General features: G+C 44.9%; 1 protein-coding gene across 2 annotated transcripts; it reads right to left on the bottom strand.

The window, feature by feature from the left end:
- Positions 1 to 42,005: 42,005 nt before the first annotated feature.
- KLHL3 (kelch like family member 3) lies at positions 42,006 to 143,642 on the bottom strand. Of its 2 annotated transcripts, XM_004586434.3 has the most exons (15): positions 143,293 to 143,642; positions 129,457 to 129,573; positions 119,114 to 119,220; positions 109,958 to 110,079; positions 99,433 to 99,595; positions 83,695 to 83,804; positions 73,429 to 73,545; positions 68,846 to 68,995; positions 56,969 to 57,086; positions 56,404 to 56,601; positions 54,603 to 54,704; positions 51,526 to 51,654; positions 48,014 to 48,154; positions 45,970 to 46,113; positions 42,006 to 42,339 (listed from the first exon to the last, which is right to left on the bottom strand). In XM_004586434.3, the coding sequence occupies exons 1-15, from the start codon at positions 143,334 to 143,336 to the stop codon at positions 42,311 to 42,313; spliced, it is 1,791 nt and encodes a 596-aa protein (XP_004586491.1). In that variant the 5' UTR covers positions 143,337 to 143,642; the 3' UTR covers positions 42,006 to 42,310. The 2 variants fall into 2 exon arrangements, 1 of the variants encoding a protein (XP_004586491.1); XR_009247154.1 differs by lacking the exon at positions 143,293 to 143,642 and having other exon boundaries at positions 45,970 to 46,159.
- Between the last annotated feature and the right edge of the window lie 537 nt (positions 143,643 to 144,179).

The following is a 144,179-nucleotide window of genomic DNA, read 5'->3' as shown; positions in this document are numbered from 1 at the left end:
ACACCACAGGAAGTGCACCCCTGGGCCTACGCCTATGCTGCTCCCTCTGCCAGGCACCCTTTCTCCCACTGCCTCACCAGCCTTAACTTCTCTCGGTATCTCACTCCAACGGAAGCTATCTCTGATCTCCAATCAGACTGCCTCCGTTGTTCAGGTGGACAGATGGCAAATGATGCGTCGTTCACAGGTCTGCCTCCCCGCTAGGCTGAGTGCCTTAGAATATAGACTGAAAGTGCACCTTTCCTTCTCTCTCCCTCTCTCTTTGTAACTCTGACTTTCAAGTAAATCATTTTTAAAAAAACAAAAATGGGGCTGGTCTTGTGGCATAGTAAGTAAAGCTGCTGTTTACGACATCAGCATCCCATATGATTGTTGGTTTGGGTCCTAGCTGTTCCACTGCTGGTCCAGATTGCTGCTAATCTGCCTAGGAAGGCATCAGAAGATGGTCCTTGGCCCCAGCCACCCGTGTGGGAGACAAAGATGGAGGTCCAGACTCTTGGCTTCAGCTTAGCCACCTGGAGAGTGAACCAGCAGATGAAAGATCTCTCCCCTCTCCCCTCACCCATCTGACTCTCTCTGTCACTTTGACTTTCAAATAAGTTATTTTTAATTGCATTTTTCCTCCAGCCCTTACCCAGTACCTGAAATGCAAAGATTTGACATGGCCCATAATTAACTATAATCATTATCATTTTACAGTTGAGAAAACTGAGGATCAATGATAAGAATCACAATCCCTGTTGGCACTAGGTTTAGAAGCAGAAATCAGTTTTCCCAGTGCCTAATCCAGATTGTTTCACATTAGGATTCCCTTCCCACAGCAGGTACCACTGAAGTCCCATTCAGCTAGAGTCATAGGCTTTGCCAGTCTCAGGGCTCTGGGTATCAAAACCAAAACACAGGATCCTTCCTAGCCACTGCCTTGTAAACTGCTCTTTCTCCCTCTTCCAGGGACATTACTAGATTCCCTAGGAACAGCTTAGCTCAAGAGACTGAAACTCATCCAGGCTTCTCAGGGTCCACAGAAGACATGTCTGTCATCACTGTGTGCCAAAGAGTGGAAATGGGGCCTGGTTGGGTGGCCTAGGACAGAGGCCCTTGGTGGCGAGAACGCTGGCATCCCTTACACTGTCTTCACTTCCCAAAGTCAGGAGCAAGGCAGGCCATTGGGAGGAAGCCTTTAATTACCTGCAGGTGTCCCAATTAAGCTGCGTTACCTCCCCAATTAGCAGTCCCTTCCAATGGAAATCATTAGGCTTAATTCCATTTCCCAGGAAACATCTTAATCAAGCAGGCTCTGTCCCCAACTCCTGAGGCAGCTAGCCTCACATTGACGTCAGTTTGCCCTGTCTGGCCTGGATGATCGTGCTAAATTGGGCTCTGGGTCAATTTCCCAATTAAACACATCACTTTAATTGAAGCTTTTCCTAATGTTTAGCCACACCAAGGGTCCATTTTTCTTACATTATTTACTAAAGATAGGGCATATGCGGACTCTTCTTAAAGAAGACTAATGTGTAAGAACACATACACACACACCAATTTTTTAAAACCATACAACAAATAGATCTGAGGCAGCCAGTGCAACAGCTCTAAAGCACTGACTGTTTCAAGAAGGCTGAAGATGCAGTTTCCTTTCTCTTCCCTTTTCCTTCACAAGGCCCCCAAAAGCGTTAAAATCAAAGAAAGAGAATCCCGGAAGAGACCTTCCCAAGAGCAGCTGTCCACAGAGTCTAGTTCTCCTCTTTGAATCCAAAACCTGTTGCCTGGAAAGGGTGGAGGAGGGACCCGGAACTGCCCCTACCTGTTGGTGTCTGGCACTAAAGCCAGCGGCTTAGGCATCACATGGATGGCTGTTTGTGCCCAGTGCTCTGGTTGCAGGTTCCCAGATACCCACTCTCACGCTGCCAGAGTGGTCCTAGGCACCCAAGGGTTCAGTTTCCCTGTCTACCAGCAGCCTGCCAGGCACACTGTTGCCAGCACAGCTCTGCTTCCACCCCAGCATGGAATCCTCTTGGCGCTTGGCTGGCTCATCTCGTCTTTCCTGTGCTTCCTCCTCAGCAGATGTGCACCTCCAGGAAAGGGGGATGGGAAGGAGCAAAAGTACAAGATGGAATTGGTTCAATCACAATTCAGAGTCCCTGGAAACTTATCTACTAAAACCCTACCAATACATCTTAATTTTTCACTCTGAAACTGACTATATGAAGTACAAATCAAATTCTGTTTCCTTTGACTTTCTTTCTAACCATGTTCATCGCATTCCTAGGAAATTGAAGAGAGAGAAGTGGCCCTCTCCTTGATACTAAATTTAATATGGGGATGATTAGAAGTGCGTTTGTCAGTGTTGCTTAGAAAGCTTCATGCATTAGCCCTCCTGAAATTAGATTAACATCTACTCACTCCCCGCTGCTCCCCAAGCCTTCACTGCAGTGTAGGCCTCTGCAATAATCACCTTCTATTGATTTTCCCAAATTTATTTTATATATCATAATCAAGTTACCTTAATTCATCACTAATTTCAGAGTCAGGGTGGGCACTCTGATGAACTGGATGAAGCTGCTGCCTGAGAGGCTCACATCCCCCATCCTTCTCTTCCAATCCAGCTTTCTGCTAATGCTTCCTAGGGTGGTTCAAATGCTTGAGATCCTGCTACCAGATTGGGAAACCTGCATGGAGTTCCTGACTCTTGGCTTCAGTCTGGCCTTGCCCTGGCTTGTGGCTGACTTTTAAGGAATAAATCATCAAATGAAAGATCTCCCCATCTGTCTTTCTGTAGCTCTGCTTTCCAAATACACTCACATAAATGAATAAACATTGTAACTTAACTATTATTCTAATATTTTATTTAATTTTTTATTTAATAATTAATTTTAATATATTTATTTAAATGTTTTAATTATTTAAATGTTTAATTATTATTCTAATATTAATTATTTATCTTAGTGACAAACCTAACTCTTGGGGACTCTGATCCTTTTTAACTCATATGTTACAATATAAACACACGCACACACACACACATTTGCCTGAAGTTAGCTGTTTTCTGTTGGCTTTTACCATTTCTTTCTTCTCTTTACTGAAGGCAATTTATATCTGATCAGACTCCCCCATTAGATGAGCTATCCTCTCTCCTTTACAGAAATCCCGATTGAAAAAGCAGCTGCTGCAATCAGGGTCCTGGGTCATCTCCCAGGAGTGAGTCACAATTTGCCACTAAATTCCATTTCAAACCCTTCTGAATGGGGGAATGAGACTCCTCAAATTTCTCCTAACAAAGCCCCAAGTCACACCTCCAGAGTTCAAGTAATCTAAACCTCATGCTTGCAACTCATACTGCCCAGCCTCTGCATTGGCTCTAGGGAGCAGGCAGGCAAAAACTTCAGTGACCACAGAAATGGCTCTAAGACTAACATTACTGCTATCAACAGTTAAAAACCTGGGTCCCTACTGCTGTGCAGAAACTGTTGAAAAATGCTCTGTCTGCATTGTCTCCCTTATATAGGAGATAATGCCTACAATTTTAAAGAAAGAGATACTAAATTTTAGAAAGGTCAAGTAATTTTCTGAAGTGTACACAGCTAGTAAGTAGCTGTGCCAAGGATTCAAGTCCAGTTTGTTCAATTGCCAACTTGTTTGGAGGAAATCAGCTTTGAGCTGGGACTGGTATCTTTTATATAGAAACTCTGCTTAGCTTAGAAGCACACTAACTCATTAAATTAGATTTGACGCTGGACTTGGGTTTTGGTTTGAGGGAATTCGTTTTCCACTGATGAAGATATTAGCCTAAGTGAATCCATAGGAAACCTCTAGCCTGGAGAGGTTGGTTTTCTATGCCCGTGTGGTCTATACAGTAAAGGACAAGGCAGAGACCTAGTAAAGCTGGAAGCCCGGAAGTGATCTGATCTAAATGTGTTAAGGGCACAACACATATGATGCTTTCTCCCCTTGCTGTACTGTTGTGCCGGATTTTGAGATCCCCAGAAAATCGAGTCTGAAGTCGGTGCTAACACATAAAGGGCAGTTTATTTGGGTTAACCTAGGTCTCCCAGCTGGGCTGAGCGGGGAAAGGGCAGCTGCAGCCGAGGCTGCAGCAGGAAAAGCAGGACAGAAAAAAAGAGGACAAGGTTGAACAGCACAGGGTTCTTACACATTTCAGGCCAATGATTATACAGTGATGATTGGTCAGTTTAACTGTTAACTTTCAAAAAGAGCAAGTTGGCAAGCTTCTATTGGTGGGTTTAAAGCAAACAACTTTCAAAAAGTACAGACTGATGGGCTATAGGGCAATGAATCTTATTTCTGCCAGGTGTACTGCCAGGTGTCCTGCCAGGGGTCATGTAGGCTGCCAGGCCTGGAGTTCACATGGCCCCCAGCCAAGCAAGTAAGGCAGAAATCACAAAAGAAGAAAACACCTAGGTTCTTCAGTACCTAGGGTAGAGCTTACTAATGGATCATTATCTTCTTTCTGCTGGACCCAAGAGTAGCTTCAGAATCCCTGTAACTCTAAACTGAGGAAGCAGCTGAGTGACACAATGGTACATAGAATAAACCTGTTTGCCATCTCGATGTAAACCGTTCTACCCAGTTTACTAAGGAGGAAACTCAGGTACAGTGAGGGTAGGGATTCTATATGTACCTGCTGAAGAGCTAACAAGTGCTAGGTCTTGTGCTAAGTTCTGAAGATAAAACATACAAGCAAAATATATTCACCCTCAAACAACTGTGAATCTAGTAAGGAATGCCGAGTGCAAGCAATTACAATCGTCAGTATTGCTTGACCACATGGGAAGACAGCAACCTAGATGGTCACACAAGGACTCCTACAGGACGTGGGACTGAAACTGAGTCTTGATAAGGAGCGAAGACACAGAGGCCATTCTAAACGGACATGGAGGTCCAACAGTGCAAGAGAGCTCAGACTACCCAAGGAGGTATAAGCTGTTAAGAACGAACGGAAACCCAGAGCACAAAATGCAGTGAGTTTGGGAATGTGTACCAGGAAGACCCGTGGGGTCCAGCCCAGGGAAGGCTCCCAAACTCATCTTTCAACCTAATGACGGTTAGAAGTCATGGCTGCAAATTCTTGGACATTCCTTCCATTGAGAGGTGGGGATCCAGCTCCCCTTCCCTCGACACTTGACAGTATGTGTCTGCTTCAAGGTATAGGAGTATCCTGATGGTGCTACATGACTCCCAAGGCTAGGCCATAAAATACCAAGCACCCTCCAGCATGTTCCCTGGAGCTGTCACTCTTGGGGCTATCAGTCACCACATAAAAAGACCAATATCCCTACGAACTCTGCAATGAAGAGTGTACCAGCTTTCAGTCCCAGCTAAGCCCCATCTCTGCTCCTCCCCTCTAAATTTTCACGCAGAAGTGAAGCCCATCACCAGCTGATTTCCATCAACTGTCCTCTGTAGGTGGCTCATGAAACAGAAGTCCAGCCCAGCTGAACCCTGCCTGAATCCCTGTCCCATAAGTTACGAGGGATAATAAAAAGATTGTGTTAACTCTTGGGAGTCTTGCCTTAGACATCTGTAGATAACCATAACAACAGATGAACACTGCAGATTTTTAGAAAACAGAGTGACATGATTAGAGTCTCTGTGGAAGACACAGCACTCGAGCTGCTCTGTGGAAAATGCATTGCAGAATGGGGAGAACGACACACAGCAATGCTTTGGGTTACTGCAGTTGTATAGATACGTGATAACTAGGACAATGAGAGAAAGTGGAAGAGAAATGCTGGGCTGATTAGAGATATGTGTACCATGTAGAGGTGACAGAAAGCAGTTGGCCAACAGATGGGTGTACCAAGCAAGAGAGGTGAGTCAGGAATAATTCCCTGTTTTTCCAGTTCAGGGTGAATGGTGGTACCACGTGCTGAGAAGCGCAGCATGAGTAGGGAGGCCTCATTTTAGGCAGGTAGCTGAGCTGCTGCTGCCAGAGGGGTCAGTGGTAACCAGGGAACCCAGGAAGCCCCTCAGGCTGGAGACCAGGGTCTCAATGCTGTCCTCTAAGGGATAGTGATGGAAGGTTTGAGAGGGATCTCCCCAGAAGGAGTGAGCAGAGGGAGGCAGAGGACAGATCCACAGGCAGTGGCAGGGCAGAGATCGGGGAGGAGCAGAGTGTGGCCCGGCCGCCTGGAAGTCATGCTTTTGGGTGGCGCCTCATTCGTTGCTCAGTGCCCACTTCCTGTGCAGCAGGCACATAGAGCTTCCAACAGGCAAAGATTGGGGCCGGGGAAGCCATGGAATTGGGTTGTTCCCTAGTGCTCATCACACTCGCACTTACCACCCCAGGATAACTTCTGAAAATTTGTAAATACCCTGCCTATCGTTCTCTCTCCATTCCCTCTAGCCTGATTGTTTTCTTTTAAAACGCTCCTCATTTCTTTCCCATTTTATTTTCTTTCATCTGCAGCCTGCTATTAAGGTTGTTTTCCCCACAGCTATTTTGACACCAAAGCAGCTTAATTTGTTCCCCTAATTAGCTTGTGATGCAGACACAGAACTTAGCATCTCCCGCATGCTGGCATTCTCCCCGTCATCACAGGAGGCAGCTTCCCGCTTTCCCTCCCTCACAACTCTCCTTTTCTCCCTGCCTTGCTCCTCGCTCTCTCCAGCCAGATCTTTTCCTCCATGAGCAGGTGACCTTGTACCTGGCCCACCAGCCTGCTCAACAACTGCAGTAGCCATCATGAGTCCATACACAGATATTAAGCAACCACCAGAAACATTAATAGGAGGGACAATATACTTGCTTTTGAGAGTTAATTCAGATGGGGTAAGGAACTGCCTGTGAAGAGGGAAATCAATTAAGACATCTGCCTGGAGGACCCAAACTGAAACCCAGAGAAGCGACCAGGTGCTGAGGTACTGGGAGAGTGGCCAAAGTGGATGTCTGGAGGTGTAAGGGGATGTGGCAGCAGGCAGCTCAGAACAAGACAGAACTCCATGTTGCTGGAAGATGAAGCAGTGGGCTAGCCACACAGACCTGTGGGCCTTGACTCCTTGCTGCTCCTAAATACATGTGCACATGCTTGCACGTGTGTACACATGTATGGACCCACACACATATCTCAGAGTTTGCTCTTCCGATCAAGCTCCTAAGCCTAAGCTGGCTGAGCTCACAATAGGCAGAGGCCAGTGTGGAGTTGGGGGTGCAAGGCTGGGTGGCAGGGATTTACTCTTAACAACAGTAGTGTTAAAAGGTTATTGGGGATAGATCGTAAATTAGTGTCCAGAGGTGAAACTAGTTAAACATATAATAGTAGCAGGAGTACAATGGTGCTGAATAGTGATAAGCAGCCTTTCAACTGTTAACATAACTGCTATATTTGGCTTCTGTGATCGTTGCTTGGCTTTGCTGCATAAAGAACAGAACCAACGCCATGATAGGCCCAAGGTTGGGGAGTAGGCATAAGTCACACTTCACTTCAAAGTTGTATTTTCCTCAGAGTGATGGAGTGGGCAGAGGGAAACGACCTTGGAGATGGGCCAATCAGGGGCATCCGCACATCCACAAATGGAATGTGGTCTGCACTGGTACGGTTGCACGGGAACGTGGCCTACACCAGTATGAGTTATACGTGACCAAGATAAGGAGTGCTTGCTGGAGACGTCTTGTACGTGACTAGGAGGGAATAAAGAGAGTCTGCAAGAGACAAGCAGGGTCCTTGCCAAGACCCCACTGTGATGGATGGGACATGGACCTGAGCTCGAGCTAGCAATGAAGTTTCTTTGCTTTTGCATTGTTGCATGTGGAACTTGTCTGTCTGTGGTTTTGGACCTAACACCAGCATCAGAGAAAATTCAAAAACTGACATCAAAACCAAACTATCAGACCTTTCTTCCCACTCCCCTCCTCTGCTGATTTATTGATGCTCATCCTAACTTTTAAAATCCTGTCATTTCCTCATGACAATCTTGAGTTGCATCCTTTGCCTTAAAGAGGCTCAGAAGCAGCTCCTTGGCTGGAAGGCTCAACAGCAACTTAACCTGCCTGACATTCCTCAAGGTCCCCTTGAGCCATAATCAAGATCTGAGGAATTCCACCTAAGGGGATGCTCCCACATCATACACAGAAAGAGATCTGCACCAGGCTACCTACACCACACTCGGCCACTGTGAGGGGTTTGTCTAGCTTCAAAGCCACACTTCTTCCCACAATGCTTCACAGTGAGCTGGGATACCAAGGTCCCAGGCACTGCTTGAGATGTCATCTAATGGTGACATAACAGGGTTCCTTGACTTAATACGGGGATATCATGACTTCGCCCATAATGTAACCAGTGCTAATTCTAAAATTCTTCATCTCATAGACAACCCCTGTGGGGAACTAGCTTTCCATGAAAAAGACCACCAGCTCCCAAACGGGGAAAAATCCCTGAACTGCAAACAATGTCTGTGAGTCCTCTGAAAAACCAACAACCACTTAAAGTCTGCATTCCCGAAGATGCATCCTCTTACCTAGCCCCCTAATTTTCTACAGGAACCCACCTTCAGAGGTCAGTGTGTCCCCTGCTCCTTCCAAGGGAACTTGGGCTATTTCAAACTTTCCCTAGCATCAGTCACATGCCCTTCAATAAAACCCATCAACGGAGACCCTCCCAGGCAAGAACTAGCAGCACTTTCAGTCTGGCCTGTCCTTTGTGTTCTTAATGACTTCCCTAACTTGGTTTTGAAAACACTGGGTATAAATTAATGACTAACTCAGTTAGAGCCTGCGCAGTCCTTCTGCCCTTGTCCCACCAAAGCTGTGGGCACACACACACCTGCAGTTTCTCGAACATCCCAAACCTTGTTACCAAAGTCAGGAAGGTAGAGAAATAGCAGGTACACTTTTTTTTCCTGTTTCAGAAGTAAACTCTGTCACAGTAGCAGGGTCTGGGGATAAAGAATGAAGCTGAATACATGTGTTTTAGACTCCAGCAGAGAATTAAGATTCACCATTTTAGTTTGTTTGCCTGGCCAGTGACGAAATTTTTGAGTTGTTTCTTTGTAAAATCAAGATGAAAACAGGAACTGTTAGCCTAGTACAAACAGGCCTTTATTATGCAAAGAGAAGTCCATTCCTGGGCCTTTCCCCCCAGGCTGAGGAAAGAACAGGAGAGCAGAGGAGGGCAAGTGTGAAAGACAAGCTGGGTAGTGGAGACAAAGGTTTAATACCCCTTCTGACATGGGTGCTGGCATCGGCCCTGCTTGGGCCCTGATAGGGCAAGGAATGTTGGCCCTTGTCCATCATTGGTCCATACGTGGCCTTGGCTGCCTGCAGGGCGTGCCAGATCTCTGGCTGAGGTCACTACGGTGTCCACCCACTTCCTGTAACTGCGGTAACCATCAGGACCTATTCCTGAGAATTCAAAATGAGGCCTTTGTAAAGCTCCCAGTGCTAAGCATGGCACGGCACAGAGAAAGCTTGCACTAGACAGTACTGCTAATAATACATTGTGTGTTGGGGCCTGTTTTGTGGTGCAGTGGGTTAAACTGATGCCTGCAGTACTGGTACAGAGAAAGGGCACCAATTTTCTTTTTCTTTTTCTTTTTTTTTTTTTTTTAAGGATTTTATTATTATTGGAAAGCCGGATATACAGAGAGGAGGAGAGACAGAGAGGAAGATCTTCCATCCGATGTTTCACTCCCCAAGTGAGCCGCAACGGGCCGGTACGCACCAATCCGATGCCGGGAACCTGGAACCTCTTCCGGGTCTCCCACGCGGGTGCAGGGTCCCAAAGCCTTGGGCTGTCCTCTCCTGCTTTCCCAGGCCACAAGCAGGGAGCTGGATGGGAAGTGGAGCTGCGGGGATTAGAACCGGCGCCCATATGGGATCCCGGGGCTTTCAAGGCGAGGACTTTAGCCGCTAGGCCACACCGCCGGGCCCAAAGGGCACCAATTTTCATCTCAATCTAGCTCCCTGTTAAAGTGCCTGGGAAAGTTGGCTCAAATTCTTGGGCCCCTGCATCCAAGTAGAACTGGAAAAAGATCTTGGCTCCTGGCTTCAGCCTGGCCCACCCCTGGCCAATGTGGTCATTTGGGGAGTGAATCAGCAAATGAAGGATGTCTCTCTCTCTTGCTCTCTTTTAAATAAATAAATAAGTGAATTTAAAAAACAATAATAGGGCCCAGCACGGTGGCCTAGAGGCTAGAGTCCTCGCTTGAATGTGCCTGGATCCATGTGAGCGCTGGTTCTAATCTCAGTAGCCCTGCTTCCCATCCAGCTCTCCGCTTGTGATCTGGGAAAGCAGCCCAAGGACAGCCCAAAGCCTTGGGACCCTGCACCCACGTGGGAGACCTGGAGGAAGCTCCTGGCTCCTGACTTTGGACTGAAGCAGCTCCAGCTGTTGCAGTCACTTGGAGAGTAAACCATCGGATGGAAGATCTTCCTCTCTGTCTCTCCTCCTCTCTGTAATACCTGACTTTGCAATAGAAAATAATTAAATCTTTTTTTAAAGTAATAATAATGAATGTGCCAAGGATGCATCCTTAAGTTTGAGCCTCAGGGTTCAGTGCAACAACTATTCTACAAATGAGAACGAGGTGCCTTCTGAACTAGTGCCTGCAAGTATCCCTGAGCCAACCACACTGGCAGGAATTGTTGGCTGCCAAGCAATGGGTGCTTTCAGACAAGACTCCACCCTCAGATCACTAAAATCTGCCTATTTGTGTATCCGTCACACAGACCCTTGGTCCACCGTGGAATCCAAACCGCCACATTCTTATACACTGTTCCAGAGATGATGAGATTAAAAACAGGCATTTTCAACCCAGAATCCAAATGTCACATGTGGGGAAAATAATCAGTTGAACCAATTGACACATCACAGAGCACCTCTTCTTACTAACTTGCTACTACTCATCCTTCAGAACGGCAGGACTCAGATTTATTCTACAGATCACGAATGAGTACCCACTTGTGCCAGGAATCATACCAGACAGTGGCAATATCGAAAAAAAAAGTAGATAAAAATACCTCTGATTTCTTGAGACCTACATTCTAGTTGGGCAGCACAGACAGTAATAAATAAATAACTGAGTGGCATGGAGAAAAACTAAATAGATACTGGTGGAGGGGGAGCAGGGAAAGAATGGAGTTGTCCGGCATATAGAGATTAGAGACAACCTTGACCACAAGGCTTTACACAGAGACTTGAAGAGAGTGAGGGAGCAGGATCTGGGGCCCAATATCCCAGAAACAGGAACCCATAAATGTGAAAGTATTTTTGCAGATTAGAGATAATATTGTTTTTACTTTTTTTTCAGACCAGCAAGGTCACTGGACTGTGTGCAGGAGAATTGTCAAAAGTGAAAGGGATTAGAAGAAGCCAGAGACACAGCAGATGGCCAAACCAGCTGGAAACCTGAGAACCATGGCAGCAAGCTTGTCTGTAGCCCCAGAATGGTTGGCCGTTCAGTGTGACCTGTGAGCAGAGAGAGAAGACGCAAGCTTGTAAAGGTGAATCACTCTGGATGCTCTTCTGAGCATGAACCGCACAGGTTGCAAGGGAAACTCAGACGGCTTGCAAGCACTCTGGGGAAGGTGATTCTGGTGGTGAGATGGCGGTGGAGGGTGTGAAGGAAAAACTCAGTCTAATTGCTGCAAAGAGCATCCTGCTGCCTATCCTGAGCTTACCTTGGCTTTAAAGGCCTCTCTGTCCCCACTGATTCTGAGCTCCAGTCCTGCTTATGTTGCTGGGTGCTGCAGCCGAGCCCAGTCTGGACTTCCCCCAGTCCCAGCCCTAAAGTGAACTGGCTGGTATTGTGGCCTGACCCGGACTGTCCTGTACCCCATCCTGGTTCTCAGCTCTGCCAACATGGGTTATGAACTGGCCTAGCCTGGCCCACCCCAGACATGATCCACAGATATGCTTGTGGGTACTGGGCTGGGCTGGGCTGCTCCCAGTCTTGATTCTTGCGCTCACCTGCAGGGACTATGTCTTGACAGAGAAGTTCCCCAAGCTCCTCTATCAGGTCACCTCCCAGTGGTAGAACGAACTCACATGGGTGGGTACTCAGCCCAGCCTGACTTGGCCCACCTCCTGTCCTGGCAGGTAAAACAGTCTTGCCCCACCACCTACACCGATCCTGGCTTTTACTGTTGGATACTACAGCCTAGCCATGTCTGGTCCACCCTGAGACCCATCTCTTGCATGCTTCAGCAGGTGCTGAGACCCAGCCCAACTATCCTACATCCACCCTGGTTCTCACAAATACCAGTGGATGCTGACTGCTCCATTCTTATTCAACATTGTATAACACTCTAGACAGGGCACTCAGGAAGGAAAAATTAAGTAAAACAATCCAGGCTATAAAGGAAGAACTAAAATCACATTTGCAAATTACATGATCTAATATATAGAAAATCCTCAGGAATCCATGAATATCAGCTAATTATTAGTTACTAATGAATGAATTCAAGGCTATAAAATGTATCAATAAATACAAAAATTTTTCTATACACTAAACAATTACAAAATGAAATTAATACCAAAGTTCATTTGCAGTAGCACCAAAAACAGTAAAATATTTAGGAATGAATTCAGCCAAAGAAGTACAATACCAAGTTGGTGCTATGGCACAGCAGCTTGGGTTACTACCTGCAATACCAGATCCCATATGAGTGTCAGTTCAAGTCCTAGCTGCTGAATTTCTAGCCCAATCCCTTACTAATGCACCTTAGAAGACAGAATGTAATCCCAAATACGTGGATTCCTCAATCTACCAGACAGACATGGATGAGTTCTTAGCTTCTGGCTTCAGCTTGGTCCTGCCCCACTGTCATGGCCATTTGGCAAGTGAGCCAGTAGAAGGCAGATCTGTTTTTTTCTATATCCCTCCCTCTGTGTCATCCTCTCTAATAAATAAATCTTTTTAAAAAAGAAGTGTAAAACTTATACTCTGAAAGCTGTAAAGTTTTTGGAAGAAATAAAGATCTAAGTAAGCAGAAAGACATCCCTCGTTATCGACCAGAAGATACAACATTGTAGAGATGGGAATACTCCTCCAAACTGATTGACAGATTCAGTGCAAATTCTATCAAATCCTCAGATGGCTTCTCTGCAGAAACTGACAAGCTGAATCTAAAATTCACATGGAAATTCAATATACCCAAAATAATCAACCCTCTTTTGAGGGGCAGGCATTTGCTCTAATGGTTAGAACACCACTAATGATACCTGCAATCCACTTGTGAACATCCAGGTTCAAGTCCCAGCTCTACTCCCAATCCTGTCCCCTGGCCAATGCATTCCCTGAGAGGCAGCAGTTAAGGCTCCAGTAGTTTAATCCCTGACACAGAGAAGACCTGGATTGAGGTTTTGGTTTCCAGCTTCCAGCTTTGGTTTCCAGACATTGCAGACACCGAGAAATAAACTGATGGGTGGGATATCTTATCTCACTCATTTTCTCATTTGTTCATTCCCTCTCCCACTCCTCAAATAAATTTTTAAAAATTCTCTTGGCGAATGAGAATAAAAATGGAAAGACCCTAATTTTCTGATTTCAAAATCTATTACAAAGCTATAGTAATCAAGACTGTGTATTGCTGGCATAAGTTTCAATGATTAGATCAACAGAAAAGAATACATTTGAATCCAAACATGTCGTTCAATTAATTCTCAACAAGAAGCAAAGATAATTCCAGGGAAAAAGAATAATTATTTCAATATCCGATGCTACTAGATAGGCTGCTAGATAGCCAGGGCTGAAGAGTGAAATCGGACTCTTCACAGCTTGTACAAAAATTAACCCAAAAAAGTGCAAAAAATCTAAATGCAATATATAAAGCTGTTGGCAGAAAATACGGAGAAAAATCTTCAAGACCTTGAATTATGAAAGTTATTATCAGGCATGAAACCAAATGCAAAAGCAATAAAAGGAATTGAATGTCATCAAATTTAAACTTTTTTTGCTTCAAAAGACACTATCAAGAAAGTGATGGGATGAACAGTTGGACCAGAAGTTAAATGACTCGTTGGTACACCTGCTTCCTTCATCAGAGTGCCTGGGTTCAAGTTCTGACTCTGCTGTCTATTTTAGCTTGCTATGAATACATGCCCCAGGGGCCAGCAGCAATGACTTCAGTAGTCTCTATCCAAACTGGAAACTTCAATTGCGTTTCTGACTCCTGTCTTCAGCCTCCCAATCCAGGACCACTTAAGGAGTTTCTCTCTCTCTCTCTCTCTCTCTCTCTCTCTCTCTTCCTTCCCCCTCCTTTTCCCTGCCTCCAACCCCTCCAGTCCTCCTTCCCTCTCTCTGATAACAAAGGAAAAGACAGTGAGAGACAAACCATAGAATGGGAGGAAATACTTGTAAATCATATCTGATAAGGGACTTGTACCTAAAATGTATTTTAAAACACACTCAATATGGTTCTAGCATGGTAGCTTAATGGCTCTCACCTTGCACTCGCCTGGATCCCATATGGGCACAGGTTCATGTCCTGGCGGCCCCACTTCCCATCCAGCTCTCTGCTTGTGGCCTGGGCCGAAGACGGCCCAAAGCATTGGGACCCTGCACCTGCATGGGAGACCCAGAAGAGTTTCAGGGCTCCTGGCTTTGGATCAGCATAGTTCCACCTGTTGCAGCTGCTCAGGGAGTGAATTAGCGTATTAAAGATCTTCCTCTCTGTCTCGCCTCCTCTCTGTACATCTGACTTCCCAATAAAAATGCATAAATAAATATTTAAAAAAATTAAAAACAGATAACTAAATTATTAGTCAATATAAATTAAAATCACAGTGAGATATCACTTCACAGGGAGCTCACGCTGAATGACTATAAATAAAAAAATCAGATTAAAAATATTGCTAAGTACATGGAGAAACCAGAACTTTTGTATATTGTTAGTAAGCCACTTTGGAAAAATCTATAAATTGTTCAAAAAGTGTATCATGTGGGCAAGAATTCAGTCTAGCATTTAAAACATGAGTTGAGATGCCCACAACCTACATCAGAGTTCCTGGGTTCAATACCCAGCTCTGGCTCCTAACTTTAGCTTCTTGCTAATACAAACCCTGGGAGGCAGCTGTGATGGCAGCTGTGATGGGTTCCTGTAGGTCATGTGAGAGAATCGAGTTCTTGGCTCCCACTTTTATAAAGTCCAGTCCAACTCCAGCTGCTGTTGGCATTTATGGGATAGATCAACACCAATGATAGTTCACCCTCTTTTTCTCACAAATTAATTAAACTTCTAAAAGTTAAATTCAAAGTTACCACATAACCAAACAATTCTGCTTCTAGTATGGATTCATGAGAAACAAATATTTATCTGCATGAAAACTTATACATGAATGTTTACAGTGCATGATTCTAAAAGCCAAAGGTAAAAACAAGCAATGTTCATGAACTGATGTTTAGATAAGCATGTTATACAAGTACAGGATGAAATACTGCTCAACCACAGAAAGGAATGAAGAACTTACAATCCAAATATAAAGACCTCACGATAAGCAAAAGAAGGTATTCACTGTAAGTCACATGTTACATGACTATACTTATATGAAATGTCCAGAATAGACACTTATACAGCAACATAAAATAGACTTACAGCTGCTTGGGGTCAGTGGGATAGAAAATTGGAAAATGAAAGTTAAAAGATATGCCATTTGTTTTTCAGGTGATTGGCAGTCCTACAACTAATTATGGTGATGGTTTCACAATTTTTGAGAGACCACTGAACTGTGTACTTTTAACTGTTGCACTATCATAAAAACAAAGGGGATAGAGTAAAAAGATATAATATGCTTATTTCTTTTTTTATTATTTACTTATTTTTATTGGGAAGTCAGATATACAGGGAGGAGGAGAAGTAGAGAGGAAGATCTTCCATCCACTGATTCACTCCTCAAGTGGCCACAATGGCTGGAGCTGAGCCCATCTGAAGCCAGGAGCCAGGAGCTTCTTCCGGGTCTCCCACAGGAATGCAGGGTCCCAAGGTTTGGGGCTGTCCTGGGCTGCTTTCCCAGGCCACAAGCAGGGAGCTGGATAGGAAGTGGGGCTGCCAGGATTAGAACTGGCACCCATATGGGATTCAGGCATGTGCAAGGCAAGGACTTTAGCTGCTAGGCTACCATGCTGGACCCATAATATGTTTATTTCAAAAACCTCAAAAGGAAAAAAAAAAAGATAAATCAGGGATCAAACTTGAAGAAGCCAAGGAACATGTTGGTAACTCAGCTTTCCTCATTTGCCTAGCAGGATTGATACAAAAAGAACAATCCTAAAGGTCTTTTAAATCCCTAAAGAATGAAGCAAATTGATGGGGCTGCCTTTGAGGCAGATCAGGTTAAGCTACATTCTATGATGCCACTTCCCATGTCATAGTGCTGGTTTGACTCCCAGGTCCTTTTCTTCTACTCCAGCTTCCTGTTGCCACACACATGGGAGGCCCAGATGGAGTTTCTAGCTCCTGGCTTCAGTGACTTCGGCCAGCTGACTACTGTAGTCATTTGGGAAATGAACCAGAAGATGCAACATATCTGTGTGTGCTCAACTCCTCAGCTCTGCCTTTTGAATACATAAGCATTGTGTTAACTTTACAAAAATACATTACAGTGTTACAATAGGCTATCATCTGTATAGAATTAGAGAAATGTGGGTAATGTACAAACTTTAAAATATTTATTTGAAAGATAAACTTAGAGACAGACAGACACAGAGAGAAAAAAAAAAAAAAACCAAAAAACCTTTCCTCCATTAGTACTCAGATGGCCACGGCAGCCAGGGCTGGGTCGGGATCAAGCCAGGACCTACGAGCTTCTTCCAGGGTTCCCATATATTTGGATCATTTTTGCTGCTTTCCCGGCATGGCAGCAGGGAGCTGGATCCACAGTGAAGCAGTCGGGACACCAATCAGTACCCACATTGGATGTTAGTGTTAGGAGCAGCAGTTTAACTCGCTATGCCACAACACCTGCCCCAAGATATATTTTAATATACATGAAAATTTCTAGAAGGAGTCATAGGAAATTGATAACAGTTACCTCTGAGTGGAAGATGGCTGGGAAACTGGAGAGAGACCGATTTGAAATTTTCCATTGTAACTTTTTTTTTAAAGATTTATTTTATTTTTATTACAAAGTCAGATATACTGAGAGGAGGAGAGATAGAGAGGAAGTGGAGCTGCCGGGATTAGAACCAGCGGCCATATGGGATCAAGGCGAGGACCTTAGCCACCAGGCCACACTGCTGAGCCCGAAATTTTCCATTATAACTTTTAAAAAATAAAAGCATGAAAGTACTAGATGAAATACATGGCAATATATATGTTCATAATTTTATAATCTTTAGATTCTTGAAGTCAGAACCCTTTTAAAAGCTGGCAGAAAACCAAGATACTCTAAAAGAACAAACTGACAAATTCAACACAAAAATCAAATGATTGTGCATGAATATAAAACTATCCCATCTTTTGTATATTTTAATCTTTGTATCATGTACCACAACTTCAAAAATAAACAAAATGGTATTCAGATGTTTGGAACCTCTGACATCGCATGGTCCCGTAACATCCACGTCCCTCTCTCCAGCCTGGCATCCATTGCAGAAGCAATTCTAGACTTCTAGACTTCTCAGGCTCCACTCCCCAACCCATGGCCTTCTCTAACCCTAGCAATTTGAGGGAAGGGTCTCTACCTTGTTGGAGTACCCCCACAACTCTAGGTTATGTTTCTGACAGACTGTTACCCTCCCAGCTCTGTAACATTGTGTCAAATATGTGAGCTAACAGCAGCCAAACAGAGGCAGATTTGCATGCTATTTGCATGTCAAGTGACACTAGATTCCTGTGAGAACAAACTGTACACCTGTTTTCCACCCGTAACTCACATAAATGCCCCAGTATCTCTTGCCCAGGCAGGCTGATCAGGACCCCTTGGCAAGCCACTCACTCCTTTCCACAAAGGAATACACAGCCTAATTCACACAACACTGGTCAAAGTCAATTAACTCTGGCTTTTTCTCCCTTTTCTTTCAATCTTATCAACTGTCAGAAATCCCTCACTTTCTGCTCACAGCTAGCAACTATTAACTTTCTGACACAAATTTGGGCTGGGGCTCTCAGGCTCCTAGGAACAAAACATTTTCTTTTCTAGAACAACATGGGATACATCACTCTACTCTCACCTCTGTAGTTTCCAGATGAGCATACAAACATGTTGTACAGGTTTTGGACTTGTCCTAAGGTGTTGGCCATGCTGCTAAAAGCATTTTAATTCAACTGGAGGGTGGATGTGGAGCCCAGACATGCTGCTGTCCATGGTGCTGCTCCTGCTCACCAGCCTGTTTGCTCAAGTTTGCCTCTAATCTGGGACAGCCGCAACCACTGACTACTCCCTTCTTAGAATTCTAAAACAAGTGAGGGGAGAGATGAGACTGGAAAAAGATGCGGTGGTGAGGGAAATAGGGGACTAGGAGACAACTGCAAGATCCAGGACCCCTGAAAGATTAACTAGCTAAGTGAAAAAGAGGGGTTTTGTTTTGTTCAGAACAAAAGAAAATGTCACAAACAACTGTTGTTATAAAAGAACCATAGCCTGGCATAACCGAAATACAAATGATGAAATTGTTGAAGGAAAATGAGAAAGGGATCAAGAGGACCCAGGGATGCCATGAACTGTTGGCGCTAAGTCGGTCCTTGAGGCTTGATGAAAACAGCAGATGGGTGGCCAGACAGAGAGGATGATTGGGTTGTGTTATACCAAAGTTTTCTTGACTTTTATTTTATATTTTGATGCTGAATGAGACTCCTGTGCCACAATTTACATAGATTATTTCAGGTCTTTATAGAAGTCCTATTGCATTTCCAACAGCTAAATTATTTTTCTTTTTGAGAGACTGAAGGGCACCCCCTTTGCCTGCCCCCTCCTCCTTGGCTTCTACTTCCCGGGGCACACACCACACAGAGACCACGTGGCTGCTGCAGGATGACAAATTGCCAGTTCTTTCAGTAGATAACAATTCTTCATAGCTTATTTTCAAAAACACTTGAACTCCATAATGTATGCTCACTCTGCTATAAGGAATTACAGAAAATTGATACACTTCTCAATACCAAGAAGCAGAATTATTGTTCTTGGTCTGGTTGTTTACGTGTCATCTGTGCTCCAGGGCACACGAGGAGAAACTGCAAAATTGAGGACAATGTTCAAAGGGCTTGGAGTGTTAGATGGCTGAGAAGTGCTCAGAGCCTGGTGATGGCCTGGCTGCAAAGTAGTCACAGGCCCTGGTACAGAGGCGTCACCCCCAAGAAATGAAGGCCAGCTGGAGGGTTCTGCATGTGAGAGAATTCTGTCCAGTCTACTTTGGCAGCCCTCTTTATCCGCTGTGTAACTTCTTAGTATTCCAGTAGTCAGAGCTGGAAAGAAGCTTAAATACAGTCCAAATTTTTTTCAATGTTCTCCCTTATAAGCAAACAACAAAAGCAAAAATATAAGAGTCCAGAGAGGTTAGGCAACTACCAAGGTCACAGAATTTTGAGATAATCAAGGCTGGAATTCCAGTCTCTGGTTCAATTTGGTGCTTATTTTATTGCTCTGCTCCCTCCTTGAATGTGTCCTTGAATGAGCTAATTACTTTCTCAGTGCCTCAATTTTCTCACAGGTTAAAGAGAGACACAATTAGAACCTCTCATTTTGGCTTCATGTGAAGATCAATGAGCTAATTTATGTGGAGGGCCTAGCATGTCGTCTGGTCCACAATAAATATTCAATAAATAGGCACTCTCATAATTATAACTAATATGATTAGTATCAATGCTTCCACCTTACCTATTGGAATTTCAAGAAGACCAAGCAAGACAACAAGATTCCAAAATCATTGTTTTTGAATTTTAAACTCTAGCTTGTTTGAACAGAGATTATTACTGTCAGAAACAAGACTCTTAGGACATACATGGATTGAAGCCAGGAAGATCACATCTTCCACTCTCCTGAAGTCCCAGGGTTGCACTGAGAGCTCCAACTTGCAAAAAGGAAACTGAACACCTTACCCTCCAAACCTGGGCTGGGTGATGAAGCTATTGGCAGAATGAAAATTCTATATAGTGTGCCTCTAGCTTTAAATACTTCAAATCATGATTTTTGTTAATCTTCTAAACTGATTAATGAAGCACAATAATTGTATGAGAATTATGAATATATTAATAAGAAAGAAAAGATGAATTTGCCCAAGAATTCTTGGAAGATAGAATGAAAGTTGTTAGAGGGAAAATATTAACAGACATGATTAACTGTACATGTGAAAGATGCAATTACCATTGCTATTTTCAAAAAGAATCTCATCACTTGCATCAGATTAAACTGTCCCTTTCTCCTGCAAACAAACCAGAGACTTGTCTCCTCTGTAATAGAATTCAACTCTGATTTCTTAAGAACCAGGATCACATTGTAACTCTCTCACTCAGGGAGTCTGGAATTATTTCTAGCCAAATCAGAAGCTGTCCATGCTTGGTTATATAGATCATTACTAGAAGCAAAATATGGGAGAAAGACCCAGCTTTCACACAGATCAGGGCAAAGGAAAGGGGTGGCGGAAGGAGCACCTGCCAGGCCACAAGCCCTGCAGAGGAGATGCCAGTGTTCCTGTTGTATACACAAGGAAATGAGGTTGTGCTGAAGCCAAATTGATTGCTTGGGCTTCAGTTCCCTTATACATGAATTTGAACTCACCCATCCTCAAGGGCTAAGACTCTAGGATTGCAAGAAAAGCAAAGAATTTGCCTTCACCGCACAATGGGGAGAGCACGCACTCACTTCTACTAGCACCCCATACTGGCTCTCCCCATGATATGCAAGGGGCAATATCTGAGGTCCTCCCAGGTCAGAGAAGCAAAAAAACCCAATGAAAGTGTTTTCTGTCCCTCTTTAGATTGAATACTTCCTACTTTCCAGAATACAGCCCAAATCCACTAGCCTGTGGATTCCCATGGAAATGTGGCTTCCACCCAGGCAGCCACATATGCTGAGTGGGAGGCCCCTATGCATACAAGCAGAACAAACTTCCTGAGAGCCCGAGGGCCACCAGATTGCTGCACACCTCCCCACAGCCTGCCTGCCATATCCTGGGAACCCGCTGTACCTGAGAGTGAGCTAGGCTGCACATGGATTTTATCCAAGTGTCTGGCCCAGCCAATGCTCACTTCCCTTCCCTGACTTCAGTAACAGCAGCAGCTGCTGCCACCTGCACACCCTACTATGTGCCAAGCACTGCCCTAAGTGCTTCCACTGGGCCTGCTTCTTGCAGTCCCCTTCTCACCCTCTGCTCTGAACACCACTGGTGAGCCTCTTTACATATGACACACTGAGAAGCAGAGATTGAGTATGTGGCCTGGTAGGTCACAGACTTTACAGGCAAAGGCAAGCCCAGGTCTTCCGGACCTGACTGTATCTCCATGCAGAGCCTAGTGCCAGACCTTGTGCTTACTCAGCACGTGTCTGAACAGCCTTGTGTGTTCCATCACACACCTGTGTGATGGAAGGCCACAGAGCCCTTCAAGGGAAGAAAAGCGTATGAGTCTCTTCAAGAAGAGCACAGGCCCTGGTCAAAGATGAGAGGTGAGTGGAGACAGGGCGAGCAGCACCAATGTGAGCTTTTCCTTCCCTGAGTGACAGTTTACCATAGGATCAAAATTCATGATTCAAAAAACATAAAAACAAACAAAAACACAGAAGGTTTTATAGGAGAAAGGAAGGCACGGATGGAAATCCATTTGGCCCTTCGCAGGTGGATCCCGCACCACCAACAGCCAAGTGGCTGTCCCTCAGGGCTCCCAGGGGAAGCAGGGAGAAGCAGTACTCAGAAGCAGAAAACAGATAAAAAACAAACTCCACCCTGGCAGAGCAGAAGGGCAGTATGCCACCAAGTGGCTTCATAGAAGGCAGGTATCAAGAAGCAGGGAAACACAGAGCAAACCCAGCCTGGATTCCAAACCAATGCCTTCTCAAGAAAAGTCCTGATATGTTTCAGAAACACATACCCAGTTTCCTTAAAATGATACCCTTTGTCTCTTTGGAAGCCAGCCTTTCTAAGGAAGATCAACAGACACTCTTTCCCTTATCAAATTCTTGGATTCAAAATTGCAGAGGAAGCAACAGTTCTGTCCCCGGGAATCACCAAGTCAGGTGGTCAGCAGATGGATTACTCTCTACTTTGGGACCAGCCCTTGTGGCAGCCTTGAGTTCTCTTAAAAGTCCATACTCACTGGCATAGCACAGAGTGGCCTTCTGGTCTCACCCCCATACCCATTCTAGGGTTGCAGATTCCAGGAGAACCCTACCAGGTGATAATAAGAGCTATAGTTCATTGAGCATCTCCTAGGATTTGGGCCAATATTTCAAGTCCAGATGAGGGAATCTAAGACTTAGGCTACCACAGCTGTGGGCAACGGCATAGGCTGCATCATTCCTAGACAAGTGTTACACTGCTGGGAGAAAAGCAGCTAATAGTTGGTGGGCATCATGGGCTTGGTTAATGTTAAATCTGTGTTAACCATACTAGTGCGCTAGCATAGTCACCTACCCCCCAGGGGTAGGGGATCCAGCAGGGCCTAGGTCTTTAGGCCTGCTTGCGTGTTCGGTGCCGGGTTTGTGAGCCCCGGGGGCAGGCATCTGGTGGGGCTCAGGTTGGGTGGCCCAGGGCCCCAATGGGTGCCAGGCAAAGCCCACTGGCCACCTGGTAGCACACTTGTGGGGGCTTGGTATGTGGACTTGCAGGGATCTGGGGGATGGCACAGGTGGGGGTGTGTGTGGGGACATGAGGGTTTACATCCAAGACTAGTGGTCTGACCACAGAGTACATGTGTCAAAGCTGGATCTCCTCAGTGGAAGACAGAGCAGTAGATGGCAAGCCCAGACACACATGGAAGATATGGCAGCCCAAGGGGACCTGCAGAGGACATCTGGTACCATGACAGAGGAAGGAGGGCAGAACAAATTGGACAACTATCCCAATCAAGCAATGACAGCAAACATCTGGGTGAATGGAGACTCTAAGGTAAACTATGTCAGCCAATGTACATTGGAAGGATTTCCTCATCCTTGGATGGACAAGATTGACAACATTTCAAAACTTTCGAAACCACTTAAGCAGAAACCTTGAAACACACTCCACATCAGGGACCCTGGGTTGATGCTGGGTGGCCGTTCCCCATTCCTGGTACCAGGGTAGTTGGGAGGCTGGGTGTGGCTTCTTCTCTTGTCTCCCCTCTTCCCCCAGACATAGGAAGAAGAAAAAGAAAAATTGAAAAATATGTTCTCACCTACTTTCTCTTAACCCTCAATCCTTCCTACCCCATTAACTATGTAAACATCATCAAAAACAAATGTTTTTTTTAAAAGTATGCAATCCCCGCCCCCCAAAAAAGACACAGGCTATTGAGTGGCTTGGCCAGAACACAAACCTCAGTTCTGTGTGACTTCCAAGCAATACCCCAGCTTTCTCACTGAACCTCCTCTGGACTCCGTTGGTCATCTCCCAATGTACTTTCCCCTGCATCAACCTGAGCTGGAGCACAGAGAAAAAGCCAAGAGATTCCTCTTCTGCATTGAGAATGGCAATCCTGACTTCCAACTTTCACTGGATGACAAGTCTTTCAGTGTCTGTTGGGCTGAAAAAGAGAGCACCTCAAAGCTGAAAGGCAAAGCTAGGGTATCAGACTGTCTGAGGCCACTGGGGTGCAACTCTCAGAAGGGCAGGCTGTGGAAGCCCTGAAGGTAGACTTGAGGCCAATGGCTCTCCCTTTTTCTATCCACCTTGAGGGCTGCACCTGAGAGAACACCTGTGCCTGTGATCCTACTTCCATGGGTCTATGTGATATCATGATCCATGCTGTAGGACTGCCCTGTCTAATTCACAGTGCTTCCTCAGATCACCCAATATCTGACCAACAGACATAACACCCAATGAAGTACCCACCCTCTGGGCAGCCACAGCAACCTGGATGTACTCAGCTTCTGACACTGGCTGGAGAAGACACAGCTCAAGCAATCTTGGCCTCCAAGTCATTTGAAAGCATCTTGCATCAGCTTTGGGCCAGGGCCTAGGGCCCACAGTACCCTAGATGACATCAGTTAAAAACCCACCTCAGGGGCCCGATGGCGTGGCCTAGTGGCTAAAGTCCTCGCCTTGAATGCACTGGGATCCCATATGGGCACCGGATCTGGTCCCGGCAGCTCCACTTCCCATCCAGTTCCCTGCTTGTGGCCTGGGAAAGCAGTCGAGGACGGCCCAAAGATTTGGGACCCTGCACCCGTGTGGGAGACCCAGAAGAGGTTCCTGGTTCCCGGCTTTGGATTGGCGCGCACCGGCCCGTTGCGGCTCACTTGGGGAGTGAATCATCGGATGGAAGATCTTCCTCTCTGTCTCTCTCTCTGTATATCTGACTTTGTAATAAAAAATAAATAAATCTTAAAAAAAAAAACCCACCTCAGGTACCTTCTCCTCTGGCTCCCAGCTCTAGGGCCCTCTCTGGGCACCACCTTCTCCAGCATACTCTGCTGTTTTATTAATTCTAATAACTACTACTCCTTTTAATGACTTACTAGACTCCATATCACAAAAAGAAAACCAGAATGAATATTCTGGCTGGTATCTGCATCTCACAGGAACACACATTACCCCAAGAAGGACTGCAGAGTTTATCTCCTTCATAACCTTCCTCTACAGGAAGCTTCAGCTCCTTGAGCCTGATAATGTTTTCCTTTGGAGCGTTGGAACAGCCTGAGTGCTTCTACTTCAGGAAGCACAAATATTTCAGGATTATTTCAGGGACTAAATGACTCTGCGGTAACAAGATTCTTTCTTCCCCTCCAAACACGGGCCTGTGGCAATGACTAAATGAGAGACAGGGCAGCTGTTTTCCAGCAATCTGTAAAGACTGAAGCAATATACCCTAAAGTACCCCCAGAGATAGAAGAGTAAGATTAAATAATTTGAAGATAATTTCTTCCATAAAAAGAATAACGTTGCCATCAAAATGAAAACCCTTATAATAAGGCTAAATTATGCTGAGACCTTGGGAGCCCTCTGCCTCACTCCTACCATTCCCACACAGTGCTGCTGCAAAAAACAGTGCTGGGGTTGTCAGCTCAGCATTGACACTGGAAGCAGAGATTGTGGGCATAAGTACCCATGCCATGGGGCCACCAGTCTGCCTGCTCAGCAGGTTGCACAGGGCTCAGAACTAATATTAAGTGCCAAACAAGTAGGAACACAATAGGAGTTGACTCCAGGGCCCAGTTCTAATATCACATGCTAACAGTACATGCTAAAATCTGATATGAAAACAAAGAGCCAGGCCAACACCAAGAAAGTCAAAATTAAGCTCTGGCTGGGCCTTGTAGACAGCACACGGGCAGTGTCAGGAGAATGGTAGCTCATCTTTCATTTGTTCTCCTTGAGTCAGTTGGGTGAGTGGAAGCTTTCCCAGTCTGTTTTGGGTCTGTACAGGGAGCGGATATAGGAGTGACCCTATGTATGATCGGACCCCAAGGTACTGAGAGCAGAGAAAGGCATGGGGTGGAGTTCGCAGCAACAGGGAGAGGCAGACCACACAGCATCTCCAGCATCCAGTTCTGCTGGACCAGGGATTGAGCAAACCACCTGCCAGGCTCCTCCAGAGCTAGAGTTCAGAACAACAGTAACCAGAGTAAACCTTCATGTGAGTATACAGAGAAAATTAATGTTTATCTTAGCACAATCCTCTAGGAAGACTGGACACATTCACCTTGTATCTGAGGACGTAAGCGAGAGAGTCTCACCGAAAACAGAGTGATTTTCAAAGCCACAAGAGGTGAAGTTACTTGCACCAAAAAGCAGCTGTATCCCAAGTGCAGTCACTGGCAGCCAGGAGCCAGCCCCACAGGTGAAACATCTGCCTGCATGTTAGGACACTGGCAGTGGGCAAAACCAACAGGAATGGGCAGTGTGGGACTAGAGCCCAGACTCCCTGGCTTGCAGCACTGGATGCGTGATAGGCTGCTTCTTCTCAAGCACTGAGAAGCACTGGGAACATGTTTATTTTAAGGTGCTCAATGATTTCACTGAGCCTCAAAGGGGAAGAGACAGTAGTCCTGAAGCCCCAACATGACCAGACCCCAAAAGGAAGCTGGGAAGTCTATTCTTGTGGACCTCTCCTAACCTCCCCACCCAAGACAAAACATTCATGTGCACCCTTCTTTCTCTCAGCTCTGGATAACACTTTTTAGCGGCAGATCTGACTCAGTGCCAGCTCTGAGTTTAAGACACAATGAGTTCTCAGGGAGGGTTGGCTTACAGGATGGGCAATGAATAGATCACTAGAACTCAGGCCCAAAACCTGTGACGTAGAGGCGACATGACTGCAGCTCTTCTGTTGCCACTCCTTCCCTAGCTTTTTAGCTCACCCCCACTCTCAAATTCTGCTTTCCAGAAAGGACCTGATGTCTGCGCTTACTCAGCTGCCTGGCAGCTTTCTCTGCCCCAGGATCCCTGCATTGGAAGCCATGCCCCTGGAAAGGATGGCTTCATTCCTATCACCCCCAATCTAGGACCACCCACCCCTGGATTCCAATCTACCTCTGACATTGACCAGCTGTGCAGTTTTAGAAGGGACACTTAACCACTCTGACTGCTTTGTGGATTCAGAGTGAAGGATCATCAGGGGCACAGCCCAGCACACAGAAGACGCAACTCAGGAGGCAGTAGTTGGTAAAACAGGGGTCTCTGGTGTGTAAGTGAGGTACCTTCTTCAGCCATAAGGCAAGACTGCCTATAAGTCCTCTTCAGAGTCTCCTACACACAGAGAGTCCCAGAATTGCCCTGGAATACAGACAGCTTTGTAGGGGGAGAGGTGCTTGGGGAAGGCACAGACAGCTTAACGTTGTCTCCACATAGAACACTGCTTAGACTATTGCTTTTAATTTTTCCAACTAGAAAAAAAAACTGCAAGTGGTCCATACTATTATGGGGAGGGGGACATGCCAGGGGAAGATACAGGACTTGTTCCATTATTCTACAAAACCAACTCCACACCCTTTTGACAGCTGTAGCATATTCCTAATAGGTGGGCATTTCCAAATGTTTGTAGAAAATGGAATCAAATGGTACATCTATTTGTGTAACAAAAAAATGAAACCCTCACATGGCCTTTTTCCCATAATACACACTGCCATGAACTCTTTGAAGACCTCTCATACACAGCCCCCTGCGGCTGAACATCAGCATCACTTTACATTAACAATACTCTATTACACTTGAATCAGACAAAGAAACACATGGGCAAGGGCTTGAAATAATGGAGCAATTCATCTCTGACACCAGGACCGAAAGATAGGCAGGGGCTGCCTGATACCTCATCTCACAGGGCTCCATGGGCAGTGTCAGTAGGTGCATGGTGACAGCTGTCTTGGGCTCAGCATAGCATCCAGGAGGCTATTTTGATATATTTTTTATACAGCTTCATCTGGTTCTTTAGCTAATGGGTAAACAAGACCAACCAGAAAGACCAGGCTCTGTTACCCAGCCAGAAAAGCAGACGGGGTGGCCTGGGGAGCCATAGTGCTGGTAGGATGAGGGTTCAATTCTTCAGGCCACTCCAAAAGATGGCCCAAACTGGAGTGTGTGAGTGTGTGCATATGAGTGTGTGTGCAGGTGTGAATGTGTATGTCCATGATTTGTATGTGTGCATGTGTATGAATGTGAGTTGTGTGCCTGTGTGTGAGTCTGAGTGTGTGCAGGTGTGAATGTGAGTTGTGCGGTTTTGCATGAGTGTGAGTGTGAGTGGGTGTGTGAGTGTGAGCACAGACAACTGGGACATGCTGAGAGGCAGCTCAGCAGATGGCTACTTTACTGGGGATGAAATCTTTTTAAGTCAGCAAATATAGCAATAGGTTGTATTGAGAAGAATAAAAAGTATTAATAGACAGATTTCCCAATCTTTCCCAATCTTGGTGGGAAAAAAATGAAGAGCAGATAGGGAGGAAGAAGAACGAAGACAAGCTCCTACCAGCCACCCCAAGCCTGACTAGAATTTTGGCTGAATTTCAACATATTTGGATTTTATACCTTGGATATGCTATTGATTTCCAATCTAATCCTATTGAGATCAGAGAATGGGTTCTGTATTGCTTCAATCTTTTGAAATTTATGGAGACATAGTTTATGACCCTGCACATTGCCTGTCTTGAAGCACATACATACCATATTAGACAGCAAAAATGGCCATAAATTCTTCTCCCTTCAACAAATAGTGTAGTCCATTATGTCATCCCTTGAGCCTGGACTGGCCCTGGGCGGGGGGGGGGGGGGCATTAGCAAATGTGGCATAAATAAAGGCTCAAAAACTGTTTGTGCTAAAGGCTCAACCTCTTGGCTGTACCCAAAACCCAGAGACTACTGTGTGAACAAGCCAGAGTCAACACAACCCCTCCCAAATCCAACAATCCATCAACCATCAGGGAATCAGATAATACTTGAGTGATCCTAGCTCATCCAGCCACTAGCTGACCTGTCTGCTGAGCAAGCCTACAAGAGATCATACAAGAGCTACCTGGCCAATTGGTAGAACACCGAGAAATAACAAGAAGCTATTATTTACCAGGCATGTCATATCACGCACAGGTACACATACCATACACTCAACTATTTTCTGTTTTTTATGGACTCCAGTAGAGACTGTGTTGTTTAACTGCATGTTTAGGCTCCAGGCCATCTGACACCAAGGCAGCACTGTCACAGAGCTGGAAGAGGATTCCCACCATCCAGCGTGCAGGGATTGATGAAGTGTGGGATTTCACCCCTGGGAAACATTCAGTTCATTTTCATTTGGGAGTGGACAATCATATCTGGTCAGGGAGGCACAGGTTGTTGCCGGGGCTGCTGAGACATTTGGAAAAAGGGAGTGCTGAGTGGCCTAATGGGAGGAATGGGGCAGGCAATGAGGAATGATTGCTCCACAGGGGTTTCGAGCCCTGCTCCTGCCTTACAGAGGCTGGAAAGCTAAAACACGATGCCTCCCAGACTCACCTGGAGTTAGGAGTCATGGATGTGATTCAGGTTCTACCCATCAGATGCACGGGAGCCAAGCAGCAGGGGCACTGAGGATGCAGGGAGAAAAGTGGAGTGTCCAGGTGCCTGGTGTGGATTGCAGCAAAGGTAGTCCACACTGGACATAATGAGGCTTCTGGTTTTCAGCTGCAGTTCCTGTCCAGGGCAGAAGCAGCCTTTGTCTGCAACACGGTTTTCAGAGCCATAGCAGCATCTCTGTCACCCCAACAATGATGTAAGCCATAAAATGCCCTAGACCATGTGCCTCTCTGTAGCTGCACCCTGATTACACAAGGACCAGGTTGCTTCCACTGCCATGAAGTCCAGGCCCCTGGCAGGCTTAGATGCCATCCTGGGTGAGAAAGGAGGGGGCTGGACAAGTACAAGAGGCTGAGCATTTGACCCAAGGAGGCTGTGAACCACCTAAACGCACTGCTTCAGCTTCCCAGGAAGGTTAAATTGACCAGAGTTGATGAAAATAGAACAGTTGTCTCTCCCATGAGCCACGAGCCAGCAAATGGGAGACCTGAGGAAAATCAGAGCACTACTTGCGACAGCATGTTCTCAGCTCATACGACTATGTCTGCACTTAGGCCTGTTGCACATGTATGACATAGCCCTCCCAACAGATGGAAGCATTGAGAACTATTATTACCATCACTTCTGACTTTGAGACTGTGCCCAAGTGTATTCCTTACTCCCTCTGCTATGCTGCCCACAGCTCCCTCCCAGCCCCACTGGCTACCACTTGAGTCCCAAGCACCCTTTGCTTCCTTCCTTTGCTTGGACATTAACACAGAACTAAGTCTTGGGCCTGTCAATGTTCACAGGCCAGAGTTGCTTCCATTGCAGCAGCAGGCTGAGATTTAAGGATGAAACTTCAGACCACTTGCGGATCCTCCCTGGGGTCCTGAGAATCACCTCACGGTCGTTTAATTTGAACAATGCCTTTTCAGGTATCGATCTCCCCACTAACCCGCTGCCCGTTATGCACATCTTCCCATTTGGAGAAAAATCTACCAAAGGCGGCCCAGTAGCACCTAACAGGGTCCCCAGCCACCCAACAGCCAAGGTGTATCTGAGAGTTATCAGCATGGGGTGTTGGAAACAGCAGGCCTGGTGGGGAGTAAGTGGCATTCATGTCAGACATGATGTCCTTGGTTCTCCATCAGCCATAACCAAACAGCTTCACGGTGAGGCCTGGGGGAAACAGCAGTCAAACCCTATCTCCATCAGCCCTGACTTCAAATTATTGAAATCCATAACTCTCCCCATGTCATCAAGGGAATGCGTTTAGGTCTGGTAACATCTGACAGGAAACTGAAATATTGATGAAGATATGTCCATCATTTTTCTGATACATGAGATGCTTTCTGGAGTCTAGATTTTCAGTACAAACAAGTTATCAAAATACCAACAAAAATTTGAACTCTCCCCTAGTCCCCCAAAATAGAGCAGATTAGAAATTAGGAAATCCCATTCTTTCCACTCATTTTCTTTTCTGGGGCTGGATGCTGACAGTGGCCAAGCATCCACAAGAGCTGGAGCAGGAGCTCCTCACCTTGGTTGAACAAGCATTTTTGAGCACCTTCTTTATGCTATTTTCTGGGTGTTAAGGGATATGTATAGACATTGACTTTGCTTTTAAATTCGTTCCAAGAGCAACAAATTTGGGAATAAGTGACCATGAGAGAGCAGAGATTCACGGTAAGCAACTGGGCCTTAGCCTGGGACACACATGAGGTCATATTCACATGCACCTCCCCACTGGCAATCCAGGCTTCTGTGCACTGCCGGCCTCTCAGAGCTTCAGTATACCCGTCTGCCAAGCAGACACTGATGCCTACCTCTTGGGGTTGTCACACAGCCTACATGGCAAAGTGATTATTTGCTTATCTGAGTCATAATTTACACACCATAAAAATCCACTGTTCTAAAGTACAGTCACATTAGTTTCAACCCCTTTACAGAGCTGTACCACTATCACCATTATCCGATTGCACAACAGTTTCATCAGCCCCCAAACCTACCTGAGATGTGCCTTGTCCATCAGCTGCCACTCCCTTTTCTCCTTTCCACCACAACCTGGCAACTGCCAGTCTTTCTTCTGTTTCCACAGATTAGCCTACTCTGGATTTTTCAAATGAATGAAATCACACAGACCTTTGGTGTCCAGCATCTCTCACTTAGCATGTTTTTAGTGGTCACTTGTTGTTTTAGCCCATTTTGTGTACCTGAAACAGAATGTCACAGACTGGGTAATGGGTCAAGAAAGGGGATTCACTTCTTACGGTTCTGAAAAATGGGAAGTCCGATAGTAAGATCCCACAGCATCCTGTGGCAGAAAGCAGAATGTACAACGGGAAGAGAACGTGAGAGCAAGAGCTCATACTCACAGACTCAAGCCCTGTTACGGCTGCCATTAACCTAGCCCTGAGGGTGGGGCTCTCCTGACCTGACACCCTCACCCCTCTCAATGCTATGCCAGGGATTAAGCTTCCAATTCAGAGCATCAGGCGTGTCACTGTCTGGCTCTGCAGGAATGTGCCTTTCCACTCAGCAGCTGGTGGACAAAAACAGCTTTTCTCACCATGTAGCTTTGTGAATGATGCCTAAATGAGGTTTTTGTGGGGGTGCCTTTCTGCTGCCCTTGGGTTCATAGCTGGAAATGGAATTACTGGATCATATGGTAATTCCATGTCTAACTTATTTAGCAACTGCCAGTCAGTTATGCCCAACTCATTATACGTTCACAGTAGCTATGGGTGAGGATGCCAGTTTCTCCACATTCTTGCCAAGGCTTGTCACTCTTTGTTCTATTACAACCATCCTAGTGGGTAGAAAGTGGTACCTCATTGTGGTTTTCATTTGCATGTCTCCCTTGGCTAACGATGCTAGGCTTCTTTTCATGTACTTACTTGCCATTTTTGTCTCTTCTCTGCAAAGACGTCTATTTGAATTATTTGCCCATTTTTCAAAGGAGTTCTTTATCTGCATTTTCATCATTGTGTTCCAAGAATCCCTTATACTTTCTGGACAATCATCAGGAATATGATTTGCAAATGTTTTCTCCCATTCTGAGAGTTGTCTTCTCACTCTCTTGATGGTACCATTTGAAGCAGAAAAATTTTTAATTGTAATGAAGTCCAATTTATCTGTTTTTCCCTCTCTGGCTGCCTGTGCCTTTGGTATCAGCAGCTGACTGTACAAGGACAGACACGTTTGGCTCCCTTGTGCTACCTCTAGACAACACTGAAAGGTCACGTACCCTGCAGCCTCTGCTGCAGACACACTGTTGTTCAGCGTCTCCCTCTGCCCTCTCCTCCAAACCCTCACTCCTTCACTGTGCTTCTGCCAGAATCACTAACCAATAGGAGTCTGCATGGAAATCTCAGCATCTCGGTGTCTGTTCCTTAAAAAACTGAACCTTAGATATTATTCATGTTTCTCTGTTGACCTCAAGACAAAGTTACCTTGGGCAAGTGTTGTGGTATAGTGAGTTAAGCTTCCACTTAATAGAGTGCTGATTCAAGTCCTGGTTGCTCTGCTTCCAAACCAGCTCCCTGCTAATGCACCTGGGAAACCAGCAGAAGATGTTCCAAATACAATGGGCCCCTTCCATCCATGTGAGAGACCAGATTCCTGGCTTCAGCCTGGGCCAGATTCATCTGGTATAGCCATTTGAAGAGGAAACCAATAGATGGGTTCATTTGCTTTCTCTCTCTCTTATACTTGCAATATGTCAACTCCTTCTTTATACCTTCATTTGCATAACTCAACCTACAACCCATGAGGTCACTGGCCTTTTTGTCACCACCACATCTCTGGCAATGAGTCTGGCTCATAGAGATGTTGTGATTACTGTATGAACACATGTTGTGCACCAAGTTCAGAATCAGGCAGAGAGGGTAACAGGCTTTGGAGTGGACCCGAAGTCCCCAGGCCAGCCGTGGGAAGGTCCCATGATGCCACTTAGAGCTCTGGAGCTCTCTGTGGTGCCCACAATGAATAGCCAGCACCACAGCATACCCAGCCCTCTCATTCACCCCAGCTGTTCCTTCCTGATCCTGTCCTACCCCGAGTCTCCCTGCACCCACAGGTTCCTGATGCTTGGCAGTATTCCCGATCCTGGCAGAAAATGTCTGCCAGTGAGTACTGAAAACAACAGCAGCCTCTCTGGGACACAGAGAGAGGCCTGGCCAACAGCCTGAGATGGTTTTATGGGCGCCTTATCAGGCCTCTGCAGCAGTGGCCCACCCCAAAGCAGACTGTTCCTGAGTCAATCATTCAAATGGGAGGCCCGGGCTACATTACAATGATGAATCCCTGGCTGCATAACTCATGTTGGATGCCCTCTGGAGCCACTGACTTTCCCTTGCTTGCTCTTGCGTTAGACCCAGGCTGTTGCATAAAGCTGACCGGGGCTGTTAGCTCCCCACCGTGAGGGCTCCTCATCCCAACGGTGAAGTGTGTGCTTATCTGTCGGTCTGGGGAGGGACTCTTTTCCTGACCAGAGCCACACTGCCAATCATTGCCAGGCAGAAAATCAGTCTTACACCATTCCACTTGAGCCTGTCCCCTAGTCACTGCACTAGGTAGTCAAACAACCTCTGAGAACTGATCTTTCTGTTCTCCCTGGGCCCTCTCCATGCTGCCTCATGCCCTCCTTAAAGGTGCAGGGCAAGGCCTCCCTCTCTCTGCAAAGGCTGGTTTAGGACCCATGGTGGCAGAGACAGCTCAAGCACAGCCTCCAGGGCCAGACTGTGCACATCAGTCCCGTGACCTCCTTCAGCTGAGCTTGGCTCCAGACAGCCCTTGATGGGCTACCATCGAAGGTGAGGATGCCCTGGAGGGCAAGAGGTCAAGAAGTTGGGAAAATTGCCTCCAATAGGCCAACATCACCCACCCCACCTTCCACTTTGTGGCTCAGAAAGATTGATGGTGCTATGCCGACAGGTCACTCTCAGATAAAGGGCATGGATCTTGCAGCTGACAGCCCTCCTCAATCAGGACTGCAGGGAGATGCTCACAGCTGATAAATGAGCCATCCCTGAAGCCTCCACAGCATGTTCCTCAAAGTCTGCATTGCTGGGGCTGCTGTCATAGAGCAGGTTAAGTCAACAACAGCAATGCTGGCCCTCCATGTTGGAGTACCTGTTTGAGACCCAGCTTCTCTTCTTCCAATCCAGCTCCCTACTAACACACCCAAGAAGGTCCCTTCCTCTGGGCTGTGGGCACCTGTCCTCCATGCCCACTTCCAGCACCTGGAGCCTGCAGGCAGGCAGGCAGGCAGGAGAGACGGAACCAGCACCAGAGGCCCACCACAGGCAACTCAGTTCTTCCGCCTTTCTGGAGGCTGCCTCCTGTTTATCTTTCTCACAGCTCTCACAGTGGGTGCATGATGTGTAAATCAGTCACGTTTTACAGACGGGGGCACTGGCTCTGAGAGGCCTAGAGACCTCCTCAAAGCCATATGTCACTGTCCCCAAGCTCATGGCTCCTGATGCTAACACCTCCTATCTGAATATCATGCCAACCTGTCCTTTGAAAAATGCTCATCCTTTCTTTCTCTGTATTTAAAAAAAAATTCTTTATTTTTACTTGAAAGGCACATTTACACAGAGAAGGATAAATAGAGAGAACGTCTTCCACACACTGGTTCACTCCCTAAATGACCACAACAGCCAGAGCTGATCTGAATCTGGGAGTCAGGAGCTTCTTCCATGTCTCCCATGTGAGTAAAAGGGCCCAAGGACTTGGGCCATCCTCCTCTGCTTTCCCAGGCCATAAGCAGAGAGCTGGGTTGGAAGTGGGACAGCTGAAACACAAATTGGTACCCATACTGGATGCTGACACCATAGGGCAGAGTATTAGCCTGCTGAGCCACAGCGCTGGCCCTCTCTGCAACTCTAAATGAATGTTTGTTTTTTTTTTCTGGCTCAGTGTGAGCCTTACTCTTCGTATCTTTTGTGCTTTCTGTTTCTGCCTCCTTCTGTTCCTGTTGTGTGTGCCTCCGTCTCTCTCTGTTGCTGGCTGGCTGTGACTCCCGCACTCTTTACAGCAGAGCTGCATGTGTCTCCTCTGTGATTCGCTCTCCCCCCGCCCTTCCTTCCTTCCTCCACACCATACTTGCTTGGGTGCATGACTCCGACCCTTATGCAGCTCTCCCCTCTATGTCCACCCAGACCTGCTGCTTGCCTGGCAGTTGCACCTCAGACACCTTGCACAACACACAGCACGGCCACATAATGCATTTTTGTTGAAAGAATAACAGCTGAATTCACTGAACTGGGACAATGAGTGATCCCCAACCCTAGAAAAGAAGGTGAGATCTCCTAGAGGCAGCTGGGACCCAGAAAAAGGAAGGGAAGGAGAGAGGTCTAGAGCTGAAATGTCCAGCCCTTGTCAAGCTTAAAACCAAGGGACTCACTGGAACCTCTTTATCACACAAGCTTACAGGTAGGTTCCAGTGGCCTGAGACTAAACACAGACACAACATAGCAGTCAGAGTCTGCCCATGGAAAGTGTGGACTCAGACCTCAGACCACAGACCTCAACTCCTATGTTCCTTGACCTCTCTGAGATTTCATGCCAGGTACACAGAAGCAAAAACAGTGCATGACAAGGAGAGCTGGGGCCTCTGGTAGCCCTTGGAGCCTGCAAGAAGCCTTTGAAGCCAGTGGAATCACCTGAAGCACTCTGTCCCACCCCAGAATGGGCTTACATCATCCAGTGCAGGCAGTCAGGTTGGTGCTGGGGTCTTGGAGCACCCGCTGGGATGACAGTAAACCTGTATCTGCCTCAGAGACCTGAGAAACACTGCAGCTCCCAGGGAAGTAGAAAGGACCACCTAAAAACTACCATGAACGATGGCTAATGGCCTCTCCACAGCCCCAAGGTCTAGTCTCCCTGCAAATGTAGGGGCTGCATTAGTAATTTCTAAAACCCCAGATAGCTCCCCCATCTGGGGGACACTGATCTCAGAGTTTTACAGGGGAAGCTGCCTAGGAAGGGAGAGATGGACTAGCGGGAGCACAGACTGCTCAGTGAAAACCCACAAAGTAGACACAGACTAAAGATTTCTTGAAGCCAAGCAGCTGGTGAGAGTTAAGAGACCTATCTGTAGTCTGTGGAGGAATAAGTTGGCAGAAAAACTAGCAAATATGACTTGACTCTGGACCTTATCCCACGTTTTGGATAAACTAGGCCAGGAGAGGGGAAGGGTGAGGGGAAATGCACACATTGTAGCAAAGCCTTGTGAGCCAGCATGCTTCTCTGGGCCTCTCTCCAAGGCCAGGCACAGCCCAGAGCAGGGCCCCACCCAGGATCTGGGCACTAGCTGACCACCCTTGAGCCCCAACCTGCCCCTATTAGCTCTGGGATGCACCCCCCAGGGCGCAACCTTCCAGGATTTAAAGATGATGACTGTGCAAGTAGCTTCAAGAGGAGGAAGGGACTTGTACATTCTCTCAGCAAACTGTTCATGAATCCCCGTGATCCTGTGAATCAGGCCGAGAAGCCTGCCAGCACCTACCTTCAGCTGTGGTGGGCACCCACTGGCACCAGGAACATCCGAGCAACATGAGCTGCAATTGAAACAACCACAACCTGGACCCTGCTCACAGTCCCATTCCAAACCAGCTGTGGCTCAAGGGAGCTAATGGGTTTCTTATGGGTCTGTCCTGCTACTGCTCACGTACAACAAACTCTCAGATAAATGGACTCACCTCTCTGGCCTCCTCCATCTCCTGGGGCAACAAACTCCTGTCCACTCATCCAGGCTATGAGGGTCTCAAAAAGGTCTGATCTCATCCCTCTGAGCAGGGTACCTGCAGTGTGGATATAAAGGGTGAGAGGCATCCCCCGCCCCATTCCCCAACCACCCACAAGGGGTACAAGAACAGGCTTCAGTGGAGGCCAGCTTCTGGAGAAGAGGAGGTGAGGGAGATTGGAACCTGGGTTGCATGCCCCTCTTCCATACACACACGCTCTTTAGTGCCAACACAGAGTACAGGGCACCAAGCATGTAGTGGGCTGAGCAGGTCGGGCCCCTTGGAGCTCAAAATCCATTTTCCCGAAGATTAGAGGAATGCAGCTAAGAGACTCCCAACTTGTGCCTTGGATCTCTCTCCAGCTTCAAGATGAAGGTGGCTCCCTTGTGCTGGTCTTCTGTCAGTGCCACTGACAGCCTGAAAGGACCTAGGGCTTGCTGGTCTCAGAGCAGGAGGCTTTGAGAAGCTGCCATGGACCAATCAACCAGCCCCATTCTGTCAGAGGTACACTTCTCCACAGTGACACCCAGCACACGAGGCCACTTTCCCTCCAGATCCGACTCCCAGTGATTCTCAGTGATCACCCAGCAGTTGCCCACACCTAGACATGCCTGCTGGAGATACTGTCACCTCTGGGCCTTACTAGAGGTCTCCAGGATTCTGGCACTATGACAGAAACCAAAAAACCCAGGCTCATCCAACAAATCTTTTTTCAGGGTTTTTTGTTTTTTAAAGACTTATTTAATTTAACAACAGAGTGGAAGGGAGGAGGGTCCAGGGGGAGAGACAGAATGATCCTCCATTCAAGCTTCACTTCCCAGATGGTTGCAACAGCCAACGTTGGGCCAGGCTGAAGCCAGGAGCCAGGAGCTCCATCCTTGTCTTCCATGTGTGTGCAGAGGCCCCAAGCTCTTGGGCCACCCTCGTTGCTTTCCCAAGCACTTTAGCAGGGAACTGGATTAGAAGCAGAGCACCATTCCAGAGATGCCAGCGTTGCAAGCAGCAGCTTGACCCCCCTGTTACACAACACTGACCGGACTCACATGCAATATATCTTTAAGAGAAAACCCCCAAATTGGAACTTATGCAGGAAAAAATGTTTTTTCTCATCTGAGATACAGTAGAAAGGCTGGACTACAGAAAGGAAATGCTAATCAAGGTTCACACAACTCAGCTTTTATTAAAATGAGATACAAAGTATACGGGAGACTAGGACATGATTCCTGTAAAAACAACATATTTGAGGAAGTGGCTGTAACTGATCAAGCATGTGACAGGTGTTCTTTTATCGCGTGTGCAGTGTGCCCCAGCTTTGGAACTTACCTGTGCAATGTGCAACACAGGGCATCAGCGGTCAAGGCTGCTTGCCCTTGACAACCACAGCACCACACACACACACACACACACACACACACACACACACACACACACACAGTGTCTACAATGCTTTTTCAGAGAAAGCATTGTACAAGTCATATACAAATGGAACAAGAAGTTCAAACCAGGTCCTTTATTGCCACTGAAATGGGGGAAAGCCACTGACAATCTCATAACACAACACGAGGGCCATTTGCTTCCAGGCATTCCTGCTGTGGCTGATACCACACCCATCAGTCACTGAGTCCCATGAAGAAGGGCGTGCAGGGGTTATGAGGCTGCCCTCAGCTGCTATGGACTACACGCTTCCATTCCCAAGGGTGAGCAGTGTTGCTGGCTCTCCTGCTTTGTCAGTAGATACACAGCACAGCTGAACGTGTGGGGCTCAGGACTCTAAATAGTGCAAACATGTGAGAAAACAAAAATACATTCCAACCTCCTTGCTTTCTCCAAGCAAACAGAGGCCTTAAACTTTATTCCAGCTGATTGGAGTATGAGTTTGCAATCTTTCAACATGAAGTGCAGAGGTGATGCAAATGTCAACTGTTCCAATGGTAATAAAACAAACATAAGGGTAATGACAGAGAAACCCACCAAACAGAGGCTGGAGTAGACAGCGGCCAAGACACGAGGTGTGAGCATGAGGAAGCAGAGCGCATGTCCAGCACATCCCTGCTGGGGACTGTGAGGGGTGGCCCGTCCTTTACAGTTCAGAAACAGGACACTTCCAAAAAGGACATCACCTGGTAGCAAAGGCCACAGCTTCTGAAAGCTGAAGAATGAGGGGACAGAGGAGAAGGAACAATGGTCTGTTGAGCCTAAGAAGCACAGAGGGCAGACGCTGAAGGACCAGACTTTACTGAGGCCTCTCTCTGCCACAGTGTGCCAGGCTCAGTGCCAGACAGGGAGAGACATCACAAGACGAGCCAACCCAGCCTCACCCTTGCAGAAAGCAGATTTAAAAGAAGACAAGCAATGTAGACGGGTGAATGTTAAGTCAACCTTGACACCAGTCCCTGACCATGTTTTTGAATGCAGCAGTCTCTCCTGAATACGGTACAAAACAGGAGACCCACCAACCTGGAGCTCCAGAAAAGCATGTTTGGGGAATGTAAGAAACAAAGAAGATGGCTACAAGGCAAAGACCATGCTTGAGAGTGAACAATAGAGAACATAACATTGCATTATTGTGGACAATATAAAGCGATTCCAATATTGTGGAAAATCATCTTATAAAAAATAACAACATTAAAATTTCAGCTTGAAAGCTGTAGCTTCGATTTTATAAAAAGGCAATCTTTGAAAGGATCTGGCTCAGAAATATACAAACATTACACATCAGATATCAAAGTAAGACAGCTCAAAAAGCATCTCAGGGGATATTGCAACTGGCTTGTCACAAAACAGAATTAAATATTCTTATTGCATAGCAGAAAATGAGGTCACTTGCATTTGCATAATACTGCAACTTTTTAGATGGAGAGATGCCATTGGGTATTTACGAGAAATAACTTTGGAATTCAGAATATGAGTTCTACATGGGTTAAATCAGTACCCAAGTAGCATTTCTAACCTTGAGCCTCAATCCCATCTTGGCATTGCCACCAGATTTCAGATACACCAACAGGCAGACCTGCAGTTACAGGCAAGAGTGGCCACCTTGAGGCAGACAGGAGGATTGACCTTCTCAGTGACCAGCAGAGACCTGACAGCAAGTTGACTGCCTCTGCCATGGACAGAGAACCGTGAAAGGCAACAAAGAGGCAACAGTTTTGGGGCAGAATCTGTGGGCAACTAAAGAAGACTGGCTTTTGGGTGAGAATGCACTCGTGCCCTAGTCAACATGAGGAAGGACACCATGACATGAACATGGCCTCCGCAGCATCACCAGCAGAAGCAGGGCTTCTGAGGAAGGGAGAATGGGGCCAAGAGCAGAAACCCAGAGGCAGAAAATGTGACCGGCTGGTTTGCAGGGGAGGCCCTTCCCTGGGAAGATGACCCTTGACACACAGCCCCCTCCGCACAAGCAGGAAAGGCCTGCTTCTCTGTGGTGGGGTCACGGGTGGGGAACGCACCTCTCACCTGAAACAGAGAACTTGTGCCAACAGCACACATCATACCCCGGTCCCCAATCCCAAACATGGATATGTGCAACAGAAGGCTCATTCCATCAGCTCAGAAACCACAGTCATTTCACCACCAAGAGGCCTGGGCACCCATCCAAAATATGCGAGGATTCCTTCAGGGACATTTCTTCATGATCCACCCAAACCAGATGTTTTAGCTTCTCCCTGAGGATAATAACAACACCTGTAGATGCCCTGATGGTATCCAAATGTCCTACTGAAATGTCCACCTGTCTCACATCAGAACGAAGTTTCATCTTCAGAATCATGCATTTAGTGCACAGCATACAGTAAAAACACAAAGCGACCAACTAGCCAGGGAGATGCCTGGGTTGTTGAACTGCAAGAGCCCATTAGGGAGAGATGCCAACGCCCTTTGGTATCTGCATCAAAGAAGCCCAGTTGTGTGAAGAACCCACGTCAACTGCACCCCAGCCCCTGGGTGTGAAGTTGTTCTTCAGACACAGGACCTTTCTACTGCTGATGTGAGCCACTCCAATGTAGGAACAGCATGGCTCTAAGCTTCTCTCTCTCTTTTTCTTTTTTTGTTTCCCTCTCTCTCCATCTCTCTTTAATGCAAATGACCCCATACCCTCAAATACCCTCTCTAGTTGCTTCAAGGTCTGTCAATCATTTTTGCCTGTGAATTAGCAAAGCTGCCATCAAGCTCCTCTCTTCACATCCAAGAATCTCTGGGAGAGATTCACAAATCCACAGTGCCCACTACCATCTCCTGACCCAACAAGGGAAGCAAGGTGGGAATAGGGCATGTTCTGGGTGTTGGGCAGAAATTACAGACCCGCGAACAAGAGGAGAGCAAAGGAAAGAAAGGCAAGGAAATCAGACAGATGCAAGCATAGCCACTAAGCACTGAGAGCCAGCACCGTCCTGGTCCGTCATAACAGCATAAGCTCCTGTTAAACATCAGCACAGATTCAGCTTGGGGTCTGGAGGTACGGTGATCTTTGACTCATTTTTCAGACCAGAACACTTCTGAGAGCAAAATGGGTTCCAATGAATGGTTAAACCTGGATAAATGGGAACTGCTGGGCTCCAGGTAGACCCAGTAGTAAGATCCCTTTCTGAAACCACTATGGGCAAAAACTGAATCCTTACCACTTTGAGGGTTTTTTATCTTTCTTTTGTGTGTGCTTTTCTTCTCTATTTTTTTTCTTCCAGTGTGCAACCTGGGGCTTGGCTTCTCTAAAGAGCTACTTTTCCAACCTGAAGAAACACAAAATCCTCCCAGAACTTGGCTTCATGACACAAAGCACAGACAGTCCTCAGATTCCTCCTGGAAGACAGCCCAAGAAGGAAGGGCTAGCTGAAGCTCAGGAGAAACTTGTCAGCTCCCCAGTCTAGTGCCGAAAGCATGCTGCACAGCTCCAAGAGAGCCCCAGCTTCGGTGCAGATATCCAGTAGTCAAGTCACAGGTGTGGGCATGGCCAGAGGACTGCTCCTCCCACCCAGTACTTCAGAATCTTCTCAGCCTGTCCAGTGGACCTCCAGGAGGCAGCAGCTTTCGTGGTTCAAGATCCCCATGGGACAACTCCACAAGACAGGTTTCCATAATTTGATTTTCAGCATCAAAAAAAGATCAGTAGTAAAGAAATCCAGTAGACCATCACACATCTCACACGTTAACCACTCAACTGAGTGATTCATCATCATCATCGTCATCTCTCTGTCTCACACACACACACACACACACACACACACACACACACTCCAAGTTCTCTGTTGTCCCTGTAGAAACACAAAAAATAAAAGGCCCAGGCAGGGGTGCTTCTGGGGCATTCAGGAATCCCATTGCTCTGGAGCACAGAACAAAGCACCTCAAGGGAAGAGCACTCGGTCACCAGCTTCCACTCTGCAAGGGATGGTGTGGGTCTGCCAAGCTGGAGGAGGGTAGCTCTTGCAACCCCAGGGTTAAATCCAGCCTTCGTGGTCCCGCTGTTTGAGTCACAGGAAGCAGCCGCTCCTTCCTCCACCTCCTGGCAGTGGGAGTTTGGGTCACAAGGACTTGTGAATCACAGCAACACCTAATATGAAAGGGGGAGAGTTATTCATAGTGAGCTGCAGTTTGGATATCTGTGGACACTGAATGTCTCCAGAAGGCCTCAGGGTGGTGCTACTGGGAGGAAGTAGAACCTTCAGGAGGTGGGGCCTGGGAAAAGTCCTTGGGTCACTGAGCACACCCCCCCAGAAAGTTCTCATGAGGGGCTGGTATTAAAGCCTGAGTTTGAGCCCAGCCTGTCTCTCTGCTTTCTGGCTTGTCAGGTGATCTTCCTCTGCATATACTTGGCCATGGCCATCCAGTGCCCTCACTGAGCCTGCAACAATAGGAAGCCCCATCTTTGACTTCAAACTCCAAAATTGAGTTAAACAACCACTTTCTCTTTTTTAACTTAAGGTATTTTATTATGGTAATAAAAAACTAATACAAACTTCCAATGTGATCACAAATCAAGATCTCCTAAGTTATAGCCAAAGGAAACAAATACACCTTGTGTTCAGATACTGAAGGCAATGTAGGCACAGGCTGTTTCCCACTTAAAAATGGTTAAGTTTTGTCAAGATACTGAATCATGTGAGCACACTCCCTCACAGCTCCCAGGCTGGTAAGCTCAGCCCACATCATCACACAGACTCATCCAGGATCACAAAGACCCTCCCTCCCAACCTCTTGTGTTTCACTCAGCTTGTCTAGGTCAACACCCTCACTGGAAGCCCAGAGACATATACACAGCTTTAAATCTATAACACTGTAATGGCAACACTGAGTGATTTCTTGTCTGCTTCTAGGGATACAGGAAGGAGCTGTAAAGAGCAGAAGACTGAGTTCTGGAAAACTGAATGGCAAACCTAGCCATGGCACTACTCAAGCTGCACCGTGGCCTTAGGTCTATACATCCTTTTGGGCCCAAGGATCCCTCCAGTGTTAACTTTTCTACTTGGACACACCCTGCAGTATGCCTGGGTTACCGTTTCAGTCAGGTCAAACTCTACTCAGCATCTAAGTTTGAAAATCCATGTTTCAGGCAAAAATCTTTCTGTAATGGACCGAAGCTTTGCTGAAAACATTATAGACTGAGTCCATCAATATCTTTTCTTGCTATCTTCCACTGCAATATTTATCTACTCAAAAACCAGAGGAAAAATGACAGTAAGAGCAAGAAAAAGAGAGAGAGGCAGACAGAAAGATCTCTCATCCATTGGTTCTCTCCCAAGTGGTCACAATAATTGAGTCTGGACCAGGCTGAAAAATAAGAACCAGGAATTTTATCCTAGTCTCTTGTGAGGGGCAGTGACTCAAACATGTGGGCTTCTGCTGCCTTCCCAGGTGCATTAGCAGAAATTTTTATTAGAAGCAGAACAGCTGGGACTCAAACCTACGCTCCCATACAAGACGTAAGCATTGCATGCAGTGATTAATGTACTGTACTACTACACCGACCTCTGTCCTTTACTACAGACACCGACAAGCTTCAGGCTCAGCTTCCCACACTACCTTGCAGCTAAAAATATCACACAACCCACTCCTAGGCAATGCGATGGCAAACGCACGGCTGCTGATGCAGCAATGTTGGCTTGTCCTTGTCCTGTCTAGAATGTTTCTACAAGGGGCGATAGCAGCTACTAACAGAGCTAGCAAATCAGAAAACAGCAAATATCCTCTTCAATGATGGTCTCAACCAGCAGACCAACCCTGGATTTCTTCCCATCTGAAACAAATGCTTTCTCTTCAGATGCTGAATAACACCTAAGCAGCAGGATAGCTACAGTTAAGATACTTACTACAGTCTCAACATATTCCCACAACTACACAGTTTTATGGTTGATGAGGTTGGTAGGACCTGGCTTCATGGGAGAGATTCTACTAACACATCCATTTCCTGTTAATTCTAGGAGACACAGACACATGTAGGTACTACAGAATCTGAGTTCAGACCCAGATGCACTTTCTGATGTTAACAACTCCTGGCTTGTGTTTATGGCTTTTCTTTGACAGTGTAGCATTAAAAAAAATAATAATAAAAAGCAGGCTCTCTTGTTCTTGTTGTTGTTGTTTTGTATAAGCTTTCTCTTTTGATAATAAAGGTAATACATCTTCATTATGAAATTTGGAAAACATAGAACACAAAGAAGACACTCTCTAATCTCATTATATGAAGAGGAAACCACCAACACTTACCTAGACTACTTCCTGGCCTCTGATAATAACCAGTCATTCACTGAAAGGCATCTGTTGCTAGGCAGCCATTGTGCTACCTGTTTTGTGCATATTATCCCATCTCATTCACTTAAGAGCCCTCACAGACTCTGCCCAACTCTATTCTCTGTTACAAAAGAGACAAGTGAGGTTCCACCAGCTTGAATACCTAGCCCAGGAACCCAAGGCTTGTGGCAGAGCTGGGATTCAAATTCAGATATGACTGCAGAATCCATTTCCAGAAGCATAACTATCAACCCCACTGAACTCCACCATGCAACTGAGCTCCCAGGTTACATACAACACTGTGTCCTGCCCACTACAGATTGCTTATTTTCCTTGTGTTAGATGTTAAGTAGTATTTTGGATTTTTCCTGTTATAATCAGTGCTCCAATGAGTATCTTTGTTCATAAATCCTTCCATTTTAGAGCATTAGGTTCTAAGATAATTGACTCTTTCAGTCAACGGATTTGAACACAAGCCTGTGAGTTTGTTATCTTCCCACCTACTTCTGGGAGGGGGCAGACAATGGAGAAAGGGAAATGAAATATTCAACATGAAGATGAAAGTCTCACCATCCACACTTAGCCTCATTAGAGCACATGGGGAACCTGCAAGTGCAAGGTGGGAGTGTGAATCTGTCCCTGATCTAATCCTAGGAAATGCCCTGCTCTTCCGACTACAGCTTCAAAACGGGATTGATGGTGCTGGTTGCACAACTAGCCACAGGAATAGAACTGCTCTACAACTAAAATGATTCTCAAAGTTTTTACAGTTAGTCAAGAAAAAAAATCACAAAAATGTTATAAATGTCCTTCCGAGGGAACAAAGGAATAAATGATGGCACTACAGTGGAAGCCATGTGTTAAAACCATGTGATACAAATGCACTCAAGCTTGAGGCACAACCTTCCTTTAAATCAAAATCAAAGCAAGGAGGACTGAGTAGCAGAAAGGCACTGGGATTGTTGTGTAGATGACATGAGATAACGATTGTAAAACACAGGTGTTCTTGACAGGGGACCACACATTGTCTATTCCATTCCTACACAATCAGACACAAGGCTACATCATGGGTATATGTCTACCTGCCCCCCCCCCCCAGTGACCCCAGGCAGGCCTCAGCTTCCCAATTCCAGTTCTGGAGCCCAAGAATTATATCTGATGGCATCCAGGAACCTTGCACAAAAGAATCCAGGAATGGCAAGGAAATGCTAAAACCTCTTACAGCAACTCAACTGGAAGAGGCTCCTTGGACGGCTATGCTGAGAATTTGGAAGCCACATTTAGGTTCAAACAGGGTAAAGTGCTGATTTTCAGCATCTGTCACAGGCACGGAATGAATGGGAGCTGACCTCTGGACAATAATCTGCCCCCAGGGAAGCAAGCCCAGAGCTTCCCACCCCTCACCCTTTACTCCTCACCCCCAACTCCTGGGTTGGAAAGCAAACACACTGACCTGCATAGCTGCGCCCTGTGCTCATGTTGGTGGGCAGTAGTGTCCATTTGTCGGTGACTGGGTTGTAGTACTCCACTGAAGCCAAGTTGCAGGAGCCGTCATCCCCGCCGACCACATACAGCAGCCCGTTGACTGCACAGACTCCTGGGAATCAGCAGAGGCCACTGGGTAAGACCTTGCAACAGGAGCTCTGGATTGCAGAGGGGATGGGAGGCAGCTCAGGCCAGCCTGGGGCCCCCCTTCTTCACTGGGCTGACTGGGCTCAAGGCAGGAGCACACTGACACCGCCACCTGCTCCTGGGGACAGCCAGCCCTCTCTAACAAAGTCATTTCTCTGACCAGGGATTTCCCATCACTAATGGTCCCACAAGTATTCCCTACTCACTGTAAGTTTGCAAACAATGCTGGGCTCCTCTCTGCCAGAATGCTGCCCGTGGTGTGTGCAGACCTCCCGTGCAGTGCTTGAGCAGGGAATAGGACTACTTGGGGATTTCAAGCACACTGCTCCTTTTCTGCACTTAAGCGTTTGCCTGATGGCCCCTACTTTCCACCTGTATCGTGTTTGTGACTTCTTTATAGAATCAGATTTTAAACCCACACTCAATTCCAGAGTGATGCTTTCCCTTGCACCCTCATGATGGAGTGGGCTAGCTGTGGGAGCAGGGACTCGTGAAGCAAGCACCGAAGATCAGGAAATGTAGCCATTGTTCCCCAGGACTTTAAGTGGCTATAACCCAATATGTTATGTGCTGCTTCAAATTAGATGCAGGACTGAAGATGCTCCAAAAGAAATAATGGTGACCAGTGGTGAAGGCTCAGGCACTGCAACACTGGGAAGAGCATAAAGCAAACCACCCTCTTGCTACTCTGCAGCATACACGGCCCCTCTGGCTTGAAGTTCCACTCATGGCCTTCTTCTCTACAGAAATCACTGAGATCACATGTACTGATGGAGCTATGAGGGCTATTTATAAGAACCCAGCCTAGAAAACATGGAAGTAACATACGTGTCCAATAGGAGGTTGCTTATTTCTTAAGTTGTTTTTTATTATTTCATGATACAGTTGATTGCTTATTTAAATTATGATACAGCCATTTAAAATATCACCTAAATACATTTAGTGCTACAATCAGACATTTGTGAACGATTTTAAGATAGATTTTAAAAGGCAGAGTACACTGTGATTCCACCTGTGTTAATAAGAAAATGAAAATATATACATATAAACGTCTGTATTCACACATATTAACACCTAAACTTAAAACTCTCAGCCTCTAGATCAACTAGATGCTTCAGGTCCTATAATCCTTCACTCAAAGGACTTAAAACCAGCTGCCGAGTCTATAAGTCAGCCACGAACGAGTTTAGCAAACAGGTAATATGAGAATTGAGGACATAAATCTTCCCAAGCATCACCTTTCTTTCTAGCCAGAAAGCAAAGCTAAACCAACACTTTCTTAGAGTGAAGAGGCAGAAGCAAGGTATACTGACACAGGACATGCCCCCCACCCCAGGGCAAAGTTCTAAAAGGAACAGGCTTTACAGGCCTCATGCTCCAGAAGAGAGGAGCCTAAGTACCCACAGGAAGGAATAAGGGATGGGGGGAAAGAGGAGGCTGAAGGGCAGAGAAGGGCACAGTGGAAGAGCTCCCATTGTCCCTGCAAAGGAAATTGGTTCCATGGGAAGGGAGAGGGACCCCTAGCCAGGTAGTGGTAAAGATGACATAACCAAGGGCCCTAGGCTGGCCTGTGTCAGCACAGTGCTGGGCTCAACCTAGCAACACCGTGAATGGGGGCGCTGGTGTCAAGGAGGGCTTTTCTGGATTGTCCTCCACTAGTGGAGGAGGTAGCCCTCTACAAAGATACACGAGACCTCTGGCCAATTCTTGGGGTCCCAAGCTCTCCCTTTCTCTATTCTGTTCAGGACACAAGCTCAACCCTGAACCCTGAAGTCTCTCCCGTCACTCTCCTCTTCAGAACCAGTGTCTGTAGGAAGAAAAGACCCCTAAAACTGAAGCAGGGGAGCAGAGAATAGCTGCATTACCTGCATTGCGCCGGCACATGTTCATGTCTGCCACCTGCTTCCAGGTGTTTGTTCCAGGATCGTAAACCTCAACACTCTTCCTCACTAGGGGCCCGTCGTGCCCACCTGTAGCATAGAGTTGTCCGCTGAGCACCCCAACTCCTGAAAGGCAGAGCACAGTGTTCTAGCCTCAGGCTGCCTGGAGTCACTAGAAACCAGGAGGTCAGGTCCCAATCCCTGGGTGACATTCCTGTTAGGGGGTGAAGGGTGGGTGACTGCTGTTTTGTGTTCCTGGATCTCAGTATTTCCATCTGTGGGCAAACACCTGGACCCTTGCCCACCTTCTCTTAAGCCTGAAAACTGGGAAGACCTGCGACACTAGAGACAGTGTGACCCCATTTCTGCTCAAGTGGCACAAATACACACACACACACGGGGAGCCAAAAGCCACAAATACATATATATACATATATATATATATATACATACACATATATATACATACACATATATATACATATATATACATATAAATACATATATATATATATATATATATATATATATATATATATATATATATATATACTGAATACAAGTTCCTCTTGGGCGGTAAAACATAAGTTCCTCCTTGCGTCTATACTGCCTAATTTTCCTGCAGGGCATATTTACCAATATATTATAAGAATAAATATAAAGATAATATAAACATAAGATACCTGAGCTGAGTGCCTCACTGAAAACTTACAAACCCTTTCACATGAGGCAAGGACATACATGCCCCCAGAGGAGCCTTGGGATACCCAGAAACAGAAAACAGCCTGTCCCTAACTTGCCCTTAGTCTTTGCACCTGAAAAGGGAAGATGACTCCAAGGAGGGACCACGGGAGGTCTGTACCATGACCTGCTGAGGCTTGTTTTGAAAACCCAGATTCTTGGGCCCTGCACCATGGCCTAGCGGCTGAAGTCCTCACCTTGAAAGCCCTGGGATCCCATATGGGCGCCGGTTCTAATCCCGGCATCTCCACTTCCCATCCAGCTCCCTGCTTGTGGCCTGGGAAAGCAGTAGAGGATGGCCCAGAGCCTTGGGCCTTGCACCCGTGTGGGAGACCTGGAGGAAGTTCCTGGCTCCTGGCTTCGGATCGGTGTAGCACCAGCCGTTGCGGCTCACTTGGGGAGTGAATCATCGGACAAAAGATCTTCCTCTCTGTCTCTCCTCCTCTTTGTATATCTGACTTTGCAGTAAAAATAAATAAATCTTTAAAAAGAGAGACAGAGAAGAAAAACCAGATTCACATGTCACTGGGCAATGGAACTAAGCTCCCTCAGGTGACTGGGACCTGTAGCCAGAGTCAGACCCAACCAGGCACTGGATTTGTAGAATAAGAACTTTGTATACAAAGGACTGTGTCAGCCTTGTCCGTGTTTGCCTCCCTGTACCCAACAGTCACAGTTCTCAGCAGAAACTGTTAAAAATGACCCATCTAGGTAAAGCCCTTCCAGCAACTATGCCTGTAGTCTGTGGTTTCCAAGTTTCCTGAAACTAACAGCAGATGGCGCTGTGGTATCAACAATGGCCATCCAATCCTCCAGCATCTCCCAAAATTCAGGGAGGCTTCCAAAGTTTCCTGGCCTTCCCTTCCATGTGGTCAGCAGGAGTTAGCATCCTGGTCTAGAGATGGTCTCCTCTTCCCCCTAAGCATATTCTGGCATTACCTCCCCTGCTAAGGAAGCAGGCAAGCCTGCTGAGGACACTGCTGCCTCCTCAATTCTATGCCTACCCTCTGGTCTCAACCTCCAACATTCATGTGTACCCTGGGCTGCAGGGGTTCCTGGCACTTCAGAAGACCTTACAGAGTCAGAAGCCAGGGCCCTGGGGCTACAGCTGTTCAGCCACCCAAACACACTCACCACAAGTATGTAGGATCCAAACTGAGAGGTCAGACTTCCTGAATGCTAGCAGAACACTAGAAGGAAAGGCTGGCTGAGTGCCTGAACCCAGGCTCTGGCAGTGATGTAATGAAAGGTATCAGCCACTGTCTGTGTGTCTCCCAGGACACGGCTGGCAGAGGTGCCCCATTCAGGGCCTCCAGCCAGGGTGAGAGGCAGTGAAGTTCACCCAGTAACAACTACACAGGCAGCTTAGCAGCCCCAGAAGCTGTAGTTTCTGAAGGCAGCACCACTGGCAGGGAGCAGCTGGAACTTCCTAAAGCTCCCCACTGTCTGCCTCGCTGGCTCTCTGTCCTCTTCTCGGTGTCCTGGAGACCTAAGTGCTCACCCTTGTGTCTCAAGCCACAACAGAGGATTTATAGAAAGCACAAGACTCAAGAAACCAAAATTACTAAAAGAGTTTTACGAAGGGAAAAGAATCATGTGATTTTTGTGTTTGTTTGAATGAGTGTGTCCTTAGGAAGCCTCTACTGCCACCCAATCACTCCACATCTGAGGAGTCAGAGGCAGAGAGGGGCAAAGGGCGAGCCTCGCTAAGACCTGCACAGGCATGCCCCCCCCAGAGCAGCATTTCAGACAGAAACACTTGCTCCTTGCAAATGTCTGTTTCTGTTACTTATGAGCACACCAAGGTTTAGACATCATCCCAAGTAGCCTAATTTCTAAGGAATGCTGAGGAAGTAGTAATGGATTTGGTAAAAAGAGATCACAATCTCCAAACTACAACAAAAAAGGTATGATACTGTGGGGAAATCTCACTGTGACTTCCCTTTCCAGAAGTAAAATGAGCTTTCCAGCAGGCCCAGCCTAGGAACCAGTGGCCACCAATCACAAGAACTGGCAGTGCAGGGCCAGGGTCCAAGGCCTCTGCCTGCCTCCCAGACGCTTTCCTTTGTGCCTGTGAGATGATGGGGGAGACACGGCGGCGGGGAGCGCTGCTGTTCCAATTCTCAAAAAAAAACACCCTAGAGTGGAGGGTCTTCCCACAGGGCAGCCACTTGGGAAGCCACTCTCCGTCATGCTGGGGATGGGATGGGAGTGAGGGATGGTGGTTCATCGCTTTCAGCTTGCCTCTTGGCCCCAAGATCAAGACAGGCAAGCCCAGCTCTGGCCCCTGAGTAGCACGGACTCCAGGGCTCATCCTACTGCTTCAGAGCAATGGGACTCTAACAATTTGGGAACAGGAAAAGCTGACTTTGCAGAAAGAGTTCTAACTTTGCTGCTTACTGACCTTGAGTGAATTACTGGGCCCTGCACCCCTGGTGAATGGAGTCACTATTGGGTCTGCCTTTGGGGGGGCTGAAGTGAGGATTCGGTTGACAGAGTTAGAGTGGGTGCTTATTACGACAGCGACAGCACCTGCAATACAGTGTTCATTTTGCAGAGCTGTGACCTCCTCCACAGAGACAGAAGGAATTTCCTAGCAAAGGAGTACCCTGGGAATGGTCTCTAGCTGCAACAATGCCAGTGGGATGACACACAGGAAAGGCAAAGAAGGAGATAAACAAGGCAGATGTCGGCCTGCATTCAATACCCACCTGTGAGCAAAAGAGACCCTGTGTGCAGCAGAGGCTCCCTCATACCTGCACCACTGCGGCGAGTGCTCATGTCCGCTACATAGATCCACTCGTTGGTCGCTGGGTTGTACTGCTCCACGGTACTCAGGCACTGGCGGGATGCCCCATCATAACCCCCGACAGCATACAGCTTCCCTGCAACAGACCAAGTGGCTGAGGGTGGGGCTATGGACACTGGCACACAACTGGAGCTCAGCTGATGCTCCATCTTAAACCCACTGGGGCTCAACCAGTGTTGTGGGACCCTTCTTCCAGGGGGATCAGAAATTTATTTCTCAGCCAGGGAAGTATCCCACATGGTCCCCAGTCATAGGCAAACAGGTCGGCTTTCTGGCCAAAAGCTCACAACAACAAATAGGATTAAACCTGGAATAATATTCACCAGTGAGAACCTACAGCCTCTCTTAGCCCTGATAACTATCCACCCCCTGGGTGACTGGTGGGCAGAGCCTGTGAAAGGCATGTTCACTGCGCAGCCTGAATTGGGGAGGCTGGAATGTTTTTACAGAGCACACTGTGACCTGAGCCACACACAAGAACCCTGAGGTATCAACAGCTTCTATTTTTTAAGTAAAAATACCTTCAAGCTGCTATCTAAGAGCATCATTTCTGCCTGAGGCTGGAGACAGGGAGTGAGGCTGAACAACGGAGAAGAAAATTGGCATCTGGGCTGTCCCAGAGCAGATTCAAATATTCAACTAAGTCCTACAGTGCAGTGTGACAGTCTCGGGCCTTGGGGGGCTGGGGAAAAGAAGCCTGCCTACCTCACTTGGGGACCCTCAGACCAGTGGGGGGCCTGGAATGATAACAAGGATCCGGAACACAGGCTGTACACTGAATCACCATGGCCACATGCAAATCCACTTCACAGGATGACTTCACCCGTAGGTTTGTGATATCCCCATGGAGACAGCAGGGTACATCCGGCAGGTGAAAATTACACAATTGTTCTGTGTCAGGAAGATTCTTGGATTCAACACTGAGCCTGGTTGTGCTTTCTGCCTCAGAGTCCTCTCAACTGAACTTCCTGAAAGAAAGTGATGACCCGTCCCCGGTCTCGGTCTGGCTTAAGTCAAGGACAAAGGACAGGCATAGCTCCTCGCAGAACAGCCACACACATGATGTGTGCTGGCTCACAGGAGATGCTCTCTAAAAAACACACTGGGCTGTCGGGGAGCTGCTTCCACTCTGACCCTCGCTGCCTCTGCTCCTGAAGAGGAACTCTTTGAGGGACCTGATAGCAAGTGACCCTGACTTCCTCCGCTTTCTTAGCTGCATCCAACAGCACAGTCACAATCACAAACTGAAGCGAGTGGGGAGGCAGGCCAGACAGCGTGGAGAACTCCACCGATGAGGCCATGGGGAAGCACAGGCCGCCCAAGCTCCTTCCTCAACACTCTCACCAAAACCACAAATGGGAGCTCTGCGGCCACAGGGTGCCCACAGAGGGCGAGATCAGCACATTCCCAGTGTGCCTCGCCTACACACACAGGGTGTGCCAAGGATGATGCCTTCCCACTCGCGGCAAAACACGACCAGCATTCAGGCACCTCTGCTAACCCACAGCATGTGTCAGGCCTGTGGCACTGGGTTTCTCCTTGAGACTACTCAGAGGGATCTGCTATTTTTAACCCTTAGTCTACTGTTTAGTATTTCTGGCTAAGAAACCAGGGAGAAAAGGGAAGGTGGCTAGACAGAAGCCTTAAATTTTGCAGACTAACCAGTTTCTGTTCCACCAAGAATATCAACTGGCAAGAGCAATTTTAACTTGACACGAAGATAGCACCCTTGCATTCAGACAACTTAATATGCCAAGGCAGTATCACTACAGACTGAGAAGAGCAGCAAGAGAAAAGAATCTTCCTACTCACAAATGAAGTGTGCAAACAAGTAGGTGTATGTGAGAATGAGTGTGTGTGACTGTGAATGTGTATGTGTGTGAGTATGAGGGTGTATGAGTATGAATGTGTAAGTGTGAGTATGAGCATGAGTGTGTGAGTATGAGCATGACTGAGTGCGAGTATGAGTGAGAGTGTGAGGATGAGCATGACTGAGTGTGAGTATGAGTGAGAGTGTGAGTATGAATGAGTATGAGTGTGAGTGTAAGTGTATGAGTGTGAGTATGAGTATGTGTGTGACTGTGTATGAGTGCAAGTGTGTATGAGTGTGAGTATGAATGTGAGTGTGAATGTGTGAGTGTGTGAGTATATAAGTTTGAATGTGAACATGTGTTTAAGTGTGTGAGTGTGTGTATGTTTAAATCAACAACTCTTCCAGCTGAAGCGTTATAACAGGACAGGTGAAGAAATTAGGGTTGACCTGCAAACTATACAATTTTAGTTCAAGTAATTTTCTATGCGTTAATGCGGGTATTCATGCCTGCTTGCTAACGCCTGCTGTTTGGCATGTGCAGCATAGTCATAGAGCTGGACTCCAGGGCTGACACTGCTGTCCACTGTCCTGAGGGGCGCATCATTTTCTCTCTCCAGGACTCAGTCTCTCCATCTGAAGAGTGGCGATAATCTGGGTCCTGTTTGTCTCCTTCAGAAGGATTTCAGGAACAGAACGAGACTGGATGCAAATGTTCTTTACAAACTGACTGTGCCCAAGATCTTATCCCACATGACACTCCCAACTGGAAGAGGCCTCAACCACCAACCAACACTGCAGAGACAGTCATCAGACTTGGGAAGAGGAACTAACATGAACATGAAAACAAAACTCACTAACACAGTGACAGCAGCCTTGGCAGCACAACAGCCCTGGTTTACATGCGGATTCCAGATCTGCTAGCTTTCTTTCCCTCGACAACCTTTAGCAGAGCTGCAAGTAGCCAAGGTCACAGGCCTGCATTTCCCTTCCCACTGCCCGCAACCTAGCTCAGACAGGTGTTAGCACTCAGCCAGGGGCTTCGCCTTGCTGAGTCTTGACTTTTCCTCATTACTCAACAAGGACCCTGGCGCTAAGAGTCGTGCCATGCAGTTTGGGGCAAGACAGAGGGAATCTCAAGCAAGCTACTGGATGGAGAAAAAAGGTCCAGGTGCTGGGGCAGGGAGTGGCTACCACCCGAGGCTGCCACTTACCTTCCACTACGCCCACACCCACACTGCTCCGCCGTGTATTCATTGGGGCCACAAAGAACCACTCGTTGGTCTTGTAGCTGTAGGCTTCCACTGACGCCAGGCCTGGGAGACAGGAGACTCTTTGAGTTTCCTATGGTATCAGGCCTCAGCCCACTGTGAGAATCAGTGAGGATGAGGGTAAAGTCCAATCCTGGGCTAGCAACCCAGAGGCATGGCTCAGCGCCAGCCCTGCCTTGGGAGCAGCTGGTGGTGACTGCGTGACACACACCTGTACTGCCCCATGGTGGGACCACTGAGACTTGATTCAAAGGGTGGGCTATAAGATCTTGAAACTCACAAAATGGAATGCTGCGATTCCAAGGAAAAACCTGAAGCTGCCTAAGTCAACACCTATGCCAACCCCTTGGAAAGGAAAAATCTTACCTTCCAGGACTCCCTTGCAGCCAGGGAAGACTGAGTCAACTGAGCTCTAAGTGGAGGTCTGGTGGGGGTTTCAAGAATAGCCTTTGCTTTTCTGATATAGGGGACACTCCTTCCTGCTTCTTTACTACCTGGAACTCAAACGGATTAGGTGGGGCTGTAATAGCTATCAGGTTCTTTAAACAGTGGGACCAAGTCAGAAATTACTGAGAAATGACTTCTTTTTCAGAAATAAAACAATGTCCTTCATTTTTTAAAGCTATAGTCGAGTCAGGTTTTATGCTTATAACCCCAAATAATTCCTCAAAGGAACAATGCATCACAACCTTTTTGTTCTCTTTATGTCACACTCACTAAAGGTACTATCCAGAGGGGCTGAAGACCCCAAAGTTTATTTGAGGCGGACAAAGAGAAAGCTGAGAAAGACCATCAGTTACGATGAGAACAACAACAATTCAGAAAAGAAAAAATATATATACTGTTCTTCATCTCCCTGGAAGTCGAAGTATACAGATGTCATTTAACAGAGTTACTGTCTGCGAAGATATCGACCTGGTGATATGAGTAGGCTGGAGATCTGCTCTCCAAGCCCATGTCCACTAATGGCTTCCGCTTGGCATTCTGAAGCTGGGTCAAACAGAAAACGACAACACAGCCTTGCAAAGTCTCAGGGCCAGCAGGACCATGGCAGAGGGAGCAGCCCAGTCCCTGCCACATCTGGAGCCAGGTCTCTTCCAATGACAGACTCACGTCCCTCTTCTGTCCAGTGGAGGGTAAAGTGTCCTGAAGCCCCTTGCACCTAAGCATGCTTGCTCTCTCTCTCTCTCTTTTTTCCCAACAGCACAGCCACCATCAAAGAATGATTTTATTTGAAAGGTAGAGTGATACAGAGAGAGAGATCTTCTACCTGGTTCACTTTCTAAATGGCTGCAATGGCCACGACTGTGCCAAGTCAAAGCCAGGAGCTAGAAACTCCAGCAAGTTCTCCTACGTGAGTGTCAGGGACTCAAATAGTTGGCCCACCATCTGCTGCCTTCCCAGGTACACTGCCAGGGAGCTCGATGGAATACAGGGCAGTTGGGACTGGACTCCAGCCAGTAGTTCCATATGGGAAAGCAGCATTGCAAGAGGCAACCTAAACTGACCCCTAACAAGAGAAAGGAACTCTTCTGAGTGGAGATCCTTCTTAGATCCCTAGAAACCACAGTGTGTGGGTCTGGTTCTGGCACCAAAAGTTGGGTAAGGAGGGAGGATGAGTATGCTCCTGGGGCAATAGATACAAAAGCACAAAGATATTGCCTAAGAACGGGCTGGACGCAGCAGGGTTAAGTGGCGGACATGTCCAAGGCTGGGAGAGGGGGTAGACATGACTTGGACCTACCAGTGCTGCCGTCAAAGCCCCCTACGGCGTAGAGCAGGTCGTTGAGGACTGCTGCACCCAGCGTGCTCCGGCGCTCCTGCATGCTGGCAATGGACGTCCACTGGTCCTTCACACCATCATATACATCCACAGTCCGCACTCGCAGTGAGCCATTAAACCCGCCCACTGCATACACGTGGCCAGCCATGAACACCACACCTGTGGCACAGGAAACTGAGGTATCAAAGATTGGGGCAGCTGAGAGGGGATGCAAGTACGCACAGGAAGGCTCACCACAAGAAACAATCTCAAACTTTAGGTTTCTGGGAGTGATAATGGGCTCACTGGGTTGCTTTTAATATTTGCTTCTCTAATTTTATTAATTCAAACAAGTAATTGAAGTACTTTAAATCCCAAGCACCTCAGAGCTGACTTTAGACAGGGCAGCCCAACACTGTGCAGCTGGACAAGGGAAGGGTGCCTGAAACGCACAGGCAAAGCCTGCAGGACTTCCAGCACAGGGAGGAGGCTGGCTGACTGGGGAAAGGCAGCTTGTGGAACTGAACCGGAAGGCGGTGCTGCTCACCTGCTCTGCATCTCCTGGATGGAAGCTCAGCTATCTGATCCCAGCGGTCCTCTTCGAAATCATAGCACTCCACGCTACGAATTGCCTTAGGTGCCTGGCCGCCAACCACAATCATGACCTCCAGAGAGATAAGTGGGCATTAGCTATATCTCCCACAACCAGATTAGTGTGTGACCAACTCCTGGAACTTCCCATGGTCACAGCCAGAGTCTGTGGGTGATCTGCAAGTCCATACTACAGAGCTAAAGACACGCAGATGTCACCTCCTCATCACTCACACGTGTGTGTATGTATAGCTATTCAACACACATCTCCTGGTAGAAATACAATAGGAAGGCACTGGCTTTCCAAATCACCCAGAGTGATTCTGTGGGGGAGGGTGTGAAGCTCCTTAAGGTATCTTCTGCAACCTCAGGATCCTCAAGGATTGGGGGGGGGTGGGGAGTAAATTATATCAAGATAAATGAATATATTTTAGAAAAGAATATTCAATTTGGACGCATTTTTTAAATAAAATCATTACTCAAAAATATGTCTGAATGCCTAGACTACAAAAGGCACTTGTTCACTGCAATGTGGGGAAAAACTGTGAAACACTGCTGTGAGGCAGGTACCATTTAACGGGTAATGTTCTGAAAAACAGCACCAGCGCACTATTCCCACAGAAGCATGCTGTCACTCATCCCACAACTCTTCTGAGGCAGAGATGAACATCCTCACTGGCAGGGGAGGAGAGTCAAGCTCAGAGAACATTTCAAATGGTCTAAGGTCGCACAGCTCAGAGGGACAGAATGAAGATGGAGACACGCATCTACCTCACGCAAGGAAGAGGCTGGCCCCACCCCATCCTGCTCTAGAGACATGATCTGGACTAAACAGCTTGCCGCATCTGTGTCTGTCAAACTGCAGCTCCAATTTCATTCCTGGGTCATGAATTCAACTTTAAAGGGTTGTAACCAGCACACTTTGAATAGCACAGCAAAGGAAATATCATGTAAGGATGTTATTTCATGAAATAGTTGATCTGGCTATTCACATCTGTGTGATAATCATTGAAACTATCATTTGCTTGCTTTCCTGAGTGGAAAGGGGTGGAAGTCACTACCAGGTAATATCATCCCAAGAACTTGATCATTACCTGCAGCCTTTGGCTCTCAAAAAATCAGTATGCATCAATCCTCTGGAAGCTTTCTAAGAACACAAAACGCTGGGCCCTGGCCCCAGAATGTTTGACTCAGCAGGTCTAGAGAAAGGCCAAAAACCTGCCTTTTAAACAAGTTCCCAGGTGAGGCTGTTGCTCTGTTTAGGATTCACCACTCCTAACTCATAGCCTGTAAAGATTTTCTGATGAGGTGCCATTCGCCATTTTTGCCATTATGAGGAATGGTCCCTATTACTTTCCTACAAACATTGTGGGGAGAAGAGAATGATACTTCAAACCAGAATAAACTGGCAGGAGTTTGCACCCCAGGTGAACACTACCTACCAGATGGGCAGCAAAACCAGAGCTGATGTCAGACCATTGCTCAAGCTCAAGCCCTGACGGTCCGGTTCCAAACTTCAGCTCACTCAATGCCCATGTGGGCAGACACTGGTCTTGAGTTGTCTGTGACCTCATGTGGGTGATCGCCATCCAGGACTCAGCAGTCAGACTCCACCTCCAAAGCAGGACGCGCATCACAGGCTCGAGCCGCAGCTGTTGCTGCTGCCCTGGACACAGACATTCTGCATGCGACCTTCCTGCGTGACTCAGCTCAGAGGGTTCACTGCTCTGGGTCAAGAGCAGCCCTTTTCAGGGACAGTCTGAACTCTGCACTACTCCCCATCTGTGATTCTTTACTTGCTCAGGCATTTCAAAACGTGCACAATGCTCTGAGACGAAGAACTGTGAGGCACGGACAGGACCGTCAGCTTTGGAGGGAGCTCAAGGCGGTAAGGAGCAGCAGGGCACGTGCTGCCTTGCTCAGAGGTGTAAGCAATCCTGTATTCACGGAGGGTCTTGCAAGAAACCACCACATAGGAGCGCTGCTCCTACCACTGTGTGTCGGTCACACAGAGTGCAAAGAATAAATGTCCTACCCTGAATATTAACAGATGGTTGTTTCCATAGATACCTGATCTTAACAACCAATTAGAAAACATGAGTACTCCCCAAAGTCTATGTGTATTATGCCTGAGAAATTACAAACTGTCAGCTACTTAAGAAGGCCAACAGGATATTAGAGCAAACAGAAAGTTGAACCAGTTGCTCCTGTAAGTCCTCGTTTTTTGTTTTTTGTTTTTTTTTTTTTTTAAGATTTATTTTATTTTTATTACAAAGTCAGATATACTGAGAGGAGCAGAGATAGAGAGGAAGCGGAGCTGCCGGGACCAGAACCAGCAGCCATATGGGATCCCGGCGCATTCAAGGCGAGGACCTTAGCCACTAGGCCACGCCGCCGGCCCTGTTGTTGTTTTTTAATGATTTATTTATTTTTATTGAAAGGTGGATATACAGAGAGGAGGAGAGACAGAGAGAAAGTTCTTCCATCCAATGATTCACTCCCCCAAGTAACCGCAATGACTGGAGCTGAGCCAATCCCAAGCCAGGAGCCAGGAGCTCTTCCAGGTCTCCCACGCGGGTGCAAGGTCCAAGGCCTTGGGCCGTCCTAAATTGCTTTCCCAGGCCACAAGCAGAAAGCTGGATAGGAAGCAGGGCTGCCAGGATTAGTACTGGCACCCATATGGGATCCCGGGTGTGCAAGGCGAGGACTTTAACCACTAAGGCGAGGACTTTAACCACTACGCTATCGCGCCGGGCCCACATCCTCGTTTTACATTTCCATAAAATTCAAGCCCAAGAAGTTAAGTGGGCCTATTTCTTTCTCCGATTCTCTTAATCCCTAGTTTAAGTAAAGATTTATGATGCCTTTAATAGGTGTCACTGAATCAACGTCCATACATTTAATGATTTCAATTCGTAACATTTATCCCACAAGGTAGGCCAGGGCAAGAACTATCAGTAGTATGGGAAGCACAATACACTAAAGAAGCAGTCCCAGCTGAGCAATCATGCCACACTGGACGTGGGTAAAATTACTCTAGAACTGCAACGTGCTTGCCAATTTTGCAGGGGGTCTCAGAGTCTGGATCACAGATCTCACTGGTGTCTGTGTCAAAGTCCACAGAGATGATCATGAATGGAGTGTTCTGCTTGACCGTAGGGGCGAGCAGGGCTCCACTGAGGCAGTCGGTTATTAGTCCCCGAGGAAAGGCAAAGGCTGTTTGCTTTAGGTCTATTAATGAGACAACAAAAACGCTATCTGATTTCTTAGGAAGGCAAGTTTCCTCCCCACATAACAAGCGTTTAAATAAACACATAACATTCTTTCACACACATGACACTGATTCTACACACTGGGCTTGTGGGGTTGAACACATGTTGGTCTCTCCTTGCTAAAATGACACCACACCATGTTGGAGAGTCACTAGGCTCCAGATTCCAACCAGGGAAAGGGACAGAGCTTTGCAGCCTTTGTGTAGATCCAAACACTGACCCTGGCCTTAGGACCACATATGTCACTAAAACCTCCACTGGCAGGAGAACAACCTGGCTCTGCACACATTTCCCATCAGGCAAGAACAGAGTGGGTGTCCAAACTCTCTTCCATGGCCGGCGAGCTGGGCAGGAGGTAGGCCCAGCCAGTCGGTCCCTCGGGCCAGGGCAGGAAGCCAGAGTCTCTCTTACCCTGGTGCGTGGGGCCGCAGGGCTAACACCGAAAGTCATCCGGAGGAGCATGCTGAGGTCGAGCCCGAAGACTTGTCCAAGCAGGTTCCAGAGCAACAGGTGCTCCAGACAAGTACTGACAACCCCGTGCAGAGACAAAGGAGGTCTGAGAACCAGCGAAGGGTGAGACCCATGCGGACAGCAGGAAAAACAATGGGCTTTATAGCCAGACACATCTGGGCTCAGATGTCAGCCCACTCACTAATTAGCTGTCTGACAGCAGGCAAGAAAGGCACTTCATCTTGTTAGCCTCATTCTCATCACCTCACTTATCAGCAAAATGGGATGTTTCTCTGATATGGGAGTCAGGAAGCTTAAACAAATAAAACTACTTGGCACAGTGCTCAGTAAGTAGTAAACACTAAATGTTAGCTTTTGTTATTAGCTCAACACCAGCATCATTATTTTTGTTTAAGACAATTACTATGAACAAAGCTGATGTCTAATAAGTGGTAGAAAATGGGCCTGTGAGTTTATGGATGATCCCATGAGCAATGACGGGACTTGTCAGGATCCTAAGTGTTTGCCAGGGTATAGACCATACTGGAAAAAGATGAGAGGGCAGTCTACTCATTCCACCGACACTGCTGCTTTCAGCGCCACCTATTGAAATCAGGATGGCCCAACTTCAAAGACAGGTCATCCACTCCCAGTGCAAATGGCCTGAAAGTCGCATTTTTTAAGGTGCTGAACAGAAATACCAACTAAACTGGAATCACGGTGAAAACTGCTGGGTTCATTACATTTCCAAAAAGTTTTATTTGAACCTTCCTGGAAGCACATCTGTCTACTTCTGTGCAGAACAGGGCCTATGTGGGAGGGTTCCTGGCGGCTGGGAGCAGCCTCTACTTGTCCATGGCATCCTAACTTCAGTGAAAGTGCTTAGTGGTGAACGTGTGGGAACTGCTCTGGCCTGAATGTGTCAGAGTGATGTGTGCAGCACCAGCTCCCAACAAACATCCTGACTAGCCTCTGTAGCTACGCAGGTAGTGAATCCTATTACTTTGAGGAAGGGGGCTTGGCTGGTGAACAGACTCGATGCTGAAAACACTGCAAATCTCCCTCTAGCACTCCATCCCTTTAGGTTTACCTTGTCTGAAAACCTAGCTGGATTGAATTAATCAAAGTCCAAATCAGCCTGCCCTTAGAAAATCTGTGGCTCTCCTATTACTACTTTGAATATCTCCTAATTTCTCTGCCTTTCTGGTTGACATATTCCTATCTTAGCATATATTCCTATCTTAGCAGATAGACTTGCTGAGTTAAAAGTGCCCACAGGGCAGGAATCAGGTTCTTTTCTGTGTGGCACCCAGCTAAGCTGCTTGTCAAGTTTGCAGGCAATACAATGCAACACTGAGAGCAGGGGTCTGGGGCCAGCCACCCACCAGCTGTGCTTTAAACATCAGCCACCAACTCTTTGATCCTCCTACACACACAAACATGAAACTTCAGTCTCCTCCCCTTGAGTGCAGGCTGGATTCCACTCGGATTTGCCTCTGGGAAACAAAATGGGATGGAAGTAGTATGCCATGGCTTTTGAGATGAGGCTTTCATTAGACTAAACCTCTGCCTTAGATATGTTCACTCATTTGTCCTACCTGAGAGATCTTCATTCTGCAGCAAGTCAGGTACCATGTCACGACAACATTCAAGAATTCATGCAAAAGTGGCAAGAAACTTAGGCCTGCCAGCAGACATGTGAGTGGGCTTAGAATCAATCCCTTCCAAAAAAGCCATGAGATGACAGCATCCCGGATCCCTAGCTTGATTTGACAGATCCTGAGCCAGAGCAACCTAGCTAAGCCATCCCAGGAAGGCCGCCCACAGAAACAGTGAGTTAATAAGGGTTTCTTGTGTTAAGACATTGAGATATGGGTAATTTGCAATGCAGAAAGACATAACTAGTACATAATCAAATAGGTAACATCCCCAAGATCCAATTTCCCTATCTACAAAATGGGGATGATCACAATGAAAGGAATCCTATGTGATAATAAATACAAATCACTTAGCCCAGTATTTAGCACAGAAACAGTGCTCAGTAATTGAGATCCCCTATTGCGAGGTAGGGTCACCAACTTGGAAGCCACTCCCCGGCCCCCTCACCTCTCCTGCCCACCTGTGATGCTCACCTATCATCACCTGGAACCTGACAGAGGGCAGTATTGCATGGTGTAACCACTCCCCTCACAAGTCCCATAAAGGTCCTTGATAGGGAGAGGCTCACTCTCTTGGTCACAGGCTTCCATCGTCCCGGCACTCCAACTCTTGGCCCCCCCAGAACCTGCTTGCTCTCTGACTTCCCACAGATGGACTCTGAGGACAGGTAGCCCCTGAATGTCCATCCGTATTCGTCACCTTCTGTTCACTGCTTGGCGGGACAGTAAAGATAGCAATGCTAAGATGTTTTCTATTTCTAATTTGTGTACTTTCAAGAATTCCAGGAGAGGTGAGGCCTAGTAAGTAATGAAATGTGGGCAGAGAAGCCAGAGAAAGGTGAATGCAGCTTTACAAGTGTGCCCAGGTTGCTCACTGTATGTCTCTTATAACATATTGCTAGAGAAGCTGTGACACAGGTTTAACAGACAGACTGCAGGGTAATGACCATTTGTGTCTCATGGGGTTTTGATTATATGGACTTGTGGTTTGCTATTTCTAGTGGGCCCTAATTATCCCTCACCAAGCTTGGTTAATACAGATTGCTTAATAAACCCTAAACTTGTCTAACATAACCCTGCTTGCACCCCACAACACTACCAGCATCACTGTGGAGATTGTTACTATGTAAGGATCAAAAGTCCAGGCTTTGTGTCTACCAGATGTGGATTTAAGTCCGCATGCTGCCGCGTGGGAGTTGCAAAACCCTGGACCAGTCACCCAGTCTCATAACAGGAGAGGCTTCAAACTCATTGAAGGACAAAATAAGATAACACTTTGCACTTTGCCTAAAACACAAAGAAGCTACTTGGTAGTTGGTATTTAAACAATACTAGTATTTCATCAGTGGTGCCTTTGATGACAAGGACAATGACAAGCAGCAAGATGCACGCCACAATCTCAGGTGGCCCTCAGAGGGTGTGCCCAGTGCTCCCCTGGGGCCACCTGAACCAGTCTCTAGGTGTTGATCTCACAGGTCATTTGCATTGGGCTTGTGGTCCTGTGCCCCTCGCTCCTCCAGGCTGCTGCACTGCCTGGCCCTGCTCCCTGTGGCGGCAATGAAGCATCGCTGTAATTTCCCCCTCACATCTCTCCCTCCTTCTATCCTAGGAGCCTCTTGGAGAAGGGACCAGCTCATAGGATCCTTTGTGGTTCCAGAACATACACCAAAACTGATAACTAGTGACTTCTTTATGAAAGTGTGTTGCATAACTGAATTGATAAATGAGTGAATTAATGCACCCATGATAGTTTATGAATGGGCTTGAGTTTTCTCTATCTCCCTGGAACAACATCAGGAGTCATCTATTCAGCATGACGTGTCTTATGGGTTGAACCAAATGTTCTAAGTTCAATCTATGTCACTGATTAAAGGAGGACACAGATAGCATCTCCATGCTAAACCACATGTGTGAATGCTGTCAGCCATGAAGGGGGTGGGGTGACGACCTAAATGGTCAATTCTAAATCTCCTTAAGGTTGCTTCGGTAACATATGTCTTTTACATTGATGAAATTTTTAACTATTACCCTTCTTGCGCCAGGATCTGGATTGTGTGACGAGGACACAGATGGCTAATGCCTGCCTTCCTGGAACCTACTGTTGAGTAGAGGAGCCAACACTCCATTAGTAAACACTAAATATCAGCACTGAGCCAAAGCACCGGCCTAGGCTACTCAGCAATCACCTGAAGTTACGGTCCCTGATCTATCCTTCTCCATCAAATAATCTTTCTCATCAATTGTATTTCTATAGATAAGCAGTAAACTACTGGAAATCAAAATTTTAAGAGAAAATACTTAACAACAGTTTCAAAAACTATGAAATACCTAGGGATAAATCTAAAAAAATCTAACAAAATCTAGGGGCCCAATGCAGTAGCCTAGTGGCTGAAGTCCTCTCCTTGCAGGCACCGGGATCCCATATGGGCTTCAGTTCGCTTCCTGACTGCTCTATTTCCCTTCCAGCTATCTACTTGTGGCCTGGGAAAACAGTTAAGGATAGCCCAAAGCCTCGGGACTCTGAAACTGCTCCTGGCTCCTGGTGGTGGATTGGTTCAGTTTCGGCAGTTGAGGCATCTTGGGCAGTAAACCAGTAGATGGAAGATCTTTCTCTCTGTCTCTCCTCTCTGTAAATCTGACTTTCCACTAAAAATAAAATATTTATTTAAAAAAAAAGAAATTGGCTAAGGATATAAACAGATACTTAAAAAAAAATCTAGCAAAACCCATACACGGAAAACCATATCACTGAGAAAAAATTTAAAGGACCTAAGAAAATGAAACTATATCCTGTGTTCTGAATCAAGATTAGTACTGCTATGTCAACTCTCCCTAGTAGATTTAATAAACCCCTAATCAAAACCCCTGTGGATTTTTTATAGAAACAGACAAGCTGATTCTTAAATTTTATGTACAAGTGCAAAAGACCAAGAATAACAAAACTCTGAAGAAAAAAAAAAAACTAGAGAATTCACACTGCCACAAACTACCAAAGGTAGGTGATATCAATATGAGCACACAAAAAAAACAAATGAACCATAATAAAATTCAGAAACGGACCAACCCACAAAATTATTCACAACAAAAATGGCAAGGCAATTCAATTGAGAAATGAAAATTATCTCCATAAGTGGCATGGAATAATTAGACAAAAGTATGCAAAATGAATGAAACTTGACCCTTATCTCATGCATATATATATCATACATATATATGTATATGTATTATATATATATATATATATATACACACACACACTATTGGAATGTAAAACCTAAAACTTTAAAAATTCTAGGAGAAAGTATAGCAAAAATATCTGTGACCTTAGATTAGGCAATGTTTTTAAAGACAGAACCCCAAATAAGCCATAATAGAAAAAAATTACAGTTGTGGGGCCAGGTGCTGCAGTGCGGTGGGTAACAGCCACTGTACGCAGTGCCAGCACCAAGTCCCAGCTGCACCACATCTGATCCAGCTCCCTGATAATGCGCCTGGGAAAGCAGGTGAGGATGGTCCAAGTCCTCGGTCCTCTGCACCCACATGGGAGCCCAGAAGAAGCTCCCGGCTTCCAGCCTCGGACTGGCCCAGCTCCGGTCACTGTCACTGCGGTCATCTAAGGAGTGACCAGCGGATGCAAAGATCTGTCTCTTCTCTTTCCCTCTCTCTCTATAACTATCTGGCTTTCAAATAAATAAATAAATAAATGTTTCCCAATAAGAAAAAATAAATAAATAAATAAAAATGTCTGCTCTTCTATGAGAAAAAAGCATTGAACTTCCTTGTAAAAAACAAGACTATCCTGTGAGACAGCAATCCCACTACTGGGTATAAATGACAAGAGAAATGTAAGCAGTGTGTCAAACATATAATGTACTTCGGTAGTCATTACAACTCCGTTTGTAACACCAGAAGACGGAATCAAACTAAGTCTACACCAACAGATAAAGAAAAGACAGTCTCTATGTACAATGGAAAACTAGACTGAAAAAGCGAAGGAAATTCTGCCATTTGTGACAACAGTGTAATAACAGAAATAAGCCAGGCATAGAAAGACACATAGTGTGCAAATTTTTACACTTACATGTAAAATCTTCAAATACTAAACTCATGGAGGGAGTAATGTTGGAGAAGTGCTTTTAACTGGACAGGAGTCCATTGCACAACGTAGAGACCATGTCAATCAAAATGTGTCATATGCCTGAAAAATCACTAAAAGAACACATTTTAAATACTCTAACCACATGTTATGTGAGGCAAAACATATACTAATTAGCTACAGCTAATCACTGCACAAAGTATACGTATTTAAAAGCACTATGTTGTGCATGATAAACATACATCATTTTTCCTTGTCAATGAAAATAATTTTTTTAAAAAAAACTTTTTCTCTTCCAAAGACTACATTAAGAATGTGAAAATGTAAACCACATATTTGGAGAAAATATTATAGACAAGAGATAAACTACAAACTAAGAGAAAAATATTTGACATACAGATGTATAAAACTCTAACCTCTTTAATGTACAAAGAGCCCTAAATACTGTTAATTTTTAAAATGCACAATTCAATAGAAAAATGAGCAAAGACACAGAGCAGTCCCCAGAACATACAAACGCCAATAATCACATGAAACCAACATTAACTTCACTGACAAAGAAAAGTGAACTGAAGCAATATATTATCTTTTAAGAAATATTTCACACAGAAATGTTTATAATAATATCCCCCCCTGAAGTAGAAATTACTGAAAAGACCATCAATAGAGAACTAGTAAATACGTAATGGTACACAAACACAATCAAATGCTGTGGATCCATTACAGATTTAATACTGCCACCACCCATTCCAATATCAAAAGTAGTCTGTAGCATATGAACTATTTCAATCTGTACAGCAAGATGCCACTTATTGGAAAGTACACATTTTAACCTATGTTTAAGTAAGTGCATAAACATTTGTCTAGCAGACAGTTCACCAAAATGGTGGCAGTGGCTGCCCGTGGGAGGGATTTCAGGAAACTTTTATTTAATTTCAACATTGTAAAACGCTCCTAAATTCATCTACAATGAGAAACATTCCAGTATGTTCAGAAAGCTTTTTCTGTTTTGGAAAATATAAAGAAATCACAATGCGTGTTTCAACAACACAGAAACAAAAGGAGTCTAGGCACAGTAGAGCAAATGGCCAGGCAATCACGGCCCTTGCCTGGCAGCTACTCTCTCCTCTAATGCGTGGCAGGCACCACGAGGGTGCAGCGGGGCTGGGTGGTGTACAGAACACAGGCTGCTCCTACCACACTAGCCCTGTGGATCTCCGGCAAGTCACTTAATTTTTCCTGAGCTGCAGTTTCCTCCTTCATACAAGCAGGAGAAATACTGTCTCCACCTTAAAGATCAGCTGCTTCTCTAATTTGTGACATGTGTTCGCGTTGTGCTACTGTGCTTTTCATGGTCCTGGGTCACAGACCAGGGTGGGAAGAAGGAACTGCAGACTTTGGGAATGCCAGTCTATACTCTTGGACAATATGCTTTTTTTTTTCTAGATTTTTTTTTATTGGAAAGGCAGATATACAGAGAAAAGGAGAGACAGAGAGAAAGATCTTCCATCCACTGATTCACTCCCAAGTGGCCACAATGGCCAGAGCTGAACCAATCTGAAGCCAGGAGCCAGAAGCTTCCTCCAGGTCTCTCAAGCAGGTACAGGGTCCCGGGTCTTGGGATATTCTCCACTGCCCTCTCAGGCCACAGCAGGGAGCAGACAGGAAGCAGAGCAGCTGGTACACAAATCATGTCCACATGGGATTCCGGGTGTGCAAGGCAAAGATTTAGCCACTAGGCTATCATGCCAGGCCCCGACAATATGCTTCTATACACCCCAGAGAAACCTTTCTGAAAGCCACAGGCAATGAGAATGGCAGCCAACCAGAATGAGGAGGAGGAGCAGGAAGAAGGATTTAAATAATTTCCTGGTGCTGCCTCCTGTGCCATTCAGCACCACTCCTCTTCCCTGACCTTTCTGCAAGCAGTGTGGTAGGATTCCAGGAGGACTGCTCATTGCCAAACCAGCAAGTACCTGAGGGATCACTAAATACATCATCCTTCATTCTGTTGATGAAGGACCCAAGGACCAGAAGGGAGATCTGTAGGGAGCCACAGCCATTCCTCTGCTTCCAACAGAAGTGGAACACGGGCATGGTGAGGTGACAAGGCAGGGGAAAGAGCCCTGAGTTCTTCTCAAACCTCCCTGATGACACCTCCCTGCAAACCCTTAGGGAAAGACCCCAGCAGAGAGAAGCAGCAGCAGGTCAAATGGAACTAGCAGACTCCATCTCTAGGCCATAGAGGCCACCAAGAGTCAGAGAAGCGGTAGTGAGGGAAGACTGGGAGGCAATGGAGAAGGCCATTTGCCCAGGATGAAGTCCTAACCCTTGACCATGATTGGACTGGGGCTTACCTTGGGAAGGCTGACAGGAGTCCTGGGCTTGGTCCTTGGATTCTTAATCAAGAGCCTTTGGTCCAGAGGGAGCAGATGGTATTTCATGGCCTCAATGAGGAAGTCCTTACAGGTGTTATTATTCTTTATCAAAGCTTCTTCTTCCACGGTCTGGAAGTAGCAATCCACAGGTGATCCTGCAGCAGGGCTGGGCCACATTTCCCAAGCTCTCTCCCTGGTCTGAATCATACCTGCACTCCCACACTCATTCATTCCACATCACATCAATCTCAGGCACAAGAGAAAGATCCAGACTTGGTACCAACTGCCCACATTCCAACAGCACTGTGGAGTAAGTAGTCAAACTTTCGGACCAGAAAGGGATTGAAATTCCAGCTAGTTACTCCGCAAAACATCTCTGTTTTCAGCTTTCTTATCTGTTAAATGGGCACATTAAGGTTATCTACAACCTCACTAATTTTATTTGTTAAATATTTATCTACTTATTTGAATATCAGAATGAGACAAAAGGAGATAAAAAGATAGGGATATTCCATCTGCTGGTTCACTCCCCATGACCACAGTAGCCAAGGCTGGCATAGGCTACAACCAGAAGTCCTAGCACTCCATCAGGGTCTCCCATGTGGCAGGGCCATTTTCCACGGCCTTCGCAAGTTAGCAGGGAACCAGATCAGAGCAAGCAGCCAGGCTTTGAACTGGTGATCCGATATGGGATGACATCATCACAACATACAGCTTAGTGAGCTGTGCCACAACTCCGGCCCCTGTTTGATTCTGAGGATGAAGTGAGTTTATGCAAAACACAAAAAGACAAGTAGCTATCTTGAAAGCCTTATTCTCTCTCGTTTGAATGCTTTGTGACATTTAGAGCAAATGGCTAGAGACCTGAGAGAAGAGGATGGAAAGAGGGAAGGAAGTAGCATTCACTGGCTAACCTTTGGAGCCACTGAGTAAGAGACATATGTGTATCCATCTTCTCAGGGTCTGGAGCAGGAAGCTAGCCAGTGAGGCAGACTCTGATAAGGTGGGAAGAACATCCAGCACAAAGCCCTACCTACCGTCCTTACCTTGGGTCTTCCCTAAGCTCAGAGCTCAGGGCCTGAGAAAGTGCTTAGCAAATGGAAGTGTGAATGTTTCACGAACAACACTCAAGGTGAAGTCTTTCCGGCTGTCCTATCCCCTCCAGTCCAGGTAGGATAACCAGATGGCATTTGTTCTTCCGAGGTCAGTTGGCCTTGGGAAAAGTGGATGCCTCTGAGCTAGATAGTCACTGCTGGCCCCCAAGAAGATGATGAGTAAGATGAAGTGTCGGACCCAGAGGAGTACGGGTCCAGGTGGAGAAAGAGAAGGCCTTCCACCTCAGTCATCTCAGCTCTGAAGCCAATCATGTGTAAGGCCCAGCTCAGCCTCCCTGGGTTCCCCTCTGTCTCAAAAGGAACAAAAATATGCTAGAGTTGGCAGGAAAAGAACTGGCAGGGTCAGACTGCTTCCACCTCTGGGTGATTCCTTTCCCAGGAACATTTTGGTTTCTTGGAGAACACTTTTACCCTCCCACTAGGGGACTGAAATAGGTTGGGGCAGATTATCTACTCTGAGGGTCTTTACAAAATACAAAGGGTAGGAGGGGATCTGGACAAGTGCTCAGGAAGATGTACAATACACATGCAGTTACCCACCCCAGAGAGCTCATTGGGCTTCCCAGACACAGGAACAGAGTTGCAACAGAGAAAAGACGCCTGAAGCCAGCTAGGGCTGGCTGCACAGCATGAGGAATGTAATGAGTCTAACTGAACCGCCACACACTTAGAGATGCTTGAAGGACAGCGTTTGTGGAATCTGCATCTTATCATGGGCATGCATTACATTTAAACATTCTATTTTAAAAAACATATATTTGTTCTCATCTACTTGAAAAGCACAGCAACACAGAAAAGAGAAATCAGACAGACAGAAGAAAGATTTTTCACTGACTGGCTTATTTCATACATGTATGCAACAGCCAGGGCTGGGCCAGTCTGAAGTCAGGAGCCAGGAGCTCTCACGTGGGTGGCAGGACCAAGCACTTATGCCATTATCCGCTGCCTCCCAGGATGCTTGGTTAAAAAGCCCAATAAACATTAGCTATTGTGAAAGGGGAAAAAACTGCCCCAGAGGTCAGGCGTCAGGCCGTGTGGGCTCCCCTCCCCTTGCTGCTCCACTGTCAGCCACTCCCAGCAAGTTACTAGTTTGGAGTCTCAAGGTCAAATGAGACATGCTCTTCCAGAAGAATCCACCCTCTGAAGCCTGAGACAAGCCCGTTTACAAAGACGGGTCCCAGACAGAAGTTCTCACACTCACTCCCCGCCACACTCCCTTCATTTCTATCCCTACTCTGCCATAATAACCAGAACCCACTTCCTGATATCTCTGTTATGTTCCACTTGCGAACATCTGATGGAGATTATGACCAGGGATCTGAAGGTCACTTTAACATTTTCGGGAACCCAGATGCCAGGTCACCTCCCTGCCTCTGTGGAAGCAAGATTGTGCTGAAGGCCAGATACCCACCACCACTTTGAGCTTTTCCGGTGGAACAGTGGGCCGTTTGGCTCTGACTCCAGGAGCTCAGACTAGCTCAGACCTCCTCTGAGGGCGCTCTTTTACAGCGCGGATCTGCTACCACCAGGGGGCAGTGGTACCACTGGATGAGAACATCTCTCCGACTCCTTTACCTGGTGGCTAAAAGAGCCACAGGCACAGGACTCCAGCTCAGGAGGTCACCACCACACCCACTGCTCAAAATCGTGGCAGCAGCTGCAAAGACAGCAACAATATTGGCCCCCGTTCAATAAGCAGTGCCACTGGCTTTATGTGAATCCAGACAATCCTGTTTTTACCTGATAAGAAAGCTGAGGTCTGAGTTTTGTTCATCTATTCCATGGGTTATCCTCTGCCTGCATGTGAGCATGTCTAATACCATTGATTGTACTGACTCATGGGATGTGAAAGAGCACAGAGAAGTGGTTGCCCATCTCACAGAAATGTGTGATTCAGAGCCACACTGACCTGGATCTGACACACATCTCTCCCTCCTATCAGCTGGTGACACCACACAAATCTCAACCTCCAAAAGTCCTCCATGACCCTGTAAAGACACTCTATAATTCCCAATTTTTCTTTCCTTCGTTGGAGGAAGTAGAAGCGGTATAGATCCTGGAAACCTGAGAGCAGGTGGTTTTTAAGGTCCTGAATTGGGATTCAAGTTGCTTAAAATTACGGTAGAAAAGATAACACAGAAATATGAAAATGATTGCCATTGCTTTGGTTCTCTACAATAAAAGCAATTAGCGCTTTTGTTGAATATGTTATGCCAGACATCATGCTGACCCATCTACATATAACTTCTTTACTGCCCAGAACAACTCTGCTGTATTCTTTTATAATACCTGTTGCATGCACAATGAAATGGGCCGAAATAGGTTAAATAAAAGCTCACATTTGTGGCCCAGCTGCTCCACTTCGAATCCAGCTCCCTACTTATGGCCTGGGAAAGTATCAGAGGATGTCCTAGGTTCTTGGCCCATGCATCCATATGGAAGACTCAGAAGAATTTCTTGGCTTAAGACTGGCTTAGCTCGGGCCCGGCGGCGTGGCCTGGCGGCTGGAGTCCTCGCCTTGGGGGCCCTGGGATCCCGTATGGGCGCTGGTTCTAATCCTGGCAGCCCCACTTCCTATCCAGCTCCCTGCTTGTGGCCTGGGAAGGCGGTGGAGGACGGCCCAATGCGTTGGGACACTGCACCCGCGTGGACGACCCGTGGGGGGTTCCAGGTTCCCGGCTTCGGATCGGCGCGCACCGGCCCGCTGCGGCTCACTTAGGGAGTGAATCATCGGGCGGGGGATCTTCCTCTCTGTCTCTCCTCCTCTGTGTATATCTGGCTGTAATAAAACGAATAAATCTTAAAAAAAAAAAAAAAAAAAGATTGGCTTAGCTCCAGCTGTTGTAGCCATTTTTGCCATTTGGATAGTGAACCAGTAGATGGAAGACCTCTCTCTGTGTCTCTCTTTCTGTGTAAAATATGACATTCACATAAACATAAAATATATCTTTGAAAAAAAAACCTCAAATCCACTCAGTCAGAGCAGGGCTTGAGGCCTAAGTATCTTATTGTCAAATTTAGGCTCTTAAAACCTTCCTGTACCATATCCCATACTTTATCCAGTGGGCTGGTACCTTTAACCCATACAGAAAACCACCCAATTCCTCAGGAGGTGGGAGGCATTTGGCACAGTAGTTCAGATGTCCACATTTCATACTGGAATACCTGGGTTCAAGTTCCAGCTCCGATCTCAACTCCAGTTTCCCACCAACACATACCCTAGGGGACGGTGGGGATGGTTTAAGCAACTGGGGTCTGCTACCCACATGGGGATTCACATTGAGTTCCAGGACCAGAACTCATGGTCTCTCAATATCTCTCTATAGAAAAAGATATAAATATAGATCACATCACAAAAATCTAAAAAAATTAACCCTCAATCACTTCCTAAAACCAGGGTTGCCCTCTGCTATTCCTAGAGACCTGAGTCAATGGGAAAGCACCCACCTGGACCAGATAATCCCTTGGTAAGAGAGGGAGTCGGACATGTTCCATCAGCTTGGCCATGTGTTCTAAACGCGTCTCTTTTTCATAATTGATCCATGAAATCACAGCCTCAAACACCTGTGAAGAAAAACAACACAAGTAACTTCACAGAGACAAAAGTTTTCAAGCAGCATGTATCTGTAAAAGGAAAAATCCTTTACAGAGGAAAAACCTCTCACAGATACAACCTCAATCTGTAAAACGAAAAAAAAGAAAATCATGATCCAAAAAGGCATTTAACCTAAGATTCGATATTTAAAATAAAACAAAAACAGAAACCTGGATTTATTAGCTGTCTTGGAAACTGCCTCTCTCTCTCTCTCTTTCACACACACACATTGAAATAAATGTGTGTTATCCCCAATGTACAGCCATGGTTGGTTCTAAAATAAAGATCAGGCCCAACAGTTATTTAAGAGTAGAATGCAGAGCAATAACTGAACCAAATTTCCAAGGACTGCTCCAGAAGACCAGCAGCCCTGGGACAATGTCATTCTCTTCTCCAACCCCGTTTCCTCATCTGTCCCCAAGACAGTTAATGCCGAATACAAACAGTAAGAACATTCTCTGCCCAAAACTGGCTCTGATGGCGAATGTAAGACTGAATAACAAAGAAATGCAAAAATCTCTCCTTGGATTTAACCTCTTTTAAAAAGAGATTTCACTTCTATGTAAAATAAAAACTGGAGGGCTTAGAACTCAAAGGAGGAACTATGGTTTGGATGTCAGCCTAGCTCAAGGATAAGTCTAAGTTCAAACTCTGCCACAGGATAATACAGATTACGTCCGTGAAGCTGTGAGAGAACCAACGATGTTAGTGGCAATTTAATCAGCATAGTTTCTTAAGAGGGGAGAAAGTGCTGTTTGGTAATATCAATACAAATTTGAATATGCACACTCTAGAAATACCACTTCTGTACTTTCTACTACATGTAAACCAGATCTCAGCACAAAGTATTCTTAGTTTTTTTTTAATATTTATTTTTATTTTTATTGAAAAGTCAGATGTACAGATGGGAGGAGAGACAGAGAGGAAGATCTTTCGTCTGATGATTCACTCCCCAAGTGACCGCAACAGCCAAAGCTGTGCCGATCTGAAGCTGGGAACCAGGAACCTCTTCCGGGTTTCCCATGTGGGTGCGAGGTCCCAAAGCATTAGGCTGTCCTCGACTGCTTTCCCAGGCCACAATCAGGGAGCTGGATGGGAAGTGGAGCTGCCGGGATTAGAACCAGCGCCCATATGGGATCCAGGTGCATGCACAGCAAGTACTTTAGCTGCTATGCTACTGCACTGGGCCCAAGTATTCTTAGTTTTGTTTTGTTTTTTTTTTTTAAAGATGGAAATGCATGATAATACAAGCAAAAAGAAAATCCATGGGTCCAAAGGAAGACTCTAAACATTGTATGAAGGGATCTTCTTTACAAAAAAAATAAAATCCAGCTAGTTAATAGATGGTAGGCAGAATAAGTTGCCAACAGAGGTGCCCATATCACAATATCCCATATCAGAATGCATGTAATTCAATCCCCCAACCTCTGCTTCTGAACAAGTTTCCTATTAATATGCCTTGGAGGAAGCAGATAATGGATGAAGTACTTTGGTTCCTACTGTCTACCTTGGGAGATCCTAATAGAGTTCCTGGTTCCTGGCTTCAGCTTGGTCCAACCCTGACTGTTAACAGGCTTTTGGGGACAGAACCAACAACAAAAGATCTTTCTCTCTGTCTCTCCCCTTCTCTGTTTCTGTCACTTTGCCTTATAAATAATTCAATAAATAAAAAATCTTTTGGGGCCTGGCCTGGAAGCCTAGCGGTTAAAGTCCTTGCCTTGCATGTACAGGGATCCCATATCAGTGCCGGTTCATATCCCAGCTGCTCTATTTCCCCTTTCAGCTCCCTGCTTGTGGCCTAAAAAAGCAGTCTATGACGGCCCAAAGCTTTGGGACCTTGCACACGCATGGGAGACCTGGAAACAGCTCCTGGCTTCGGACTGGCTCAGCTCTGGCCATTGTGGCCATTTCGGGAGTGAACTAGCAGATGGAAGATCTTTGTCTCTGTATTGCCTTCTCTCTGTATATTTGACTTTCCAATAAAAATAAATAAGTCTTTTTTTTTTAACAAAAAATCTTTTTAAACAACTAAAAATAAAATAAATGTAGAAAGAATGACAGAATCTTAAAAGCATCAATTTACAATTACAAATGTAATAAGTTATTCAGCAAGGATCACCAATGGAGACGACAACTAAAAGTAGTTGGGGAACATCACAGTTCCCAAGGCACCATCCCAGAACTTCCAGATTATCTACACAGATACCTCGTTACACAAGGGGTCAAACCTAAAACCACCAACAACAGAACAAGCTTACACCACATTCCTGATAGTGATGCAATGGGAATGACACAGCATTTTCCACTTACAGGATCATTCCTAGATTATTTCCAGTGAGGAAATAATAAGGCAACTCTATGTTAGGGACACTCTATGAGAGTTGGCTTGGCTTCTTTGAATCTGCTAGTATTATGAAAGATTAAAAGGAAAAAAGAATCAGAGAGATAGTTCAACAGTTCTAGATTAAGGAGATTCAGAGAGGACAACAGAGTGCAATGCACGAATCACTAGGTTATGGCTTAGAAAGAAGCCATTATAAAGGGTTTGGGGAACTATTGGGAAAATCTGAGTCCTGAATATGTATTAGATAGTATTGCCATATCTGTACATTATTTTGGCATGATGATGGCTTTCCAGCTAGGAAAGAAATTCTTGTTCTTAGGAGGCATATACTAAAATACTTAAAGACAAAATGTCTACAATTTACTGTTCAATGGTACAGCAAAATGAAAGATTAAATCTCTAAGGACAGGGAGAGGTGTTTGACACAGCAGTTACCATACCACGAGGAAGTGCTGCTTTCCTAGGCACCTGCTGCTTCACTTCGGACACAGCTTCCTGCAAATGTGCCTAGGAAAGCAGCACTTCTGTGTGGGAGACCCGGAAGCAATACCTGTTCTGGCTTTGAACCGGCCCAGCTCTGGCTGTTATGACCATTTGGGGAAGGTACTAGAGAATGGGAAATCTCTCTCTCTCTCCCACCTCCTCTAACTTTGCCTTTCAAATAAATTAATAAATCTTAAAACAACAAAAAAAGATATGTCCCTCACTCTCACAGCATTATTTTACCCTCAAGGTCCATGAGAATTGGGGCCTTGTCTTACTTGCTGGCACATCTGAGATATTCACATACTTTCTAAATGAATGGACAAATGAGTTCAGAAGCCTGTAAGGAGTTGGATGGAACCTGCCCAGGCTGGTGAAGAGAGGGCTGGAATCTTGGCAAGCAAGGCAGTCAAAGGCTAATACAGATGTCTGGCTTTGCTGGGTTAGGTGGCAGGCAGGCACAGCCCCATTCTGTCTTGCATGTGGTAACCCACACTTCTACCCACTTGCATTTACTAGCTTGTGAGTTTTCACAGTGAGACATGTATCTGCTCTGTCTCTGCGCCGCCTTCCTCCCATGCTGCCCAGCACAACGCAAAGTGGTTCACTGAGCAAAGCTTTGCTGAAGAATGAACTCTAAGTCCTTCAATAGGTAGAACTGATCATTCATGTTCTTCCCCATCAACCAGCTCTGTCTTTGCTATAAAAGCTAAGAAGCAGGCTGAGTTTACCCAAAGTCGATATTTAACCTTATCTTTATTTTTGGCTTGACTTGTCTAACTGGTTCCGCTTAGTTGCACTGTTTACCTACTCAGCTGTGAAAGCCACAGCACAGCAACAACAGTGACCTTCTCAGCAGGGAGAAGGCTGTGTATTTCATTTTATTTAGACTTCATGCTTGAAAAATAAGCAAATAAACTTCCAACTGGATTTAGCCTCTATTGCACCTAAAATCCCTCCCAACAGCCCAACCCATCAAGCAACTCTTCATAAACATCATCTCCCTAAATTATCTTGACAACACTACGAGTCGACACTCTGATCCCTTTTATTAAGCGCCCTGCCCAAGTCTCAGAGTTAATAAGAAGCAAAGCTGACTTCTGAGCATCTAACTGCAATGCTCATGCTCTGAGTCCGTCTTCTTGGCTTTCTCTTGCATGTCTACTGGCAGGGGGTAGCAAACTACAGGGCACAGGCCAAATCCAACCAGATGCCTGCTTTTGTTGAAAATAAATAAATAAATTACAATAGTGTCATCATTGGTTTATGTGTTCCTTATAGCAGCTTCCATGCTACCATAGGAGAACTAGGAAAATAACACTCAAAGCCTACATTATCTCCTGTCTGGATCTTTGTACAAAAAATTTGTCAACTCTGGTCTGTAAATATCTAAACAAGGACCCCAGTGCTTTAACCCTGTGGCAAGTGATACAGAATGAAATCATCAGCTGCCGCAGGGCATACTTGGAGTTTCAGTTTTAAACAAAGAAACAGTATCATTTCCTCATTGATTCATGTTCCAGAACCAATTCCTTGGATACTACAAGGTTGCTATGCAGAATGGAGTGATCAAAACCCACATGTCACAGTTCTTAGGTCAACAACACTTCAGACATAAGCACAACACTTGGCCAGGGGATGGTAGATGCACCAGGTCCTTCTAACCCAGCCCTCGGGTTGGAAAGGCAACCAGCAGGCAGAATCTGCATTAGGGAAAAGAGGGAGTCCTGGGGCACCTCCCTTGCTTTCAAAACATGTTTTGAATACCAAGAATTGGAGACTCAAGTGGAAACGTCAAGGCAGTGATTTGGCAAGGAAACAGATCCACTGAAAACCAACTGGCTACAGCACACAGGAGTGCAGGTGGCAGAGGAAAGCCACTAATTTTGACAGCATCAGGAAATCAACTAGGTCCCTAACACCTGTGTACTTGATCTGTGACTCAGGATTTCAAAGACTAACTTTCAATAACAAGTTCAAAGCTAGGCATTTTGTATACATGACCTTATTTAATCCAACAAGAAAGCTCTGAGGGAGGTGTCATTGTTCATATTTTACAGATGAGAGAATAGCTTCAAGGTTAGCAAGTTGACCAAGGTCACACTGATGGAAAGTAACAGATCTCAGATGTAAATTCACCTCTAATGACAAAAACCCAAGTTTGAGCATATTACATCTCAGAGGCATTATTTGCTGAAAAATCGGGCAGACCATTAAGTTGGAATATAAGTTCTTAAATTTATAATCCTAAGTACCGTCCCCATGCCCCCAGTGGGTGGTAAACTGGGTGGGGGTACTCCACTCTTTTCCTAGTCCTGAAGCAACAAGCATTTTGAGTCTGCTGCCATGTTTAAATCAGGAAGACAGCGCTTCTAGATCTTCTAGATACAAGAATAATTGCATCGGATGCATATTTTTCCTTTTTGTTGGCAAAAGCTGTGTTCATCATGCCCCTTCCTCAACACCACACACAACCCGGAGCAGTGGCTGGGCTGGAGCTTCTGCTCACTGCATCTTCCTGACTCAGTATCTAGTGGCAAACATGGATACCTTGAAATTAGCCTTGATGGAAATATTTACACTGTAGAAATCACCGTAAATCAACAAACAAATGTTAACTTTCAGGAGGTTTTTTGGGCGGTGGGGGCAGTTAAATAATGACCACCACACCACAAGCTGGGTCACCATGTAGAGACCTGGCCAGCTGCATTTCTCTGACAGTGCCATCTCCCTCAGACTTTAAATAACTCTTTCTAGCTCTTTCTCGGGGTTGCTTCTTTCAGGTCCTGTGAAACAGGCAAAGTTTCTTATGAAGGGGGAAACTGAGGCAGTGACAAAGGAGTGTGCCTCGCATTGCACAACTAATTGATGAGAGGGCAGTACCTACAACCATGACCTTCCAGTCTGTGCTTTCACAGCATCCTGGACATTGCCTTCACACTGCACTTCACAGTTGGTTGCTATGTATTTATCTGTGCACACGTTTGATAAAACCTCCTCCATCCGAGTGATTCTACGTCCCACCAAGGCAGGGATTCTGTGTTTATTTGTTCACCAACATTGCACATTATCTGTTACATAGAAGGCACTCAAATAAATGTCTCTTGAGAGAACGAGTAAATGAACAGATGCATGAATGATGGGTAAATGGTTCTCTTCTTAAAGAGACTTTAGGTAAACAAAAATGAGATGAAACTTAAAGTAGTGACGTCTCTAACCTGGAAACCCTTTTTCAGCTTCCTATGATTACTTATAGTCAATAAAAAATTTTTCACTTGGGCCCAGCACCGTGGCCTAGTGGCTAAAGTCATTGCCTTGCACGTGCCAGGATCCCATTTGGGTACCGGTTCTAATCCCGGCAGCTCCACTTCCCATCCAGCTCCCTGCTTGTGGCTTGGGAAAGCAGTCAAGGATGGCCCAAAGCCTTGGGACCCTGCACCCACATGAGAGACCCAGAGGAGGATCTGGGCTCTTGCCTTCAGATCGGAGCAGGACCGGCCATTGTGGGTCGCTTGGGAAGTGAATCATCAGACAGATCTTCCTCTCTGTCTCTCCTCCTCTCTGTATATCTGACTTTGCAATAAAAATTAATACATCTTTTAAAAAAAAAGTTTTTTGGGGCCTGGCGGCATGGCCAAGCAGCTAAAGTCCTTGCCTTGAATGCACCGGGATCCCATGTGGACACCGGTTCTAGTCCCGGCAGCTCCACTTCCCATCCAGCTCCCTGCTTGTGGCCTGGGAAAGCAGTCAAGGACGGCCCAAAGCTTTGGGACTCTGCACCCGCGTAGGAGACCTGGAAGAAGTTTCAGGTTCCCAGCTTCGGATTGGCACAGCACTGGCCATTGAGGCCACTTGGGGAGTGAATCATTGGATGGAGGATCTTCCTCTCTGTTTCTCCTCCTCTCTATATCTGACTTTGTAATAAGAATAAATAAATCTTTAAAAAAAAGTTTTCGCTGTGACTCGACGAATATGGAAGAGGCCTGAAGTCCAGCGATTTGACAGAAATACCTTCAAGGTGACAGATGACTTCAGCGGTACTAACCCTAGGAATGACTGGAGATTGACACTGGGGTGGAGAGTGCCTGCTGATCAACACAGCTGCCTTGGAAGCAGAATTCCCTCACGTTTTCAAACAAATAAAGAATTACAAATAAATAAATAAAATTTTAATTGCACTAAAAACAAGAGAATACCCATGTGCTTTAAACAAGAAGAAACTCAAAGCAGGGAGTTGAATGGAGGATGAAGCCAAAATGGTTCACAGGCATTAGTCACCAGTCCCCACCCTTAAAGCCCATATCTGACACAGAGAGATTTTTTTCATCCAGTCATACAACAAATATTTTTCCCATGTCTCCTATAAACCTTTCACCACTACTGGAATGACAATCAGAATGTAATGAACAAATCCATTACAATATGGTGCATACATTCTGGTGGGAAACAAATAACCTGCCCAAGGCAATTCAACCTGTTAAAGTAAGAGAGTCAGAATTGAAGCACTGATTGCAGATTAACTCTCATGAAACAAATTATCAGCGCCCAGCCACTGGTACTTACTCTTGCTGTTAACAATAAAACACCACATTCCCCATGTGTTAAGATGCAGGTTTTAATTTTAATCTTGGAAATCTGGCTATCTTACGAATGCCCAAAGAAACTTGTTGACTTCAGACAGAGAAGTCAGCTAACACGAACATATCATTTTAGCTGAACACAGGTTATGACTATTAAGTTGGTTGAATTTTCTGCAAATGTTAACATTAAATGTGACTGGATCTCACCTTAAGTTCACACTCTAACATTACCTCAAATATGTTTTTTAAATCCTTCTATGAAACAACAGTGACAGCAACGGTGTTGTGCATGTAAGAGATTGCTTATCAAATGCAATATAATTAAAGGAGGAGAAATGACCAAATCCGTAACAGACATTGAATTTTCAAAGCCTGAATTGCTGGCATGTAAATGACAAATATGCAGTTGTCAGAGGCTTTCAGATACACAACTACCAGCAACACTTGATCTAGTAAGTGGAAATAAAGACACAAGTTTAGCCAACAAGAAAAATATACTACATCCTGTTATTCTTTGATAAGCCTGAAAATCACATGGCCAATCCTAAAGGCACTGAGAAATCAAGACCAGGATTATACTGTTTAAAAGGCATCACATAATTCTAAAACCAAAAATTACTTAGCAATTACACGTAAATTCTAAGAACCAACAAAAAATGCAAAACTGCAGTCATGTGAAGTAAGTACCTAACCATGCCCCAAATGTTTGTTATACAGAAAGGACAGTTCATAAACAAGCATGTGAATTACTGAGAGCTACCCTAGACAGATTGTTAAGTCTGTACATTTAAAGTCATGTTTCTTAGTTTCTGGAGACTTGCAATTAACTCCTGAGTATATTTGACCATAATCAGTGGCAAAATTACTATCAATAATCAATGGCATCAATGATCAATACCATGAATAGTTCTGAGGATTACAGCAATTATACACACTTGCCATTTACTGAGGACCAGCCAAACAGGGTTCCTGGCATTTTATATACATTTTGTCTAATCTTCAAGAAAAGTCTACAAAGGAGGTACTCTTAGAATCCCATTTTAAATTTAAGGAAACAGATTTCAAATAAATCAATGACATCTCAACATTATACAATCAGGTATGCCAGAGTCCAAAGCTCAGGCAGTTTGCAGGGCACTGTCATGTCCCTTCCTACTAACATGCATGCTCCCTGTCCCCACCTACACTCCCACCCTTACACAGCAAGGACAGATGAAGCCCTCACTTGAAGAAAACTTATTATGGCCTCAGGGAAGGATGGGCCAGCATGAAGTCAAGGTAGGAGGATTCCCACTTCAATCCAAACACCCCAACATTGATCCAGGTCCTGCTGTTTATACGGTGGTTTTCATTTTTCTCCAACTATCTGACAAACATGAGCAGGTAGTCCCCCAAACTGCTTCAGCATTCACGCAGCAATGGACTGATTCATGCCTTCCAATTGTGCTAATTTGGTAGGAAAATCACAGAAGATAGTGAATGGCATTGGCAAGAAGCAGGGGCATCCTCTTGTTTTCTGAGACTGTGGCTGGTGCGGCAGGTGGCCTGGCCAGCAGCACTCTTGGCTCTGCATGACCAGAGGTCATGGAAGTAGAGACTTCTCTGAGCCTGGGTGAGTCCAGATTGCCGGGCCAATCATAGCCTCGGGGACCCAGCAGCAGTCTCAGGACCCACAAATCTAACAAACAGGTACTCTTTTCTTGATTGAGCTTTTCCAGGATGCCAGGTTGAGGCTTGTAAGTCTTATCCCATCCTGAGGGCACGTCCAATTGGACATAATTTCATCTCTACTGTAATAAAAACCCTTTCAAGTATTCTTTTAACCTAATATTTCCTCAAGAATTAGTCTCAAGCTTGATGTTAAAGTGTGGACTAAGACACGTCAAGAAACACTTACAGGGTACCTCAGAGAATGCAGAGATGAGCTAGATGTAGCAGCCCGGAACTAGGGAACACGGGGTTCAGTTTGGAAGGCAAAATGGGTACAGCATTAACTACACAAAAGGGAAAACAAAGAAAAGTGTCATCCTGAAATACAGAGGAGGGTGGACTAACTCCAGGTACAGCTAACACTGACCTCCTGGGTGCGAGATACTATACCAGACATTTAACAAGGCATATAACCTCCAGGAGTCCCCACAATCGCCTTGTGCTCTCATCTCACTTTAACAATGGGGAAACAGAGGAGAGGCAAAGATCTCCCTCAGTGTCACACAACTCATATGCAGATACCAGAGCTGAGATCTGGACCCAGCTGGCTGACACCAAAGCTCATGCAGTTTTCGCTGTGGGAACTACATCTCTGAGAGGAAAGGACTTCTTCCTGGTCGGAGGGGAATCTGAATGATTTTCCTTTTCTGTAACAAGGGACGAAAGCAATGCTTGCTTCAAAGGGCAGCAGTGAGGGTTGAGTGGACTGAGGAACACAATGCATTTAGCAGAGTATTTAGTAAATGTTCAGCAAATACACGTGACTTTGTCGTCATCATCATCACTGTCATTTCTTCTCTAAAGGATCCAGAATGTGTGGGTCCTGGGCCAAAAAGACTTCGTTGCTCTTGTCATTGCTGTTTGCTTATCTTGTTTCCTGATTTAAATAGAATGTTTTTTTTTTCAAAAAACATCTTTTTTTCTCTGAAAATGATCACACTAAAACACAAGGATCCATCTCACAAGTGAGGCTCCTGTCTCACCAAAGGGCCATGCCATACCTTCTCTTCCGAAGACACGGTCAGCTTGTCGCTGGATATCAAGCTGCACACCTGGTCCAGACTTAGGCTGAGAAATTCCTCCCCCAGCATCACCTCTGGAAAGTGCTGCTCTGTTCCAAACAACAGAAAATGCAGAAGTTACGGAAGCAAAGTTAGAACATCCTCCTGCCCTTCCAACAACCAACAAGTTGCCATGTCCATTTGCAGGGCTGGGGAAGGAGTTGTGGAGTGTGAGGTGGATGACAGTGGCGTGGAGGGAGGTGGAGGACACAAGAATAAGGGACAGACATCCAAAGAGGAAGAAAAACCGAAACTTAGAGGCATCCTGGCTGAAGGGGAACTATTCTTTTAATTCAGTAGTGAAGGCACACGTGGCCCTGTTTGATCCTCTGTCCAGAACACTAACGCAGATAGAAGTGGGACAGAGAGAGCTGAGGTTTTAATTTTTCTATTCTCTGCAACAGTAATAATTGTACTGCAGAAAGCCTTACTGGGACCTGCCTACTTAATTGAATTCATTTCCCCTCAAGGTGCTGGCTGGTAGAGTTGGCAGTCAGTGGCCCCTGCAGCTCTGACACATAAAAGTGGGTTAGGATTGTGGTGGCACTCAGCTCTCTGGAGGTTCTTGTGGGAACTCTGCATTGAAGGTCAGAATGCAAAATCGTCCTCTCTTGTCCAAAGCCAGGCCAATTAAAATTAGTCTCTGGTTCAGGAGAAGGCCCAACCAAGCTCCTATGCAAAAGCGATGCTGCCAGGTCAGTCCCTTCACCCACCAGCCTGAGAAGCTGTGAAATGAAAATTTGGAGACAGAACGAGACAAAAATCTACAGGTTTAGGGTTTACACAGAGAAAGTGTCAGGGACAATTTCTGTCCTGACATTTGCCCAGGCTGTCTTCATGCTATTACACAGCATTATTAGTAACCGAATGTTCACCTAGAAAGAAGGTCTCCTGAGGCCAGTGTAGTAGGTTACCCACGTACTTACAAAGCCAGCAATCCAGATAAGCGCTGGTGGAGTCCCAGCTACTCCACTTCCCATCAGGCTCCCTTTTAATGTGCTTGGAAAAAGAGCAGATGGTCCAACTTCTTAAGCCTTAGCCACCCAGAGAGGAAACCAAGATGAAGTTTCTGCTTCTTGGCTTCTGCCTAGCCAAACTCTGGTAATTGTGGTCATTTGGGGAATGAACCAGAGAATGGAAGATATTCTCTCTCTCTCTAACCTCCTCCCCTGTGTGTCTGCCTCACTGTAACTTTCACATAAATATATTCAAAAATAAAATAAAATAAAATCAATTTTAAAAGAAAAAAGAAAGAAGGAGCCTGGATTAAAATCCTGCCTCTGCCAAGTATGAGTTGGGACCTAGGGCCAATGGCATCACCCCCTGGACCTCACTACCCTATTCTGCACAGTGGGGATAACACCACAGCTGGTGCTGTCAGGAAAGGATCTGTAAATTCCTCCAGGTGAATCTGTCCAAGAACTGACCCTTCCCAGCTCAGCGTGCTTCAGGGAACACAGTGTTTGTCTACACGCCACAGATCTTACTCTTTTCTCAGTTTTCTCACAATCTCCTACCAACATTCCAGGAGCATCAGTGCCTCTTGCCCTCTTGCCTCCTCTCTTCCTTCCTTAGTGGCCCTGATAGCCTGCTGGATAATGGTAAGAACTACCACCCACTGAGAACTACCTTCCTTTGTCTGCTGGCCCCCTCTGTAAGACTCTGGGACACCCCCTCTGCCTGGGATGCTGATAATATATCAAGGCTGCAGAGGTCTAGCATGTAAGTCCTTTTACACTTTTGAACTAAATGTTTTTTTAATTAAGATATCAATCACTTCTTGTAAAAAATATAGTTGGTTTTTTTCTATTGAAATAATTTGACACAAAGAATTCCCAAATAAATCCTACCTCTACCCAGATTCCTGAGATGTTCAGATTTTACTTTCCTTTTTTTTTTTTTCAAATTTTACTTAAGAAACAACAAGTTATAAATTATCTTTTCCATTTTTTACTGGACAAGAGGGCTCCCCACCTCCCATCTCCCCACCATTAAAGCTCATCACCTTGACACCCATCAGGTCTTCTGCGTAACAAGACAAAGCTAGAAGATTCTTCATGAAGGGAAGTGAGTGTCAGGGAGGCAGCGGAATGAGAAGCTACTTTTGTCACATGACAAAAGGCTCTCAAAGGAGTCCAGCAACCCTAGCCCCAACATCTGTGATACAGGGCCATCTCTGGACTTTCCATGTTCAATTTTGACAAAAACTGACATTTACAGAAGGAAAAAGAGACAAGAAAAAAATTGTATTGTGAAAAAAAATTTTGCTTTATAACTCAGAAAACTAAAACTAGATGGGGCTTAGATTTTTGAAAAGTCAAGCAGCAGGAAATGCAGTACGGAATGCCTGGCCCTGATCATTGTACCATTTGGGGAGTGAATCATCAAAAGGAAATATGTGTGTGTGTGTGTGTGTGTGCACGCGTGCACATGCGCAGCTGTCTCTGCTTTCCAAATAAAATAAATAAACCTTGAGAGACAGACAGACATAAGTTCTCCTCCCACAATCAGTTCTTCCCAGACTTTGCTTCCTCATTTGCAAAATGGAACTATAACACTTGACTGAGATCTTCAGACTACAACTCTCAAAGGTCTGGAAAAAACTCTAGAAATGAAGGATGGATTTTTCAGTTCATGCGCCTGCTTTGCCAAGACCATTTCCTGGGGCAACACTGCTCACCAACCAAGAAGCCTCTCCACAGCATCAAGGTGTCCATTGGAAAGACTGGATTTCCAATGTCTCACAGAGACTGGATTTCCAAAGTCTCACAGAGACTGGATTTCCAATGTCTCACAGAGACTGGATTTCCAATGTCTCACAGAGACTGGATTTCCAATGTCTCACAATTCCAATGTGAATTCAAAAAAACTTCACAGTAACACAAGTTATTCAGGTTCTTAAGGCTTCAGTTTTCTCATCGACTAAATAGGACAAATGATAGTATTAATATGTAAGGAAGGTGTTATAGGCATTAAACAAGTAAACATTTATAATCTGCAAGTACTAAAACTATTGCAAGTGCTACATAACAATTAACACATGACATACCAAGTGCAACACTTCTTCAAAAATGAGGATGACAGAGCTGATGCCTATAAGGAACTCATTAACTCACAAAAGAGGTCAGAGAAGCCACTGACAACTCCAATCAAGGGTCTGTGCTGTAGTATACCAGGTTTAGATGCTAGGTACCATACTGGCATCCCATATCTCAGAGTACCAGTTCTAGCCTTCCTCTCTAGCTCACCTGGCAAAGCAGTGAAAAATAGCACAGGTACTTGGGCCCCTGGTGCCCATGTGGGAAACCTGCATGGAGTTCCAGGCTCCTGTCTTGGCCTGGAAGATTCAGCCCTGGCAGATTCAGTCTTCTGGAGAGTAAATCAGCAGATGGAAGATGTCTTTCTTTCTGATTCTCCCTATCATTCCATCTTTCAAATAAACAACACAGAACTTTAAAAACAATACGCTGACCCAAAGTTCACAAGGAACTGGGAAAAAGCACTTCAAGTATAAACAAAAGCAAAGAAGCCAGTAAACGCAGAGCATGTGTAGAGAGCAGCAATAGTGATGTCTAGCTAGGGCCCATGCTGTCTTCATTTATTTAATAAAGGTTTGCTGAGTTCTCACTACACAAGTGGAACTGGGCCAGGCTCAAGAGGATGCGATGAACAGGCAGACAAGGTTACCTTTTTGGGGGGAGGCACACAGAGGCACAGTATCCTTGACAGGGGCTAGCCTCTTAAAACACAGCTCTCCACTAATAAACTCCAACTTCTCTAATCTCTTTGCATACTTTGCCTTATAGAGGAGTTGAAAGAGAGAAAAATCAGTTGATTAACTAGAGGTTCTGCTTAGGAATCCTCATTAACCAGGCTTTACTATAAGCAACAAATACTGTGTAAGTTCCAAGTTCTGATTAATGTAACACAATGGGTATTTTCCTGTCCATTTGGATGAGAAATTATGGAAAAGAGGGAGAGGCACCATGTAACTTCCAGTTCTTTCCCCACCAAGCAACACACCCATATTTTCCCAATGTGGAAAGGATGAGAACACTTAGGGGCCATATTCCCAGGAAATGGCTTACTCTGGGGGGAAAACCAAGTCTTTACAAGGAACCAAGCATTGTAAAGATTAACACTGTGCCAGGCAGTTGTCATACATTGTGTTTCTTAATCCTCCAAAAGCCTCACTGAAGTCCCAACACACCCATTTTACAGATGAAGCAGAGTCCTGGAATTCTAATTCATTTGCTTGTGTCATTTGCCTGGTGTTGAGGGGGCGGGACCTGGTGGGTAGTATCTTCCAGGCAAACCCCAGCTTCTCCCTGGTTCCTGTTCCCAACCTGCCTCTCAGTTCTTCCAAGAGGCATGGGGGGCGCTCTGGAGACCCCAGATGTCCTGTGGGGGTGTGTGTATGGAAGAGTGGGCAGGTGTCTCAGCTCCTCCCAATTGTGGAGATCAGGACCCCTAGCAGAAGTGGGGTGTATCCTTGTAATAAGGTTAGAGCCAGGCTTTGAAAATAAGACTATCTGATAATAGCAATAAATATTATTATGTGTATTAGCTCCAAAGATAATAAAAAGCATTCCTGAGAAACCATTGAGATAAAATCTCAGAAGTCCTAAGAATCTCTCTACATACATAGACAGAGACAGATAGGATGAGAACCTAAAGGATTTGCATATACATACAGATATATGTATATATATAAAGTGTGTATGCATATACAGACCTAACCCCTGAATTAAGACCTTCCCTTAAAGCCCCGGTCCACCAAGTCACATGAAATGATATTCTTTGAGGTCCTAAAACAGGAAATAACAATTGTCATGGCCCTAATTACTCTGGTTTATCCAAGGGGGTCTTTCTGTCTTTCCGGGACTGAGAGCTGCTTGAGGGAAGGGACCAAGTTTGTTTTGTTTGAAGCTGAATCCTCAGTGTCCAGCACAACATCTATACGTAAGTAACTCTAAAAGTATCATTACCCTTACCTGCCCATTCTTTAGGACTGCTTTGGACTCAGGCAACTTCCTAAGCCAATGGAATAAATCTAAGCCTTTGATCTGGTTCATCTAACCTAGAAGTCCAGAACAAATGTAACTAGTAACCCACTGGTGACTTCTTTGACCAGCAGAGATGAAAGCAGTCCCCCAAGCCTCAGGGCCAGTATGCCCAGGGAACAGGTGTGTGTGCCTCCGAACTGATGGAGAGACCAACTGACACAGGTGGACAGACAAGCAGAAGCAAATCATTTAGACCAAGGAAAAAAGTCTAACAGAACTGCCTTAAATCTCTTCTCTCCTGCCTTTTTTTTTTTTTTTGTCCTATTTTTGAATGGCAGAGGCAAGTTTTCTTAAATCAATATTTGCTTTCAGGGTCCGCAGTCTCTCTACTCCAGGGAGAAGAGTCTGCTCTTACGGGGAAGTAACAGACCTACCTTGAACTCTTCCCAGAAGGTAATGGTCACCTAGCCCTCAAACTAAACATCATTGCCTCCACTGCCTCAGAGAGGGTAGGAAATGAGCTATTTGCATGTTGACTTAACTCCAAAAATACACAAACTGTCCTTGCCCTTCTCTCTCTCTCTCTCTCTCTCTCTCTCTCTCTCTCTCTCTCTCTCTCTCTCTCTCTCACACACACACACACACACACACACACACACAGCCAAGGGCTATATCAAAGTTTCCCAGTTACCAGTGCAATCCATTCCCTGTTTCCTCCAAAGATGGAAGGAACAAGGAAATTATTTTAAAATCCCAACAAAGACAAGGGCTAGCTCCCAAAACTATGCATCTGTACTACTGCTTCATCTGCCACCATTAAGAAGCAGAAAATCAAGGTCAGGCGCGGTCGGGGGTAAACAGCTACCGTGGGTACATCACCTGGCTGCAATGGCCTAGGCAAGTGGAAAAATAAGTGTGGAGTTGAAGACACAGGCATCTGCAGGCAAACCGTGGCACTGTGGATATTCACACTGCCACTTTCAAGTTCAGCGACTGTGAACCAGTTACCAAACCTCTCCAGGGTACCTGTTTTTCATCTTTAATTGAAGACACAGTAACTATCCCTTACTATTAGGTGACCAAAATGATGCAATGCTAGTGAAGTGTATGGCAGCAAGCTGCGCACTTCTGTCATCATCATTAATTCTTGAGGCCAAGCTGGGAGCAGGAACTTTCTAAGACCTTCACTAAGTCAGGGGTCATGTTTTTTAAATTCTTTGACTAATTTCTCTGCTGGCCTTAACTTAATTACTACATTCCATGATCTGAAATGACTGAATCCATCAGAAAAAGGCCATTTCTCCCAGCAAGCACGTGAAATCCGATGGCTTTTCCATCCCATTGGCAGGAGGGTTTCAGTCCAGCTTTGGCAGATTGATGTAAACAACATGTCCAAAGAATTTTAATTGCCATTTCATTAATGAGGTCCCATTAACATCCCTCCCAGCCAGCCTTGCTGATGGTCCAGTGCTTGGCCATCCAATTACCAAACAACAAAGTACTCATAAACCTGTGCTGTGGCCCTTTGGGGTTAAAGATTAAGCAGTCAGTCCCTGGAAACAATAATGAGGTCTAAGAAACAGGCTTTGCAAAACACCAAGGTCCCTTTCCCAGCTACCAGTCGCCCAGGAGGACTGGAGGACTGTGATTCCATCAGCAGGGGGCGTCGGTCTGAATCTTCTCAACCTGGGGCTTATTCTCTCCCCACCCAGGGGAACACATATCACAGCACAACTCTGGGCATCACCCAGCAAGGAAATCTGATCCAGAGGAAGCAGAAGGGTCTGCCACCACCAGAAGAGACAGGGTTATTCCAAACAGGAAACACACAGGCAGCTGGATGAAGGGGGGAATCCTCCAATCCCACAAATCTGGGTAAGCCTATCAGAAAGCAACAATTAACCTTAAAAATGAAGCAATGTTTTCTTAGACAGTATTTTGAGACCTTTCTACTAACATTTTTGTAAGCAGACACTCTGTTTGAACAAATAATTCAGCTACCGACACTGTACTTCACAGGCATACTAGCAAGTGTACTGAAAAATATTATGCATGAATTCTCATTAAGCATCTTACGTAAAGAAAAAAATTGGGAATATAAATGTCTAAAAGTAGAGAACTAATTAAACACATTATTCTTCATCCATATGATGCAGCATAGAAAAAGGATTAGATACACAAGGATCTGGACAGAGTACCAAGATTTTGTATTCAGACAAATAAAAGTACAACGAATATAGAATGCTTCTTTTGTGTAAGTTGAAAAGTATAATATATAAATTCTACAGGGACACCTAAGTACCCAGCCACCCTCAACCCCTTCAGTAAGATGACTTATGTACTGCTTGTGTTTTTATTTGTTGTAAGTTGTTCTTATTGAATAGATTCATCATAGTTTTAAAGTGATGATATACAAAAGTATTTGCTGACATGTAAAAATGCTCAAAATAAACCACTAAGCATTTTGTTCAGCTGGAAAACTCACAACAAAAAAGACTTGCAAGGGCAAGTGCTGCCCGTGGCTCTCTCTAGGTAAGACTATGATGTTTTTCATGTTCTTTCTGCTGTTCTCCTTTTCGGTAATGGTCAGGATGTGTTTTGTATTAAAATAGCAATGTCAACCGGCTATAAAAATAATACCAGAAAAAGCAGTACTTATTAGAAAAGGAAAGGGAACAGGATTTAGAGGCAAACCTGGGAGTTGTGAACCAGGAAATGCACTGCTGGCTAGAGATGGAGCAAGCCAGGAAGCAGCACAGGACATGTCTACCTGTGCTCTGGATAAACAGAAACCAAAACCAGAGGCCCTAGAAAAGGGTTCATGTGCTAGTGGTGACCCAAGAATTCCTGTCTCTCCAGCCTGCACCCGAGGCTGTGTCACCAAAGATGATGAGGCTGGCAGAAACGCTTCAGAGCACGAGCTGGTGGGATACACTGTGTGGAACGTGCTCTTCCCTGTCTCCTGGGATTCCTAAGCCATTCTGGAAATCACCATGACAGATAGGAGCACACAGCTTCAGGGTCACAGAGCAAGCCTGTGGCCACAAAAGTTAATACTGTTCCTGGCATGTAACCCATGTGGGTACTTTTGCTCCTCTACAGGGAAGATCTGTCACTAGAGGTAGTGATGCCAGAGGACTCCATGTTCCATCTGAAGCCAGGGTGCGAGACCAGGAAAAAAGCAGGGCCACATCAATGCAAGGGAGTACGCACAGATGATCACTTTCTACTTCCTTCTGTAAACACTACATAAGCTTCCAATTCCTTTTCCTTCACTTCTTCTAATGTCTTATCACTATGGTCTGATCAATGCCCATGTTACTGTGCCATTTAAAAACACAATCTCCCTGCTTTGGCATGGTTGGTGGGACTGCAAAGAGAGATCCTGGAGATGAACACAGGTTCTACAGAGTCCTGGACAACAGGAAGGCCGCTCAGCCGGCAGATCACTTGACCAAGCCAGGAAAAGTAGGAGGGCTCACTCATACATTGAGAGAACAGGCTCCACGTGTATGGGAGGGAGACACCCCACAGGGAACAGAAGATGATATTCAACCTGTGCTTTCCCCCTGAGATAACTGCACTCGGTATCTAGTGGATGGTTGATATCTGTCTGTGCTCTCTAGTTGTTGGGACTGGGTGACTACATGGCACAAGTGTCCATGCACACAGTTCCAATGGACATGCCAACTCCACCGGGCTGTCCTACACCCACACTGGCCTGGAAGCTATTCAGTGTGGTGGTTACTGTGCTTGCTCTGAAGGCAGCTCTGTCTGGTTTGAATCCTACTTCTGTCCCTACTGGCTATGTGGCCTGTTTTATCTCCCTATGCCTTGATTTCATCAGTTTTTTAATGTGTTAACTGAAATAATGTCTATAAAATTTCTAGCACAGGATGTGACCCCAAAGTAAGCGCACAATCAATGCTAACCAAAGATAATCCATCAGAGTATCTGCATATACATCTGGGTATGCACACACACACACACACACACACACACACAGCACTGACAAAACCCAGTCACTGTGACAGCACCAGGACCAGGCATACCTGTCACATCGACATCTGATATAAGTAGTTTGAGTCCAAGAGGCTCCTTGCTAATGGCCTGGGAAAAACAGTGGAAGATGTTGCAACCATTTGGATCCCTGCTATCCACATGGGAGAACTGAAAAAAGCTCCTGGCTCAGCCCTAGTCATTAAAACCATCTGGAGAGTGAATCAGCAGATAGAAGATCTCTTGATCAAAGGAGTTTGATCAAAGAACAAAAATATGTCAAAAAAACACAACAAATGCTTGTTGCCTTATGAACCAAGGGGCTTTATGCAGCTTGGGGAGCTGGCAGGTGGACAGCCGCCAGGTCCTGGTTAATCCCTAAATGCTGGTTAGATAGGAGACATTGAAAATAACAGCAGCCATTTTATTTGAGCAGGGACAGAATGAAGTGCCTTATTGCAAGAGACGGAAGTGGCCATGACTGAATCTACTAATTAAAATAACCAGAACTGCTTCCTGAATCATTCATGATCTTTCCTCAGTCTGAAAGAAAAGGCAATGGAGATTTCCATGCAGGCAATCATGCCAGACTAGATACTCATATTTGTCTACTCCCTCCCAAGACACCATTAAAACGATAGGAAGACAGGTTCTAGTGAGGAGAATGACTCCAAGAAAACAAAACGGAGTCAGTAGATTATCTGATGCAAAGGAAGCACTGTCCATTTGTATCTACCTGACAAGAGCATACACTACACAAAGTAAAAAGGCATTTATGGCAATTATCAGATTGCCTTTCAGATTTAAAAAAATACATAGTAAATAACTAAGCATAATTATCTCCATTATGGGAATGATATTCAGACAACAAAGTGAGGGGAACAGTGTTCTGAATGAGGGAAAAGTCTTGAAAACTCCATTCTTATAAAGGAGTCACAGACAAAATCTAAGGCTAATAAAAATAGCAAATAAACACATATTATTTAGATAAATCGAGGCAAATAGCAGACCAACCGGCCTTTAGCTAAAACGGAACTTGCATGCTGAGAAGGGTACCCAGGTGCAGTGGGTTAAGCCACAGCTTGGGACATTGATATCTTCCATCAAAGTGCCTGTGTGAGTCCTAGTTAATGCCACTTCTGATCCAGCTCTTTAGTAATATGCTGCGAAACAGTAAATGTCACCAGTCATCCAACACCTGGATGGAGTTCCTGGCTCCTGGCTTTGGTCTCGAACAGCTATGTCTTACTAACATTTGGGGAGTGAAATTGTAAAAGATCCCTTTTTCTGTCACTCTTTCACACAAATAAATCAATCGACATAAAAAATAAAGAGGAACCCAGCATTGTGGCATAGTGGGTTAAGCCACACGAGGCCTAAAAGGCCAGCATCCCATATGAGCACCAGTTCAAGTCTTAGCTGCTCCTCTTCTAATCCAGCTTTCTGCTAATGTGCCAGAAAAAGCAGTGAAAAAAGCTGTGGCTGTAGGCAGCTGCCGAGATTGCCTTGTACCTAGGCAAGCGTTACACTGCTGGGAGAAAAGCAAGCAGTAGCTGACAGACATTCCAGGCCTGGTTAATGCCAAATTTGTGTTACTATACCAGTATGCCAGCACAGTTGCTTATTATTAATTTTTTGAAAGATATGTGAGGAAGGCAAGAAATTCCAGGTTGGGACACGCCACTCTGGATCCCAGGTGTGGGGGCTGCAGATTGCCAGGGGAAGGAGTCTGGGGACGTAATGGAGTGGGAGCAGCTGAGGGCATGTTTGACATGGAAGGAATGACTTCTTGGATCTTCAACAGATTGCACCACTTCACTTACAGGTAGGCGAGCAAGGGAGATGGAGTGGTTTAGATGGGAGAAACTGGAAGGTATGTCTGCGTCAAGTCAAGGCACCCGTCCATGTGGGAGACCTGGGCTGGGCTAAAGAGCATCACCCCTAGAGCTGGAACACTCAAAAGCTGGGGCTGGAGGGCATGCCCAGCTGAACTAGGCCGTAGTACCCACCTGCAAGTGTCAGAGCAGATGGTAGGTCACACCAGGCTGGGTCACAGCACCCACCAGAATGCAAAAAAACTAGGTCTGGGGGAAAATTCTGTAGAGGACTTGTAGGCCTGCCTCTGTAAGATGCCAACACACACTGGTTTACATGGAGGTGGCAACTGACTTAGCCAGGCTGGACCCAGAGCTTACTTGACAGGAACCCACCTGACACTCATAGAGCTGGGGCTGGGAGGAAGGTTGAGAGGGCTAGGCTGCAGTACCTGCCAGCATATGCAAAGGCTAGGACTAAGCCCACAGCATGCCAAGCAGGGCCACTGTACCTGCTGGGTACCATGCATGGGATCTGAGGCAAGTAGCAGATCTGACAGGGGAAGTTGGGGAACTACTAGCCCAGGTCCTGCTGGTGAGGACAAGAGCCAGGGCTGGGGTAGATCAGGCTGCAGCAATTGTCAGCATTTGTGTGGGCTGGTTCTTGGGACAGGCCAGGCTGGGCCAGGCCTCAGAACCTGTGGCATGCCAAGACAGTGTGTGGGCCACACCCAACTGGGCAAGACCGTAACACATGCCAGCAAGAGGTGGGGCTGCAAGTGGGTCATTCCAGGCCAGGTCGAAGCACCCACCAGCATGCTCAAGACCCAGGGCTGGGAATGGGCCTGGTAGGAGAACTCTGGGGACTCCCTTGATATCCTGCAGCTCCCACTGGGGAGTGTGAGAGCTAGGGCTAGGAGACCAGGCTGGGCAAGGCTGCAGCACCTGTTGGCACACCTGGGGGCAGGTGAAAATGGGCCTAGGTTCCAGCACTTGCTGGTACACACAAAAGCCAGAATGGGAATGGGACAGACCAGGCAAGACCACAGCATCTGCTGGGTCATAAGAAAGCCAGGTCTGAGAGTGGGCCAGGCTGAGCTAGGCTGTAGTACAAATGGGTGAGAACCAGAATGGGTGTGGGCCAGCTGGGCTAGACTACAGCAACACTTTGCAAGTGCAAGACTGGGTGCAAGTCATGTAAGGCTTGACTACAGTATACCCTGGCAAACATAAAATCCAGGGCTGGCAACATGCCAGGCAGGGGAACTGTGGGCACTCCCCTGCTAGGCTGTACCTGCCATTGGTGAACACAAGAACCAGGGCTGAGGTCAGGCCAGGCTGAACAAGGGGGTGGTACCTGTAAGCATACCTGAGGGTTGGGTCTGGGGGTGAGGCAGACTGAGCTAAGCCGCAGCTCCTATGGGTATGCATGAGCACCAGATGAGATGCAGGCTTGGCCAGGCAGAGTACCCAGTAGAGGCTGGATACTCAAAGTCCAGGGCTGGGGGTGGGTCTGGTAAGGGCTAACAGGGGTCTTCCAGACTAGGCTGTTGCACCTGAGATTTGCATGAGGACCTGGTCTGTGGCAGGCTGGCTGGGCTGCACTGCAGCACCTATCTGTTGGTGTGAGGTATGGGGTTCAGACAGAACTGACCAGGCAGCTACATCTACCTCTATGTGCATTGGTTGGTGTGGGTGACAGACCAAACCTGACTCTGCATTGGTTGGTACACACACGAGTCAAGTCTGAGGTCACCCCAGACAAGGTTTCTTGGAGGACTTCACAACTAGATCACTGAACTCAGACTCTGGCCACAGGAAAAAAAAATACAGGAGGTGTTTTCTGACCTTGATGTGCATGTTCCTGGGCCTCCTCAGTTGCTGATGCCCGTGCATCATGCCCAGATGCATATGGGGAACATGACAGCCAGATTGTGTAAGCCAGCAGGGGATGTCAAGTGCTTTGCCAGAACAGAGTGGACAATGCTCCTGGCCAAGCTTTGCAGCAAGCATCTAGGTCTGTAGATGCACTAAAGTGACTTTGTCTATCAACAGACCTTGGAGAGATTTTCTCAACTCTGCAGCAATGAAACCAACAGCTCAGAAGTATCAAAACCACTCAGGTAACCTCCTCATAACCCTCTTCCGCACATCAGGGTCTCTGAGGCGTCAAAGGAGCATTGCCTGCCCGGTGCTAATGTACTTTGACAGCAAAGCGGCCCCCTTCCGTCCTTCCCTCCTGACACAGGAGATAAAAAATGGAAACATCAGTCCCACTCACCTTCCTCCAAACCTGACCCTCTCCCAATCACAGGCCCACCTATTTAGAGGCCAAATCAGAGGAATGGGTGTCCATTCCTCTCAATTATATAAACAATATTAAAGAGAAAATTTTAAAGTTTTAAAATTAAATAAATATAAATTTTTAAAAAGAAGCAAAAAAAAAAAAGGCAATGGAAGAAACAATAGAAGATGGCCCATGTATGTAGACCCTTGTATCCATATGGGAGACCCAGCTAGAGTTCTTGGCTTCTGGCTTCAGTATGGCCCACCCTGGCTTTTGCAGCCATTTGGATTGTGCATCAGTGAATGGAAGGTGTGTGTGTGTGTGCATGCGTGCACATACATCTTACCCTCTTTGTCACTCTTTCAAATGCATTTTTAAAAATCAAAATAAAAGGAGGGGTACTGGCATGATGGCTCAGTGGCTAAATCCTTGTCTTGCAAGTATCGGGATCCAATATGGGTGCCAGTTTGTGTCCTGGCTGCTCTGCTTCCCATCCAGCTCCCTGCTTATGGCTTGGGAAACCAATAGAGGATGGTCCAAAGCCTTGGGACCCTGCACCCACGTGGGAAATTCGGAGGAAGTTCCTGGCTTTGGATCAGCACAGCTCTGGCTGTTGTGGCCACTTGGGGAGTGAACCAGTAGACAAAAGTTCTTTCTCTATCTCCTCTTTTCTATAATTCTGTCTATCCAATAAAAATAAATAAATCTTTTTAAAAATTAAATGCTGCCATTTGCAACAAATTGATCCCAACTGTAGAGCATCATGTTTAGTGAAATACGCCAGTCCCAAAATATTCTCACAGATGAACTGTGCAATGAAGACTAGCGTATTGGGATGTAATGTTACATTACAGTATGCATCTCTATGCTTGAATGGAAATGTAAATATGGCCATATAACATGATACTAGATTTTCCACCTCCATCTCTACCCAATATGTCATGACATATTTAAATAGCAGCAAGTTAATGTTGCAAATGTTACTAAGGAACTATACTACTGTGATAATGGAAAGGAAAGAAATGGAGAGGGAAGAAATGAGGGGCGTGAAGAATCCCTATACCTACAAAACTGTAAAACATAAAAACAAATGTATATTTTTAAAAATGAGAAGCTTTCAGGCCTGGCACGGTGGCCTAACGGCTAAAGTCCTCGCCTTGAATGCGCCGGGATCCCATATGGGTGCTAGTTCTGGTCCCGGCAGCTCCACTTCCCATCCAGCTCCCTGCTTGTGGCCTGGGAGAGCAACTGAGGATGGCCCAAAACCTTGGGACCCTGAACCTGCTTTGGGAGACCTGGAAGAGGCTCCTGGCCCCCGGATCGGCACAGCACCGGCCGCTGCGGCTCACTTGGGGAGTGAATCATCAGACGGAAGATCTTCCTCTCTGTCTCTCCTCCTCTCTGTATATCTGACTTTGTAAAATAAATAAATAAATAAATGTTAACTTTAAAAGTTGTGCTTATACACATTCATTAACTTTATGTTGATGAAAATTTACTATTTTTCTCCCTGTTGTGGATTGTGTTTTCTGACTCTGTATTTAAGGAGATGTATAATAGAAGTGTAACAGAGACTGACATGTTCAGATGTGGGGACAAAGTGCAGTACGTCTCTGCATCCAGACCAAAGATGGACTCCCAGTGAAAAAGCTGAAAACATCCTGACAGTAGGGAGCTGGACTCTCCAACATAGTCCATGCCTACAATGTCAGGGAACACTTCAGTAACGGAACGATGGACTTGTTCATGAAGCATCACTCATTATAATACTAGAGGGGAAATCAACAGGGGACAGGAGGGTACTTGGAGAGGGGAAGGGGAAATCCCAGAACAAATGGAACCGTATCATAAAACAATAATAAAAAATAATTTAAAAATTTTAAAATTGTGATTATAGAATATTTGGAACAAAATGAAAATTATCTTAAACAAGATTTCTTTTAAGATCTTGGGCCCCGGCGGCATGGCCTAGTGGCTAAAGCCCTCACCTTGAACGCCCCAGGATCCCATATGGGTGCTAGTTCTGGTCCCGGCAGCTCCACTTCCCATCCAGCTCCCTGCTTGTGGCCTGGGAAAGCAGTGGAGGACGGCCCAAGGCTTTGGGACCCTGCACTCGCGTGGGAGACCCGGAAGAGGTTCCAGGTTCCCGGCATCGGATTGGCGCACTGGCCCGTTGCGGCTCACTTGGGGAGTGAATCATCGCATGGAAGATCTTCCTCTCTGTCTCTCCTCCTCTCTGTATATCTGACTTTGTAATAAAAATAAATAAATCTTTAAAAATATAATAAAACTAATTAAAAAAAGATCTAGCTCCACCTACTGTTCCCAAGACTTTTCAGATCTCTTTGTCCTACACTTGTGAAAATCTGTATCACCCATCTGGCAATTAACCACCACTCTGCAATGAGCTAAATGCTTCAAGTGTTAACTGTGTCTCCCATGTGTTTTGTGTCCCTCCCTAAATCACAGCTGCCTTACTGGGGAGAACACTTCCCATAACCCTAAGGGCGTCCACGGTAGACCAGAACCAAATCCCTGCTCCAAGGAGGTACAGCAGCTGGGTTCCCATTACCTGCGTATGCATTGGCCTGCTGCAGAAGGTCAGTGCAGGTGTGCACATCTGCAAATGCACGAATGCCCAGGCAGTTGGTGGGATGCAGCTGAGACTGCAGGAAGTCACAGCAGTTCTGCCGAACGTCCATGAGTTGCAGCAAGCTGGCTGCTGGGAGCAGCACCTGCAAGGGAAGGGGACAGGCTGAGACCCGGGGTGCCAGCAGCACAGCGTCACTCACCCTGAAGCACTACTTCAGGCCTGTCCGCTCCAGTTCACAGGCGGGGCACAGCTCACCACTGCCTGCCCATAGAGCCTGCTTTCCAGTTCTGTTTCCAGCTTCTCTCTGCTTTACAGACTCCAGACATCAGTGGCCCCTGGACATTCCTACCGCCCACTGCAGTCTGCAGTCTTCCCAGTCTCTAACTCCTAGAGAATTTATTAAACGGTAGATTCTGCTTCAGTCACTCTAGGATGGGGCCTAGCCTCAACTTGTAGTGAGAATCAGATGAAGCCGCCATCACTGAACATATTGAATACCAGAACCTTACAGCACTGGTTGCCATATTCTTCTGCACACTGGAATCACTTGGGAGAGTTATTAAAATCCTGGTGCCTGAGTCTTGCCCCCTAAAATTGTAACTTACAGACATGGGATGTGGTCTGGGCACTGAGATGCTTTTAAAGACCACCACAGCCTGACAGCCTTTGGTGTACTGTCTGTCTGTCCTCACTCAGAAAGGAACTTGCCACATAGCTCACCAGCTTGTTCGCAGCTTCAGTACTGTCTACTGTCAGGCACTGCTATTCAGTGTCAAGCAGATAAACCAGGTCCTGCTGCTAACAGAGTTCTATAGCCTGTAGGACACTCACCCCCAGTCCCTCAGCACTCAGGCAACCATGCTTTATTCTCCCATTAAAAGAAAAAAGTAAAGAACATCTCTGGGTTCAGCCTCAAAGAAGGGAGGGGTGGCTGCCCTTTGGAAAGGTCATGGGACACAGGAGTATTTATACTGTATCCTGTAAGACAGAAATAGCTGTTGCTCAGGGGTACGTGCACATGTTCTTTCCTAAGAGCCGGGAAAGACTGGCTGGAGCAGGCCAGCTGGGCACTCAGATTGCCAACCTGTGTCAAGTTTCCCAGGACTTTCCCACAGCTGCTGACCAAAAATACATGCTGGAGCACCAGGCTGAGTTTTATTACACTTCAGCTCTGCTACACCTCCTAATTGTGAAAGGAACAGATAGCCTCAGAATGATCTTCCAAAAGAAAAAAATTAGAACAAAATGACACAACAGAACAGTTCAATTTCAGGCTCCTTAGCTGGGATCCCTAGCATCCATGCACCCCAAACAATCCCCTTGTCCCAGGCCTTTGCTCTCAACTGCTCCCCTGGCTCTGAGCCCGCCTCCAGCTATCCCCATCCACAAGGGCTTGCCCAGGAAGACAAGGGCTGTGGATACATTTGTTTTCTTGATTCAGAGCACCTAAAGGCCTCCTTCCCCCTCATAATTTAAACTCTACAATCCTGTCCTTCTCCCAGAAGGGAAAAAAGCTGTGACTCACTCACCTCTATGTGCTCAGTTCCAAAAATCCAGCCTTCCTGACCCCCTCCATGAGGGCATCAACTTGTGCAGAACCGAGAGCCTTCACAGGACTGAAAGTGCTAAGACTGGGACAGAGATTGTGTCCTTCGTTATCACCACCACCTCAAGTGGCCATTGAGTGTGACCTCCATTCTCAGTGGCCATCCTCCCAAACTAAATTACTACTCTCAACTAGGAAAGCATTTCCTTCCTGTAAGCTTCCACATGACAGCTGGCTTCTAGACAATGTGCTCCTGGGGGCTGGCACAGTGGCTAATCCTCTGCCTGTTGTATAGGCATTCCATATAGGCACCAGTTTGTATCCCAGCTGCTCTATTTCTGACCCAGCTCCCTGCTTATGGCCTGGAAAAGCAGCAGATATTGGCTCAAGTTCTTGGGCCATTGCATCCATGTGAGAGAAACTCCTGCCTTCTGGTTTTGCATTGGCTAAGCTCCAACCATTGCAGCCATCTGGGAAGTGAACCAGTAGATGGAATATTTCTCTCTCTTTTTCTCCCTCTCCTCTCCCTCACCTCCTCCCTCTCTCTCCCTACCCACCTATCTATTCTATCTCTAAATATGGCTTTCAAATAAAAATAAATCTTTAAAAAGAAAATGTGTTCCTTTTTACTCTCTTCTGCTCTCTCCTCCGCTCCCCATTTTCTCAAGGACAACAGTAAGTAAATCTAACAGTGTCTTTGGGCTTTTCTGAATCACTGATTCATTTATGAGAAAGAGAAAAACAAAATCACCCTCTACTCAAAGTCTCAGACCAGAAGTGAACACAACCAGGATCCAAATCCAATCATCTGCACTCCTCCCTAGCAGACAGTACCCCGGTTTCCCGAGGGCTAGAAACCAGGAAACCCATTAGCCTGTGGGCCTGCTCACTCTGGCCAAAAACAGATTCCAGGACTAGATTAGTCTCTGCCCCGGTTAAGTGGAGCTCCATTAACCATTCTTGCTGAATACACCAAAAGCTCTGCTCCCAATCCCCAAAAGACTGTTCTGGCATTCCTTTGACCAACACTAGCTACAAAGCCTTGGGTTAAGGCTACAAGTGGACCAAGCCACCTGACTGACCTGAGACTGGCCCAGCTTTAGCACTAAGAGTTCATACCCTATGATACCTCTTAATTTGGAGCGAACAAGGATAGCTGTTTGCTCTAAGAGTAACCTCTAACCTATAACCCTACAAAACCCAAGGGGAAGCAAATCATCAAATGGTACCCTACTCAGAGGTGTGGGGAGCCCTAATGACCAGGTATAAGAAGTGGCAAGAACAAGATGGCAGCCCCTTATCTCCCAAAGGAGGGTTTCTGAAAGTCCAATCTGTCCATCCTCATGTGCTCTCCACCAAACTTATACAAGATCCAACGAAATGCATCCAGCATAATGGTTCAGTGGCTAAATCCTCGCCATGCAAGTGCTAGGACCCCATAATGGGTACTACTCCATGTCCCAGCTGCTCCACTTCCCATCCAGTTTCCTACTTACAGCCTGGCAAAGCAATAGAGGATGGCCCAAAGCCTTGGGACCCTGCACCCACAGCAAAATTTAGAGGAAGCTCTTGGCTCCTGGCTTTGGATCGGTACAGCTTTGGCTGTTGCAGTCACTTGGGAAGTCAATCAGTGGACAAAAGATCTTTCTCTCTGTTTCCCCTTCTCTTTGTAAATCTGCCTTTACAATAAAATAAATGAATGAATGAATGAATAAATAAATAAATCTTATATATATATAAATGTTATAATAATAATAAAATATCCAACCAACCATAAATACTCCCATCCTATTCAGGTACTTTCTCACCAGGAAGACAGCAACATGGTTTGGTGCTTAAATTCTCAGGCTCATGACAACTAGCCGGAGAAATACAGTAATAAGTATTTCCTGAACTTGCTCTTTAGTGCTTTGTTTTTAAAAATCTGCCTAGACAGAGATACCGAAAACTTTGCTACTGATCATTAAACTCAATAGGCAAAAATCATAAGGCTTTGCTCCCTCTTGACATATCACCCCTAACCTGCCAGGGCCACTCCACTCCAAAAGCATTCTCCAGCTAACTTCCTAAAATGAACTGTGCTGTGGCTTCTCTAAATGTTCTTTCTCCCCCTTTGACCTCACACTGAGATTACCTGTCTGCTTTATGCAGAAGAGTGTAAAAGGAAGTCAGGGAAACTAGATGCTCAGGGGGAAGATTTAGAGGCCACAAGACACAAAGTGTGTTTCAAAACATTTGTTGAAAATGAAATTTATCTTGGTGCAAAAGAAATTTGAAATCCGCTGCTAGCTTTTTAAAAATTATACATTTTCAGTGAACTCTTTGAGGACTCCTATATTCATGGATGTCATAAATTTTTGTACCAAAATAAAAGTGCCTTTTAATTTCATTTCCCAGGAAGATTTTGAAGTTCCTTCATCTACCAAATTCTAGTTCTCATATTGCATTCAATGAAGTAAGTTGATTCCAAAAGGAAAAATAACGTATGTTCTCTCTGATATCAGGCCACATTCATGCAAAATGCAAAAACAAATCAGTATATAGGTAAACATGTATATACATATATTCTCATAGATAGTATAATGGAGACCAGCATTTTGGGAAGCAAAGATATGTTGCAAAATACATCTCTACTCCAAATAAAAGGAACATTCCCAATAAAGCTTAATATAACTTGACAATATGATACTAGATTTTTCACCATCACTAATACCTACAGTGTCATCATACAGTTAAATTGCAGAATGCTGGACTTGTGACTGTTGTGGAAGGAGTATACTATTGTAATAATATGGAGGAAAATGGTTAGCGGGGAAGAGAATGGGGAGGGAGAAATAGGAGAAAAAAAATTCCTTCATCAATAAAACCCTCTCTTAGAAAATAAGGATAACAATAAAAAATTAAAATAAACAAAGAAAAATAAATACATAAGTACTGTGAAGTGGATGAGTGCAGATGACGAAGCTCTTCTAAACTATGCAGCCCACATTCAACTTCCTCCAGTTTCTCAAATTTAGAGTCTGATCCACCATCTAGGACTCAATTAAGTGTTTGTTTAGTTTGTTTAATCTGGAAAAACAAAACAAAACAAATTCTAGGTCCCAGAGATTAACTGGGGTCTGGACACGAGGACAAAACAAATCCTCTATATTCTAAAAAAGAGAGCAACACAGCCATGAGGTCTTCAGTTCCTTCTCCTGGCACAAACACAGCTCTGAGAGGATTTCCTCTTTCCTTGGCTGAAACTCGACTCCCTCAAGCAGCAGTGCTGACAACACGATCAACAAGAAGAGAAGCTCAGGTCCTCAGCTTTGAACCAAGACTGTCCTGATGGAATCGCCAGGGCAGTCCTGCTTGGTCTCTGGAACCCAAGAGCAGAGAAGAAGCCTTCAGCTGGAAGTGCCCTATGGAATGGACACTCACTCTAAACCAAAAGTTTCCAGCTTGCCTTTCACCACCTCGGCATCACAGTCCTTGGAAAACAGGCCCTGGAATGGCCCTTAGTAAAGAGATCACAGGTTCCTCATCAGCTCACAAATCACCTACTCTCCATTCAAGTGCATGCTCCATCTCATTTTTTTTTTCTCACCCTGGGATAACATGAAAACACAGCAGAGGATATCCTGTCACAGAGTTTGTTTCCTCTTGCAAAAACAAAAGGAAATGCCCTGCCTCAGAAAGCACCTACTCCTGGCACTGCAGAGAGGCAGGGCCAGGGCCAGAGGCACCACCAGAGGGCCAGGTGATGTGGCCACCAGGGCCTCTACACCAGCCACACGGCTGGAGTCCAACATAGAAAATGCACTAAACTAATATCTGTGGAGAGAAAGAAGAAGAGGGAGAGCTTTCTACAAACATGAAAGCTGGAAGAACAGTGTCCTTTTGACCTATGACTTGTGTACTCACCATCCACATGACAGTGGCCCAGTGGCTTTGCCTCTCTCTGTACCTCTGTTTCTACCACAGCAAGGGAAGACTAACAGTGGCACTGCCGGGAGGGTCCCATGAAGTAATACACTAAAGGCAGTGAAGCACAGGCTTGGAGCCAAGGGAAGACTCAGCAAAGTCCGTTTTCACTCTTGTTAATCATTTTGAGCTGAACCCATGCACTAAGTGAGAAACTGGAATCCACTACAGTCTCCGAGCTCAGTACAGTGGGAAGAGTTCCTCATGGTCATCCTTCTGAACCTTAGTGTGTCAGTGGGAAAGGGGATCGCATTAGTACATTCCATAGGTGACTATGAGAACCCATTGAACTGATACATGTGAAGTGATTGACTCATGCTTGGCTTATAATGAGTACTGAAGAAGTGCCAGTTAGGACTGGTGTAATCTGTAGCATGGAGAAGAAACTCAGGGTGTCTCCATGGTACGTGTGGCTGAGAAGAGATGGGGTATCTAGGTGTCAAGGCATTTAAACCAAGCAAGCCCTAAATCTGATTCCAGGGGAACCCCAGTGCCTCCATGCTCATCTCCTCGGTGCCCCAAATCCTTATGAAATTCTGTCTTCTAAACAATTCCTGAGCAATAGTCTCAGCAGATGCATAGCAGAGGGAAGAAGAATCTTCACATAAACTCATCTCCTTCTCTATCTCTTTTGCTTTGCTTTCCCCAAAAGTCACTCCTAACCTAACTATACTGTTTTGGTGCTTTTTTTTTTTTATTTGAGAGGCAGAGATACAGAGACAGAGTTAGAGACAGAGACAGCATTCCCATCTGCTGGTTCCCCAGAAACTGAAATAACCAGGGCCAGGCTGGCGCCAAGTCCTGAAGTCAAGAACACAATCCAGGTTTCCCACATGTGTGTCAGGAACTTAGTTACTTAGCCCATCAATGCTGCTTCACAGGGTTTGCAGTGGCAAGAAGTTGGAGTCTGAGGCCAAAGCCAGGAGCTTAGCCACTAGGATAAATGTCCACTCCCTAACCACAATTAAAAGTGAGAAAGAAAAGAGAAAAATGAATTAAGTGTAAGGAGGGAAATGTAATAGGTAATTGCTCATATAACCTAATTCCAAATAATGTCATCATCTGAAGGTTCCACAAGTGCATCCCTGGGAAGCCATTATACACTAAGATAAGGACAGCAAGGGCTTAAAGTCTAATAGGGACTCAGGCAGGCTGGCAAAGAAAGGAGTCTTCCCTCAAGTTCAAGCCCACACAGTATTTGCTCAGTGCCCCTCCTGACTAATCCCTTGGGGGACAGCAAAGACTCCTTCCTGCTTTCTGGGCACCTCCGCCTCGGCGCCTCTGCAGCATAGAGCACCCACTGGCTTAGTCATCTGCTTCTACTGTCACACATGTGCTCCTTGGGGAAAGAGCCTGCCACAGCACCTTCTGTGCCCAGACTGTCTGTTGGCAGAGAGTAGGAGCTCAGAAAAATGTGCCCTGAATGAAAGAGCAAATGAAGGAATAAGACAACAATTCACTTGCAATCTGCCATAAGGAAGGACTGACACAGCCCCTTAACCCTTAACCCCGTGCCTTCTACATTACACTTGCCCCTCCCCTGTTACTTGACAGATCCTGTAAAGGGCACTTTCCCCAGACCAACAGCTGGCACCTGGCCCAGACCTCAGTTCTTCCCAAGCATTCTGAGCAGGAGGTTATCCCAAACCATCTTCCTCTTGGGAGAAATCCCAGCTACTTCCAGGCAAGAAGAGGTTAGTTTTCTCCCTGACTCTCTATTCTGGTTCCTACTCCTACGTGACTCCTCTGTCTCCGTGAGCACCCAGAGGAGAAAACAGACAGCCTTTTGCATAAATCCACACACACGCCTCCATCATCACCTCTCTGTTCTAGGTAATCATAGCCAACTCCAACTGTTACAGGCAGGTAAAGCGAACGTCTTCCAAGGTCCGAGGTCACCAAGTTCTAGGACCTGCCTTGACAGACTTGGCAAGTGTCACTGCAGTGGGAAAGTTTAGGATGTGAACGGGCCACCCCACTGAGACTGGGAGTCAGGCCGTCCTCTGCCTTTATTCCCACTGCACCCCTATTTCCACCCAATCTCTGAATGTGCAGCTTTGCTATGGCTCACTTTCCCTCCCCCTCAAAGTAGTTTCCAGAAACAATAGTGAAGCCATTTATCCCGGAGAACTCGAACTGTGCTGCTGCTATCAACTTTAAGATAGGGATTTGATGAGCTAATTCAGAGAGATCACTAGGTGAGACCAGAGTAGCAAGGATTATCTTTTTACATCACTGCATATGACTACTTTTTTCCCTTGTACTTACTTATGGCCTTAATTATGATTATTATTTATTTATTATTGCCTACTACTTATATCTTATTTCTACCACTAGCTATGACCTAGACAGGCAGTAAGGATCTAGAGAAGAACATATAATTATCCAAGTTGACAAACACTTCATATTTTATAGGGAAATAAACACATATTTAGAAAGGGAAAAATGGGGGCTCTATTCACACATCTCTCCAACCTCCCTTACACTCACTTCATATATTTTTAGATTCATTTTTCTATTGGAAAGACAGATATACAGAGAGGAGGAGAGACTGAAAGATCTCCCATCCATTGATTCACCCCCCCCCCCAAGCGGCTGCAACAGCTGGAGCTGTGCTGATCCGAAGTCAGGGGCCCTGAACCTCCTTCCAGTTCTCCCACGCGGGTGCAGGGTCCCAAGGCTTTGGGCCATCCTCAATGCTTTCCCAGGCCACAAGCAGGGAGTTGGATGGGAAGTGGGGCCGCCAGGACTAGAACGAGCACCCATATGGGATCCTGGCACATACAAGGCAAGAACTTTAGCCACTATGTTACTGCACCGGGCCCCACTCACTTCATATTAAGTCACTTTGCACTTACTGGACAAAAGTCATTTTTCAGTTTGAATTCTGCTGCTAGGCTTAGTGTGCATTACCTATTTCACTTTGAAAAGGAAAGACCAACAACAACATGCCATGGTTGTGCATTTTTCTGTGTGTGAAACAAACCTCATCTAAAAAGAGGAGGAGGGTACATGAGACCAAATCCCTCTGGAAGCTATAAAACCTCAGAGATGCCTTGGAGCAAGACATGGAGGCAGGCTCTATCGTGGTAGACTCTGCAGGCTCTAACACACTGTACCTTGGATTTTATCCTCACCCTTTATGTGCACCCTGCAGGCTAACTCCCACTCACCCTGCTAGGCTTCAGCCTAATCCCATGTCCTAAAGAGCCTTTTCAAGATTCTATTTCCCAATGAAATTAAATCTCCTTGATATTCTCTTTCATCATATTACACACTTTTCCTTAAAGTGTCTTATCACAACTTGTGTGCACACATTACTTGTATGAGTATTTGATGGACATCTGTCTTTACGCTTACATTCAAAACTTTTTGAGGGCAGACAATGGAATCACCCCTACTCAATTCTATAGCCACAGGGGCAAACAAAGCACCTGGCATACAAGAGAAACCCAAACATTCAGGCTGAACTGAAAGAACAAACAATTATAGCTCAGCCTCTCAAATATCACAATCCTAAGAAAGGAGGTGGTGCTCCAGTAAGGCAAACAGGCAGTTCAGTCACTGGGGAAGAACCAGTCTCACACAAATAAGTAAGATGGTATTGTGTTTTAGAAAAGAAAGGAGAAGGGCCCAGCAGCGTGGCCTAGCAGCTAAAGTCCTCGCCTTGAGCGCCCTGTGATCCCATATGGGCGCCGGTTCTGGTCCCGGCAGCTCCACTTCCCATCCAGCTCCCTGCTTGTGGCCTGGGAAAGCAGTCGAGGACGGCCCAATGCATTGGGACCCTGCACCTGTGTGGGAGACCTGGGGGAGGTTCCTGGTTCCCGGCTTCGGATCAGCACGCACTGGCCCGTTGCGGCTCGCTTGGGGAGTGAATCATCAGACGGAAGATCTTCCTCTCTGTCTCTCCTCCTCTGTGTATATCTGACTTTGTAATAGAATAAATAGATCTTTAAAAAAAAAAAAAAAGAAAGGAGAAAAGCCTTCACGTATCCTGTGTCTGTTTTGCCCAGAGATTTGTAGTGATCAATAGGAAGACTCACTTTTAGCCATATCTCCTACTAGAGTGTAAGGCCAATGGCCCAGGTGCTTATCTCATGGTAAAGACTTGCTCCCTTCGGGGGAGCACTGTCTTGGCGAGAAACCCCTTTCCAGCTCCAGGTAGCTGATGATGTGGTAGGGCAGTGGAGGGAGGAAAGGGCACGGACAAAATATTTCACAACTGCATTGCTCTGCTGAGCCACAGTCCTGGTACTTGGCACTGCCACAGGCTTACAGGCATTTGAATGACTGATGCTGACAGAACAAAAATTTTAACACCCTCACAATCCAATATTCTTGAGGTGAAGTAATGAAATGGGAATAAGAGAGGACATCCCAAGCTTCCAGCTCTCTGTCACAGAATTTTGTTTCTATTGGAGAAACAGGGATAGAAAGAGAAGCAGAAAGACAAAAATCTCCCATCCTCTGATTTATTCTTCAGTTGCCTACAAAAGCCAAGCCTAGGCTCAAACCCAGAGCCAGAAACTCAATTCAGGTCTCCCATATGCTTAACAGGGATCCAACTACTTGAACTATCACTTCCATATCCTAGAATCTACACCGGCAGGAAGCTGGAACAAGGAACTGTGCTGGTAATCAGACCAATGTACTATGATGTGGGATGTAGGCATCTCAACCAGAGTCTTAACTGCTAAGTCAAACACCCCCTCCCCCCTTCACAAGGTTCTTCAACACACATTCTGTTCTGAGGGACCAGGCCTCTCAGAGGAGTCATGGCCCAGTGCTCAAGAGCACAGGTCCTGAGAGAGGGCAGAAACATACAGGTCAACTGGCCCACCTCCTGACCCCAGGAGCCCAGGAACATCATCTAATTCCTCGAATTTTAGCTTCTTCCTTAGTAACAACTTAGTTGCTGTAGGAGGAAATAATGTTATAAAAGAAGAGGTGCTGAGTGTGCAAAACATTGACATTAGCTTGAGCTAACTTTACCTGGACATTCTCTTCGGTCACCTCGATTTCAGCAGTATAGATATAGTCGATCAGCTTGCTGAGTGTCTGCCCATCCACATCCTTGATTTCAATCTTCTTCGCTTTACTCTCAGACATGTCACCTACGGTTCACAATAAAACAAACAAGAAATGCATAAACATGGAACCAAAATGTGCATAATTTCCACAAGGCTCCATGCCCTTATATGGATACGTGAAAACTCTATCTTGTGTTCCAAGGAGCAGAAGGAAGTCAGATGACATCAAGATCACATAAAACCCAATCTTAAGCATCCCCTACTCTGTCTCTTGCCTATTTCCCTTTTGAAGGCAAACATGCATACAACTCATTCAACCAACCATTACCATAAATTCATACTCACAAAGCCAGGAAAAGTGAGCCAGATATGTACTTAGATTCAAAGAGCCAGCTCTCTTAAGGCAGGTACATGAACACTTCCACAGAGGATACAAGTGCTCATATAAGGTATATGAGGGGTGTACACAAAGTACCAGGATAACTAGAAGAAGTAACACCAAGTGCTGTGCCAACCACTGCACAGAGCACTTAAATGTGCTGTCTCTTGTAATCCTCGCAATAACCCACAAGCTTTGTTAGAGCATCCATATTTTGCAAATGGAGAAACTGAGGCATGGGAGGGTATGTAATTCCTTTTCTCATGATCACAGTTCTAGGAAAGAGACATGCTAGGTTGAAACCCAGAGAGTCTGACTCTAATGCCCACACTAGTGAATAATGCACTATATTAAATCCCAAAACCTCAGAGGAGGGAGCAAAAAGTCCCACCCAGGAACTCCAGTAAGACAATCTGGTAACAGGTCACATCTGAGCTGGAAAGGAGAATAGTTCAAAAGTAAAAAAATGTAAGAAAGGATGAGCTGGATATGAGATCAGTAAGTGCAAAGGGAAGAAATGCCAAAAGGATTCGTTTGGAGAATGGTGCCAGGATGGCATGGCAGGTACATGATCTAGCAATGACAAAAAGGAAGCTGGACATGTAGATGAGGTCAAGATTTGCACAACATTTTGGGTCATGCAAATGAGTCTGGACATTACGTTAAGGGCAACACTATGGAGAGGTTTTAAACAGGGCAGTGACATCAACAGATGGGTATTTCTGATGAAATTCTGGATGTGGGGTAGAAGCTGGATCCAAGGGAAGAGGGAACAGTTGGGAGGCTTTGACAATAATCCATGGAAAAGATAAAGTGGGGCAGTGAGCAACAGTGGCGACAGCACGTTTCCCCAATTCTGAGACCCCTGACTTCAGCTACCCTCCACTTACACAGCACAGGTTTACCTAGAACCAGCTCATTCCACATGAGGTGCTGATTTTCAGAAGGAAAGACAGGCAAAGCATGTGTCTTGGCATGCTGAAATAAAGGGTGATTTGACTACAAGCAAGTAAAACAATTCAGACGCCTTAGTGTCTGTGAAAATGGAGCCTGGGTGGCTGTTTTCTCTCTGCGGAATTCACACACAAGAGCCAAGAAACTGAAGTACAGTACAGCATGTGGGTTGCAGACGCCCACCTCCAAGCTACATGGACTACATACAGTTCTCTCACCAGTTCCAGTCCACATCCTGACAAAGCTCTAGATCTGAATGACTGCAACATTCAAATCGTGGGGAGTTGATGGGGCGAAGAGAATGGGGCAAACGAGAGAAGTATGTTCCACCTTCTGCCTGTTGCCGTCCCTGTTGGATCAGGTGAACGAGAGGTCTCCACTTTGTTCTCCGAGTGCTGTGGAAGTCAGTAGAAGGGCCTCTGAACAAAGAGCCTCGGAGCATGACAAGGAGGCTGAGAAGAGGTAAAGATGGCAAACTCCTCCACCCATAGGACAGGCTCTCACAACCTGTCTCCTTCCTGAGTTTATTCTGACAACTACTAAGTTCATCAATAATGGTCCAGTTGGCACCTACAGTGCAAAAGATAATCAGACAGTCAATTCTTAGTTTGACAATTTGGAGTTTAAAAAATAACCCAGAGGAAAAGAAAATAGCCAACTGCAAGGAGCAACAGATTCGGAGGCACTCCTATGAGTGTGAAGATGGAGTCTGACTGATTTCTGTCTGTGGAATTTGTGACTGGGAGTAAAGTTAGGGTTTTGCAACTTTGGGATAAACAAACAGAAACTCCTGTAATTGTATGAAAATATTTGCATATACACACAGAAGTTCACCTCCTCTACAGAGATGACAAATGGTGTTTTTCAGACTTTCATAGATTTCTCTGATCTGGAAAGGATGAACACGGTTTTCAATACAGTGGGAGGGACTCAGGAGACGTTCTCTTGCTTCTTGACACAATTCCAAAGTTTTCAAGCTTTGATCTTAAGTACTTAGAACCTCAGTAAGAAAAAAACAATATGAAGCAAAAATCAGGGACTTGAACACAACAGTTACATTCTCAGAAAGCTCCCTTGTAGCAAATTAGAGACTTGAATAAGCACACAGAGATGCAGAATCCAATATTACCTCTTATGAACTTACAGGACAACAAGCGAAGACTTTAGCTTAAATAGGACCTGAAAATATTAATAGTCATTGCTGTGTACAAGTAACAATATCTCATAAACCCCTCTATAATTTAAATATAACCCAACCACTGAATTGAACCAAAGTATTCCAAAATTCAAAGCACAAGTTACTATTTAATGTCTAATAAGCAAGAAGCATGAGGGTGGATTTCCTGTCCAGCTTATCTGTCAAGTGGTCCTCAAAATGTGACCAAGTGTTTGGCATATGACAAGTATCTAAAAATATTTGTTGGAGAAGGAATAAAAGGAAGAAGGGATGTTTTCTGTTAACATCTCATAATTCCTGAGGGGTGGAAACCATCAAGGCCTTGGTTAATCTTGCTTCTTCATTTACTCCTTTTTCTTTATTTTATTATTTTATGATATAGTTCCATGGTCTCTGGGATTTCCTCTCCACCCTTCTCAAGTCTCCTCCCTCCTACTGATTTCCCTATATTATCACAATAGGATAGGCCTTCATAAACAGTCATAAGTCCATCATTCTGCTATTTAAGTGTATTCTGACACTGAAGGTATGGACAATGGCACAGGGTCCAGCATCCTATTGTCAATATATATTTAACAATTTCATTTGCAGTCCATCTTTGATTTGGAAGTAGAGATGCACAATGCATTGTATCTTCACATCTGGAGAATATGATAGTCTCTATTACACTGTTACTATATATCCTGTTGAATGAAAAACCACAAAACCAAATCTCCGACAGGAAAAAAAAAAGAGAGAAAATTTACAACGCCATCAAGCTAAATAACATGCTACTGAATGACCAATGTGTTACTGAAGAAATGAAAATCAAAAACCTTCTTGAAGAAGAAAATGGTGCTACTATATGCCCTATGTGTCACTGAAGAAAAAGGAAAAAAAAAACTTTTTGAAGAAATGAAAATAAAAACAAAAATATCAAAACCCATGAGAAGCAGCAAAAACAATACTGAAAGAGATATTTATGGGTCTGGTTCAATAACCTAATATCTAAAGTCCTCACCTTGCATGCACTGTGATCCCATATGGGAACCAGTTCATATCTCGGCTGCTCCATTTCCCATCCAGCTCCCTACTTGCAGCCTGGGAAAGCAGTCGAGAATGGCCCAAATCCTTGGGACCCTGTACCCACGTGGGAGACAGAAGAAACTACTAGCTCCTAGCTTCAGATCAGCTCAGCTCTAGCCAATGTCGCCACTTAGGGAGTAAACCAATGAATGGAAGATCTTTCTCTCTGTCTTTCCTTGTCTCTGTAAAATCTGCCTTTCCAGTAAAAATAAATAAATCTTTTTTTTAAAGGGGTGGAACATTTATGGCATCAGTGATTACAAAAGACAGAAATATCTCAAATTATCTAGTAAATCTCAAGAATTTATTTAAAAAGAAAAAATGAACAGAATTCAAGAAATGGTAAAATCACAGCAAAAAATAAATGGAAACTAAAAAACTACAAATTGCAACAAGAAAGAGCTATTTTTTAAGAAGATGAGCAAAACAAACGTTTAGCCAGACTAGCGAAGATAATAAAAGCAAGAGAGAAAAAACAAGTAAAATTAGAGATGAAAAAGAAAACATCGAAAGAGACTAGTAAGATGAGCTCTTGTTGCTGAATGGATCCTTTGATCATCATGTGGTACCTCTCTTCATCTCAATATTTTTCACGTCAAAGTCTATACCAGCTCATTTTTGCTTTCCATTAACCTGGAATATCTTTTTCCATCCTTCCACTTTCAGTTTTCACATACCTATGTTGGTAAGATATATCCCTGTAGGCAACAAATACATGGGTTTTGTTTTTGAACCAGTCTGCTATTCTATGATGTTTGATTGATGTGTTTAAGCCATTTACATTCCAGGTTAACATCAATAGGTATTGATTTGGTCCTATCATTTCAGCAATGGGTAGTTCATTGTTTGATTTTGTTTTCTTTTGTTCTATTGAGACATTCTCCTTGTTTGCCTTAGGTTTTGGCAAGTGCTATTCCTTTTCTCCGTCATTACAACATCCTTAAGTATTATTTGTAGGGCAGGTATGGAAGAGGTGTATTCTTTAAGCTTTTACTTACTGTAAAAGAATTTTATTTCATTTTCAAAGACAAAGGAACACTCTCCTAAGCTTGACAAAAAAAAAAAAAATCCAGTAAATAGAACATGAATCCTCCTTGCCCAGAGGACAAGTCATGGAACTGGCTGCAGTGCCTAGTGGAGAAACAAGTAAACCAACAATCGCAAAAGATACCAAATTCCAGAAAAGGCAATTCAGCTTAAAAGGCTCTTGAACCAGTCATTCCTGTAACCCAATGCAAACGCAAAACGAGGAGCTCTTAGGATCACACTTTGTCTATTCTGAGGTAACAGGCTACTGTTTTCATCAGATTGGTTTATAATTATTGAGAACCAACCCAGAGAAGAAGTAACAACTATTAATGAAGAAAGTGGCAGGCATTTCACACTTATAAGAGGCTGCTTGGGATGTCCACATCCCATACTGAAGTTCCTGACTCAAGTTGCAGCTCCACTTCTCATCCATCATCTTGCTAATGCACACCCTGGGAGGCAGCAGATAATCTCTGTCATGCATATGGGAGATCTAGATATTTTAGGTGGAAGACTTAAAGAAAGCAAGTGAAAAAGAAACTCTTTTCACACAGCAGATTCAAGAAGTCTAGAAAAGTCACTGGTTCATTTTCCAAGTGTTTGATAGAAAGCAAATCCTATTATGGAAATGAATCCTTGAGAATGAAAAAGGAATAAAAGGTCACTTGTCTCTCTGAAGAACAACAGCTAACCTCCTACAAAGTTGTATGTCCATACGGGGAAGAAAATGATTGAGACTCCTTAGTCCGCACTTTTCTAATTTAGTGTCATGTTCTCAGTAGTAAAAACAATAGGAACACCCTTCTCCTTCGCACAGTGATCCTCCATGGGTATTACAACAATTCCTTTCTTCCACCTAACTGGCATTTAAATCCTCATACCTGAGTTACCAATGCATTTGGGTTGGCTACAGCACCAGGGCCTATGTCAACCATCAACTTCACCTAAGAGAAAGAAATACAGTGCCACTTCCCTGATTCCCAGTCAACTCTCCAGCAAGTATGTGGATTGGGTCACTTAAATGCTAAATTTAACCTCCATCTCATATGAAATAAGGTCACTCCCTACCTTGCCTTTATCCCAAGGCTGCATAAGAATCCAAAGACACAATGAGTGTTGAGTATTGGGACAACTGCAGCCAACAAGCTGTCATGATGGTTGTCACCCAATCACTCACCCTGCCTGGAATCACGTCCCTCCTCTACCTGACAAAGTCTTTCTGTTCAGCCAGTGGCATAGGGGAAAGAAGTCAGGAAGGAGATACCTGCGTAGCCACACAGATGTTCCCTAACCACCATGACATCTCTTCTATTCACAAGAACTTTGGAAACCATGAACTGGTCTACAGTTAATGAGAATGAATTTTACTAAGTTCCTATTCTGTGCTAGCTCTCTCATACCTATATTTTCCTCTGAATATTGTTATTCTAACCTCACAGATAAGAAAATGGAAGATCAAAGATGTTAAGTGAATTCTCCATACTTTTATTAAGAGTCAGACACACGAGGATGGCTCAATTGAGTCCCTATACCCATGTGGGAAACCCGACAGAAGATCCTGGTTCCTGACTTCAGAGTGGCTCAGCTCATGCAACTGCAGTCATTTGGGGAACGAATCAGCAGATGGAAGATCTCTCTGTGTGTTTCTCCTTCTCTCTGTAAAACTACTTTTCAAATAAAAATAAAATCTAAAAAGAGAGGGATGGGGGAAGAGGACAAAGAGAGCTGGACTCGGGATTAGAACACAGCCCATTAGAGTGAATCAACAGAAGGAAGATCTTTTACTCTGTCTCTCCTCCTGTCTGTATATCTGACTTTGCAATAAAAAAATAAATACATCTTCTTTAAAAATAAGCTTGTACTCTACTTACGCATTTTTTAAAAATAAATAAAAATAAAACACTAAATCCTGATACATGATCATAGGTAATCACACTTCAGTAAAAAACCAGACGTATTTCCTTTTCCTTTGCTTTTTATTTAAGATTAATTTTATTTCTATTGGAAAGTCAGCTATACAGAGAGAATCTGTTAATTTACTCCCCAAGCGGCCACAATGGCTGGAGTTGAGCCAATCCAAAACCCAGGAGCCAGGAGTTTCCTCCAGGTCTCCTGCACAGGTGCAAGTTCCCAAGGCTTTGGGCTGTCCTCTGCTGCTTTCCCAGCCACAAGCAGGAAGGTGGATAGGAAGCAGAGCCACCAGGATTAGAACCAGTGCCTATATGGGAAACCAGCTCATGCAAGGAGAGGACTTCAGCCACTAGTCTACCATGCCAGGCCTTTCCTTTGGTTTTAATTAAGATGACAGAAATGGAGTTTTACTTGATTATCTGGGTCTATCACAGGTGAATTCTATGCATTTTGAAGTGGAATCTGATAGAATAACATTTTCTTAGATCATTCTCTGTGTGTCTCCTCTCTGTAAATGTGACTTTCCAATAAAATAAATAAATAAATCTTAGAAAACACAAAAGAAGAGCAGTATAAAGTACCTTTGGAATTAAGTAGAAAAGAGATTTACCCTAATCAGACTGGGGTCAAGAAAGGCTTCCCTGGAGCAGTGATCCTAAGCAGTAATGAAGGATGAACAGGAGTTAGGCAAGCATAGAGACAGGAAAGAAAAAACATCCCAGGAAGAACAATTGTTTAAAATATGCACATCAAAAAAGACTGTTGCATTATATATACATATATACACACACACACACACACTATATATACAAGATGTATTGTGTTAAATATATTGTATTATGTATACATTTATAAATATAAAATTTGAATGATATAAAACCATACTCTCACTTAGATATTACAATATATTCAATTTTTCACTTTTTGCTTGACTGTATTCTGGTGTTTTTTTTTTTTTTCCTGTGATGGACATGCGTAAACACTGTGTCAGTGGCTGACAGGATGAATGGAAGGATGGACGTCCCATTAGATGACTTTCTTCCCTTGCATTTTCAGGTATTTCTCCTCCTGGCCCTCAATTATTGCAATCCAAAACTTGCTCCCAAAGTACTTCTCCAAATTTCTAAAATCACTTTTTTCCCCCTCTCGTGAGGTACTTCCATGACCCCTGAGGCAGGTTCACTAACAAAACACAGAGACAACAATACAGTTTATTTCAATTCAAAGAATCCCCCTCTCAACACCAGACTTCTAAAGCTACATGAAGAGTGGTTGGGAGCGAATTATTGAAGGTGCAGCTAAGAAACTGTTCAAGATAAATTATTTTAAAACAAACAGATAGATGAAGTCAAAGAGATCAAAAAGAATTAAAAACCTTGCAACTCAAGTTAAAACTACTCCAAAGGGACAGATTAAAATTTCCAGGTAGTCAAAGTAGCTGGTTTTCCAAACTACCTTGTGAAATTCCTGGCCTAAGGCTCAAAGTAAAGTCAGAGCGATTTGGTCCACTTAGCAGAGACACAATCCCAAGTTGAAACTAGCTCCTTCTCACAATGAGCCAAGAGGGACACACATGTAAAAATGCCCAGAAACAAGTACAGGGTATCTCCCAGCAAGAATCACTCTCTCCCAGCTGTGTACTGTATTAAGAAAAGACAGCTCTTTTTCCAGAAAGGCACCTGCGCTCACCAAAACCTAGCAGGTCCACGTCCATTCTTTCCATTTTCTTTTATTTATCACCTTCTACAGTGAGCAACAATGACAAATTATGTACAAAGTGCCCAAAGTCCACAATCAAGTGCACTCACTCATTGAAAAATATATATTAACGTCTTGCTATGCGCTAGGTGCCCAGAATATAGAAATAGGTGCAACAATATAGTAATAAATCCTGGTCCTCGGTATATTCTAGTGGGGACAAATATTTAAAAAAACACATAATCTATCAATAAAGATAATTTTCAGGGGCAACCATTTGGTACAAAGGTCAAGTCACAATTCAGGATGCCTACACTCTATATCATAGCTGACTATATTTCCAATCCAGCTTCCTGTTGATGTTCACACCGGGAGGGTGCAGCAGGTGACAGCTCAAGTCTTGGCTGAGCCTGGCTGAGCCCTGGATGCAGTGGGTATTTGGGGAATGAGCCAGGAAATAGAAGATCTCTCTCCCTCAACCCTCTGTCTCTCTTTCTTCCCCCCCTTTCTTGTCCCCCCTTCAAATAAGGTGAAATTTGATAAACAATATATTCTTAAGCAAGTTAGGTTTCATTCATTCAATGTGTGACCCTGGGCAAGTCCCTTCCATTCTTTTAGCCTCGGTGTTCCCTCATCTGCAAAATGACAGCTCCAAAGGCCTGGCAGGCAGTCCAGGAAAACACACAAACAAGCTTCCTTGGGTATAGACAAGGAGCCACGAGCCCAATTGGCCTGGTGGAGACTTTAGTTACACCAAGTCCTCTGTTGTACAAAGCACAGTCTCTGGCACAGAGCTCCTTATAGTGGGCTTCACAGCTTTTTCCCCACTTGATAACACCACCCTCAATACTCTCCCAGTGGGACTGTCATCCCCATAACTGCTATTATCTTCCCCTCAACCATACCTGTGAACATCGCACAGAAGTAGGGGCTGCAGGCTGCCAGGACCACACGGTGGGCTTCTATCTCGACATCTTCTGCCACAATCATCACGTCACACAACAGCTGCTTACTGTAAGACACCAGTGAGGGGACAGGATGGGTCACGGAATGGACTTCCACTTCCATCACACAAGGGTAGTTTCTCTCCCACCCAGATGTCACACAACCATATACAAGGCTTTCACACAGATTTGCTCTGTGTTAAGCCAGGTAGGAGGATGGACTCACTGATTTTTCTTAGCCCCTGAGAAGTCTGATAGTCATACTTTCATTGGGTACTCAGAAGGATTCATCTACTCTGTGGCTATAAATTCAAGGCTGCTTCATTTGTCTTCACCTCTTTGCTCTTCATTTCTATCAGGTCTGTCTTGCATTTAGGAGGACAGAGGTCCAGTAAAAGCAGTGGAAAAGCCTGTTGCTGTTAGTCAAGTGACTAAACGAGTATGAGGAATAAACATATCACCAAGGTAGACCACTAGTAAGAGGGAGCACTAACCACTTCCACAAGGGACCCACTGCATATGAATTTCTAATACCACCATAAAGATTCCACTTGTACACACGTTGCCCCCCCCAAAGGCCCTCTGCAAGTCTATTAACCAAAATTACTAAGAACACTGCAACTACCTTTTTACATTTGTCACTCACTACACTGAACCTGGAAGAGGATCTGTCATAATTACTATTGTATCCTTGAAATCTGCCTCCATCTCCAGCACATACTAAACCCTAAATTTTGACTGAATTAATGAATTAAATGGGATCCTTCCACATTCACAAACAGAATAGATACTTGATATATTTGGAGATTGGTAAGTGTGCCTCAAGCCCTGTCAACTCATAAATTTTTGTTTTATCAGCCTTCCAAATTCTTATCAAACCTATTATTAACATAGTCATTAACATGTGCTGAGTTTTATGTTCTAAGTATTTGTCTACACATATGACCTCATTTAATCCTCTCTACAACCCAATGAAGTAGGGCTAATTGCTATGTCTCAGATAACAAATGAGGAAATTGGAGTCCAGAAACGTAAAGTAACATTCCCAAGGTCATCTAGAAAGGCAACAGAGAAAATAGGATTTGAATGCAAGCAGTTTGATTCCTGGAGTCCATATTTTTAATGGTCATAGTATCCTGGCCACCAATATACTTGCTTTAGATTAAAAATACTAGAAGTGGGAGGGAATACAAACAGGACAAACTCATTCAACTGCAATTCACTGGTAGTGGTTACTCAGCAGACTATACTGGTTTGAGCAATCTGAAGTCATGTCGGGTTCCAAGGGAGGATGTGAAAACCAAAGAATGAATCACCTATGATTGACAGATGCAAGAGAAGCTACATAGTTATAACCTCTGATATAACACATTAAGTCATTTTCCAGTACATTTTCTGAGAAAGCTTTAGCTGCAAACATCCTTGAAGGTCACAGGACATCAATGTCCCATGAAACCCAGACAGGTGAAGAGATGCCCAGAGCCACAGAAGCCTGAGTCTTGAGTCCAGTTCTCCTAACTCCAGATATAGCAGCTTTTCCTTTGTACCACAATTTCTTATTATTGGCTGACATTTAGAATGGGAAAACAGGAGATAGGTTACCTCTAACGAAGAGATGTGGTCAGAAATATTCAGCACATGGAATAAAGTACCACTGATGAGGACTGTGGAGAGGGTAAAATTTTTATGTATCAATAGGCAAAAACCTAGGGGCTGGGACTTCTAGAGATGGACAGTGTACCATACACAATAACTTTATCAGAAAAAAAAAATTGGTGCGACCAGGGAAATAACTGGCTCTGCCCCTAACTGGCTACCAGAACAAGGACAAAAAAAAGAAAGAAGCACACTATCATTTTTCTTCCCCACCACTGGGGAGAACCACATGGAGGCCAAATGTGATTGCAGATGCTACCCGAGAACAGTCTGGTCAGATTCATCGTAAAATCATAATCCCTACAAAAATAACAGAGTCACCACAGACATTTTCACTTCCACTAAAGTTGTAATTTTGAAAATATTCATCATAAAACAGTAAACATTCATTTCATATTTAAATTTTATTTATTTTAATTTTATTTTAAAGGCAGAGACAGAGGAGCTGACAGAGATCTTCCACCCGCTACTCTCTCCCCAGATACCAACAACAGTCAAGGATAAACTGGCTGAAGTTAGGAACCCAGAACTCAATACAGATCTTCCATCTTGGTTGCAGGGACCCAAGAACTCAAGCGATCATTGATTGCACCTCAAGATGCACATTTAGCAGGCAGCTGGATCAGAAGCAGCAGTAGGACTTGATGTAGGCACTCTGATATGGGATGAGTAATTTGGTAACTAATAGTTTTTTAAAATCGACAAGAAGGTCAAAATGATAAATTTTCAGTGCTAGAAGCTAAACCAAAAGACAAGAAGGAATAGGGAATAAATATGAAGATCCCATTAATTTCCTAAGATATAGGGAAACTGAAATCTTCATATACTGTTGATGGAAACATAAAAAGGTTCAACTGCTTTGGAAAACAATCTGACAGTTCCTTGGACGGTTAACTGTGGAGTTGCCATATGACCCAACAATCCCTTCCTAGATACACACATACCAAGGGAAATGAGAGCATAAATCCACACAAAAACTTACAAATGAAAATTTATAGTAGCATTATTCTTTATAGCAAAATGTGTTATATCCATACAATGGAATGATATTCATCAATAAAAAATGAATGCAGTACCGAGGCATGCTGTAACATAGATGAACCTTGAAAATATTGTACCAAGTGAAAGAAGTCAGACACAAAGGATAGAATGGCATAGCATAGAATAGAATACCATAGAATACCATAGCATATCATGGAATAGAATAGAAGTTAAGACACCACTCGGAAAAACTGCATTCCATTTCGGAGTGTCTGCAGTTGAGTCCCAGCCCTGCTCTTGATTCCAGCGTCCTGCTAAGGAGCGCCCTGGGAGGCAGCAGGTGATGGCTTCTGAAGTGGTCTCTGCCACCAATGTGAGAGACACAGATTCAGTTTTTGGCTCCACGCCTCAGCCTAGCCCAATGCAAGCTTTTGCAGACATTTGAGGGAGTAAACCAGTAGGTGGAAGATTTGTCCTTCTTTGCTTCTCCCTCTGCTCCTTTAAAATAAACAAAAAAGACATGTTTTAAACATTTCCAGGACTGGTATTGTGGCATGATAAGCTAAGCCTCCATCTGTGGTGTCAGCATCCCACATAAGTGCCAGTTCATGTCCTAGCTGCTCCACTTTCCGTCTAGCTCCCTGCTTATGGTCAAAGAAAGCAGAGGAAGATCAAACAAGGGCTTGGGCCCCTGCCCAGTATGGGAGACCCTGAAGAGGCTCCTTGCTCCTAGCTTAGAATAGACTCAGCTCTGGTCATCACAGCCATCTGGGGGGTGAACCAGCAGATGGGAGACCTCTCTCTCTGTCTCTCCTGCTCCCTCTGTAAATATGCATTATAAATAAAAATAAACCTTTAAAAAACATTTCTAATAAAAATACAAAATTTTAAAAATTGATACAGAAAGGAGACTACTGGTTATCTAGGGCAGGTGAGGGAATGGAAAGTGGGGATAGGAAGAATAAGGAGATAAGAACTGGAGGTATGATTGGTCAATTATACCAGGTGATGAACATATTCTTAAATTTATTACCACTGAACAACTCTGTGATTATACTAAAAAGCCAGTAAGCTATGAACTCTAAAAGGTGAACTGTATAGCAATATTAATGATATCCTGATAAAGTAAAACAGAAAGAATGTGGTAGGATGGTTCATTACCAGTAATAAAGGCACACAGCAGACCATCAAAACAAAACAAAACAAAACAAGATGAAAGCTGAGAAGCATTTGTCACGATGATGGAAGGTTAGAACTGTCAAGATGAGCTACCAAAGACTGCAGATTCTGAGTACTTGGTTACTCCATCACCCACGCCCTTGTTTTCAGGTCTGGTTAGGGCTTGCTTTTTCAAGACAGATCATATCCCCACTTGCTGGCTGGATGGTAAATCAGGAGCCAAAAATGCTATGCAGAAGCAGCTGGGGTCTGACCTGGGCCAAGTAATGAAGTGCAAAGAAGAGGAGGAAGCCTGGGTGGTTACCATGCCAACAACCCATTCTCTGTCGTGTAACTGAAAAGGATAAGAAACTCGTGAATTGTATGATTCATAAATCACAAAGAATGCGTGTACGTGCACTGAAATAGCTCCAAATTAAGAGAGGGGAATGTGAAAACAATGCAAGTAATAACCCCAGGTCTCTGGAATATCGTGTGACATTTTATTAACTTAATTGCTGATGACAAGATGCTGTAGCCCAATCCTTCATCAAAACACACCGATTACAATTAAACTCACTCACTTATTATATTGATAATTTATATTCGGCCCCCCTTTCTCACAGCCTCAGTTTGGAAATCATCCATTTAAGTGCCTTGAATTAGATAAGGCCTTTGGACATCACAGGAACAAGATTCACAGAGGGCAAGACTCTGATCCCTTTATCCACAGCCAAGATTCCTGTAACCTAGCACAGTGCTGAGCTAGCTCACCCTCGTCCTCATCATCGCAGGAAACATTGAGAATACCTACTATGAGCCAAGCTTTATAACCATATTAAGGAGTACCTATAACTATGCGACAGTCCACAGTGCTGGTCATATATTTACTATTACTTCTAAGCACTTTATTCATTAACCCTCTTTTCTTTTCTTTTTTTTTATTGTATTTTTGACAGTCTTTACATAGTTAATTAGGGTAAAAAGGTTCAAGGGCTATAGGAAAGTGGGTAAGACTATTATTTCCATATTGCTTCCCTCATGCATCTGAGGTAAAGGAGGATATTGAGGGAGAAGCCCCACCCAGTTTCCCACCCACCCCAGGTCTCTCAGATACTTGCTCAAGTGGTTTTGATAGTTCACCAGTTATGAATCACTGCCAATCTCGCCACTTCAAGCACGATGAGGTCGTTGAAGAATCCACTGATTGATATAGTCCATCATAGAGTCTCCATTTACCCAGTATTTCACTGCCAACATATAGCTGAGGTGGTTGATTGACTTGTTCTGTCCTCTGTCATTTGATGGTTAGCGTTCTGAGTTCGAAAGCTCGATTGGGGAGATTTCCAAAGAAACTCTGTCTGAGGTGTTTCCAGGCCAGATTCTTGTATGTTCTAGCAAGCACAGGGCCTGGCGCAGTCTATCGTCCCAATCAGCTGGTGGTTGCAATTGCTGGGTTGGTTCTGTTTTCAGCCCCGACTTCCACTGGAACCAATGGGTGTTGCAGTCCAGCCTGGTTCTGCCCAGCACATTCTCGGCCCTCACATAAACCAGTGAGAGCTGCAGCCTAGTCAGAGCAACCCACAATAACCCCCACCAGGCCCGACCCATACCCTGGTTTGCAAGTATGTATAGCAGACTAGTCGAGTCTGTCCCACATCCCATTTGGCTCTCGTACATGTCGATGGGTATTGAAGCTTAGGTTCCATCTAACCAGCTCAACTATCCAGCCCTCACGGATGTTGTAGAGTGCCTCTCTGTCTAGCCACACAGCCCCTGTCCCAGTTTTCGAGCCCTTCCATGGGAGTGGTAACCCAAGAGGTAGGAGCCCACTATTTCCCTTCCAAGTCTCTCTCACTCCTGGATTATGCACTCACCAGGTGGTTCTGTGGTTTAATTTGACAGAACTAGCCCCCAATGCCAGCTTCTGCCAGCTTCTGCTGTGGCTAAGCCCAAACAACCCTCACCCACTCTAATTTTGTTTGCACCAGTAGGAATAATCAGCCCAGCCTGGCTTTTCCCTGATCTAGTCTACATGAGGCGCACAGGTGTTGTAGCCCTGCTTAGTTTGATCTGCTCCCACCCCAGCTCACGCTCTCCAGTGGGAGTAGCTGTCCAGCAAGGGAACCCACCCTTCATCCCCCTGCCGGCTCTGCCCCCTCCCTTCCTGGTTCTCACGCATGCTGGTTGGGGGCTGCGGTCATATCCGGTACAGGTAACCTCACCTTGGCATTCCGTGTTGTGCATTGGTTTTTGTCGCGACCGAACCTGGCTCAACCCACCCACTGTTCTGGTGCTCGGATTTGCCAGTGGATGACGTGAACTGATTCAGCCTGGCTGCCCCTGACCCATGCCAAATGTATGCCAGTGGAAAACTTCCCATGGCCTGTTCTGGGCTGCTTCCTATCATGTTTCTTGCGCTTACCTGCAGGGTCTGTGTCCTGCCAGAGGAGTTGCCCAGGCTCCTCCATCAGAACCCCTTCCCAATGCCAGATTTTGCGCATACCAGGGGGGTCCATGGGCCAGCCCTACTCAGTTCACCTCCTGTCCTAGCAGGGACAGTGGCTTTTCCTGACTGGCCTTCAACCCAAACTCATTAACCCTCTAAACAACTCAGAAAGACGAGTACTACTACTAGTTTCATTTTACAGTTGACAACACTGAGATCAGGGAAATTAATTAAGTTGTCCAGGGTCATAGAGTTTGTACACAGTAAAGTCAACATTTGGAACCACCATCTGTGTTTGTGACCACTGCATTGTGCAACTATAAAGATAACCTCTTCAGGTGTTATTTATATGCAGAATTGGTAAAAATCCAGATATACAACAACAGAGAATTGTTGTTTACAAAATAAACCAAAAACAGGATATCATTCATCCATGTTGTAGAGTGACACATAAAAATGTGCTTGACATAGCAGTAAGGGAAAAAACAAAGTTGAAACAAATTTTAAGGAAGAAAAAGAACATTTCCCCCCAAGGTGTCAGCACTGCTACAACTGTAGATTAAAACTTTCATTGCCTTTCTGTTCATCTTTGTCTTAAAAAATTCTATAACAAATATATTTGTTTTATAAAATATTTTAAAGAAAAATGAAAGAAACTAATGTCTAAGCTTGAATTAAAATCTCCCCATCTAAATATAGAAAGCTACCTCAAAGAGTTTATGAAAAATGAAATTCAAAGATAACATTATTAGGGTCCCAAAAAGAATTGAAATCCATGCATTTGAGGAACACATATATTATGAAAAACTGATGCTTAAGTTTCAAAATAACTTCTTCAACCCCATGAAATTTCTGGAGAATCCTCATATATAAATCATGGTTGTGGGGTCAGTGCAGTGGTGCAGAAAGCTAATCTTCCGTCCTATAGCACCGGCATCCCAATATGGGGAGTGGTTTGAGTCCTAGCTGTTCCACTTCTGATCCAGCTCCTGCTTCTGGCAGGACCACCCTCTGATGGCCCAAGTTCCTGGGACCCTACACCTGCATAGGAGACCCAGAAGAAGCTCCTGACTTCTCATTTTAGATCTGATCAACTCTGGCTCTTAAGGCCTTTCGGGGAGTAAACCAGTGGATGGAAGACCTCTCTATCTCTCCTCTGTAAAATCTGCCTTTCAAATTAAACTAAATAAATCTTTTTTTCTAAGAAAAAAAAAGTGATCCTTTTGAGGAAAAAAAACGAAAAAGGAGAACATTAAATTATTTATTTAAATTTCAGCCAAGGACTCTGGTATTTAGAACAGTATTTTCCAAAGCAAGTTTCACAAAATGATTGGTCCCTATGTAACAACTGCCACCACAGACGGTCCTTTAATCAATGTGTACAAGAAACCCTCAGTCACACCAGTTTGTCTAAGGATACCTGATACATGACATATACTGTGAATCCTTGAGGAGGGTGCAGTCCTATAGCATTTTTCAAATTCATTTGAATAAAAAGCTCTTTTTTCCCACACAGCACTTTAAGCAAGGCAATATTCCCAAGAACAAACTATGGGAAATGCTAAATTATACAAGAAGAGAAAAGGAGCAAGGCTGTGGGAAGGCGTTTAAATCCGATTGATGCTTCTGGAGAAAGACAGGGAGGAAAAAATCCTAGTAAACTCTAACAGAAGCAACAATTCCAAGATGAGTTTGTAAAAGCTATTTAAGGAAACAAAAAGATGCTAATAACAGAAAGGTAAGCATTTAGCCTAGATGTTAGCATGCCCATGTCAGGCCAGGCGTTGTGGTGTAGTTAATTAAGTGACCAACTGCAGTGCCACCATCCCACACGGGTGCCAGTTCAAGTCCCAGTTGTTCCAACTTCCTGCTAACACTAACGCACCTGAGAAAACAGCGGAGGATGGCCCAAGTATTTAAGCTCTAGCAGCTGCATGGGAGATCCAGAAGTTCCTGGTTCCTGGTCTCAGACTGACCCAGCTCTGGACACTGAAGTCACACGAGGAGTAAGTCAACAGAGGGAAGATCTCTCTCCCTCCCCTTCTCTCTTTAACCCTGCTCTTAAAAATCAATTAATTAATTTTAAAAATAGACACTTTACATCAGAGACCAAGGTTAACTTTCTAGCTATGGCTCCTGATTCCAGGTAATTTAGACGTTGGGTGTCAGCAGTGATGACTCCAATGGTTGGGTCACTGTCATGCATGTGGAAGACCTGGACTCAGTTCCTGGCTTCTGACTTCAGTCCTGACCCACCTCAGCCACTTCGGGCATTTGGGAAGTGAAATCAGCAATGACAGCTCTGTCTCTATAGCCGTCACATTCTCACTCTCTGTCTCACCTCATCTGTATTTCTCAAATCCAATTAAAAAAATAACAAATAATCCAATAAAACAAAAAATAGATTAAAAATCCAATAAAAACAAAAAATTAAAAAATTTTAAATTCAATAAAAACAAAACAAACAAACAAAAAAAAGAAACTGGGAGTAGAGAATCCTGTATGGATATCTGTTCTTCAAAGGAAGGCTGCTCTTTTCCGTGATCACTTAACTCGGCTATTTCAGATAAAATAAAATCTGGTGAGAAACTTGGATTCTTAAAATAGACAAAGGACATAAGCTATACCCAGAGGAACAAAAAGAGAAACTTCAGTAGTGTTCAGGGGACAGAACACAAATTCCCTAGTGACAACAGAACCATGCCATAGACAAGTGCATCAGCACTGCCCAATGCCCAGGGCAGCTGTGGACACTGCTTCTGAGAAATCTGGCAGGAGGCCTAATAAAAATTGAGCAGTACAGTGTAAGAAAATTTAACTTGGTTTTTAATGCCAAAGACCAGGTCCTTCAAAAACAAGAGATGAGAAAACAAATACAAATTCAGATAGAACTTTTGTTTGAGGTAGTTCAGTTCCCTATTCAATAAATACTTCTTTGGCTGTATGTCACTTAATCTGCCTAGAAGGCATCTCTCTATCCCCACGACTCTTCATTTAACTCCTATCCTTCCAAATTCAGCTTAAGCACCATTCCCCATAGGTTGTATTCTCCAGAGTACCTGCTTCTGCAGCACCCTAAAGGGTGCTTCTTAAAAGGAGCAAATATCACTACTACCCATCTACCTTCTGTTGGTCACGTGACACATTCCTCCTTCATAACTCCAGCTCTCACAATAGAAAGGCTGTTTTCATTGCCCTATTTACATTCTTTTACTTTGCACCCACAGTCATCAACCCCAGGGTCCAGCCAGTATCTCTGGGAATCTTAGGTGAATGAATAGTTCCTATGAAGTGACAGGTGCTAGACAGATCAAAATTACTCCAAATTTGCTCCTGTCCTTGGGAGCTCATGAATGGCAGAGAAGAGGAGGTAAAGAATCTCACCTCAGAACGGAATAAAGCATTCAGCAAATAATGACCTGGGCCAAGCCAAGTTCTGAGTCCTCAAGCAAAGAAGAGATAATGTGCACAGGCTGTGTCAGGAAAGCATGTTCAGGGCCCCAGACGTGCCCTGAAACTAGCTTGTCTGCATATCCCTAATCATTTAGCTCAGAGAGGATCAGCACATTTGCATTTTATTTCTCTCCTTATGGGTAAAGATGCATTCAGGGAGCTAGCTATTCTCCCATACATATGGCTGTCTCACTGTGTCGAATTCAGACCAAGGGAAGAGGAAGAGAAACCAAAAGAAAATAGGTGACATCCACATTAATTTTTAGTCTGCAAATGCGTGTATTATTCTATTACTGGTTTTCAAGAAGGTGGTTCAGTTGGAATTCAAGATTACAAACAGACCTGATATAACCGGACGGACTTTTGTTTTTTTCCTCTGTGATCAACCACTAAAATGGTAGGTGTTAAATAATACAAAGGAACGAGATTTCTGGCAAAGCCATTCAGTCTCAGTCACAGTTTGAGAGGGGCAGCCAAGTGAGGGAGAGTGGGTGAGGGACGAGTCACAATTTGCTAAGTGGCGCTGTTCTCACTTCTGTTCTGGATCCCTGATGAAGTTCACCCCGCAGTTTCCTTTTGAAAAGGCAAAGCAAGAGAGCACAAGTACCTCCGCAGTTCATTCATGACCTTGAATGCCTTCCCCATGTGGGCAGGGTTGACAGTGGTCGTCCTCTGGGTCTTTTCCTCGCCAGCCTGCACCGGGGGCTGGGAGCCTGGCTTGATGCTGTCAACAGGAAGGAAGAGGGAAGGTGAGAGGATCACAGATTCATAAATCAGTTCACCCAACTGTTGCAACTCCATGTATTTATACACCCACCAGTGGATTTGCTGTCAGTCTGTTCCCCTCGATCCTAACTTCAACATTGTTCTTTTGATATTTAAGCCCTTATTTTTGCTTGCTATTAATTTTTATGTCATAATAGGAAACAGGGATCTATTTTTTCCCCATCAGTTCTATTTATTGACACTTTCTATTCTTCCCACTCCTTTGCCATGCCACTTTACACTATGTATTACAGTTCCAGACACACTCCCTAACCTTTTTTGCTAGCCAGTCAGTCTGTACCAGAAGCACATCACTTCTACAGCTTCATAATTGGGACTGGTATCAGTCAGAACCAGCTTCTAGTATTATTATTATTATTATTTCCAAGGAGTGACTGGTTATCCTAGTTTCCTTTACTCTTCCATACTAATTTTAGTATCAGATGGTCAAGTTCCATTTAGAAAGCTAATGATATTTTGATGGAAACTGAATTTATTATCAATTTGGGTATAAACAATATCTTTCTAACAGTATACCATCCTGTCCATGCACACTGGTTACTTTTCCATTTCTTTAGGCCTTCTTCAATGTCATCTAAAATTTTGATTTTTTTTTCTGCATGAGAGAAGATCTTACACATCATGATTGCATTCATTTCTAAGTACTTCATAGCTTTTTATCTTTTCTGAAGCATTTGACTGTTATGGTTTATAAAAAGCAATTGGTTTCTGCAAATTGATTTGTATCCAGCTACCCTGTCAAATGTTCCTATTATCATTATTTGACCATAATTCAGTTAGGTATTCCATTTAGACAATCACATTACATCTATATAATACCAGAGGTTTTTATCCCTCCTTTCCAGCTCTTAGACCTAATATATTTATTTGTTTATTCATTCATTCTTCTTTTTTTTTCTTTTCTTCATTTGAGAGACAGAGGCAGAACAAGCAGAAAAAAGCCCCAAACTGTTGGTCCATCTCCAAAAGCCCACAAAGGCCAAGACTAAAGCTAGGCATTCAGAACTCAACCCAGGTCTCCCTAATTGGTGACAAGGACTCAATTACTTGTGCTTTCACCTGCTGCCTCCTAGGGTGCACGTTTACAAGAAGCTAGAACCAGGAGTAGAGCCAGAACTTGAATCCAAGTTGTAAGTGAACATTCCTATCATATCCCTAATTACTTTTTAAAGATTTATTTATTTCGGCTGGGGACTAATATCCATGATTTACAGCTCCAGAAACACAACAACAAAATAAGCAAATCAGTTAAGAAACGGGCAACAGAAATGAGCATTTTTTCAAAAGAAAATTTCAAATAGCTAATAGACACATGAAAAAATGCTCAGGCTGTCTAGCAATAAGGGAAATACAAATAAAAACCACACTGAGGTTCCACTTAACTCCAGTGAGAATAGTCTATTTACAGAAATCATCTAATGATATCTGGTGGAGAGGATGTGGGGGAAAAGGTATCATACTCCACTGGAAGTCAGTATGGAGAGTGCTCAGAAAACTGAAAGTTCCTCTATCATATGACCCAGTAGTCCCACTTCTGGGAATATACCCAAAATAAGTGACACCTACTATGAGAAAGCAATATGCATACGTATATTCCTAGCAGCACAGTCCACAATAGCAAAGATATGGAAGCAACTTGGACACTCACTGAAAGAGGACTGGATAAAGAAACCATGGCACATACACTCCATGGAATACTACTCAGCCATTAAAAAGAGTGAAATTCTACATTTGCAGCAAAGCGGTACCAACTAGAGACCTTCATGCTCAGTGAGATAAGCTAATACCAAAGGATAAATGTCATATGTTCTCTCTATATGATAACCTTCATACAAAATACTAAACAAAAAGATACATAGGTAAACAGATACACATTTATAGTCCCATAAACGAATGATGTAATGGAGACTGCAGTACTGGTAACCAAAAAGAACTGCAGTAAACACTACCCCCAAATAAAAGAAGGCCTCCAATCAAACTGTTAAATATATCTTGACAACAAGAAACTGGTCTCTCTACCATTGCCTATGCCTACAATGTCATGACACACGTGAAGAGCAGAAAGAGTCGTGACTACAGCTGAAAAACTATGTTATTGTAAAATACAGGAGACAATGCAGAGGGGCAAAGTGGGAGGGAGGAAAGGGCGAGAAAAAAGGAAGCCCTATATCTACAAAACTGTATAATGGAAAATAAGATTAAAAAGATGAATAAATAGGGCCCGGCGGTGTGGCCTAGTGGCTAAAGTTCTTGCCTTGAAAGCCCCGGGATCCCATTTGGGAGCCGGTTCTAATCCCGGCAGCTCCACTTCCCATCCAGCTCCCTGCTTGTGGCCTGGGAAAGCAGTAGAGGACGGCCCAAGGCTTTGGGACCCTGCACCTGCGTGGGAGATCCGGAAGAGGTTCCAGGTTCCCGGCATCGGATCGGCGAGCACCGGCCGTTGTGGCTCACTTGGGGAATGAATCATCGGATGGAAGATCTTCCTGTCTCTCCTCCTCTCTGTATATCTGACTTTGTAATAAAATAAATAAATCTTCAAAAAAAAAAAAAGATGAATAAATAGGGCCTGGCGGCATGGCCTAGTGGCTAAAGTCCTCGCCTTGAACGCCCCGGGATCCCATATGGGCGCCGGTTCTAATCCCGGCAGCTCCACTTCCCATCCAGCTCCCTGCTTGTGGCCTGGGAAAGCAGTTGAGGACGGCCCACGGCTTTGGGACCCTGCACGCGCGTGGGAGACCCAAAAGAGGTTCCTGGTTCCTGGCTTCGGATCGGCACAGAACCGGCCTTTGCAGTCACTTGGGGAGTGAATCATCGGATGGAAGATCTTCCTCTCTGTATATCTGACTTTGTAATAAAAAATAAATAAATAAATCTTTAAAAAAAGATGAATAAATAAAGTAATGGCTACTGAAAAAATAATAATTATAACACTAAGGGGAAAAAGTTATTTATTTATTTATTTGAAAAGTAGAGCAATGGAGAATGAGAGACTGTGTAGGAAAGAGAAGTCTTCTGTCCACTGGCTTATTTCTCCCCAGTGGCTGTGATAGCCAAGTCTGGACCAGTCTGAAGCCAGAACTCAATCCTTGTCTACTACGTGGGTCATCTGCAGCTGCTTTCCTAGGTGCGTTAGCAGAAAGCTGCACTGGAAGTGGAGCAGCCAGGACTGGGACCAGCACACACATACGTAATACCATACTCAAAAGCAACAGCTTAATCTGTCCCACAATGCCTGTACTCCTAATTTTAAAATTGTTTCCAAAATTTCCCCATTGTGTGTGTTTGTGACAGAATTTTTTCATGTTTCCTGCCAGATTTTTTTTTAAAGTCCTGTTTTGATTAAGAACTCTTTAATCATAAAGTTACACTGAATCTTATCAAATACTTTTATGTATTAATGAGATGATTGTGGAGGGCCTTTTCCCTTTAATACTTTATTAAGGTGAATGACCTACTAATTTTACAGTACTAACCACACTTGAACTCTGAAACAAATTTAGAAACTATAAAATAGAGTTTTATTCATTGTAACTGGTCTCTTCAAAGTCTGGAAAGACTTACCAGCTAGGAAGAGAAACACACTTTGGTATGGATCATCAGGAAACCACTGACGTTCGATAAGGAACTAATGAGATTAGCGCTGAAAAAAGCCTAGTGGGCAATTATGATTAGCTCTGCTTCACAGATACACAATAGATGCAGACCAAATAAAGTCACTGTGCAAGCACTGACAAGTCTCCATAGCTAATGAACTTGTTCTATTGTACTGCTCTTTGCACTTTCCAGACTTCTAGAATGTGTACCTCTGTTAATACAACGTTGTTTACCAATAGGTCTCAACCTCAAATTGCCTGTTATCAGGGGATTAGAGTTCAACAAATATAATTCACACTAGAGTCTCCTTTTGAAGAGAAATCGACTTGCTGATGACTATAGGGCCGACTAAATTGAGAACACGCAGTCTCCCAGTCCATCCAGAGCCCTTTCCATCCTTGAAACAGAAGCAATGCTTGACATGAGAAGGAACCCCAACGTCTCTTTCTTTCCCCTGTGAAAGCATGGCAAGTTTGGAGTGAATACTGGTCCCTGGTTTCCGAACAGTACTAACTTCTTGGCAACGCATTAACTTCACAGAAATCAGACTATTTAAGAAAGCGTCTGTTAAGGACCATGCACAATGCCACATAGTTTTTAAGTAGTAAATCAATGATGGACTCTAAATTGAGGCCATTTCTACCATAGTCTACACCCTTCAGCACTATGAACATATATGAACATAAAAGCACATACACATGCCTTTGCCTCAGCCTAGGATCTCAGGCGCAGGCACAGAGTTGCTAGACCCTACCATTTCCTCAGGATGAGTTTAAGACTGATTGGGAAGGACTATACCATTGTAATGACATGTGGAAAATCAGGGGAGCAGAGATTTGGGGAGGGGGGGAAGGTAAATCCTGGAGCCTATAGAACTGCATCATTAATTATTTATTTTATCAACATTAATTAATATTATATGTATTATAATATACTTATATATTATATAATAGACATAATAACCATATTAATATAATGATATATTTATTATACTGTGCATTATATAATATTAATAATAATTAAGAATTAATTAGCACACTTATCAGGCCCTCCTGATAATCCAGACCTTCAAAATTCTCTTTTCCTGCTATCCTCTAAATTCTAGAACCACATGTCTGTTTAACCCCACTACTTAAATTTTCAACAGTCAACTCATACCCATTCAAAACTGGTGTACTCTACCCTTGCTCAAGCCTGATCTTCCCATATTTTCTCTCAGAGGCATAAGCAGCCACCCAATCATCCATTCAAACCAGGAGCCAGGATGTCAACCTTGATATCATCCTTCCTCCTTCACATTTCTCACATTCAGCCATAAAGTCTATCGATCCTACACCTTTTAATATCACTCCACCTCCTACCCTTCTCATGGTCACTACCTTTATGATCACTTTTCAAGTTAACAAAATCTTTTGCTAGGATTGTTACAATAGTCTTCTCCCAGACTCTGCAGTGATAAAGGCATGTCCTACATGACAAATTCTTTTTGCTTTCAGAGTAAACTTTGAGATTTACTCACCTACCCTTTAATGATACCATTACTGTTCTGAAGACTCTACAGCAGTAAGATATCTACAACTGCTTAAGTACAACAGGCTCTTATATCTGATGAAATGTTTTCAGCTATCTAGTTCCTACATCTAGCCAAGTCCTGTATTTAGATAGCTCCTACCAGCTTAAAACCTCTTCCATGAAGCCCTCCCTGTCATCCTCTACTATCCATCAAGCAGATTAGCTTCCCCCCATCTGCATTCCCAAAATTCTCTGCTCTTCTCTCTCTGGTAAGACTGTGTTTATCTCTTACTTACCAGTTTTCCACACAGTGTTTGTTGATAAATATTTAACAGTTGGTTAGGGAGACAGAATCCCTGACTTGTAACATTTGTCATTTGCCAATTTTCATGGTGTAAACATTCCCACATTGGCAGATTTCGAGCTACCAATGCAATGCCACTTAACAAGGGATTTGGGAAGAGATGTGCAGTAGTGCACTATTATATCAATGTACAGTATTTCTATTATAAGAAACAACAGATAGGACTTCAAAGGCCAAGACAATAGTAAAGTTATTAAGTAGTATGCATTACATTTATTTTGAGTATGCATTACATTTATTTTTAGCACCATTTATGTTGTATAATTTTATTTTAAATAAGTTATGCTAAATTTAACACTTTTACAAGTGGGTAAAAACTAGCTCTGGCACACCTGTACTACCACCACACTCAGATGATGAATTACTAAGAACCAGAATGGTAGCTACGTTCCTTTTGTATTACTAACCTCTACTGTATGATAGGTGCTCAATAAACCATTACTGAGTGAATCAGTGGCTAGGTAAGTAAATGAGCTGTAACTACTGACTAGTACATTTTTACTGACTCCCCTTAGGATAAGTCTGGCTTTGTCCCCCTCAACTTTCCCTCCTCAATGCTCCCACTGAGGGTTGGGGTGAATTAGCACCATCTAGTCCCCCCTGAGATACAGTCAGGATGGGGAGAAAGCCAGGATCAACTAGAGAAGTGAGAAGAAAGCAAAAGGACCACTGCTTACTGTGTCAGTTCTTGCGATCTGTGCCCTGCTGAGGGAAATCCAGGCGATGAACGGAAGGAAAGGCCACCAGGAAACACGCCAGGATGGCAGGAGACAGAAAAGCCTCCAAGCAAAGCAAACACACATAGAAGTGTCGGGGGGATTCAAAAAATGAGGAGGTCCGTGCCATCTGTGTTTGAGAAAATGCAGAAGAGAAGGGGCAGCTGAGAAATGCTGCTGCATGTTATGAATTACATCTCCTCCAAAAGAGCTCAGGAAATGCAAATAAGATTCAGGAGGAATGAGTTGATAGTGGGCCGGGCCACATAAAGTCCAAGCACTGTGTTCAACAGAAAAGCAAAGTCACCCAAAGAAGTCAAAAAAACTCTGGGCCAGATAAGACTGTGCTGAATACATTGAAATCTCTCAACAAAGAAAACGTTCCTTTGATACAAATAACCAAAATCAGGAACCAGACAAAGTCCTTGCTGGGGCACATCCCATTCTACCCAGGAAGGAAAGTGATTTAATCACCACATATCATCATTTGGTTTAGTCTCAGATCAGATCCCTGTTTTCGAATCTGAAGCTTTAACTTGTTCCTAGTTTACTATGAAAGCTTTTGACCAATTTGGCCTCCCACATGGTTCTCCTTCAGAGAAAAAGAAAGTAGTAGCAGGGACTCAGGAATATCTTGCCAGTAAATTTTTCACCGCAAATTAATAAACTGACATGCTGGTTGTTGTACTTCAAGTTCTCATGAGGTCATCAGCAGGACTCTGCTTCTCTAAGGCTGCGTGGCAATAGGACACCAATAAGGTAGAATTCTGTACCCATGAAGCTCTGGGTAAACTATAGAAACAATAACCATCCCAATTCTAAAGCTGAAAACCAAAATGACTACATTTAGATGCCTACTCCTAGATTAGTGAAAGACCTACAGAAGAAGTCCAGTCAGCAGGATTCAGGACTGGACAGTGCAACCCTGCCAACAAGAAACACCATTTATAGTCTCCCCTAGAACCACACACTCTCCATAAACTTTCAGCAGTGCCACGTCAGTCCCTGCAACAGCCACACGAACACAACGATGACGGGCAGCAGTGTGCCACCAGCTCCTGCATAACCAGGGGCTAACAGCTACTTGAAGTTGACTATAGGCTAACTCCTTTATCTCTTTGTACTTTCAGAACAACCCTATGAGGTAAGCACTACTATTCGCGGAGGCACTGAAGTAAAAATACTAGTAAGTGGTAAAATGGTGCTCACACCCAAGTCTATCGCACTGCAGGACTTGTCTGTACTCTTCATAATGCTATTCACTGACTCAACAATGTCCACAGCATATTAAGCATGGGAGAACCTAACCCCCTTAAGTCTCACTCTCTGTGTGGTCAAACATGGCCAGACAAGCAAATATTGTCTTCCATGGCCTTCAAGGTAGGACTACTTTCTTGTGTTGGGTGAGGGAGATAGCAGTGTACACTGGGGTCAATATTATTAATTTTACTGAATTTGGAATTTCCATATGCAGGGCTTTCCACAGGCCAGGCATGATTCATTAAAGCTGACCAGCAGCTGCTGCCATCCCTATAATATGTTCCTTCAACACTAAATGAATAATTGCATTCCTAAAAATCCATAGACTGCTTTCCTTAAAACCAAGGGGGGGGGGGCATGGCATGGTAGCGTGGCAGTTAAAGTCCTCACCTTGAACGTGCCGGGATCCCATATGGGCGCCGGTTCTAATCCCGGCAGCTCCACTTCCCATCCAGCTCCCTGCTTGTGGCCTGGGAAAGCAGTGAGGACGGCCCAATGCTTTGGGACCCCGCACCTGCGTGGGAGACCCAGAAAAAAGCTCCTGGTACCCGGCTTCAGATCGGCACAGCACCGGCCATTGCGCTCGCTTGGGGATTGAATCATCCTCTCAGTCTCTCCTCCTCTCTGTACATCTGCCTTTCCAATAAAAATAAATAAATCTTAAAAAAAAAAAAAAAAAACAAGGGGGAAAGAACTCTGAAGCTGGTTCTGTAAAATTGCAAAGTATGTTAAAAAAAAAAAAAAAAAAACGAGTTTAAACAGACTGAATTAGACAAGAAGAAAGACTAAAAGCAAACACACTCAATTGTGCCATTTAGAAGCCAAGCTTGTATATGATTTGAATAGGAGAGTTGAACACTTCCATGTGAGTATCTGTAATAGAAGTCACAATAAACTTTCACACACTAAAATGAAAAAAAATCAAGAAATGTGTACTCAGAGTCTGAAATATTCATAAATTACAAAAGGTTACAAAAATTTGGAAAAAATCTAAGAATAAAGTATATTCAAGAGTTTTGTTTTGACATTATTTGGTAATGCTTTGTTCAGCTTATCCTAGTTTTAGGGTTCATCAATAAATTTTTTTAAAAGGTCAATCAATGGCAAATTTCATCAAGTAAAGTACTTGTTTTAGAAAACTTATTTTTTTGCCTGGACCTGTTTCAACAACGAAAAACTCAACAAATACAAAAAAAAAAAATCTTTAAATCCCAAATCTGGACAAGAAAAAAGCAAGAAGTTTCTTTCAGACTTTGCTTTTGCAGTTGAAATCCTTGCTTTACCAGAAAGTATTTGCAAAATGGAAAGTTGTTTTAATTATCATGGTTGACATGCATGCATATCACAGCAGTGATCCCCAGAAGATTTGACTCCTGACTTCAGGGATTAGGAAACTGTGGGTAAGAAGAGTAACTTGCCAATGGGATTAGAAAAAAAAAAAAAAGCTCAACAATTGCTCTGCCCTTGGTCTTGCCAGCATTTTACCTGGTACTAGCATTACAAAGTCAGTCAGCACATGGGAAAGGTTGGCTTTATAAGTCGTTTCTTCCTAAAACAGTATCATCTATCTGTTGTCCCCAGATTAAGAAAAACCAGATGAATTCCTTTTGGCTCAGAAGTGGCTCACAGTTCAGAAACAGAAGCTGCCTCTAGTTGGTAAGAACCACAGTCACCCTCTAAAGGCCACTCACACAGATTCACAGCACAGAGCTCATCTCAAACAGGGGCATTCCTGAGGTTCTAATGAAGAATATAACCATAGTTTCTCAAAATATAGACAATTTCTTTATTTACATGGTACTTCAGAAAGTTGTCAATCTCTGTGAATTGATTTTTGCATATCTGCCAGAGCCTAGACCTTGAGATTCTGGTATAAAATAATACAAAATATATGTAACACAAAGCATATCATTTTTAAATACATATTTCAGTGGTGTTAGATATATTCACATTGTTATACAATCATTACCAGGATATATGTCCAGAAACTCTACTTCTTTCAAAGTAAAACTCCATCCCCAGTCAACAGTATCTCCCCATAGCTCCCTTCCTCCAGCCCTTAGCAATGATTATACTTTCTATCTCTGTGAATTTGACTAACCATGTAAGTTGGAAATATATTATAATCCATTCACCAGACTACTTTCCAGAAACGAAATAAAAAAAATGAAATAAAATCCCAACAGCAATGGCAACTGCCATTTTCAATGTCTATCTGCTATCTCTCTCTCTCTCTCTCTCTCTCTCTCTCTCTCTCTCTCTCTCTCTCATACACACCACACACACACACACACACACACACACACACACCCAGCTCCCTGTTTGTACACTGGGAAAGCAGTAGAGGATGGTCCAAAGCTTTGGGACCTTGCATCCACATGGGAGACCCAGAAGAAGCTCCTGGTTCCTGGCTTCACACCGGTTCAGCTCTGGCTGTTGTGGCCACTTGGGGAATGAACCAGCAGATGGAAGATATTTCTCTGTCTTTCTGTATATTTCTTCTCTCTGGAAATCTGCCTTTCCAATAAAAATATCTTAGAAAAAGAACCAGATACCCTTTTAAGACAAAATGAGCTTACTCTCACTGAGGAAACCACAGTGATTCCCACACAGAGGAACCTGGGGAACACAGCTTCAGAAGTCCAATGAGGTCAAAGCATGGGGATTCAACAAGAGCGAGTACAAATTCATAGGCTCTTACTAAGATTTTTGCTTCAACAAAGGTGTATCTAGCTCATGGCTCCAACGCTAAGGCATCCAGATGCACAGGAGATACATATATATGTATATAAAATAAATATATGTATATTTATTTAGATATGCATATCTAAAGAAAGATTCAGGCAGATTTTATTGAAACCTAAGAGAAGACATGCCAAGCTTTCTGAGGTATCCGAAATATAAGACTATAATTTAGGTAAAAAGCAAGATGATGCTCTGACAAGCTGTCTATTTTCCTTTATTGGAATGGTCCTACATTATCTGTTTTGGATGGCAAACACAGGAATGCCCTACAATATGCCATGGTTACCATCCAAGCAGAGAGAAACAGAGTACATACGACACAGCAGTAGATGCTCACCAGGGTCAACAGTGGCTCCTGGGCACTCAGTGCCAGAAAACTTTCCTAGGTCTTTATATATAATGTCTCACTTAATCTTCACAGCAATTCTATGAAACATGAATAGTGTTATTACTCCTTTCACACAAGAAAAAAATGACGCCCTCCAGGTCATGTAATTTGTAAATTCATACTAGATCTCTTAATATTCTTAGGTCCATGTTTTTCATTAATATCCTTTCAAGAAAGAAGCCATTTTCACACCTTCATGGCAAAGAAATAAAACTGGTCATTAGAAATGTCTTGGCTGAAATTTTTAATGCTTAAAAATAGCCCCAATTAAGCTTCAGCAAGTTAAGTATGGAACAAGCATCAAATTCAGGATCTCTGCAGTCACTGAAGGTTAGGCATGTGATCCTAGCTCAGCCAGTCGACGTCTTTAACCCTCTGTTTCTAGGAAATTTGTAAAGCAAGGCTATTTTCTTCTGTTCTCCCCCTACTCCAAAGCATTCCATGGAATGAATGATCCATTCTGAGAAACTAAAGCTAATATCCAAGGATGAACCTGTGAGCTAAATGTTCAGTCTCTTTTCTCACAACTATCTTTTTAGCTATCAGAGCTTCTCAAAGAAATTATCTGGTAATGAGCAAATAACTGCACCATCTGTTTTTACAGCCACATAGTAGTCAATGAGTAGTATTCAAAAATACAAGGCACCATTCTTGCCCTTGAGCACCTGTCCCCAGGTATAAAAGATACAGGTACAAAAAGATCTGATGGGTCCAACTGCAGTATCCAACTAAGATTTACCAACTACAGGCATTAAAATTCAAACGGTGATTTAACAGGGACTATGAAAGTTGAGGTTAGTAAGACAAATGAAAATTTTAAAACAGTCTTGATAGGTAATTTTGAAATTAGGAAGAGAAAGGCATCAGGCAAAAGCAATCGTGGGGGGCCCGGCAGCGTGGTCTAGCAGCTAAAGTCTTCGCCTTGAACATGCCAAGATCCCATATGGGCGCCGGTTCTAATACCAGCGGCCCCACTTCCCATCCAGCTCCCTGCTTGTGGCCTGGGAAAGCAGCTGAGGACGGCCCAATGCTTTGGGACCTTGCACCCACATGGGAGACCCAGAAGAGGCTCCTGGTTCCCGGCTTCGGATCGGCACAGCACTGGCCATTGCGCTCACTTGGGAAGTGAATCATCGGATGGAAGATTTTACTCTCTCTGTCTCTCCTCTCCTCTCTGTATATCTGACTTTGTAATAAAAATAAAAATAAAATCCTTAAAAAAAAAAGCAACCGTGGGAGCTAAGGATCTGAGGCTGGATTGAATAATGAACAGAACAGGTGATCACTGCAGAGCTCAGTGGGCCTCAGAGTGAGCCATGCGGATGAAGGCTTAAGCTTGGCATGAGAGTCGGACTTCCAGCAGGAACACGGAGTGATGATCTGGGTACATGGTAAACTTGGGAACCTTTGCAGTTTGGATTTCTTGTCTACTTGGCCTCTAGCACAGGAAACGCCAAATACCATATATAGGCAGGTGTTCTAAAGTCACAGACATCGGCTATCCCAGCTCAGAGGCAACAAAGTGTCAAAGAACAGGGTTCCTTGAGGGGCATGGACTCATATTTCTGAACACAGAACTGGGAACATAGGGCCCCAAACTGCTTCACTAGCTGCCCCAGTGTTCCACAGATCAAGTACAGAGGCTTGAACTGCAATCTCCAGACCTCCATCACATCACTCCTGCCCTCTACCAGCTAACAGACTGATGGGTGAAGGTGGCGGGACACTCTGCATCTCCCTGCCAAGCCTAGGAAACAGACCTTCAGAAGTTCTGTTGCTCACCTGCCAGCAACACCCAGAGACAGGCCACACCAGCAGCACACTTAACCTGAAAACCCCAGACTCTCCTTATGGGAGTCATATCAAAAAGCACAGTCGCCTGGGGCCTCCTCACACAAAACAGGCTGGCACCCAACAATTACAACAGTTCTAATGCGATCTAGAGATATGCAATGACATCATCATGTCCCAGGAGATGCAGAAATCAAGACAACAAGCTGGACAAACGAAATGCACATGGTGGCAGTCTGCAGAATGTTGACTTACTTGTGCCTATTGTAACTTCGCCAGCAGGGCACTATCTGTATCAAATCCACAAGTCACAGCTACAGCCCGCCTCTCAGCAGTGCAGTGCCATGGCCCGGTCCCTCCCTGCCCCTTCTCTCCTGGGTTAAAAATGTCCTTGCTCTCTACCAGCACAGACCCACAGGATGCAGCGGCTGCCACTCCGCACAGAGTTAGTCACCAAACAGGGAAATGATCTGTCCCATACTACGCTGAGCACCTCCACAGCATTAGGATCAGATCCTCAGGTCATTTTCCAAAAATTCATATGCATGTGACTGCCAGGAAATGAGTGCCCACCAGACACAGGAATTGAAATCCCATCTGTTGATTCCTGTTTCCCGGCTGATCCCGCATGGAAGGAGTGCAAGTTCCTCTAAAATGCAGCTCGTGCAGCATCACTCATAAACTTCTCAACACAACCCACACTCCATTCACAGCAAGTGTCATGTGACTGGGTTACTCCCCATCTTCCCTGAACATGTGTGTACACAGAGGCGCGTGCGCATGGACGCTTGCTCGTTCGCTCACTCGCTCGCGCTCAGGAAAGCCATCGGTGCGGCATGCTTGCCGAAGATCTGAGCACTTCAGCATGAAGACGCAAGTGTTTCATGCCAGGGCAATCCTGCTATGACATCCAAAACCCCACCACCAAAGAATCACCATCAACGAACCAAGCCAGAAAAGGGAAACACCTTCTTGAAACTGTCTGAGAAACGCAATTTCAGTGCTGAAACTATTCCCAAACACCAGCCAGGAAGTCCCTTCTTTCACAGCCCTCCGCTACTCAGCAAACCCAAATCTACCTTTGCGGAGGGTAGAGTTCTGGAGATTCCAGCCCTGAAAGGGTGGGTTTGGAGGGGGAGGTTCACATCTCTGACTCTGCCGCCCTTTGGGGTTCATTCGTGGGCCAGCTCTTCAACCTTACTTAGCCAATGCAAACAGAAAAGCCGGTGGCTACACTGCAAGTACACACTTATTTACACACACACACACACACTCACACATACATACCTTTCGCCCTCCATTGTGCGAGGCCCGGCTGGCGTGGCAGCCATGGGATTGTGCCTGTACAGGGGATTGCAGCTCTCTGTTCCTGGTTTTCCCGGCAGACCAACGGGAAATCTGATCAGCAACAGTGATTCAGCATGGCTGCAAATGAAGCCTCCTCCCTCCGGATCCCCGTTCCTCTGACTTACTCGCGGCAGCTTCTACTGCAGAAGCGGCAGCAGAAAATGTCTTACCCAGAGCTCCCTGCAGCCCGTTCAGCTGCTAAAAGCAGCAACCCACTTGCTCCCCCTCCCCCGCAGGCTTGCTTCTCCCCGGTCTCCTAGGAACAACGGTGGCTCCAGCGACCCAAGTGCCGCGCCACCTTCCCAGCTGCCTCGGCAACAACCCTGGCATCCCCAGCCCCAGCGCACAGCCGCCTCAGGGGCTCCACACTTCTCTGCCTACACTGCAAAAGCTCTGGCAGTTCCTCTGCAGCTGGAGAAATGCCACCCCTCCCCCTCCTCTACCCCCAGAGGCCGTCTGCCTGGCCAGATTGCTGGACTGAGGAGGCCCCTCTGTGGCCTGCAGTGGAGTCTATCCACCTGGGGAATTCACTTAGAGATGACAGTTTGTCTTCCAATTATTCCTTCCAAAATCCACAGTAGCTTTGAGCATCTGACAGAAGGAGGCAAGTTAGCAGGAGAGAGCTGATAGTACAAAGAAGAATGTACAAAATTAAAAAAAGAAATTAGAAAAAGAGCTATTAGGAACAGGTGAAGCTGAAACAAAGCCTACTTTACACAGGAAGCCAGTCTATTACAGCAAAGTCATCACAATGAATAATGCACACACTGATTCCCCCAGGCCACAGCAAAAAACTCCCAAGTTTAGCACAGCCTAAACAGTCTCCT

This window comes from Ochotona princeps, chromosome 19, assembly GCF_030435755.1.
Source record: "Ochotona princeps isolate mOchPri1 chromosome 19, mOchPri1.hap1, whole genome shotgun sequence".
Classification (NCBI taxonomy): Eukaryota; Metazoa; Chordata; class Mammalia; order Lagomorpha; family Ochotonidae; genus Ochotona; species Ochotona princeps.
This window is presented reverse-complemented; position numbering and strand designations above follow the sequence as displayed.

Excerpts from the sequence above, each read along its gene's own strand:
- KLHL3 (XM_004586434.3), bottom strand. The coding sequence starts at position 143,336 with ATGGCTGCCACGCCAGCCGGGCCTCGCACAATGGAGGGCGAAAG. Across the intron at positions 110,080-119,113 it reads CTTCTGTGCGATGTTCACAG|GTGACATGTCTGAGAGTAAA; the intron begins GTATGGTTGAGG and ends TGTGAACCGTAG. Across the intron at positions 57,087-68,845 it reads CTCCTGTCAGCCTTCCCAAG|GTCATGATTGTGGTTGGCGG; the intron begins GTAAGCCCCAGT and ends ATCTCTCTGGAG.